At 53.7% G+C, this 130,205-nt stretch overlaps 1 protein-coding gene across 1 annotated transcript; it reads left to right on the top strand.

Annotated features, from left to right (window-relative positions):
- Positions 1-58,412: 58,412 nt before the first annotated feature.
- Glis1 (GLIS family zinc finger 1) lies at positions 58,413-121,638 on the top strand. The gene is made up of 8 exons (XM_055629001.1): positions 58,413-59,219; positions 104,313-104,474; positions 108,514-108,624; positions 111,788-111,920; positions 115,585-115,741; positions 120,111-120,286; positions 120,605-120,772; positions 121,203-121,638. Exons 1-8 carry the CDS (start codon positions 58,413-58,415, stop codon positions 121,355-121,357), a joined length of 1,869 nt encoding a protein of 622 aa, XP_055484976.1. The 3' UTR covers positions 121,358-121,638.
- Positions 121,639-130,205: the final 8,567 nt, after the last annotated feature.

Below are 130,205 nucleotides of genomic sequence, written 5' to 3' on the forward strand. Positions count from 1 at the left end.
AAGGATGTTAGGTCGGACACAGAGATGAGCAATGGATGGCTATTAAAGGGTCTGAAGATAGCCCACGGTAGATTGTCGCTAGACCTGCAGCCTCCCAGAGTCCCCAGTCACTGAAGTTAAACCAGCCTTGCGAAAAGTCCAGTGTAAAGTGCAGTTATCGTGGTCACACTGGCCTGTCCCTGTATGAGCAAGTGTCCCGTCCAGTGGGCTCAGTGCTGTCCTGCTAGGTGTCTGAGGCCTCAGACCTGGCTTCAGACTCTGATCCTGTGGAAAAGGCATTGAGATTTTCATGCGTTGGTTGGGGAAGGAAGAGGTGAGTTATGAGGGACCGGGCAGAGCTGCTGTCAGTGCCACGTGAAGAGTGGGTGCTCGGCGAGTGGCTGGCTGCTTCTGGAGGGTGCTCACAGAGAGCAGAAGCGAGACTGGCAACGCTGAAGTCAGCTTTCTGGGGGGGTCAGAAGGCAGCTTTCACACTCCCTGGCTGTGTCACCCCAGCCACACCGTGGCTATTTTCTGTGAAATTCGTAACCGAGAAGTGGTTATTAAAGGGGGGGAAGGACTATTTGGTACCCCCTTCTCTCCCTGAGTCTGCTCTCCCAGGCTCCCATCCTGGATGCCACCGGAATGAAGGTCCCTCATTGTACATGACCTTTCAGCAGCAGAGGCCTAGTTGCTTGCTCCCCTCTTTGACACACTAACTTGGTTTTGTGTTCAGGACATACTGTTTCCCCTCCCTGGTAGCTCCTCCTCCCCTGCTCTGCCTACTCTTCAGCCTCTTCTCCATGGGGTCCCAGGCTGCCATCCCTCTCTTCGGGGCTCCTCCCAATACACTCACCTTTACCTATCAGTTGCTTAATCATAATTTGTTTCTCCTTCTTTGGCCTTACCTCTCAACTACAGTGTTCTCTGCCTTTCATTTGCTGTCTAGCAAATAACTCCAGCCTAACTCATTCCTAATCAAGCCCCCAGCACCCTAGCCCAGTCTCTTTCTGTGTTCCTGATGTTTTCCCCATGGCGCTGTCTTTATCTTCTATGCTGTACATCTGACTCACCCTTAAATCTTGTTGACTCTACCTTGACAATAGGGCAGAGTATGACCATCATTTTCTGTCATTGTCCTGGCCAGGCCAGCATCATGCTCACCTGGATAAGTTCCCTGTAATCCCCTGTTTCCTGCCTCCATCTTGGCTTCTCTGGGGCTGGGTCTTATTCACATACAAACTGTTGCAGTGTAAGCCACGGTCTTTGTGGTGGTGACAGTAGTCGTGCCTTCATTCTGACCTTATCTTGTAGCCTACACTGTCCTCCTGCCACCCAGTCCTCCTTGCTCGTCCTCATGTCTAATGCTTGGCTAGTTGATATAGCCCTTGATGGGTGTCTTCGGTACTTTTGTTTTGCTGTGGCAAAGCACTATGACCAAGGCAACATAAAGGAAAGCATGTTACTTGGGGACTCACACTTCCAGAAGGTTAGGAAATGTGACCACCATGTCGGGGAACATGGCAGCAGGCATGAGACAGACATGAGGCCAAGGAGCTAACTGGAAATGGCATGGGCTTTTGAAACTGCAAAGCCCACCTATGACACATGTTCTTCCAAAAGCCCACCCTCCGAGTCCTTCCCAAATAGTTCCACCAACCACTGACCAAGCCATTTAAATATGTGAGTCTATGGAGGCTGCTCCCATTCAGACCACCACAGTGGGTGATGCGAGCCACTGTGGGGTGGCATGTCATATCAAGACCTCTGCTTGCTGCTTCTCCACACCCTTGCAGGGCCTTGGCCTCCAAGATGGGTTGTGTTCAGTTTGGGTCACTGTCAACAATTGTTGATGCCTGCCTACTTGGGGATGAGTTGTGGGTTAGGCCTTAGAAACTGAAGAAAGAACAAAGCAGGCCCAAGACTCCAGAGTTCCTTACTTGGTGGTAGAGTTAGGCCAAGGAGACTAGTGAGGAGCCAGCGGTCCCTCAGGCTGAGTGGCCTTCGCCATGGCCTAGCTTTGGTAGTAGTGGTCACAGAGGAGAGAGGAGAGATGCAAGGACATTTGGGAGGTAGGAGAAGCAGAGAACAAGTTTGCACTGAAAAAGGAATCTGCAAGTTCAAACCCTGACTGTAACCTTGACCTAAAGGTTACTTAGCTTTTCTGTGCCTTGAAGATGTAGCATGGTTTGTTTCAGAGGACTGGGGGAGGAGGACAGAGAGAGCTGCTATAAAGAGTAAGAATTGTGTGAGCATGTGGTACAGCCCAGTAAACCATGGTCACTGTCATGGTTGGTGACTTACTGGGGAATGGACCAAAGGAATGTCTAGAATGATGCTCAGAGTACCTGGAGATGGGGTGGGCCAACTTTAGGTGGGAGTGGGAGGACCAGCTCCCTCGGTTGGATCTGGGAGCCTGTAGAGCACACCACAGAAGCGCTCTGCCTCCCACTTCCCTTCCCATCAGGAGGCAGGTGGCCCCCGCGCAGGATGAGTATGGAAACCAGGGCTTGCTTACTGTGCGTCTTGCTCCCCTCCCCCTCTGGAGGCAGGAGAGGGCTGCTGCGGTCATCAGTGCCGTCATCATTGTGATAATGGCAATGATAACGACTCCCACTTGTGCCGAGATTGACATCTCATACAGAGCGTTCTCACGTCCATTACCTCATGGGAACACATGGTTCCAATAGTGGCAGAGGGCACATTTCTCTTGGGCCCTAGGAGGCCGCTCTTCGGGAAGTCTGTTTCAAATAATAACTCGGCCGTGCAGTTTTACAGCGCTTTGTGCTTTGCAGAGAGCATCTTTGCGTCCTTGCTCTTTTTTTTTTTTTTTTTCGGTCCTCACACTCCTTTGTGGCCCATGGTCCAAGAGAGAACTTGGCATCAGACAAATGTAAACTGGAGGATCTCGGGGTTCCAGCCATTCCTAGGCACCAGTCTTCATTTTCAGTTAGTCTTCGCCATGGGCAGGCCAGCCACTGAGCAGCAGTGCAGGTACTTGGTGATGTGTCTTCAGAGACAAGGAAGCTCAGTGTCTGTGAGGAGCAGAGGCTGCCATCCCAATGCAAGGCTTCTTAAAGGTCCCCATGCTGGGCCTAGCTCTTTGTTTAAAGACATCCAGCCTAGCTGGGTCTTCAACACTGTTCTCCTCAGGGTGTAGCCTTGGCTGGCTGGCCTCATGGGTGCTGCTAGTGACCCCATGAGACCATAGCCTGGCTATGTGTCTCATAGCCAGGTGTCAACCAGGCAGTCCTTAGTGTCCCCCTGCCAGGTGAGCCCTCTCCAGGCTGGTCTGGGGAGACCAGCTATTTGGAGGCATTTCACTGTAGGGAGAGTGTTTCTAATGAGAACTAGTTGGGCATTTAGGAGAATCCTGTTTTAGGATGAAACACAAATAGCACCGCAGGTGAATGAGCCATTGTGATGGCTGCCTTTGCCATTTCGTGTTGCTGCTACCTCAGCCTCCTCCAGGTAGCCTTCCCGGCTGTCTTCACGTGAGGAGAGGCTCCTATGGGCTCCTACACTATGCTACAGGGTTTCTGTGCTTGCTTACAGGGCCTCCTGTTTACCCACCTTCACAGAAGCAGTGGCCTCGCCATACCCTGAGAAGCCTTAGTCTCATCTCCAGCCTGTTTTCCGTGAGTCAGGCAGTGCCAGCACACACACACACATCTATGTGCAAGTGTGTGTACTTTTCTCAGTCTTGCAGCCCCGTGGGGACATTGCCCCAGGCCACGCAGGGGAGCCGGCCATAGACGAGTCCACTCAGATCTGTAGATCTCACTCACACTGCCTCCTGTGAATCTTCCATGACTGCCGACTGGAGCTACCCACGCCCAGTGTCAGAGCCAGCTCAGCCGGGATCACACTTAGGTTGGCCATGACCTTCCCCGGTTCTCTTGGGAGTCTATGCTCTCCTAAAGTTCTGGGGGACACATTGCCATCAGCCTGAGCACCGCAGAGGTCCCCACATCCCTGCCCAGCTCGATGACAGGATCACTGTGGTCTGGGCCGAGCTCAGGGGCTGTATGCAGCTTCTTCTCCCTGCCCTATCCAACCAGCACAGGGCTCCTTACCTCTCACTGGGGTGTCAGTCAGGTCACATGACTCTGATTGGCGCTCCCCCTTCCTTTGCTCTTCCTCACCCTGGGGGTCTGTGAGGAAGCTCAAGAGTGGCTAGTCCACCTTCTGATAGCACTGTGACCAGTGGCTGGCAATGTTCTCTCTCGGAGCTTGCTTCCCGGGGCGCACGTTGGGTAGGCAATTCACAATCCCTGACTTGCTGTGGCCATTAGAGAAGGTCCCACCAGGTACCCTACCTGGTACCCAGGCAGGCAGTAGTTAATGAGGGGGGTGGTGGCAGGAGAGGCCATGAGGGGAGTGACATGACCGGAAGGCCCACAGAAGTCAGGCAGATGGAAGAGACGGTGGGTCCCTGGCCTCGCTATAGTGAAGCTTTGTCAGATAATCCCTGTTTGAGGGGTTGGGGAAGTGGGTTCCTGTTGCCAGGCATTGATGAAGGCCTTCCAAAGAAGGCCTGGAAAGGCCGAAGTAGATGTAGGATGTGAGTGGCCAGGACTGTATGATCTCTTGGCCAAATTGCCCACTACAGAGGGGCAAGGAGTGGCAGAGGACTCTGTGACTCTCAGTCATTTAGCCGGAGCAGGCCTGGGTCCCTCTGTTCCAGGTGTCTCAGAGGCTGGCAGAAGCCAGCAGCTGACTGTACTGGGCCTTGCTCAAGGGCTGGTTCTGAGTGCTGTCTTAACCTCATGATTCCTCACACAAACCCTCTGAGGCAGGACCAACGACTTCCCCTCCACAGAGGAGAGAACGATGCTTGGCTGAGCCATTGCCTTTCTCAGGGTGGTGCTGGGAGTGGGTGCTACAGAGCCCTGGGGTTGGGACCCGGCCTCCCTGACAGGTGGGTAAGGTGTCTCCTGGGGCCCTGGTTGGCCTGGGTCCTCTGTGGAGTGGTGTCATGGCTGGGAGGTGAGAGCTGGGTTCAAGTCTTACTGTGGGTGTAATTGGCACAGTGGTGTGGGCTGATAGCTGACAGACAGTCTCTAGCTTACCGTGGGACCTGACGTAGTTCTAGCTCTGGTTCCCCAAGATTATGTCAAAGGAGATTAAAAGGCCCTGTGGACTGGTGACCTCTACTCTGAGAGGCCACCAGAAGCTGCCTCCTGTGATAGGAAACCTCACCTTGCTGCCAGCCTGTCCTTGCACCAGGCAGTGAGCTTTCTGTGGGCTCCAGGGTTCCTCTTCCCCTCCCCCCACTCTCCTCTTAGCTTGGACTCTAGAAAGCTTTTCTCCATTTCTTGGGCCTCTCCCTTCTTCAGGTTGTCCCTGGCATCAGAAAACGTGCCACCGGGGCTGGGCTCACCCCTAGTGTTTCCCTGACTAGTGGAGGCCAGCTCTCAGCCCACATCACTGTGCCAATTACACACCCCACTCATTCTGTCACAGTCCCTGTCCATAGAGAGGCAACTGCAGGGTTAATAAGCCAAGAGCACAGAAGAGTGGTCCAGACCTGCCCAGCTCCACGGTGCACTACTCTTTGGTCCCTCAGACCTTCAGTTCATTCGCTCTGCCAACTGTCCCATCAGGCCAGCTCTGTGTAGAGCTGGCAGGTGTGATGCTGTGGTAAAAGCAGAGGTCGGCTTGACTCCGGGTACCATTGCTTAGCACTGTGGACACGGGGGGTTGTCTAGAGGGTAGCAGGCAAGAGAATAGCATGCTGAGTCAGGGGAGGGCGGGGTCAGTCCCACCTCAGAGGATCCATGGCCTGGAGGAGGCTGACATGGCCTGTGGCATGGCCCTTCTCTTCCAAGAAGTCCTTTCTGTCTCCCTCTTCTTAGATCTTGAGCCCATGGTGGCCTCTGTGGGAATTCTGTGCTAGAACCCAGCTTTCATCTTGTCTTTTTTTTTTTTTTTTTTGGAGACAGGGTTTCTCTGTGTAGCCCTGGATGTCCTGAAACTTGCTCTGCCGTCACTTCATATCCGACTGCTTTGCTTCTGCCTTCCGAATGATGGAATTAAATTCGTGTGCCACCACTGCCTGGCCACGATGTCCTTAAAGACCACTTGGGGCCATAACCTATGTTGACCTTCCTATATTATACATTTGTAATTTCACTAATTTAGTGAAACATGGGTGCGTCCTGTGTCATGTACTGTGCTGGTGTAGACAAACCCCAAGAGCCTCTGTTCCCTCTTCAAGCAGCTTCTCATTATATGATGGTTAATACAGGGTGTTGAATGCCAAGGGGGTGAAGGTGGGAGGGGCAGCAAAGGTCCTGGGTTTGAGATGGGCACTGAAGGACGAGTAAGAGTTTATGGAGCAGATGCCAGAGACTGGGCAGCTAGCAGAGGAAGCAGCAAGTACAGCAGCACAAAGGCTTCAAGAGCACAGTGTAAGAAACGGTCAGTTTAGGGCACAGGTGGGCACTGGGGCTGGAGGGTGGTCGAGGCCACATGGGGCTTTGGGTACCAGTGGGGAGGTATGGGTATGACCAGGCCTGCAGCTTAGCAGGATCAAGGAAGGCCAAAGGGATCAGTGAGGCAGCTGGGACCTCAGGCTGGACGGATCCTCCCGGAGAAGGGATTAATTAGATTAGTAGGAAGCGTTAAGAATGGAGCCTGGGGATAGGTGGGCAGCCTACGTACCAAGCCCCTCCCTTAGGGAAAAAAAAAAACCAAAAAAACCCGAGGGGCCAGAATTGCTAAAAGTTTCATCCTGTCCCACAGTTTTATGCGTCGGGGATTTAGGCCAGACTCCTCAGGTCATCCGTTGGCTCCGTGTGAGGTTCAGCTGGCAGGTGGGGCAGGCTGCCCACTCATATGCTGGCACACAGTGGGGACAGGACAGGCACCCGCTAGGCTCTTTCTGCTTTGTGTGCCATCTCGTGTGATACCCAGCAGGGAGGTCAGAGCTCTTAGGAGGTGGAGAAGGGAGTTGTTGGCCCCCATAAAGTCAGACTTGTGGTCAGAGCATGCTCCATTTGTTGGAACAGCCACAGTCCTTTGGAGGAAGAGTGACACATGGTGGCTCTTTTACCCCCTCCCGTACCCCTTGACCTTTCCTGGAGAGACCTGTGCCCCTCCAAGGCACATGGGGGCGTGGTACAAGTCCTGGAGCCTATCGTGGTTTGGAATTCTAATCTGCCAACCCTGACTTCAACTACAGAGCCACCCCAGCTGGGCCACTGTCTGCTAGGTGGACACCAGGGTCCTACAGGGTTAAAGCATATTTACCAATGCCTGAGTGTGTCACTGGTACTCTAGCCACCAGCACAGCGCACAAGGTTCTGTGCTTAGCCAAGGGCAGCAAGCCCGTGTACTCTAAACCCAGCATTGGCTACCTGCAGGTGTTGTCTGTAGTTGAACTTGAAAAGGATCCAGAGCTCAGCGAGCCAGAGATGGTCTGATTAGTGAGTGATATCTGCTTTGTGAAGGTGTGGGGATGGACTGATCACTGTCTTTGCCCATGGGTTCCCCCCGGCATCTCTCAGGCCATGGTCATTGTTAAGGCCCATCCATAGACCCAGTGTCCCCCAGAGCACCAGCCCAGGTGTACACGCTTGCCTCATTGGAAGCCTGCCTGTGCACCTCTGCCCCACCCCCTTGACACATGGGTATCAGTCAGCTGGATTGCCATACCCAAAGGCCCGAAGCAGCCAGCCTGTACCTGAGCCAGGCCAAGCCCGGCTCTGGAGTGCTGACACCAGCCCTTATCAGACTCACACCGCATGCCTGCCGTCACTTCACCGTCTCCTGCTCACCCCTCCGACCCCGTTCTTCACCACGGAAGGTTTAATTGTTGCAAATGGAATCCGTGTTCTACAGAAGTCCAATAAATCTGCAGTCTGTCTTCCTGGTAATCCATCACAGATTGCAAATCGCACGAGGAGAAGTCTATAAGATATGTTCTTCATGTCTAGCATGTTGGGTTATTTTCATGTCTTGTGGTTTGCATTTGGCCACTGTCATTTTAGAGGAATTTCCTGCCATCTGCGTTCAATTGAATTTTCTCACAGATTTGTGCTTGCTTGTAAATACTCAGGGCTGGCAGAAAAGGGAGCTTTGTTCTTGGTGACATTTCAAAAAGCTGTTCATGCAGCCTCACTGGCCGATCTGCCGCTCAGTCAGGAGAGCGGGGTGAGAAGGTGCCTCTGGGCCTTGGGATGCGCTTCGCTCCCCTGCAGGGCGGCCAGCCAGGTCAGCTCGCTAGTCCTCCTGCACCCAGCTGCTTCTCTTAGTGCTGATTAGTGGGGCTGGGCGTGTGCATTCCTTGGCCCTGTGCCCTTCCTCTGCAGGAAGACCCTAGGGTCCAGATCCAGTCTGTTCTAGTTCAGCCCTTGGTGATGGGAAGAAGGCCCAGCTCTGTGTGACTGTAGACAAGTCACTCTGCTCTCAGCGCCTCAGGGCCTGTCATGGGCCTTTGTCGCTTGTGAGTCTTGAGTGGCCCGTGGCACACAGCTGGGCCCCCCTAATTGGCAGTTCCTTCTCCTGGCTGAAGTTGATCGCCTGCCCACTGTGTGCCCACACTGCTCATTGTGTGCCCGACCTTCTGCCTGGGCACAGGAAGTACGAGAATGCAGAAGAAGGAGTGGATCTTGTCTGTGAGGGCCAGCGATAGCTAAGGCGTATTGCAACCGCTGCACAGCAGGGTGGGAGGTCTCAGGGTGTTCTAGTAACGATGCTAGTGACAAGCCCACCGCCGGGTACTGCCGGGTGCTGCCGGGTGCTGCCCGTGATCCTGACTTATCCACTCTCCTGCCAGCCGCCGGAGACAGGGCTCTTATCCACCACTGTATGGATGAGGAAGCCGAGGCTTAAAGATGTTGCCAGGCCACCTGAGGCTGCCTACCTACCCACGCGAGGTGCCGAGGCACTGGGGGACAAAGTGGCTTTTGTGGGGCCACACGGAGCTGACCCATCCTCATCACCAGGGGTTGAACTCATGAGAGCTGTTAAATCTCTAAGGGCATACGTTTTCTCCGGAGGGATGTAAGGCATGAAAGGGTGACGGATATCACACCCTTGTGTGCGGAGGGAACATCCCAGGAACAATACTAGGTTAGGGGAAAGACTTGTTCTTCTCCCCATGCGAACAGGAAGTTAAAACCGAGCGACAAGCAAGGAGGGAACCTCTTGGGAGACTGACCTTGAAGTTTAGGCAAGCCCTCTTGGTCTCAGTTTTTCTCGGCAGAAGAATGAGGACAAGTCCCTACCCAGCTGACTGGCCTCTGAGTATGAGTGTCCTCTTGGGTCTGTCCTTAGGACCCCTTGCCAGCTGAAGGACAGAGGTCCTGTGGCCGCCTATTCCTGTATCAGCGGCATCATTCCTGTCCCCATAGTCACTCTGTCTATGTCCCCTCCCCAGAGTTACGCTGTCCTGCCCTCCCCTTCCAAGTGGGCTGTCTTGGAAGAATCAGCGGTGTTCTTTCTTCCATTTCCCTTCCCCGCTCTCTTCTAGCCCACTCCTGGCCTTCAAGTCCTTGGCTATGCCTTTGCTCCCTGCCCCGCTAAAGGCCAGTGAGGGCCGCCACGTCACCACGGCCACCGCATCCATGTCTGATGGTCATGGCCTTTGAGTGTGCGTCCTTCCCTCCTCATGGATGCAGCTCTGTGTTGTTCTGTAGACATTCTTCCCCAGTACCCTTGTGGGTTCCGCCTCTCCTTAGTGGAAGACAAGTGGTCCCAAGACCCCTGTGTCTGAGGACCTGACCCAGGTGGAACCTCTGGCTTGGGGTCTCTCTGTCCTCCTAGCCCCCAGCCAGCAGCCGGGAGGGTCGGGCCGAGGTGAGCCAGCGATGAGAGGAGTACCACATAAGTTGGCCACTGGAGCATGGCACTAGAGGGCCTCTGCACACCATCTGCGACCTGGTCACAGCCAGCTTCAGGCCACACCTCCCTGTCTTCAAGGATGTCTGTCTCACCCTGATGCTCTCGCTGGTTACACAGTATCTCCCTGGGTAGAACATCTGCAGGCACACCTGGGCTGCCTGGCTGGCGGAAGCGAGGCGGTCACAGAGGAAGCTGTCAGGCGGGAGAGGTAGGTGAAGGGAGGGAGAGGAAGGAGGAGAGGTGGAGATGGAGAAGGATGACGGGTGTCAAGAACAGAATGAGACCGTGAACGTCGGAAACCCGTGGAAGGAGATGGAACACAGGGAGACCGGGGTAGGGGTCTTCAGGCTACCGTCTCATTCCCTTGCCAGCACTTCTGCTGGGGGTGGCCAGAACGGCTGTAGGAGTGAGTCTGCTGGGGGCTGGGAGCAGCCTACTCCCTCTGCAGGAGGAGGAAGAGCCAAACCCTTGAGGTCTGAGTCTTTAGTCATCATTTGTCCTCATCCACATGTCAGGCTTGTCCGCCTTCTCTCAGTCTAGCATCCGCTGTACCCCTACGCAGGCCAGGTGCTCCTCTCATTCTTCTTTGCTCCCACCTGCCATGGCTAGCCCTAGAGCTGTTCTGGTCCTTGGTAGCCTCCAGTCTAGCCTCTAGCCTGGCTTGTCTCTGTGGCTCCAGGGTGTTGCCATCAGTCTGTGTTGAGAGACATAGACCTGGTGCTGAGCTGCCACAGGCTTGCTCCTGCTCATGGTGGTCCCCTAAGTTCCCGTGGGTGGGAGCCGCGATTTTACGCCCACTGGAAGCTCAGCGTCATCACCCTGTGGTCCTGTGGTCAGGGTAGAGTGGTTTGTGATGGTCAGGATCAAGAAGCCCCAGGACACGCGTGGCACTGGGGACTCATCTGCGTGCTCACTGATTGTTTGATCTGTCCTCGGTTGGCTGGGCCCTGAGGACTCAAACGAATAGGACCTTGTGCCTGTACTGAGGGGGATTTGTGGCCACAGGGCCTGGGGTCTGGGGCACAAACTCCCTCCAGCCTAGCATGGTCTGGGGCTTCTGGAGAGGTCCCGGCCTCCTTAGCTACTGGTGCCCTCCCCAGCCCCGCCCCTCTGTCATCACTGGTTTGTATGAAAGGTGGCAAGACAGATGGGACTCATCCCCAGCCTACTTCCGATTCAAGCCTACTTCCCCCAGCCCTGGGCACACAGCGCCCAGCTCTCGCCGGACATCCCCAGGCACAGGGCTGGCACAGATAGACCTGTAGTGTATTCCAGGCACTTGCCAGCGTCACTGTGCGCAGGGCTATGGTGGACTCACAGACCGGCCCCACTTGACAGAAACTGAGATCACTTTGCCCTTTGCCCCCTTCGACTGAAGGTCCTCCCTCCCAGGCCTGAGAACTCAGGTGTAGTCCGGGACCCGATGTCCCCACCTGTTGGCGGATTGAACAGACAACCCAATTCACTGGTGCACAAGAGCCGGCCTGTCCCTCCTAGCCCATCCAGAGACAGTGCACAGGGATTTGGAACTGTTGTTCCGTGGTGTCAGCATAGTCCTCCTGGTTGCCTTCAGAGGAGAGTGCTAGCAATTGTTCTTGGAAATTATGTGGTTAATTCTGTGTTTCTGTTTAGACAGGGCCTGGAGTGGGAGCCCTTATTAGTATCAGTTTGGGAAAAAAAAATACTGAGGCGTTCACGGCCAACTGCTTAATAGTTTTCATTGAATTAATTTTAAAATGAGAACCTTGTTTTCCTTATTTAATGCTGGAAAACGACTTCCACATTCCGCCCAGTAACAACCTCGGCCATGAGCCCCACAAACAATACACACATTAAAGGCATTGCGCTGCCCTTGTGCGGAATGAAGAATTTTGTGCAAACTACTTATTATATGAACACGATGCACTTAACTCTTTTTTTTTAATTTTTATTTTTTACTGTCGTGGTGACAGATCCAGCCCAGAGCTGAGCTGTTAAATGGCACAGACTCTGGCTTTTTCAGTCTATGAAAAAAAAATGGAATAACATTTTAGAAACGCCACAGGGTTAGAAGGAAATTGTTAATTCATTTGTTCCCAACATCCAGGGCTCCCTGGGCCCCTGTTCTCTGCCTGGGAGAGGGTGGCTAGGGGGTTCTCATGGAGGCTTGGTAGCCAAGCCCCTCCTAGCCCAAATAAGCATAAGCCTTGTGTGGGGGTGGTGGTGAAGGCAATGGACAGGCTTTAGTGTTAGGGCATAGCCTAGTGCACCCTTCTCTTCATCCACCTGTCCCTTCCTCTGCTGGGACAATCAGGAAAATACTGTTTAGCCTGGTGTTGATGGAACATTATACAGATTGGCTGTCTTGGGGCTCCATTAGGTGTGCGGGGCTATTCGGAGCCCACTGAACTGTACTGGGTATGTAGGCCTTTATGTATTTATGACTTCTTCTAAAGATTTATTTTTTACATTGTGTGTGTGAGGGTTTTGTCTCATGTATGTGTGTGTACTGTGTGCATGCCTCAACGCTCAGAGGCCAGAAGAGGGAGTCAGATAGCCTGGAATTGGAGTTTCAGATGGTTGTGAGGGCCCATGTGGGTGCTAGGAACCAAGCCTAGGTTCTCTGGCAGAACAGCCAGTGTTCTTAACCACTGAGCCACCTCTACAGCTCATACTTTAAATAGAAAGTACATGGAATTTAATTGAGCACAATTATTAGTTTGTGTTCATGGTTTTCTTCCTTTCATTAATGTGCCTGATTGGCTGTTTCCACATCTCTACCTCTCCCTTCTCGTCCCAGTATAAGGAACTACCCCAAACCATGACGTCAGACACTCGCAGGTGGTGCCTGACTGCAGGCTTTTGTCTATAGTCTCCCTGCCTCTCTTTGGAGGTAATCACTTAACTAAATTCTGTTCCCATTTCTCTGTTTAGCGTATGCTTCTTGCTGAAATAGATCATACATTTAGAGTTGTGCGCGCAAATTTACACTTTGATGAATATCACAATGTGATTGAAACCGTGGATCAAATACTTAAGCTAAAAAATAGACGATTATAGTTAGCCCAGAAAGCCCCACTGACGCTGTCCCATTCTCTAGGTACCCACTGGCCTCCGTGAATTAGTTCTACAACCACAGAGGAGTCCTTCCTTTGAGCTTGAACCTGGGGTGGTGCAGTGCGTGCTCTGTCTGGCTTCTTTCGCTCTGTCTGGCTTCTTTCGCTCTGTCTCTGACATCTGTTTGTGTTACCCCGTGGGCTCTGGCTTATTCCATCTCCTGTATCACTGTTGATCTGTTTCCACTGCCAGTGAACTTCGGTTTGACTCCAGTTCTGGACTGTTGTGGGTGACATGACTGTGTGTGTGTGTGTGTGTGTGTGTGTGTGTGTGTGTGTGTGTGTTAGGGTAAGTGTGTACCCATACCGCTCCCATTCAAGTACTGACCAGGCCTGACTGTACTTGGCTTCACAATGAGATAAGACGGGACACACCCGTGGTGCTGTGGCTCTAGGCATATATCTGTGCTTCTGTTAGGTGGAAATGCGGGGACGAAATTATTGAGCCTCGGGTGTGGGTGGGTTTATTTTCTGCTTTTCTAAAGTGGTGGTACCATCTTGTCTCCTGTTGGCAGAAGGGCAGTGTGAGCAAGATTGCGGAGCAAGGGGTACTCACACAGCATTTTGCTACTGGGAGTTGTAGGTGACTCCGGTCGTTCATTTCCATGGCTGAGTGACAGCCCTCTGTTGTTCTGCTCTCTGGCTGCTGGATGCTTGAGCTGTTCCCTGTCTCTCTTTGCTGTCGTATGGGGCTCTCTGAGGAACCTTTTGTACTGCTGACAGTTCCTGAGGACTGCCAGAGACTTCTGCTTGCGTGGGTGTGTCCCCTGGGGTGCTGGTAAAGGCATAGGTAGAAATTGTGTCCACGGTGGTGTCCTTGTAGGGTCTGCTGGTCTCTGTGGCCTTCCGGGCCTTCTCTCACAATCTGCAGTGGCTGTGGCTGGAGAGTTGACCGCCCCTTGAGGTCCACGAGCATCTCAGCTGCTGCCCGGGTGGCAGAGAGTGCGCTGAAGGTTCTCTTGCCCCAAAATGCTTCCCACATATGGTCCTATCAGGCACATCCATTTTAATCAGCGCTTAGAATACCAGACGTTCCCGATGACGTCTTCCTCGGTAAACGAGCACCCTTGAGAACCTAGCTGTGCTGATGTCTGGGAGATGACACTCGAGCAGATGGAAATCCCTTCTAGAAGGCTGTGCCAGGAGAGGAGAGAGGTGGCCAATCATCAACAGGGCCAGGGAGTAAAATAGATGCGCTCTCTGTCGGAATGCAGAGAGTTCTGCGGGGAAAAGCTAGAGCAGGGCAGCACGCATGGAAAACGGCCTCATAGTGTGCTCTGCGTTTCTCAGTGGTCCAGGCGTTCAAAGTGGCTAAACTTGCCATGATCTCCTACACCCTCACCCTACAGGTCCCAGCTGGAAGGCTCACCCCAGGCCCTGTGCACATTCTCTCTGCAACGCTCCCCTGGCCTCCTGGCCCCGTTCGTTCATGCTTTGCCTGAACAAGGCTTAGAAGGAGCCTAGTAGACTCAGGATAAATCCCAGCTCAGCCACCCCCTTGCTGAGATTATTTAGTTTCTCTGAGCCCCTACTTCTCCTCTGAGGACAGTGGAGACGACAGCAGTACTCCTTAGGGTTACCGTAAAGCAGCTTAACATGATGTTAACATGATGTTAGCATGCAGTTCCTCTGCGCCAGCCTGGAACTCGGGGCTGTGATTTGTGGACATCTTGGTGTTGGTCCACTGTCTTGTAGGACCCACTTGTCCTGTGGGCAGAGACAGAAAGGTGGACAACTACGGTGTGTGTGTCACTTGGTCACTCAAACCAGGTGTCACATGGACCTCACGTTCCTGTTACAAACCACGGACCAACACATAAGTCAGGCCACCGCCCTGCAGTGACGGTGTACGTGGATCTACTGCCTCGTTCCTTTGCCGTTAATACTTGCTATTGTGAAATGCCCCTGTGTCACCTGGAGCTGGGGTTTGTGTCTTCTGTGGCCTCAGTGTGACCCTGAGACCTGGAGCCATCATGTGCCTTCTCTTCCTCTTCCTCTTCCTCTTCCTCTTCCTCTTCCTCTTCCTCTTCCTCTTCCTCTTCCTCACCGGTTTGCCTGCTGTTTTCTCTTCCCTGCTGGTTGGATATTCCAGGAGAGCAGAGATTTCTGTCTGTTCAGTCCTGTGTCATTCCCCAGGTCTCGGCAGCAGCTTCTGGAGACGCTTAAGAATGCTTATTGACTAACTTCTTCGCCAAGACCGTGCCTGATAGTGTGGCAGGAGGTAACGAACAGCGTCAGGCAGGGATATTTGGGTTTGGTGACACACACTTGCAGTTCTAATGCTGAGGTGGGAAGATCAAGCTGTGCTTGAAGCCAGCCTGGCCTGCACAATGAGCTGAGGCTCAGTCCGGGCTACAAAGTGAGACCTTGTCTCAAAGCAGGCAGACAAGAGCACAAGGCAGGAGAGAGGCTGGTGATGGCGAAGTGAAGGTACAGGCTTCGATGGCTTGTCATGGGCTCCCTGAGCGGTGGCGTCTGGGCAAAGGCTGAATGTGTGGGGTACTCTGTGGGAGTGCGTTTCGGCAACTTGGGAGTCACCGATTGGGATGGCAATAGAGGGAAGCAGGAACCTGGGATGGTGAGCTTGGTGAGTGCGAAGCCAGCAAGCACAACCAGGAGATGAAAGAGTGGCGAGACATTCATCACCTGCCGCAGAGAGAACAGCAGGACTGTTTCCACAGTAGTTTCTCTCTGCAGGAAGAGAGCACGGCGTTTTAGTCATGGCACCAGGAAGCACGTGAGGGGCAGGTGTGTTTCTGAGCATGCTCAATGTAAGGAGAAAAGAGGGTCCCATCTTCCTGGGCATGCATATGCTTAAAGGGGGAAGATGGCTGAAGGGAACGATTCGATGTTATCATGTACTAAAATTTCTCAAAGTTGCCTAGAAGAATGAGTCAGAGTGGCTAGGTGACCTTTGCTGCTGGCTCACAAGTGCCCCTTGAGAAAGACAACACACACACACACACACACACACACACACACACACACACACACACACACAGAGAGAGAGAGAGAGAGAGAGAGAGAGAGAGAGAGAGAGAGAAGAACAACCCAGGACATGTGGTGCTGCTAGCACTCACCTCCATGTTTCTGCCAGACTTAGCAGCTGACAATATCCAGTAGACACCTTTCTGTACTTGTCAGTTAACCCTAAAGAGGATCCTAACTGTCCCTTCCCCTCTTAGTCCTTTCTTTTCACAAGAAGTTGGCTCGGGGCAGTTTCTGCCATGGAAGAACGTCTGTCTGGCATCTGGACTCCAAGGCTGGACTCCTAGATTGCTGAGTGAGGGGCAGGTGAGCCTCCCTCCCCGGACCTTGCAGTCCTCACATGTGGGGTGGGGACGGACAGCTCTGAGGTCCTGTTAGCTCTTGTGTGTGTGTGTGTGTGTGTGTGTGTTAATGTGTTAGTGCTGAGGGTGGAGAGACCCAGGAGCAGATGGGGTGGCTCACTACGTACCACCCTCTTCTTCCCAGTGCTCAGTAGACTTGAGGAGTCCGAGGCCCTGACAGGAAGTAACTTGTCAAGTCCACACTACCTATGTGTGACAGAGTCTGAACTAGTGTCCTGCTCTAGCTGATGCCCCCTGCAGCCTTTACTCCAGGTAGTACTCAGACGAAACCACCAGGTTTGCAAGGCCATGTGGGAAACCTGCCCCCTATTTATAATGAACTGTTTCCTGTTGTCCTGGTGGTTTGCCCCTAAGACTTGCTGGGGTAAGGTTGAAACTTCGCAGAACTTCTGGGAAGAAGAAACCCGGGCGTAAATCAGGTTTATGGCCGGGATAAGGAAGTCTCAGCTCCTCGGCCTTCTTGATTCCTTCCATATGAAGCCTTCTTCTTTTGGTCACAGGAGAACATAGTGGTTTCCTGTGTCCGGTTCCCGGAGCTGGGAAGACAGGACATCCACATGCGACTGTCCATGCTGATCAGTAGCTGATCAGCTACCGTGGCTACTTGATGAGAACATTCTTTTTCGCTCTCTCTGCCTGCCTGCTTGGTGCCGGGCCTGTGCCCATCACAGGTTGCACAGTGCTTCCAGGGTGGGATAGGTCACAGGTGTGCCAAATGATAGCGGCAGGGCCTGGAGACCAGGCAGGCTGGTGGACAGTCGGGGAGGGCTTCCCGGGGGCGGGGGCGGGGAGCCTACCCAAGCGAGACAAGAAAGTCAGCGGAGAGCTGGCTTGGCAAAGGCCTGGTCAAGTGACCGGGGTGTCCAGGGTCCAGCAAGGTGACAGGGTGCAGCTAGAGAGGCAGTGGCGGCGGTGGACAGCCTGTGTGCTGCCCTCCACCCAGCAGTCCGTAATGGGTCCTGGAGGAGGTGTACAGGGAACTGGTGGTGACGTCAGCGGTCTGTGCCTCTTGCCCTCCACCCAGGCATGGCAGCTTAGCTCTGGGCGGCTGTGTTGCCGGTGGTTGCAATTAAGCTGGCATCAGGATCGTGCTCATCAGACTGCCTGAGGCTGGCTGAGCAGGGGCCACCAGTCCTGCTAATGAAAAACAGAAGCCAGGGCACCATATTCCCTGGGGAATCACAAGGTGGGAGCAGGGTCTCGGGCCCTGCTGTGACACGAGGGTGTCCTGGCTCTGACTAGGTGTCTCCATCTCCCCGTACCTGCCAGTGCCTGGTTGTTGGGCGTGGCTTGAATCTGTGCTCTGACAGGGAGAGCCCTCTGAATTCTCCCAGGGCAGGTGCCGTGGAAGGCACAGGCCTGTGGGGCAAGTGAGCCGAGGGACGGGGAACTGGCTTGGAGCAAGAGTGAGGTCAAGACGTGTCCAGACCCTGAAAATCTCATCTTGAGACTGGCAGGAGTAGCGATGGCTCCTTCCCTGCATGCCCCGGGGCACCTAGTCTTGTGACTTCCACCTCCACCACCCTTAAGGTAGTCATGTGGCCTGGCGGGCAGGTTTTAGGTTAAAACTTCCTGTTTCCCAATAAGAGTATGTCCAGCGGCACCTGGAATCCTTCTCCATGCAAATAGAGCATTCCCAGGGTAATGCTGTACATCACCCTGAAAACCCCTACTGGACTCCCCAAGGCAATACAGTTACCCTATTTCCTCCTATGCAGGAGAGCTGGCTGTTTCTCCCCAGCCCGCACCTCCGGACAGGAGATCCTGCTAACCCACCAGAGCCTGGGTGCCGGTACAGGGCCTGGGATGGGGCTGATTTCAGTGTTGACCCAGGCCATGTACCTTACGCTGTGGGCCCCTCCTCAAGCCTGGATTTAAGGGGGCTGCTGGCTGCAGCTCCAGGGCCAGAGTACTTGCATCATTCACTCTCTGGCATTTTCCAAGACGGGCTCTTCCTTCCCAGAAACTCAAGAAGCAGCATTCTGTCAGGAAGATGTGCCAAGGATGCCACCAAGCCCGCCCCCCTCCTCTGGAGGCTTTATCATCACCCCAGCTCTCATCCTCAAGAGTCACCGTGACAACTCCACCCCCAGGGGCCAGAATTGTCCACCCGTGTCTTCTCAGACAAGTAGCCCAAGGACCAGAGTGGAGTCACCCAGGCCTCCTACCAGAGGCCTTTGTTCCTCCCTGCATCCTTGGTACCCTCTGAACGTCACAGGACCTCAGAGCTCTTACAGCAGGCAGTGAGATTCTGTATTGAAAAAAACCTATCCCTTCACTGAAGCAGCCAATGCCTGGGAGCCGTTGTCTACAGTGTAGGAGGAAGAGAGGCCAGGCTAGGGAAGGGCTACAGTGGCGTTCACCTCCTGGAGCAGGCATGGGTCCTGGAAAGAGAAGGACTTCCATTTAGGGACAGCCCTGCAGAGTGGAGAGCCAGGCTTCGCTGAGAACAGTGGCACTGTCTACTTGTGGAGAGGCAGCTGGCATCTCCCAGGAGTGCTTTTTAGCATGGTGGGTAGGTGGGGCCTGGAAAGAGACCCTCAGAGTCAGGGCTGGGACTCAGAGAGCTGCCTAGGACTCCAAGGCCAGCAGGTGGCTTGGCCTCATTCCTTAGCTCCCTGGGTGGAGGGTTGGGGATTGACATGAGACTCAGTGTCTGGACTGCCTAGTCAGAATCCTTGGGTTTTGTTTGTCTGTTTGTTTGTTTGTTTTTTCAGCACTGGATTGCTGGGAGCTGAGGGCCTTCAGATTTAGGGTCCTCTGTCTGTGGAGTGGGAACAGGGATATTTGTACAAAAATGGTGCGAGCTGGGTAAGGAAGTGATTAGCAGGACCTGAGCTGGGGGGTTACTTTTGACTAGGTAGGGAAGAGGGGAGGAGGGGATACAGCCAGTGCACGACAGAGTAGGGAGAGGACCTGGGACACGGTCCCGTAAGTTGCTAACAGAAAAAAAAATCTACTCTGTAGTCTTGTACTGAATCTGCCTCGGCTCACTACTGTCCTGGAAAGCCACATGTACCTTGAGAGGCAGGCAGCCAAGGGCAGAGCGGACACTGAGGGCAAGCAGCCTAGATGTGACATGACTCCTGACCCGGTCTTTTCATGTGGTTTCAAGTGTGCCCTTTGGAAGTCCTCCACCCCTGCCTGTCCCTCCATCTGTCCAACGGCCTGTGTCACTCGGTACTCGGTACTCGAATAGCAGGGGCGACCCTCTGGAGCCAGGCTGCTGCTGCCTGTGGAGGCCCAGCTGGGCTGCTGATTGTTCTAAAGAGCTGAGGGCTCTTTCAAGGGTAACTGCAGTCAATTAGTGGAGAGTGAAATTTGAAAGGCCCAAATCCCTTTTTACCCCAAACTTCAAATCTGGTTTTCGTCAGTGGCTTTGAAAACAAATACCAAAAGAACCCTTTTTTTAAAAAAAAAATTATTTTTTCCTTCTTCTCTTTTCCCCGTCCCTGCCTTGCATTCTCTTGTTTCCTGGGCTTTTATCTCTTTGAAGAGTCAGCTCTGGTAGCCTGGCCTGGCTCTGCTGTGCTGGCTGAGCAGGTGGCTGTGTGGCTGTGACAAACCCCATCCTGCCAGCGCAGGCCTGAGCCTTGCCTCCTCTTGGCCGTGCGGTGGTGGGGAAGCCGTGTGAACCTTCTCTGCATATGAGTTATGAGTTGCTCTGCTTCACTTCTCTGTGCCCTGGGCTGAGGCCTGAATGGGTGTTGGAGCCCTGCAATGGGAAAGGGAAGGGAGGTGTTTGACAGGGCGCTCCTGGAGAACAAAGAGGGCCTAACTGTAGGCAGTCCCAGAGCTTGGCCTTCAAGAGACGCCCAAGCCTACATCATCCATCGTTGGGCTGTTTACTCATTCATGCTGTGAATATCCACTCAACAGCTGTCCTAGGCCAGACCTGGTACTGAGGGCCCCAAGGCAAACTGTCCTAGCACCAGGCCTGGGCAGCCTGGAGTCTAGTGGGGAGAGGACAACAGCCGTGGGAGAGGGCCCAGTGGAGAGAACCAAGTGTGATAAGAACAGAGAAGGTCCTGGCCACTTGCAATAGTTGGCAGGGGCTGCGGCAGGTGGCTGTACGTTGGACTGGCTTCTGCTGGATGAGAAAGAGTTCGCCAAGGAATGGGGTAGGGAAAGGCATTCTGGCAGAGAGAGCAGAGGCCAAGCAGCAGCGAAGACCCCCATTGCTCTGCAGGAGGTCGGTGTGGCAGTACCTACAGCAGGCTGTGGAGTGGGCTGGTCAGAGGCTAGCACAAGATGCCTGCATCTCAGCGTAACACATAAGACTTGCTGTCATCATATCCCATGAGCCCCCAGGGTAGGTACTGGGTCTGGATAGCTCTGGGGTGGCGGGTTCATGTTTCGTGTCACAGACAGGCTCACGAAGAGAAAAAGCCTTTCCCAAGGGCCAGAGCTGCTCAGCTGGGGGATGGGCTGTGGGTGGGGGACAGAGAGCCACGGCGAACTTGCTACCTAGAGGCTGCCAGCAGACACCTAGCCTCTAGCGACCCCTCTGAGGACAAAGGGTAGAGCTTGTATGTAGCTTGTATGTCAGCCGATTCTCAACAAAAATGTCCAACTTGAGATTTTTGAACCTAGGACGAAGGCAGCAAAGCCACAGCTTTCACAAGCACATCGTCTCGCTTCTCAGTAGACCCTTGAAGCCCTGCTGAGCTCATCCTCAGCCCATCTCTGGGAGCTGCCCGAGCCCAGGCAGGAGCGTGCGAGTGATGTGTGCATGTAGGTGTATGTGCCAAGGAAGGGCAGCCGAGGAGTGTCAGCCTGGTTTCAGATCCTGGTTCTACCTTGCCAACAACTGTGTTATTTAACCCTCCCCTTCTGCATATCGGCACAGTGACAGGGCTCCTTCCTTCTGACACTCTGCTGAGGAGTAAAGAGTTTGTCTAGGTGACTGCTCAGCGTTGTTTATACACAGCTTGAGCTCGGTGGATGGCTGTGCCGTTGTAGGACTCCAGACCCTCATGTGGCAGCAGGTTCAGACCGAGACCTGTCTGGCAGAGATCTGGGGACCCCAGAGAGCCTGTCACCCAGCCCCAGGTACCAGATGAAAAGCAGAGCCCTAAACTGGGTGTGGGCTCTGCTTCTAAAGCCAGCACCAGAGGTGATTTGGCCTTGGCAAAAGGGCAAAAGGGCTCACGGCTGGAGCCTCTGACCTCTCACTGTTCTGGGGCCTTGGGCTAGCTGTGTCCCTTCTCTAAGCAGTGGGAACAGCACGTGAGTATCCCCAGTTTACCAGATGATTAGAGCGTGCCAAGCCCTGAACATCTCACCATATATGATAATTTAAAGCCCAGGTCAGGATTTCTTAAGTGTGTCCCCTTGCAGAAATATCGAGTGAGGTTTGGCAAAATATCAGGCTTGAGATCTGAACCCAGAACCAAAGGTAGCAAAAGCCATAGCTTTCCACCTTCTCTTGCCTCCTCCGTGATCTGGCTGTGAGGCCAGTGGGGTTCTGGGGAGAGTGCTGTGTGCCGTAGATGGCACCTTAAAGCCCTGAAGTCCTTGTTACTAGCTTCCTAATCCTGGGGTCTATAAATACTCCCTGAGTAAACCTGCATTTGCGTTGGCCCCGTCTGGAGGGCTGGAAAAATTCCTGCCCTGTCTCCAAGGTAAGACAGGAAAGAAAATATTACCGTCACCCTCCGGTGGCAGCAGCCCCAGGCCTCTGTCCCGCTGAGTCACCTGAGAGTCGGGGCTCACCACAGCCGCAGAAAGGAGCTGGGTTTCCAACCAAAACAACACGTGTGCATCTGCCTGGAATTTAGTGATTGATTTATGGGGTGCCTCCTGCCAGCACTGAGGAGATGGACAGGCCTTCTCCAAGCGTGGCCAGACCCAGCCTCCCAGAGAAGAGGGTCCCCCAAGGGGTCCAAGGCTCAGATGAGTGTGAGGGCTAGCAGGATCCAATCAGACTCACAAATAAGAGAGGCCACACCGGGCTTCCAAGGAAGGGGTAGGCGGTCCACTGGCACTCGGCGGAACACCCTCTTCTGCCTTCCCAGGGCTCCGTTGGTGTGCGTTGGGAAGTGTGACTAGTGATCTATGGTTCCTCTGTGCCCTCTAGTGCAGTTTAATCTCCAGGTTAACCCTGTAGGGCAGGCGATGGGACCCCGTGCTACAGCTGAGGAACCCAGGGTTCGGAGGGACCCGGGATCTCATCACAGCCTTTGCTTTGGCCTCCACTGTCAATACCTCTACAGAGCTGGAAGGCCTTAGGGGCCCCGCCAGGCTCTGCCTTCACCTCCTGCCCTGCCGTGGAGAAAGCCAGGCCTCACAGAACTGCTGAGGGCTTGGAGTTTTGAGGGAGAGTAGTGTCCAGCAGCGCCCTTCCCTATCCATCTTGCCACCCTTCCCTGTGGCCTTCCTGACCACGCCCTGCAGGGCTCTTTGTGAGGTGAGCTAGTCAGGGTCCCCTAGTGGTGTGTGACTGGGACATGGACCGGAAACGTCCAGCCTCAGCTTCCCTGCTCCTTGCTGTTGCTCCACCGTGTCCCAATGGCTCTTCTCGGGCTGGGTGGTGGCCAGGTCAGAGAGAGAAAGAGGATGGATATGTCAGCTCGTGTCTAGCTGGTCTCCACACTCTTGATTCTGCAGTGGCTCCTGGGTAAGCCTGTCTCTGGAGGGGGACCCAGTGTCTGACCATGGGGGACTGAACCCATCTACAGGAAGCCAGTCTCTTAGGCTAGCCATCTGTTTTGCTCACCCTCTCCCTCCTACAGCTACCCCATTATACAGCTCCGGTGTCCCTTACGCAAAATGCAAATGTCTCCAACTTCTTAGGCTGGGAAACCCCTACGTAGGCAAAATCACTTGAGCAGCCGTAATCCCAAATCCAGAATGCTCCAGAATTAAAAATGATTCATCAATACTCGGGAAATGCTGGGTTTTAGTGCGTGTGAGGTTTCTGGTGTGTGTGTGTGTGTGTGTGTGTGTGTGTGTGTGTGTGTGTGTGTGTTAGTGCATGTAGCATGGATCCAGAAGATGGCATTGAGTCCCTGGAGTGACAGGTGTTGGAGGGCTCCTGATGTGGGTGCTGGGAACCGAACTTGGGTCCTCTGGAAGAACAGAACCTACTTTTAATTACTGAGCCATCTCTCTTAATCCAAGGCGTCTGATTCGGGGGCTACCAGTGCTCAAGCCATAGTTGCTTCCTGCGACCTGCTCTGCTGAGGGGCCAGGACCAGAGGGGAATCTGACCCAGTCCTGCCCACAAGGCCCCGAAGGAGTGCCATGGGCACCCAAATGCTGCCCATCGGGAAGGAAAGCTGGAAACACATCACAGGCGGAGGGAGGCGAGAAGGAAAAGATGCCAGACAGTGAGTGGGCTCCCAGAAGGCCCTGCAGTCAGCTACTGAGCGGCTGAGTAAGGGAGCAGGTGGGGTGCTTGAGACAGGGGCATGTGACTGAGCAGTAGGAGGGCCCGTGTGCCGAGGTCAGAAAAGCCCGGCTGTGGAGTCGGCCTGCTTTGGTTGGCTTCCTGTTGCTGTGACGGCATACCCAAGACGGAGTGATTTAAAAAGAAAAGCGTGCTTTGGCTCAAGCATCTGGAGGACGGAAAGTCAAGGCCGGGCATCCACACCTGGGGGATTCCTGGGCTGTGCTCAGGGCAGGAAGTGGAAGGTGAGTGGATTTGTGCAAGACGGGGAGGGGAGCCGCCTATAGCTCAGTGGGTAGACTGACTGCCCAGTGTATACAGGCCCTGGGTTAGACCCCCGGAATCCCAGCATTCCCAGAGTTGGGGGCCGGAGGATCAGGAGTTCCCTGTCAATTCTCAGTTGCATGGTGAATTTGAGGCCAGTCCAGGCTATAGGAGACCCTGCCTCGAATAATGGAAGAGAGGGAGGCAGCCTGAACTCCTAACATAGCTCATCGGCTTCCTGGAGAAGGGGGTGACTGCTCTGGGCATCCCATTTGCCCCACCTCTGACCCCCAACACCGTCAGGCTGAGAAATCGAGGTTTTAACACGTGCTTTTGGGCAGAGACACAAGCCGACCCTTAGTCTTGCTGTTTATCTTGAGCTGTCCTCCCCTCTGTAAATTTTCTTTGCCATGTTAATTTTTTTTTTCTTTTCAGGTTGGCTGTCTCCTTTTAAAATTGAGAGTGTTCTGAGTTTTTATCAAATCTTTTCTGTGATTATCAAAATGATATTTTTTTCTGCATTGATTAACGTCATAAACAGTGTTATGCAAGGTTGGAATGTCAAATCAACTTTGAATTTTTCGGATATGTCTAGTCTCACCATAATGCATTTTTTTCCCCCAGGTACATACTACTAGAGTAATTTGCTAATATCTTTGTTTTGAGATAGGGTCTCTCAGTGTAGCCCTGGCTGTCCTGGAACTCCCTCTGTAGACCAGGCTGGCCTCGATCTCACAGAGATCCGCCTGCCTCTGCCTCCCAATCGCTGAGGTTAAAGGTGTACACTGCCACGCTCAGCTTGTTTGTTAATTTCTCGTTTGGAATTTATTCGTCTGTGCTTATGAATGAAATTAGCCGTGACCTTCTTCCTCAGCTGTCCTTGTTGAGGCTTAATGCCAGGGTTTTCCTCAGATTGTGCAATGAGTTGGGGGCAGACACCTTTTTCTCTGGAACACAGCATAAGAGTAAAATTATTTCTTTTACTGTTGGACAATAATGACTAGAAAAGCCACCTAGGCCTAGAGTTTTCTTTTCAGTTACTCCTGCCTGGGGGTGCGTTCTCAGGTTCCCTTTAATTATGTTTTCCTAGAGATCGATCCATTTTGATAACTCAGTCATTGTCCCAGTGATATTTACATTCTTCTCTGGACAGCTCGTTGACTGTCAAGCAGCTTCTGTTCCCTTTCCTGGTAGGGGTTATTTTCGCCTCCTCTCTCCTTACTGTGAAAATCGTGGTCAGTGCTTGTTCGTTTATTCATCTTTCCGGGGAATTGATTGGGGTTCGTTTACTGATTGTTCCATTGTGCTGTGCCCAGGAAAGGTACCCTACTGACTTCTGTATCTGATTTCTCTGCACGTCATTTTGGTGTCCTTAACAGTGGGGTAGAGGTTTCTCCTTATATTGTGGCTCTCCGCATTTCAGTTCCTTGACGTTAACGGTGCCCAAGGCCCAGTGTCTGCTCAGTTTTGCGTGCAACTGCTAAGGACTCCCTTTTCATTTGCTCCGGGGTCGCTCCACTCCAGGTAGTCCCCCTGTCTTTCCCATATCAATTTTTATTCTGTTCCCAGATTGTCTCATCCACATAGGACCCTGTTATTATTTCTAATGTGCTAAGAAAATCAAATCTAGAGGCCACTTCTTTGGACCATGGTGCCTCGCTAGTACCCTCCCTTTCCTGCCCATTGCCTAAATGCAAGCCTGGCTGTCCTGACAGTAGAAATGCTACTGTTCTGAGGCTCTTGTCCTTGGAGAGTGGTCCCAAGAGCAGGGATGAGAGATGAATGGTTAGACAAGGCAGCAGGCTCCAGCCCCGCCCCCATCTAGGGGTCCTGAAACATTAGCCTCCATCACTGCAGGGTTGGGCCTGGGAACTTGCATTGTATATGCTCGCTTGTCTTGTTTGCCAGGGCTGCTGCCTGATGGCTCTGTCCAAAGCCACGTCCCATGGCAGTGGCCAGCAGTTGGCTGCTGTGGCTCAACTGAAAGTATCAGAGAAGATGGCCAGGATGCAGGATTTAAGAATAGCTTTGTGCAGTGTAAAGGCTCTCTTCTCCCCTGCCCCCTTCCATCATGAATGAGCTCCTTTCAGACCTCCCCGTCACCTTGCTGTCTCAGTCCTGGCTTTGGTTATTCCACGAACTGGGGACCAGCTCATTCTCTGAGCCTCAGAACTTCTCTGTCTTCTCGAAGGCCTGGGTACCTGGCCCCACTCCTGCCTTGACCACATCTCCTCAAGCACAACCCCTGAACATCGGGTGCCCGAGGGCTGAGCCCTGGAATTTTCTGGCACCTTCCCTCCCTGGTGGTCACACCACGGCACTGCCTTCCAGATACCTGCTGTGGATTTCAAAGTATGTTTCCAGTCCTTCAGCTCTCAGGATTTCTCCTATGTGAATTGCAGTGCCTTTTTTTTTTTTTTCCTTCTTCTTTTCCTTTTGACATGCAAGGGTTTCATGTTTTAGCCCAAACTGGCCTCAGAATCAAGGGCTTTTGTATCCCTCCTACCCCAGCCTCCCGAGTGCTAGGACTGCATGTATGTGCCACCACGGCCAGCGTCACGGTGGCCATTTAGCTTACCTTTGCCGCTTCATGGGCATCAAGGCGAGCCTGTCAAATACCTAGTTGAAAGTTGGAGGAAAAAATTCGTGATGTGGTATGGAGGTACATGCACACTACTCATTTGGCAATGAGCTAGCTCCCTAGAACAGAGACCTCTGTACTCCCAGAGTTCAGCAGAGGAGACACAAGCAATATTGCTCCTCTTTAAAAAGATTTTTTTTTTTTTATGTGTATGGGTGCTTTTCTTAGATGTATGTCTGTATACCACGTGTGTGCCTGGTGCCTGAGGAGGCCAGAAGAGGCCATCGGATCCCCTGCGACTGGAGTTGCAGACGGTTGTGAATTGCCATTTGGGTTCTGGGAGCTCAGGTCCTCTGGAAGAACAACCAGGGCCTTACCCTCTGAGCATCTCTCCTGCTCCCCAATGTTGCTCATCTTAAATTCACCCAGGCTCTGCACTCCATCCTGATGTGGAGGGAAAACAAATCGGTACAAAGGCTTCAGTGCCCTCTGTGACACACACACACACACACACACCCACAAACACACACCCTTAAGTTCCACGGTCTCCTCTGTGCCCTCTGGTTTACTCCGATCCAACCATATTGGTTTCTAGCAGATCTTGGAACATTAATTTGATCTCCTGCTGCCTCAGGGCCTTTGCCCTGGCTGGCTGCATGTGCTTGACCTGTCTCTGCCCCGTGCCCAGGCATCACAGTGTCCAATTGTTCTCCTGCTTCAGATGATCACCTGAACGGCCTTCACCGTGAGACCCTCCCTGAACACCCGTGTAAAAATGAATCTCTCCTTCAGTTGCTTCCTGCTCACACCCTTGTCTTATCACTAATATCCTGGTGTATGTGTGTGTGTGTGTGAGAGAGAGAGAGAGATACTGAAGACCAAGGGCTTCACCAATGAGTTCCATCTCCAGCCTGTAATTTGCCCGTTTTATTAATGTAATTTCCACCCCCTAGAACATGAGCCCTGTGAGAGCAGAAATTATTACTTGTTTCGTGCACAGTTACATTTTCAGCTCCGAGAGCAAGCACCGGCCCATAGCAGGTGCTCGGGGAAGAACGTGATGAACGGATGATGAATGGACAGCGCTTTGCACAGCGTAGGCACGCACATGTGATGTGTGATCACCGTTATTACTCTACGCGCTGCCCAGAGAGATGCTAGAAGCCCTGCCGCAAGGATCCGGGGGAACAGAACACAGATGGGGACAATTGGTTAACTATTTGGAGGAAAAAAAAAAAACCGTGGAGTTAAATCCTCACCTACATTATCTCACAAAATCCATTCCAGATGGATTAAGGAGTTAAGTGTGAAAAATGAAGACACGCAAAAAATTAGAAGGGATTAGAGGGAAATACTTAGCTGACATCTAGTTGGAAGGGGACTAGGTTTACATAATGGCCGGGGAAGGGAATTGTAACTGAAAAAAACGTGCTTCAAGTTGTAAACATTTTTATATGTAAAACTTTGCCTTTGGCTAAGTGTGGTGTCCCACGCCTATAATCTCAGCATTGAAGGGCTGAGACAGGAGGATTGAAAGCTTGGGGCTAGCTGGGATACAGAGTGAGACCTCATCTCTAAATAAATAGGCAATAAAAATAAGGGTATTTTCTTCAAAGACCAAAGGTGATATGGTTTACAAGCAAAACAACCTATATAAACAAAAAGATGCCCAGACTAAAAGCCAGGGAGAGGCAAACGTCAGGAGAAATATAGAGAGCTAAGCAGAATGCTCAGATAGTTGTTCCCAGACATACGATCCAGGAAGCGGAAGTTGTGCCACCCGTGATCGCCGTGCACAGTGGAGCCAGCGGGCTCACGGCCTCTGGTGGGGCTAAAACGGGGAAACTCCTCGGATGGCAACTTTGACAGTGATGTTCCGGGAGCCTGGAAAACATCCATCCCCTTTGGCCCAGGAATTCCTCTCCTTGGAAGTGATCCTGGGGAATTATTTGGAGCTTCGGACAGTGATTTATGCGCAGGGGGTGCTCATCCGGGCTTTATTTAATAAGACCCAAACCCCAAAAGTGTCCCGAAGTGCTTGACAACAGGGAAGAGCCGGTGAGCAGCTCTGACGTCCCGTGTCCAGACGGTGTACTGTGCAGGGGAGACTGGGAGAATCCCCAGCAGCAAAGGGAATGGCTCAAAGTTCGATGGGTTTTGTCGTTTTTTAACAAACACTGACCAGAGCATTTTGTGCACAGGCACGTGTACCCGTAATCACCTACGTGGTTATAATGAACACGGATATATCAAAATTTTAATCAGTCTGAGAGGCAGAATTTTCTTTTAAAGTTTTCCCCCAAGTCCATGTGCAGCAGCCAGCTGTATGTGTCTCGGGGAAAGGAAAGCCTGGAGTTCAGGTATTGAGTGGTTTCAAGGCTTCTGTGTGCAGGAATGCTCTGGAAGGCTATGGGCTTTGTGGAGTTCCCTGAGGTAGCATCTCTTTATAGCCTTAGAGCCCAGAGCCCGCAGCCTTTGTGGGTCCTGTGTTTAAGGTCACAGACCAACAGTGAGCAAATACCATAGCTGTGTGTGTGTGTGCTGAGGAGGATGACAGAGCAGGCAAGGCCCCTCATGGGACATGCCATCCCAGGGACAAGAGGCAGCTACCCCGTGCGCTGTCCTGCACAGGGCAGGTGAGGCAGGGAGCAGGCTGGGAGGGAAGGGGACTCTGTGTGTTTGAGCTGTGGGAGAAGGCTTGTGCGGTTGTATCGGGAAGGAGTGAACAGGGTACCCGTGGATCCGAGCCTGTTCACACTGAAGCCCATCCCATGCTTCATGCATTCCCCGGGAGTGCGTGTCCCCTGTCAACAGGTACTAAGCCAGGCAGCAAGGATAAAGGATACTGAGAGACGATTTTGAGGAGTTGTGGGTCCAGGAGTGGCACATGGGACTGGGAGCTGCAGATATCTGGGAGGGACCATCCTCTCTGGGCTCTGTAGTCTAAGTGGGAGTGAATTTGCCAAGCTGAAGGAGGCAGAGAGGCAGTGAAGGCCGCCGTGCAGCATGAGGCCTGGGTGGGGTTGCACAGCCAGAGGATGGTAGGAGCATGGCACATACCTTCAGCTGTATGACTGGTATGTGTGCATGATGGGTGTGGCACCAGGCTAGAGAGGGCACGGGATGTGCCTAGCTGAACAGTTGGGGCTCTTTTGAAGCATAGCGGACACGTGCAAGGTAGGGCTTGGTGCCAGGCTAGCTGTTACGCATCCCAGAGCGTCCAGGGGTTTGGGTGAAATCTGGGGCAGGACCTGGAAATGCGTCTCTGAAGTCGCCTAGGGGGTTGTGATGGGCCACAGAGCTGGGATACCTCTGTAAGAAGTGAAAACAGGGAGGGCCAGGATTCTGTCTTTAGAGCCTTCCCCAGAGACTGCCCCCCTCAACCGCTGGGTGTCCCAATACTTGGTCATGAAGTCCACCCCGTCTCCATCCTGTATTTTGTATCATGCTTTGAGCCTGATGCTCAGCGCACGGTGGACTGAACTGGCCTTGGACCCACCAGATGGTAAGTATGGGATTAGGGAGCATTGACAGTAAAGGGGGGGGTAGTCCTGTGGCAGGGACGGGGAAAAGGCTGAGTGCCCCACTTGATCCAGGACAGGCTAGTTCACCTGCTGACGTTCAGGTCCCTGGCCTGTTCCCTAGAGCTGATGGTTGTGTGGCTGTCTGGGTGCCTGGCACTTTCAGGTCTATCTTCACAGTTACGGCAGAGCGGGCATGAGGTACCCCATAAATGATAGCTCTCACCTTAGCATTGTCTGCCTGCCCCAGTTTGTTCGAGGTGAGACCCTCGGGATGAAGATGGCAAATGAAATGCTATCTTTCTTTGTCTTGGGCAGAGACCCTGGTCAGGTCCCGGCATGAGCATAAACACAGGAAATGGCCATGGGAGGTGCTCTGGAAACAGCACCTACAAGGCCCAGCAGTGGAAGAGCACTGGACTCTTGGGGTCTTACCACAAGCCGAGGGACTTGCTTCTATGGGTTGTTTAGCTTTCCCAGGTCACCTGCCGTCCCTTTTCACTACACACTACTCGAGGACTTTGGAGTGAGAAGACCGGGCAGTGTGGCCTGGAAGAGCTCATCTTGATGTCCTCATCCATAAAATGGGTATCATATACTCGGTACCTGTTCTATACAAAGCAACTGGTCTCAAGGCCTCAGACACGCCATCACTGTTCATTCTATGTCCCCTGCTCCTTTCCTGGTCCACCTCGGCTCACATGGATGCTGGCTTCAGGAACTCCCCAGAGGGTCCCTGGCCAGGCCCCATTGGCCTTACATCCTGCTATCTCTTCGAGATAATAAATAGGAACAAAACCTAAATCCATTATTAGCTTCTTCTAGACTGCATGATTTATGGCTTCAAAGTGTCTCTAGTTAATCTGTCGAAAGGGATTTTAAATTTCATCCGTCTTCCCTGCTGGCAGCCCCCTTCTACCTTGAATTCAGCTGTTTGACATGTCTAGTACCGGGGTCCCATTTTAAAAACATTTACAGTGGGTTGGTGGAGGAAAAAAAACCAAAAAAACCCCGGAGCCGAGCGGCAAGCATGAGGCTCAATTTGGCACATCTGCTTTGAATTCCACGCATCTCCACAAGTGCAAATCACTTGAAAGTTCGCCCTGGGAAGAGGTCTGCTGTGCCCACGAGGGCTGCCTTAGGTGACTTTAAAGGAGAGAGGGATAATTACTGAAAATGAATTGTCACTGAAATAGAAACCTCCCAATCGGCAGGCTGACCATCTGCGGCTCACATGTGCTGGCCGCCTGCACCTCCCCCTCTCCTCCCCCTTCCTACTACTACGCTCTCTGCTCTCAAGACTCTGCTTCCCAGGGCACTCAGGTGATGGCCTAGCCAAGAGTTGTGTCGACAAGGGCAGAGCTGCACAGTTCCAGGCTGTGGCCGTGGGACCCAGCATTTGGGAAGAGGTAGAGATGGCCAAGGATTTGGTCCTGTGGACCTGCGGGAAAGGCTCCGACAGTAGGCCCTGGGGACACGGGCTTAGGGCTGGGGACGAGTAAGCCACGCTAAAGCATACTTACGTGAGACGTGGTAGGCATGTAGGTCACATGACGGCCATCAGGAGTCAGTTTAGATTTTCTAGGGTGGTTGAGGAAGGCCTCCCTGGCGAGCTCAGGCTCCCTTGGGAGACACTTTGCGGATGCCTGAGGCCTAGGGGGAGCTCCCGGGAAGGGCTGTGGTGGCAGCCCTGGAGAAGTTAGGGGCTGTCTGCTGTTTCCTCGCTGCAGCAATGGGTTGCTTTAGTATTTGGCCAGGCTCTGGTCGTGCCATAGAGAGGTGGGGGCGTGGAACGGAGCAGGCTGGACCCTCGGCTTTGAGCCCTGTCCCTTCCTCCCCATCCCCGGAAGAACCCCGCTCCAGCCCATGGTTCCTCCAAGAGGCAGAGAGATAGTGCGGTCATTGTCACAGGCCTTTCAAGACCAGTCAGCAGTGAGGGGCAGTGCCTCAGCCTGGCCCTGGCATCTGGGCGGGAAGGCAGGCCTGACTGCAGGCTGCTATCAGCTCTCCTGAGGTATCACTACGACACCCAATGGCCTGTGCTGGACTCGGGGCTGGGTCTTCCCCTGAACCTGGATATTGTTTCCACACAGGTAGACGCACCCCCCTGATTGAGAGTTTTAAAGGAAAACAAAGGTTTTTAGTATTGATCGGCCTTTTTTGGGTTGTTGTTTGTTTTGGTTGTGTCTGATGTGAGAATGGCCGTGTATTCTTGTGTGTGTAGAGGGCCTTGGATATTTTTCTCAGTTGCCCTGCACCTTATTTCCAGACCCCAGTTTATCAACTTTTTAAACTGTTTTTGTTTTCTGTTCTAAGAAAACATTGCCTATCCCAAGCGTGAAATCAGACGGCCTGGGGGGCTGGAATCAGTTTCTCTCCTGAGCTGCTCCTGTGCTCACATGTAAAGAGCTGAGAAAGCAGGAGGATTAAATAAGATTATCCTGTAGCAGTAGAGCTGTCACCAGGTACACGGTAGGCGCCTCCCGCATGGTCGCTGGGCTGGGAGTAGGGACCGGTGCTCAGGCTACTGTTAATGTGCAGGCGTTGTTTGTTGAATGAGTACTGAATAAGAATGAGAAGATGAATGGATGAATGCATGAATGGATGAATGAATGAATGAATGAATGAATGAATGAATGAATGAATGGTTCGCTTCTTAGGATTTGGTCTACTGAGGGTCAGGGATAGACTCCGACTCCGTCATAACACAAGCTGAAATTTCAGATTACTGATGTAGCCCTCCAGGCCTCATCTTCCGTGCTTCCCGGACCCCATCTGAAATACTTAAGAGACCCCAGAATGCCTGTGATAGCCCGAGGCTGGCCTTGACCTTGGCGCTGTGCTTCTTCTTGCTTATCTTTTGGCAAACAGCCTTTCCGGATTTAGCTTGAGTCATCTCCTGGAGGGATTTGTCTCCGATTCCCTCCTTCTCACAAGCAGCTGTCAGTGAAGCCACAGGCTCGCCAGCCAGGCCTGGGGCTGCCAGCAGCTGTGATGGAGTGCTCTTCAGCCCTTAGTTGGGCATTGGTCACGAGCCTCAGACGAGCTGGGCCTGCCATAGCTCTTGATTTCCCTGATGACTAAGTGCAAAGCACCTTCACACACGCTTAGGTATGTTTTGTTCTATGCATGGGATCCTCTTCCGGGGAGTGACTGCTCAGACGTTTGTTTGTCTTAAGTTGTGTTCTTTGTCCTTTTATTCTTAAATTGCAAGAGTTCCTGGCATGTCCTCGACACAGGTCTGACTGATTTGTACGTATTGGGAATTTCTCTCATTCCCCGTTTACAGAGAACAGGGGGTTCGCACTTGGATTCAGTCAAGTCTGTCAGGTTTTTACATGCTTCCTGCTCTTTGCGTCCTAAGAAAACTTTGCCTGTCCCAAGGTGTGTTCGGTTCTGTTACGGTTTTAGCTTGAAGGTTAGACATTGTGGATCGGGTTCTGTGTGAGGTCGGAGTCAAGTTCATCTATTCCGTGAGGCTATCAGGTTTTCCTGCACCGTTTGTTGAGAACACTCTTTTTTTCCCTCATTGGTTTACCTTGGCACCTTATGAACAACTTTATGGTAAGGGCTAGGGATGTGCTCCAGGCAGTGAAATGTCTGCAGTGCAAGCCTGGGGACCTGAGTTCAGTGCCCCGTAAAAGTCAGATGCAAGATGCAGCCATACATGTCTAACCCCAGCCCTGGTGGGTGTGAAGCCAGAGACAGGCAGGTCCCTGGAGCTTGTTGGCCAGTCGGCCTAGCTGATTCAGCAAGGTCCAGGGGTGGTGAGAGACCCTGGCTAAGAGTGGCTGTTGAGAGCACTGGCTGTTCTTCCAGAGGACCCAGGTTCAAATCCCAGCAGCCACTGGTGGCTCACAACTATCTGTAACTCCAGTTCCCAGGGATCTGATGCCCTCTTCTGACCCCCACAGGCACCAGACACACCTGCAGTAAGTGAGGATACATGCAGGCAAAACACATACACACACACTCACACACACACACCTAAAAGTAAATAAGCAAAACTTTTAAAATAGATGAGATATTAAAAAAACAAACTGAAGTGGGAATCAGTTGAGGAAGACGCCCATTACAGTCATCCTTCGTGTGCATGTTCCCATGTGTGCTTCTGCACACGCATACACACTTACACACATCAGGAGGAAGACGTTGGTATCACATAAACACCCACAGAGGAGAAGTGGAACACCGTGCTGGCTGTGTGCTTGCAGATTTATTTGTAGGCTTCTTGGACTTGACTTTTGCTCTTGTTGACGTCTGTCTGCCAGTTCTGACACCAGCACCGAATTGTCTGAATCCCTGCAGCCCTTCAGAAAGCCTTGAAGCCAGGTAGTGTGAGCGCCCGCCATTTTCAATGTCATTTTGATTATCTGGGTCCCTAACATTTTCATAGATGCTTTTGAATCAACCTGTTATATTCTTACCAAAAAGATGGTCACCAACATTAAATTTCTAGGTCAGTTTGGATAGATTTGGCATCTTTTTTTTTTTTTTTGTCTTAAAGATTCATTTTGTTTTTAATCATGTGTATGTGTGTGTGAGGGGTATAAGCACTGAATGTGGGCCTCCTCCCAGGGCAAAGGTCTCAGAGCCCCGGAGCCCGTGGTTGCTGGGAATCAGACTTGGGTCCTCTGGAAGAGCAGTCCCTGCTCTTAACCACTGGGCCCTCTTCCCGGCCTCTAGATTTGACGTTTTAGTGATACCGACTCTTCTGCCAAGGCATATAGCATCTCCCTATTCACTATGTCTTCTTTCCGTTCTCTCCACAGTATTTATTATTTTTCAGTGTAAGGGAAGGTCGCATGCCACTTTTGATGATCTTGTTTGTGTGCTGATATCGATAGCATTTCTTTTAAATTCATTTTTTTATCATCACCCCCTATTGCATAAAGTTGCAGATACTTTTGTACATGTTGACATTATATCTTGGCCAAGCTAAGGTACTCTGTCTTTGGACTGTTTGCGGGATGTGTTAGAGCTTTTGTGTAAACCGCCACGTCAGCTAAGGTTGACGAGTTAAACTTCTTTCCCGTCTTTGTGCCCTTTTTCTTTTCTTGCTCAGTTGCACCAGCGATGGCCACTAACAGAACATATAGTGGACAGGGTACGTGTGGCCATCCGTGCTTTGTTCCCAATGCAGGGCAAGGCATCTTGCCCTTCACTTTGAACTTGGGGCTTGCTACAGTTTGTCATTGGCATGCCTTATGGCCCAAGGACATTCTTCTGTGTTTCCAGCACGCCGAGAATGCCTGTCGTGGATGGCTGTGTTGTTTCTGCATCTCCTGAGCCGATTATATGGCCCCTTTCCTTTATTCTTCTGGCTTCACCAATTATCTGTATTGATGGATGGAAAATCTTGGCTCTTTTGAGTTGACCTCACTAGATCATGATGGATTGTATTTTCCTATATTACTGAATTTATTTTTTAAACATTTCTAAAAGAGCAGTCATATGAAATATGAAATTGTAAAGAAGTAATTTTAATGGTTGGCATAACCAGTCCTCACGTGGATGAAGTAATTAAGTTAAGAAGCAGAGGAAGCGTCTCCATCACAACCGTGCATTAACTGCTAGAATAAAGGTGAAGACATTTCTTGAGAAATTAGTAGGAGGATCCGGAGAGAGGGTGGGTTGGCAGAAGACAGCGTGAAATGCTGACTAAGGCCAACAATGTGTATTAGTGCCGTAAGGCTGCTGTAACACAGCAGCACAAAGTTGGAAACTTAAAATGCTGGAAATTGTAAACAGCAGAGATTTTTTTCTTGAATGGCTCTGGGAGACAGGGGCCCAAAGTCAAGGCATCACCTGGTCCAGGCTGCCCCCCGGGGTTCCAGGAGGGACCCTGTTGCTTGCCTCTTTCTTCTGGTGGCTTCAGCCTCCCTTTTCTGTGTGCCTGTCTCTTTAATGGGACGTAGGGCCTATGGAGATAATCCAGGATGTTCTTACCTTAAAATCCCTTACTTTAAGGGCTGGAGGGATGGCTCGGCTGTTAAGAGCACTTTGCTGCTCTTGCAAAGGGCCCAAGTTCAGTTCCAATCGCCTGTGTCAGGCTGCTTGAAATCACCTATAACCTCAGCACTAGGGGGGTCTGACACCCTCATGAGCGCCTATACTATGGTGCAAATATGCACACATAGACACAGACGCACACATGCATGCACGCACTTAAAAATACATCCTTAATTTAATTATAGCTGCAAAGAGATTTAGCCAGGTTCTGAGATATGGTGTGAGGTCATTTCAGGAGCCTCCATTCAGCCTAGAGCATGGCAGTGCTTTAAGACTTTCTGTATGACACACTGGCATTTGATTACCAGACCAAATGAAGTAAGCCCAATGGAAAATACTAAGAAGACTGAAGTTAGCAATCTGGGATTTTTTATTTTGACCAACTTAGTATTTTTTTTTTTTCAATACTGCTTGAACACGAAGTGAAAACTTATTAACTGAAACTAAACCATCCCCTGTAACATAAATTGTTGTCAGCTTTTATAAATGGTTAAAGTAAACAAGTTTGGTCTAACTGTTTATTTGGAAACTTTGGGAATGAAGCCACTTGGCAAAGTAATTTGTAGCTAATTGGCTTTTGATGAATTGGTCATTTGACACATTGAGTTTTGGCCAACTGGCTGTTGGTGAATCAATGTTCAGCCTGGGGCTTGGTGCCTGGGGCTGGTCTGAGTCCCATGGGGGCGCCAGGCAGGCTGAATGCTGGGCCCAAAAGCTAACAGTCACCTTAGACTGGGAAGGGCGTGCCATTGACCTGGCCAGGGCCTGCTTGGGCTAGGTGATGTGAGGCTTTGGGGACTTATCTAATACCAACACTTTGTTGCCTCTGGTGCCTGGGCTAGGTGCCTTGAAGCAGCAGTTGTCTCATTTAATTGTCGCCTGCCCAGCAAGGGTGATCTGTGCTTTACAAGTAAAGGAAGGGTGAGCACAGGGAGGGTTGCCTGACCTGCTGAGAATACAGACTCGGGAAGTAGTAGAGTTCACATTCCAGGCTAGGCCTACTCTCTCTCCCTCCAGCCCTTTCTCTGTTCCATGCTTTTCACCATGGGGGTCCAAATGGACCTGCTCTAGTCCTGCCCTTAGTCAGCTCTGACCTACCCGCTCATTTGTAAAGTTTGCTCTGGCCTCTATATTGGCCCCTGCTACTGATTCTCCACTTGAGGAAACCGAGGCAGGGTTTGATGGCCACTTTCCAGCATCACAGCTGAACAGGAGGAAGGCTGTTCCTGTTGCTTCCCACAGCCCTCTACCAGCCTGGCATGGGGGCTTCTGCTGCTTGGTCCCTTGTCTCTGGCAGTGGGACTGGGCCACAGGCCCCGCCTTCCACCCCCAGCCCTCCTTGTTTATATCCCTGTTAATGGGCCCTTGCAGGCCAGCCCAGCTGCCATGGGAGAGCCACTGAGCCACCTGGAGCTGTGTCTGCTACAGAATGTTTACGGTGCATGGAGCCAAAACGAAACAACATCCATCTTGCTGACTGGTCACAAACACTGCGCCCATTCATGGCCGGGCGGCGGATGGTCCTGGGCTTGGCAGTGAGCTGACATAGCTCTTGCAGTAGTGCGAGAGGGTGAGGAGAAGGCAGGTGGGCTGGGGTTAACTCACACCCAAGCCCAGGCATCCCCCTGCCCCCCACCCCATTCCATTTTCTGTTCACCCATTCCTCTCACCAGATGTGTGGTAATGTGGTGCGTTAAGATGGTAGGGTTGTCTGAAAGCAGGTTCTCACTCCCTGAGGTAGAATTAGCTTTAGAAGCACAGGTCAGCCCCAGCCCCAGACTTTAGCAAGGCCTGAATGAGGTCATCCGGCCACGTGAGGTGCCACAGCATGTGACAGCTGGCTGGCTGCCTGGGAGACTTTTGCCTCTGATAGGTGTAGCAGTCACTGCACTGAAGGGCCAATTTACACCTTTCCCCTAAAGGATTTCCATCCTAGTATGAGTCCATTATAGCATCACCGCCTAGTGAAGAGTCCTGTGACTCACATGCCGGCCCCCGAGGGCAGCGGTCGTGTCAGACACTCTTGTGTCCCGTGGCTCACAGAGTTCAGCGACAGGTGTGTAAGGCTATCTTTGGCCCAGATCAGGGAAAGGTTCTAGGGCAGACACCCAAGCCAGAGCTGGAAGCCCTGCTAGTAGGGAAGGTTCCCAGGGTCAGGGCTACCAAGAGGAGGAGGAAGCAGGGCCAGCCCCATCACACCCTTCCCTGGGGTCGCAAAGCCTTTTGGGGAGTTCACAATGCTGGGGTCAGAAGACACCAACACCTGTGATTTACAGAAAAGCAAATGAAGGCCTGAGGCTTGGGGGTGTCAAGGCTGGAAGACCTAAGATGCTCAGCTTGCCTCCTGCCCATGGTTTCCCTGGCGTCAGAAGAAAGCGGGGTGCTATCTGCAGAACAAAGCAGAGGGCACAGAACCCTTCCCGTGGAGGCAAAGGGCCACCCGTCGGCAGCCAACTGCTTTCGTGCAGCCCTCGGAGCAAGGCCAGGGTCGCCTTCACAGCCTGTCCACTCAGAGCAGAGCTTCCGGCCTCCCACTGGCGAGCCCACTTCTGCTTGCAGTGCAAATTCGCTCTGCTCGGGAGTGCTCTCCGTTTCCATGTTTTCTCTCAGGGAATGTCAGTGGCTCTTTGCCAGTGGAGCCAAGGAGTTGCCGTGTGCCCTGAGTGTGCCCTGCCAGGAACAGATAAATGCATGTGTGTCTTTCCACCATGCCAGAGTTTATTGAATAACAATACGTTCACAAGGTGTGGTGGCTTTGATAGCAGCCGTTTGCCAGGTACTGCCATACCTTAGTGACCTGGCAAATGGAGGCTCTTAGTCTGAATACAAGTTAAAGAGACTACAGCCGACTTCCAGAGGTTTCAGAAGTGGGCTGATAGAAACTCATGTAGACTCTGTCTGTATGGATGAGCTAACAGACCCCAGCTCTGCAGGGAAGGAGCAGCTGCCGGGGAGATCCCGACACAGGAGAATAGGGGCTGAGCGTGAAGAAACAGGCCACTGGAGAGGGAAGAGTTACACCTTTCTCTTGGTCTGACACATCCAGTAATTTCTTAGGCCTGGCTTCACTGGTATGATTTTAATATGCCCATGTGCCCGTAAAGTCTTAACGTGCCCCAGTAAACTTGCGGGGCAACACCTTTTCTGTTCTTGTTCTGTATGCATGGATAGTGCCAGAGAGGCGGTGGTGCCTGTGGACCTCCCCAGATACCCTCAGAATAAAGTCAAGAGCTGCTTATGAACCTGTCAGGATGAGGCCCAGCTCCAAACATGGTTTTCCACAGTGTGGAGCGACATAATGGTAGTGAACATGGCTCCCGTGGGCCCTGGGCCTGCCCTCCTGAGTGGTTTCCCCAACTGGGTCTTCTCTAGTGCCCCTCCTCCCCCATCACGCTTGAGACCTAGCCCAGCTCTGCCTTGACATTGCTCATTTCTGCCTTTGTTCCTTTAGCCAGTGGTTCTCCCAACTGGCACTCTTACCTGCCAGCCGCTACTACCCACTGCAAGGGCAACTCAGAGAGAAGGGCACTGTCAGCAGAGGAAGAGCAAGAGGAAGCAGAACGGCACAGGACTGTGGAGCTGTGAACGGTCAGGTGCCATGACTGCCTGTGGGGATCTGCAGGGGAGGGCCTTCTGCCTTGAGGCCAGACTGAACGGCAGCGTTTCCTTCTTTTTTTATTAATTTATTCTTTTATCTATTATAATTTATTTACTTTGTATCCCAGCTGCAGCCCCCTCCCTTGTCCCCTCCCAATCCCATCCTCCCTCCCTCTTCTCCTCCCATGCCCACCCCCAAGTCCACTGATAGGAGAGGTCCTCCTCCTCTTCCCTCTGACCCTAGCCTATCAGATCTCATCAGAACTGGCTACATTGTCTTCCCCTGTGGCCTGGTAAAGCTGCCCCCCCTCCCCCAGGAGGAGGCCACTGAGTTCATGTCAGAGACAGCCCGTTTCCCTTACTGGGGAACCCACTTGGACATTGAACTGCCATGGGCTACATCTGTGCAGGAGTTCTAGGTTATCTCCATGCATGGTCCTTGGTTGGAGTATCAGTCTCAGAAAAGACCCCTGGGCCCAGATTATTTGGTTCTGTTGCTCTCCTTGTGGAGCTCCTGTCCCTTCCAGGTCTCTCTATCTTCCCCCTTCTTTCATAAGATTTCTTGCACTCTGCCCAAAGTTTGGCTATGAGTGTCCACATCTGCTTCAATACTCTGCTGGGTAGAGTCTTTCAGAGGCCCTCTGTGGTAGGCTTCTGTCCTGTTCCCTGTTTCCTGCCTCTTCTGATGTCTGTCCCGTTTGCCTTTCTGAATGAGAATTGAGCATCTTACCCAGGGTCCTCCTTCTTGCTGGCTTCTTTAGGTGTACAGATTTTAGTATGATTGTCCTATATTAAATGTCTAATATCCACTTATAAGTGAGTATATACCATGTGTGTCTTTCTGCTTCTGGGATACCTCACTTAGGATGATCTTTTTTAGTTCCCACCATTTGCCTGCAGATTTCATGATTTCCTTGTTTTTAATTGCTGAGTATTCCAGTGTTTATTGATTGGCTCAGAAGTTCCCTCCTGGGTAGTGGGATGATGGGAGTGTGGGTGTGGATTAGACATGGCCATACCTGGGCCAGACTTCCGTTATTTAGTGATTTCCCTGGCTATGAGAGAGTGATGGGTCATGTTTAGAGAGGAGAGGAGACTGGTTCAGATGGAAGATAGTGGCTTAAAGTGAGGCAGAGTTGGTAAGGATAAGGGAAGGAGGGACTGAGAAGGGTTCGGAAAGCTGAGATGCCACGTTGGCGGGGTCAGGGCATGGCACTGAGCTCACCTCCAGGGCTCAGCCAGGGTCTGTCAAGGCTTTCAGAGGTGCCTGGGGTAGTCTGTCATGCCTCACCTCACGCCCCAGCACAGATCTGGACTGCTGGATTCCCTTGCTGGGCAGCCTGTGTGGAGCCACGTGCTGCCTTCCTGTAGGTGCTTCCAAGTTCAAGACCTGGGCACAGCATCCCAAGACCTTGGGACGCAGGGAACTCGGACCCAATCTTGCTCTCAGAATTCCTCTGTGGGGTGGAGTGGGCGCGATCCTGACCCTGGCATGCTTGCTCTTGTGACCTTGGGAAGACCTGGCTTTCCTCCTCTGAAGCCTGGTTCAGAGGTGGCCTGCAGGGCATCTTTCTCCCAACAGGACCCTTTTTATATGGCTTCTTTTCACTCCTGACATGGAATCCATCTGTCATGTTCCCTGTCTGAACTGCTGATGAGAAAAACTCCATATAAGCTGTAATTGCAATGGAAAGAAGAAATGAAAAGGGGGGGGTGTGATTCCTTACATGCAGGCTCAGGTTCCATTGGTCGGGGGAGGTGGTCTGTGCTCACACCTGTGTGCATCGTCACCTGCTGGATGGCTGCAGATGCATAGTCCCAGGCGGAGCGGCCGAGGTGACGTGATCCTCCGAAGCGGTGAACAACCCTTGGGCAGCTTCCAAACAAAACCCGGTACAGTCTTTCCCTAATTTACATGGTAGTTCCAGGCCTGGAAATTTTAGTGTATGTCACAACCATGAAAAAAGCGCTTTGTCTTCTGTGTAAAATGGACCTGTGTTCTGGCTTCCAGAACTGGGCCGCTTGTTTACAGATAGTTTGAATATCTGGCATGATATTAGACAGTTAACTTAGGGCTGACCCACCCCTGGCAGCAAGTTGGCCTCACCCCACTAATGACAGTAACCCCCCAGGCACTGTGACCATCAGAAATCGCCCCAGTGATTTCCACTGTGCCCCTTGGGGTGGCCCTCTCCCAACCCAGGCTGCAGCAATGCCTGTGCTGAGGGTATAGACTGCGGGAGGGATGGGGAGAGCAGCCCCGCTCCCCAGTCCCAGGGCTTCCTCGGGCAGGGCCCTCAGAGCTGGGTGGATTTGCATCTGGGGTGGAGCTAGGGGGATTTTTCAGACGCCAGAACTGTGCCTTCCCCTGCAGGCTTTCCTGGCCTTTGGATCAATCTGTGGAACAGCTAATCTTTTCCACAGGGTACAGAATTCTGAGCCTCTCTGAGGGCCAAGGAGCCATTCCCACGTCTTCCTATCAGGCCATCGCTGGGCATTGATTGTGCTGTTTTATGGAGGTAGGGGTGTCCTCTTTCACGGGATGGTAGTTAGGGGCGCTTCTCTCCTTGGGTAACCCTGCTGTGAGTAGAAAGCATAGTGTGCGTTTAGTGTCCCTAACTATCAAGCGGTGGGGGAGGGGCGGCTCACTGCCTCTAGCCATCATCAGGAGAGATCTTTAGAAAGAATACAACTCAAGAGTAGTTTCTGCCAAATGTGTGTTGCTTTCCCTCCTTCCTGCCATCATAATTTCAAACTTCTGCCAGATGTGATCCCATAGTCACTGCTCCTTCTCACAGAAGGGAGAGAAGAAGGGGTACCACCATCTCCATCCTTATTCTTGAGCTGTCTGGACCTAGGCACCCTGAACCTACCCTGCTGCTGGCCCATTTCCTTCTTGGGTTTTACGTATTTTCCCGAAGTCGGAAGAAACATTACAGCAGTTGAGAGAAGAGCAAATGGACATAGAAATTAACTTGGCTTGTTATTTGTTTGTTTATTATGTATACGTGTTCTGTCTGCAGGCCAGAAGAGGGCACCAGATCTCACTATAGATGGTTGTGAACCAACCTGTGGTTGCTGGGAATTGAACTCAGGACCTCTGGAAGAGCAACCAGTGCTCTTAACCACTGAGCCATCTTTACAGAACCCTTTCCCCCAATTAGCTTTTTTTTTTTTTTTAAAGGAAAAAGGGTTTTAACGGATGCTGGATTTATAGAACCCAAGAGCCGTTTCCTCTAGATTTCTTAGCACCCTGTTATTGTCTTTGCTTTCTGAGCTTGTATAAAAAAACAAGTGACTTTTGGTGACTGTTACTGTCCTCCCTGTGTAATTTGTGCCAGGCAGGACCCCTGTGGGGTTCCAGAGTGTCTGAGAAAATGCAGGATGGGATTGAAGAACCTGCTGTCCTTGACTCTCGAACCCATCTTTTTTTTTTTTAATTAAAATTTTTTGTATTAATTACAGTTTATTTACTTTGTATCCCAGCTGAAGCCCCTCCCTCATTCCCTCCCAGTCCCACCCTCCATCTCTCTCAGGCCCATCGTAATGGAGGTGCTGAGCTCTGCAAGCCTGGAGCATCATGAGATGAGAGAAACACGAGTCACTGAGCATGATTAAAGAGAACCCGAGAGTGTTGGGAAATGTCAGGGTTTATTTACTAGGCTACTCTTCCCCACCCCCGGGAGGTTCTCAGATTCCTTGAGGACATCCCCCCTCAGTCCCCGACACTCCAGAATCTCCATCTGGCACTTTGCCTCTTTCCTGCCTGAGCTGGTCAGTGTCCCTGCAGCGGGGACTGAGGATTCCCTGAGGAAGAGGAGTCCTGGGCCCTGGGAAGCCCTGGCAGGGCTTCTACTACCCCAGTTGCAAATATTTCAAGCTCCTTTCAGGCTGTGCTCTGCTATCCTCGTCCTTCGGTTGCTTGTGGTGACCCAGGGGACCAGAGGACATCTGTAGACTGAGTTGCCTGCAGGACGGTCATGGACAAGCCGGGCAGCAGAAATGGAATTCAAGCCCACCTGTGATGTGGCCTCAAGGATCGTTTATTCATTTCAAAAACAGTACAAGGCATTTTGATATGTGTAACACAGAGATTTAAGGCCTATTTTAAAATGTACACACTGTAAAATGTACCTGTGTTTACGGACGGTTTTGTGAAATGGGGCCGTGCCTAGAGCAGCAGTTTTTAACTTGTGGGTCACGACCCCCAGGGAGCCAGACAACCCTTTTACAGGGGTCACATATCAGACACCCTGCATATTAGGTATTCACATTAAAATTCATAACAGTAACAAAATTGCAGTTATGGAGTAGCAACGAAATAATGTTATGGTTGGGGGTCACCACAACGTGAGGAACTGTATTAAAGGGTCGCAGCGGCATTAGGAAGGGTAAGAACCGCTGGTCTAGAGTCACGTTACCTGTTTCCCCTGTCCCAAAAGGGAGCAGAGAAAGTTAGAACATGAAGCCATCCCTCTGGGTAGCTGCTCTTCCTTCTGCAGTCTTTCCTATGCGAAGCCAGACAGGGGCCTGTGGCCCTTCATCCCCGCTGTTTGCTGCACAGCATCCGTGGCTTCCTGAAGCCAGCACTGTTCCAACCACCCACAGAGCCCTGCATGAGGGTCCCAGCCTCTCCTGTGCCCCTTCTCTGGAGGACACACTGGCCTCAGGGCCTTTGCTTGCTATTCCCTCTGCCTAGAATGCTTGTCCCTAGGTGACCTTCTGCCTTCCTTTCTTTCAGGCCCCTACTCAGACAGTCCCTGACCCTGGCTGCCCTGCTTTTCCTCACTTTCTAGCTTCTTGCCTTTTTTTTTTTTTTTTTTTTTAAGCTCACAACCTGTAGTATCTACCTGATCTTGTTCTTGTAGGGATAATTTGTTTCTTTACGTTTGACATTGTCCTCTTCTACCAGAATGTAAACACTTCATGAAGTAAACACTTCATGGTACCGGGGCAGAGGGCAACTGTGTTTCTGCTGCCTCATCCTGGCACACAGGTATTCAGTGCATGTGTGTAAGAGAACATATTAATTGTTAGCGTTCGCTATATCAAGTCCTTTTACATATTTTTAAACCACCAAGACTTTTATTTATTTATTTTTTCAATGTATGGGATTTCAAATCCCACCCTTGTCTGGTGTTTGCTTTTGTGGCGTTAGGGACCGAGCTTGGAACCCTGAGTGGGCCAAGCATGTGTGTTCTCCCACTGAGCTTGTATCCCCAGTGCGTTGGCTGTGATTCTTAAAAATGTTTTCTCTTGTGATGAAGATGTTACATAAATCCAGAAAACAAACAAACAAACAAACAAACTATGGTACAACGCCTTGTGATGCAGCAGATTTACCTGCTGTGTGTTGTCATTGGCAGCTGCTTGGTCCTGTGTCCAGCTCCAAGTGGGTGTTGAGGTCCTCCCTTCCTCAGAGGCCGGGCTGCCAGAGAGTGCGCCTGGGAAGCGATTCCCTCATAACCTGCAGGGAGATCTCGGTTCATCGTTTGATACATGGTGGTCAATAGGCCATTCAGAAAATAGCATCCGAGTTGGGGGGAGAAACTACCAGACTATCATTCATAAACTGCCTTTTTTTTTTTTTAAATCAGTGGCCAGGGGAGAGCTGGCAGGGAGCTGTGTCAGAGGCCAGATATTAAGTGTGGCTTAGGGAGAGTCTATAATCTAAAGGCACTCTCCAGATGAAGTCAGGCAGAGAGCAGGGGACCCCACCGAGGGAAGGGGAGGGAGTTTAGCTCTTAATGGCTATCTGGTCCAGGCAAGATATCTCAACCAGCCAACGACCCATCCCATGGCTAACCTTTAATTCTAAACAGGAATACCCAGAACTGTACGAAGAGGGAACAGGATTGCCGCCAATAGCGTAAAGTGATAGAGCCTTTTTGAGGGGCAGTTTGGACAGTAAATAGGACAGTGATTTAAAACTGTGCATTTCCTTCTACTCAGCAATCCAGATTATCCTAAAGCTATAAATATGGAAAAATATAAGACAGGTGATTACAACATGGCTGCTTTATTTTATTTTTTTCTTTTCTGAACAATTTTAACCACACCTGTAAGGAATAAAGTATGCACTGCCATGAACTAGAAGGCTGTGTGGTCATTACAGTTATTAGTTGGAAGAATATTTTCACATCTGGCCTGTAACAAATTGGCTTGCATCAGACTAAGCTTCTGTCTTGGTCCGTTTTGTGTCATTAGCATCCAATACCTGCGAATGGGTCACGTACACGGAGCAGAATTTATTGGCTCCCGGGCTGGAGGCTGGGAACTGATACTGAAGTGCCAGCTGCCCGCAGAACCCTTTCTGCTGCTTCATGTCATGGCAGATGGCAGTGAGAGCTGAAAGGTAAATAGAGGGCAAGAGAGAGCGAGAGGGAGGCAGCCCCCTCTGTGTGATAATGAGCAGACTCCCACTACAACAAACCCACTCCCCAGCAAAAGGCATGGTCCGTTCATAAGAGCAGAAACCCCCTTAAATAAACACCAGCTGAAGACATCGGCTCATAATACCACATAATGGAATTAAATTTCAACATGGTGTATTTTGGTGGGTAGGGTTCATTTAATGCCTAAAGACATTAAAGAACTGCCAAGACAGCCAGGACCCAAAGGATCGATATACAGGAGAGAAAAACAGTTCACTCAGGTGACCATGACCTTGTCACACCTTCCTTTCAGGTGTTGACCGTTTCCATGACCGTTTCCAGGGGATGTGGGACCAGCAGTAAGTGAGCTCACGGGAGCCTTTTTGCAGCCTTGCTGTGCACATAGACTCTTGATTGGAGGTGAGGGAGGGCTCAGCTCCCGGAGAGGCAGGTATGCTTCAACCTAACTCTGTCATTCCGGGTTGCTTTTTCTGCCCACTACAATTCGCTGATGCAGAAGTGGCACAGACAGAGGGTGACAGTGGGAGCGGAGCCTGGCAGCCAGAAGCTGAGAAGTTAGACGAACTTTCAGTGGCTTCAAGTTCTAGAAAGATGGATCTCGAAGTTCAGAATCAAGAAGGAGGAGCCTGACATCCCCTGCCTTCAGTTGGAGCCTCTGAAGGATGGCACCCTAGGAGAAAAGATAAGCTGGAAACAAAGTAGTAGAAATCCAGAGACACAAGGATCTAGGACCAGGAGTGGGGAAACACACAGATTCGGAAGTGGCCCAGTGCTCATGTTATTAGACACAGGAACATAGGATAGAATAATAGAATTAAAACAAGGGGGGGGGGATGAGAATGTGTTGTATATGGGAGGTGGGGTCTGGCTGGAGTTGCCCTGCCAAAGAAGTAGGAAAAAAAAAAAAACCTAATCTATTAGACAGTAATATGTCAAGGTAACTAAAGTAGAGGAGGTTGTGCCTGATAAGCTAACAGAGGCAGAAAACGAGGTAATAAAACCCACTTACTATGGAGTCGAGGATGAGGAGGAAAAATATAGAATAGGTGGAACAAATAAATTAATAGGAAGAATATATATTTAATTAAGAATGTATGGTAATTACAGTAAATATCAGAGGTATACATGGACTAAATATTCACATTAGAACCGTAGCCAGAGTGCATAAAAATTTTCATAGAATATTGCATTAACAATGTCTTTCTGGCTGTAACAGGTGTTAAACACTGTGAGGACTTTGCTGAGCATTGCTTAGCTGTTCTGCCTGAGGTGCCTGGCTCACACATATCGCCCTCACATCCATTCTCCTTGGGACACAATGGCTTCTCCTTGAACAAAGGGAAGGGATGGACGGCATCCTTGGCTTGTGGACTGAGAGTGCCCTCTTCCTCCAGGTTCACAAATCCAAGGCCGCCGGTGTGGCTGCATTAGCAGTAGGGGAATCACTGAGGTGAGGTGGGCTCGTAAGCTCAGGGTCCTGAGCAGCCGAACCAGTGTGTTCATATGAATTCACCAGAGTGCTCCGTGCTCTCTCTCTCTGTCTGTGAGCATGCACGAAGGCCGGGCCGTGTGAGCCCATGGTGAGAAAGTAGCATCAGCAAGCTGCAAAAAAAAAAAAAAAAAAAAGGGAAAAAAAAGGGGGGGGGGGCTTCACCGGACCCCAAACTTCCTGGGACCTCTATCTAAGCCTTCTGGCCTCTTAAACTTGTGAGAAAATAGAAGCCAGTTGTTCAGCCGCTCTGGCTGTGGGGCTTGTTGTAACAGCCCCAGGAGGCACACGCTGGGACAGTGATGGGCCACTTCTGCCCTAAGGCCTTGAGGTGGAACAGCCTGCCTGGCACGGATGATGGCGCTCGCCCTGTGTGCTGACAGTGGTTTATGGTGGGCTGCCCACAGACGAGTCCCATATTCTGCTTCTGGAAAACATGGGCTAACATAGGTCTCAGACAGAGCCAAGGACTGCACAGGACACACGACAAGCATGTCATCTACTTTGGTATTCATCATTAGATAAAAAAGACAGGACAAGAGAATGTGTTGGATGATGTTTGGTTTTTTTTTTTTTGTTTTTTTTTTGTTTGTTTGTTTGTTTTTTACAAGTAAAAACTGTATGCAGATACATGAGAAAGAACTCCCAAGCTTTCTTTTTTTTTTTAAATCTATGTCCATGTGACTCTTTGGCTACTGGCCATTATTGCCTACCTTCATTTTCATTGTTTTTTTAAATGTAAGAATGTGAGGAAAGAATTGGCCTTTCTGTGTGTTTACCAGCATTTTATGTCACACGTGTAACCGTCTTGGGCTGTCCATGGCCTGTCTGGCTTAGGACGGAGCTGTGGGTTTGCTCAGTTTCTGTGCCGTGCCATCTTGAGGTGAGCTGGCTCAGGTTTTATTGGCTGGAGTCCCTGTAAATCTAGCTTAGCTTTAAAGGGGGATTAATGGGATTCTTGTGGTCTGGGATAAGAGTCGGTGGACGGCTTTAAGCCTGGCGCAAGAGCTCAGCCGTCAGGAGCTGCTGCTGTGGAGGCCTCATCCAGGTTACAAGCCCCCTGGTAGCCGTGAACACCCCAACATTCCAGCAAGTGAATGGGCCTCGGCTTCCCATCTTGCTAGGATATGGGGATGCGGAAGAATCCTGGCCATCCACTTCTTACTACCTCTACTCTAGTAGCAACAGATGTACATCGGGTTTTGGTGTTTCACACACTAGGAAGGGAGGCTATGGAAGCAGCCTGGTGAGGCGGGAATGGCCTGAGAAGTACTTTGCCTCTTCTGGGTCCTCCTAGGTGAGCTACCCACTGGGCCCAGGCACCGAGCCCTCTGTGCTCCATGATCTCTGTGATGCTCTTGCTGCCAAGGCCTGGCACATGAAATTCAATTCTCATGTTCCCACTGCTCAGAGGGGAAAGCTGAGGCTCAGCCTAGCCTATGCTCCCATAGCTGGGGAAGGGCTGCTGGCTGGGCACTCCTAGCCTGAGGCTGCCTTTTTGTGGTCACTGGCACTCACTGCCCAGGAGAGTGGGCTTTGTCGCCATGCCTGTCAATAGACTCAAACACAGGGGCCTTTTTTAGAATGCCAGCTGCACCAGAAACTGTGCCAGGGGATCTGCAGGCATTGTCTCCTTTAACAGCTACGCCTGCAGCTGAGATTTTAAACCCCATTTTGCCTATGAGGAAACTGAGGCTTAGAAGGGGAAGATCACTCTCCCTGACTGAGTCAGACATCCAGAAAGGCAATGGCGGCCTTGGACTGTATCTGAGGTGTGTGTGCCGACACCTGGCATAGAGTAGACATGAGGGTGAAATCGGGACAGTTCACACGGCGGCTCGGCTCAGCACTTCCCCCCACCTGCTGTGACCCTAACTGTGAGCTCAGAAGAGGGACACATCCCCAGAGGGGCCCAGAGATGTCTAGAAAACCACTTGCTGGGTAAGATGGACACGCCCCTCCCTCAGCCAGGGCCCCTGTTTTCTGGGTGAAGAAGGTTGGGCTAGTTCACATCTGGAGCTAACAACAGTTCTGAGACAGATCTTTGTCCTGGGGCTAAAGGACAAAGACCTTTAGGGGGACCCATGGACCTTTGGGGGAGGGGAACCTTTAGCTGTTCCCACAAACCAATGCAGCAGTACAGTGCATGGGGAGGGGTAGATATGGGTGTGAGCCAACTCTGGCGATAGGGATGAGACCTGAAGTACAGGCCGTGGCTGGGGGGGAGGGGAGGTGGGGCGGGGTGTGTGCACAGGGCACCTGAGAGGCAGTTACTCCCAGACTGCTATGGGCTGAGTGATGGGGGAGCTCCTAGAGGGCAAAGACAGGGAATGTTCTAGAGGAGTGGAGCTGGCACAGGGCTCTTGATTGGTAGGGATGTGCCTCAGCAAAACATTGTGAGAAAGAGAGGGGTAACACCCAGGTGGATGGATGAGCCCAGGCTGTGGGGCCCTAAAGCCAGGCTGGAGCCCCATCCATCCGAATGCCTGCCATGGCTGGCCTTGTGCTGAGTGGTTGACTTTCCACTGTCGGCGCCACCTGTAAATGTCTCCCCACTTCATAGATGTAGGAAAGTAGAACAGTTCCGGACTCTGAATCCCTGCCTCCCTCAGAGTGTCAGACTGGAAGCCACAGTCGCCTTTCTTCCTGTGTGATAAAATATGTGTCCAGAGCGACTTAAAGGAAGAAAGATTTGTTTCAGCCTGCCACTGAGAAGGCTGGGAGATGGGGACATCATGGCAAGAGAGAGCTTGGGCCAGAAGCCAGGCTTCAGCGCAGCCCTCAAAAGCCTGCCAGCCATGCCTCCTGTCCCAAATATTTCACAGCCTCCTAAAACTGCACCGCCAGCTGGGGAACAAGGGTTGAAATCCATAGGCCTGTGAGGGACATTTCACACTCAAGGCACCACATCCCAAGAGTCGGGCATCAGTGTTTCCATCAAAGTCCTGTTGGAAGTGCAGATGTTAGCATTTTAAAATGACGGTGCCACGCACACAATACATCTGATAGGAAAGAGTTTTATTTGATGGAAGTGGAGAGAGCAAGGGACAGAGAGAGAGGGAGGGGGTACTCCCTCCATGAAAGAACAGAGAAAGTACAAGAGAGGAGAGCGCAGAGGGAGTGAGAGAGAGCATGCGTGCAGGAGAGAAGGGCAGGGTACCTTTTATCCCAGGCCCCTGGCAGCGGCGGCGACCAGTGATGACATCACAGGTGCCTAAGCAACCTGGGAATGGGCTAATGCATCAAGATGTGTGAACTAACAGCAGCCCCATGTGTTCCTGTGCCATCTTGGCTCCTCTGGAGCAGAGCGGAGTGGCCCGGCTCCCCAGTCAGCCGCCGGTTGCCTGCTGGTTAGCCTTTTACTGAAACACTTTGCTGACTAGGTGGCTGAGTCACGTGTTCTGAGCTGTACACTTGCTGTGTGGACGTGCCGCTCTGAGCCTGCCTCGCCAGCTCCTGAGGGTCAGGATGACGCTCACAGTTGGGGACTATCAAGTTTTTATGAACTGTGATGTGCTGTAGCCTGCCCCAGCTTGGTACCTACCTGGTTGGTTCTGAAAACCTACTTATTGGAAAACAGAAGTCAGTTACCATGCAGGCTTTTCTGGTCCCTGTGGATGGCTGCAAATGGCTTCGGTGGGTGTGCCCCTGGGCCCTGGATGCTGAAAGGCAGAGGTTTCAGCACCAGACCACATTCCTGTGGGGGTCACCTTGGATGTGGTTCTACTTTATATTCAAGGCATTATGGTAACTTGCAAAATTTCTGGGTATATAAAGCGAACCACTTGATTCAGGCTGGCTCTTTGGGGCTTCATTCGGGCTGCTGAACCCTGCATTTGGAGAATCCTAAGCCTGACGGTTTGTCATTCAGAATCTGAGGTTGGACCCTCTAGGCCTGGCCTGCCTGGGGATGATCTGCTTCTCAAACAGCCCTGCCTGCCCTTCAGGAAGCACAGAATAAATAGCATCATCCTGATTCTCTGAGTGTTTGGTGTGAGCTAAGTTGCTGCTGTACGCACTCTGTCATCTCTTTTGTCACCTACCCTTTGAGGGAGGGGTCAGCACCATTGTACCTACAACACTGAGGCCAGACCGGGGAACCAGAGCAGTTTCTTACTTGGTTTCGGAAGTGCCAGCACAGGCTCTGCTGGCCACACAAAGCCCTTTCCCTCTTAGAGCCTGTTTCTTTATATACTAACAGAGAGATGTCAGTTCCAGCCCTGACTTTGTAGGATTTCGCACCATTAGTCAAGGGGCTTTGTGGATTTGAAGAAAGCCAGGATGCAGGGTCAATTCTTGGCTTCCCTGGCTGAGAGAGAGAGAGAGAGAGAGAGAGAGAGAGAGAGAGAGAGGGAGGGAGAGGCTGCTAGGTACCCCCCCTACAACGGGGCACCAGATGTATCTCTCTCATCCTCCCGCTCTTCAGAGAAGATCCATCAGTGCTTCTGGAGACAAGTACGAACAGGGGCAGGCCTGCTCTGGGTTTCATGGAGTCCTTGCGGGCAGATAAGAAAAGCGAGGTACCAGCAGTCCTGGGCATGTGTCGGGCAGAGGTGGCCATATCTCTGGGGGCATAGATTACAGCCTTTGGGTTGCTGTCCAGCCCTTGAAGAAGTGAGAGGCCTCGGGCATTTTGGCATGAGGTAGAGCCCCAGCTGTGCCAGTGGCTGCCTTGTGACCTTGGGTGAGCAATTGTCAGCTCTGGTGCTCAGCTCTGCCAAGTTCAGGGGCCAAGACTTTCCCTCATGGCCTAGCAGATATGGGAGACAAGGACTTGAGGAGGCTTGGGGCACCAACAAGTGCCAACTTTGACCTCAGAGCCTCTCCCCGCCCTTTCCAACACCAGTTGTTTGTTTATTGCTGGGAAAGCTCTTACTGTCTCCAGCAGAGAAGCAGCTGAAGGGCCCAGCTATTGATCTGCCGTTTGGCGCTGATGACTCTCATCAACTCAGACTGTCTTTCCTGTGTGACCTTGGCAAACCAGTTAACCCTGCTCTGTCTGCTCTCACTGGGGTACTGGTTGGGAATACTTGTGTGTGTGTGGGGGGGGGTGTTGCTGGACAATACTTGGGTGTCAGAGTCTGAGAGGTCTGGGTTTGGATTGTGTCCCTGAGCCTGGGCAGAGGCTGTCAGACCCAGAAGGTCCTGGAGGGAAGCTTAGAACTACCCTCACCTCCGGGATCTGGGAGAGGTCCTGGCAGAGCAGCGCCCCTGTGATGCTCTCTGCTCCAAATGCCATTAATGGTCATAAAATTATCCAGTTTTTGGAGGCCGGTCCCAGGGTTTGCCTCAGTGGGACAATAAAACTGCATGCAGAAATGATCTGGAAAAAGTGAGGACGGCCAAGCCGCGCTGGAGTCAAATGAGCTGCAGCGTGCTCTCATTAACTCAGGCCATTCACATTTGTTACCAGGGATTTCTTTTTAATTAAAAAACAACCAAGTTATTAAAGCATAACCCTAGGAAGGGCTGGCTGGGCAGCCGCCGAAGCCAGCAGAGCGAGTGGTCCGCGCAGCAGGACAGGCCACTGCCGCCAGAGAGATGGCGTGAAACAGATGTTATTTTGAGCCCTCACCCAACCAGGGGCCTTGAAAGCTGTGTTTCTCATCTGTGCACTGTAAAGTGCTGTATTAGTACCCTGTCTGTCATTGGCACAGGGATAGCCTGTGCTAAAGAGATGGTCTCAGCCGAGCTGGGACGGAGGATGCTATCTTAAAAGGCCACTACTTGGCAAGCAGCAGCTTCGGTGTGGGTTGGAGTCACAGGGGTCCAGCACAGATTTCTAACCGTGTGTTCTTCTTGAGCAGTGTAGTTTGCACGAGCCTCAGTTCCCCATATGTTAAATAGAAACAAGAACACTCACATCCCCTTGGCAGGCAGTGGGGAACCGTAGCTTGTTCAGAGTCTATCACGTGTGACCTCATTGCTGTCCCTGTAAGCTTAGGGATTTCCCCTCCTCTGGCTCAGTATTGACAGTGCCTAGGCGATCTGGGCTGTTGGTAACATTTTATTATGTCTCCAGGGCATTCTAAGGTTTCAAGGTGCTGTGTAACCTAAGATGGCTCTCCATTCCTGGGGCTCTTGCAGGTGCTGGCACTGTGCACCCCATAATACACCCAGATGTGCCTGAGTTGTGGATGGCTTCTGGGAAGTGGAGAGCCTCAGGCCCCAAAGCATTACCCCCAAACAAGACAGAACATACGGCCTAAAGGCATAACTTCCTTTTCTTAACTCCTTCCCCAGAGATGAGCAGCTGTGGCTCAGCAAGCATGTCTGACATTGTTCTTCACTCTGTGGGGATTTTAGGGCCCGTGCACTGCTTCACCTGAGGTGTCCACAGAGCCCGTGTGCAGGCAGGAGTGTGGGGTAGAGGACAGCTGGGCCATCAGACAACCACAGGACACAGAGATGAACAACTGCACTGTTTGGGGCGGGATGTCATCTGGGAAGCAGTATAGACGGGGCTTTGGTATCAGTTGGCAGCAGATGCAGCTGGACAGTCGCCTCCTTGGCACATGTGCCCAAAACATCTCCAGTTCCAGGGTCCACTGGTGCAGCATTGTTAAACCACTGAGGCGGGCTCGGGGTTGCGCCCCTCAAGTCCAGCACGTCAGAACCTGAACTCCTGGCTAGGGTCTGTGCACACTCAGTTCCCACTCTGCACAGTTGCAGATAAGTCTCTCGAGTTTCAGGGCACCGTGATTGTGGCCCACCAGTGTTTTTGCTCCTAGAACTGTCATGTTTGATTCACAGATACCCAGTGTTTGCTAAAGGTCATGCAAGCTCTGGAGTGCCTGGGCACGCACACCTGCGAGCCTATAGAGCACCTGTTGAATGCACACCTGAGAACCGATAGAGCCCCTGCGCACGCACATCCAAGAACTGAGGGCCTCTATCACAGGTTTTGCCGAGTAGTCCTGGGAATTAAATACGGTGTCCCCAAGCCTCGAGCCTCAAATGCATCAGGGATGCTCAGCTGGCCGCAGGGGCTCTGTCCTCTCCCCGAGCTCCCTGCTAGCTTGACCACTCACCCGTGTCCTCTTTCCTGTGTTTCACCCCAGTGAACGGGAGCTACGGGCCCTGCCCAGAGAAGAGCCTGCTGGACCTGGACCTGGCTGAGGGTCCCAGCCCCTCCTGCCACCAGGGTCTGTTTCTCCCTGCAGGGACCCCGCCGCCCCGGGCTCACGCCCCTGTCTGCGAGAGGCTGCTTCATTTCCCCCACCCTAACAGGTATGTGCCCAGTCCTTTCCACCTCTCCTCGTCTGTTTGGCTAAGGAGACATACAGGGAACCAGAGACACAGAGGGCCAGGGACGTGTCGGAGTCTGGTGACACAGAGGTGCCTAGCATGGGCTCTCCTTGTTTTGCCAGGGGCTCCTAAGGGACACAAAGATGGCTTAAGGGTGGTGCATGTCTCTGTTTCACCAGCTGGGCTGGCTTCTCTCAGACGAGCATCAGGAACGTCCTCAGAGGAGGCAGGCTGAGGCCAGGGAAGGGAATTCAGCCAGAGTGCACACGGTTCCTAGTGTGGAAACCTGTACGAGGACCCCGTCCTCTCCGCCTGCATGTTTCCGTGGGTGAAGGCTACTCACGCCAACGGCGGCATTCCTGGAGCTGGCTGCATGAGCAAGCGGCTCTGGATACTGGCCCAGATAGCAGTCTGCGCTCCATTGCTCCACCAGCCACGTAGTGTCTGCCCTGTGCCAAGTGCTGGGTTGGTGCTAGGGCCCTTGGGGATGAGGCAAGGATCTCCATTGCAGGAGCGCTGAACAGTGGGAAACATTAGCAGATAGGAGAATGCTGAGCATTTTGATTCCCCATGGCCTTCTCTGCTACCACTTCTGTTTTGAAAGAGTTTATTTATTTGGTCAGACTGTCGTAATCGATGTCATAGACTGGGTGGCTTAAATAAAAGGAGTTGATCGAAGCGGGGCTGGCAGCCCAAGGTGGAAGACCTGGCAGGTTTGGTTTCTCCTGGCCTGTCTCCTTGGCTGTGAGGTGGTCACATGACCATCCCTTTATCTGTGTGGTCCGCAAGCCTATCTTATATGGGGGGGGGGGGGGGCAGACATGTTGTAAGGGCCTTCATAAAGGCCCTTAAAGGCACGAGCTCTCTGGAGGCCTGGCTTGCAACACATGAGCTAGGATAGGGCAGGCCAGTCGACAACAGGAACCTTTTAGGCTTCAAGCTGCCTACTAGTTTATCCTACTAGTTGATCCATGATAGTTCCATGTGCCTGTTGCCTGGGTTAACCACTAAGGCTCTGGCAGGACACTGTTGTGGCAGGTGTGAGGGGAGTGAGTGCATCTTGGGTTGGGCTATTCCAGGCCCAAGATGCTACTGCCCAGGTTACAGGTTTAGGTCACAGAAGTGTGAGCTCTCCCTGCACCCCACCCCCAAAATGTGAGGACCTCTGTCCTCCACACCTCTGCTGCAAAAGCTGATTACTCAAGTTGAGCAGCTTTGCAAAGAGCCCAAGATGATGGGCAAAAGGAGGTTTACGTCTTTGACTTAGAATGTTGATGCCCCAAAGCAATGACACGGTTTTCATAAAGTCATTTTGACAGATGGGATTCTGGCTTTCCTGAAGTGGCACGGTGAGATGCTGGGGTTATGGCCAGTGAAGACTCCTGGTGTCTGCTCGTGCTCCATCACTATGGCTTTGCAGCTGTGGATCTGTGTGAAGCAGCTGGCGTGTCTACTAGAGTACCCATAATCCCACTGTGATGATAGAAGGAGTCAGCTCTCAGTGGGGTACCTGGTGTGTCTGGCTCTCAGCCACCGTGCGCTCAGGGTCCTGGCCTCACGATTTCTAGAGTGAATGGTGGAAATCAGCCCCAGAGCAACCGGAACCACCTGCTAGGCCTCCCAGGGACAGGGAGAAAAATCCAGGCCCTGCCACATCCCTGAGACTCAGGCAGGGACCTCCCATGCTTCCCACTGAGGTCGTTCAGGTTGCTCTCAGTTATGTTCCTAACCCAGCCAGATGCTACAGCCAATTCCTCTTTGCTGATGTCAGTTCACTGACCTGGAGCCGCTTGTAAAAGCTCCAGACTGGTGCTTCCCGCTGCCCTCCCTCTCTGCCAGCCTGCCTCTGCCAGCATTGTGCCCCGCTAAAGCAGCAGCTCTGGTTTTGCTTCTTTAAATATTACCGAGTCCCAACTCTCACATGGACTTTCAGCAGGACTTGCTGCTGCCTGTGGCAGCCCCAGCGTCCCCACCCCTGGGGATGGGATGTGTGTTTGCTCCTCTGCAGAGATGCTGAGGTGGAAAAGGGCCCAACGGACAGTTGCATAGTGTCTAAGAGTTTCCCTCATGCCTCCCCTCAAGGAGAGCTTGCAGTCAGTCCTGCACAGGGACTGAAAACTGGGCTCCTGGTCCAGGCCTGGTGCTAGCTTGCTACTGCATGATGGCCCAGTGGCCCTCAATCCTCAGGCCCCACTCCCCCCATTGGACCCGCAGTGATGCAGGGTCAGAGGCCAAGCTCTGAGTGCTCATGCTCTGACTCTCCTTCCTGCCCTTCTCCTCACTCAAATCCTCTCCACCTATTGTCTAGAGCTTCTGGAGCCAGAGAGGCAGGGGCTAGGCCATCTTGGAGATCTCAGCTCTGTGTGGGAGAGCCCTGGGACAGGGCAGTGGTCTTGCAGAAGCAATAATAATGGTACCATGGCCTAGCCCTCTCCTTCCCAAGGAGCTCACCCTTGACCCCAGCCATCACCTTCTTAGCTCTACTCATAGTGGTGTGGCTCTTGTCTCACAGATAAGCAAGCAGATTCAGACAGGGCATGCTAGTCAGGCTCTGAGCACAGAACCAGGCCTCCAGTTCCAGTAGCACCTTCCAAGTTGCCCTCATTTTCAGTCTTCTGGTGACAGGCTAGCCCCAGTGTTTCTACCTGTGTCTCATCTTTTCAGCATCCACAGTGGGGGACAGGCCTGTGCAGGAATTCCTTTACCTCCCTAGCATGGCCTCCCATGAAGGGCTCTCTTCCGTTGGGGAAACTGTGGACCACTCACACGGTAAAGACAGCCTCTGTGGCCAGCCCACACCCCACCGTCCTGCCGGTATTGTCATTGCTGAGGATAGAGGCCCCAGACTTGCCCAGAATGAAGCAGTTTGCCTGTGTCTGTCCAGCTAGAATGGAGCGGACCCCAACCTCAGACGTGATCTCCCAGCTCCCGTGTGCTTCTCCCCATACTTACATCTGAGTTCAGAACTCTGGGCCACCCTGCTACGAACCTTGTCCCTCACTATAACTGCTCCTCGGGTTCCCATCCAGCCACGCCACCTATGGGAGTCCAGGCTGGGTAGGGCCAGGCATCATGAAATGAAGGAAGGAGTACAGAAATAAAAAATTTTAAGGGGCATGTAAGCAGAATTTAAAAGGCTGCTGGCCCTGAAGACTCCTCAAAATGCCAACCGCAGCCTTTTACCCACAGAACTCACCTGAAAGCCAGGGGGGAGGGTCAGGGGTGACCCCAGGGAAGGTGCAGAGGCAAGCAAGATGGCGATGGGAGCAGTGGATGGGCCGGGTTCTGACAAAGGGTTTTGGCCATCCTGTGTCCTCATTCCTGCCCTGGTTAGCCTTCTGCCCTGTTTGCCTCTGACACCTCTCTCCAGACCACATCCCTCTTGCTTCTGTGCTTCCCTCCTCTTCCCTGCCCTTGGCACAGCCAGTTCTGCTGCCCATCTCCTGCTACTCCCCTGCCCCTCTTCCTCCTCCTCTGCTTTCTAGGAGCCCTGCCTGCCCCTTACCACTGGAGAGAGCCAACCATTCATAATCATTCTGGCCACTGTCTTCCAGGTCACCCAGACCTCAGGCTACCTACGTGAATGGCAGCCTCCCAGCAGCTCAACACATCAAGCAAGAAGCCCTACCTGACTACCAGGCCATGGCCAGTGCCCACACACCCCTGCCCACCCACTGCCGGGCCCCATCTTCATCGGGCCTGCACTCAGACCTGGACTTCCCAGGCCGAGGCCTCACCAACCCCGCATCTTCCTGCTACCTTCTGGGCAGTGAACCCATCTCAGGCCTGGGTCCCCAGCCGGAGGCCCACCTCCCTGAAGGCAGCCTGAAGCACTGCTGCCTCCTGGGCCTGCCCCCCGCCTCTTCAGCCTCCCCCTCCCCCTGTGCCTCCTCCGACGTCAGTCCTGCCATCCACTCCTCCCAGACGGCTCTTGTCAGTTGTGTAAATGGACTCCGAAACCCACCTCTGCCAGGAGACCTGGGCCCCCCTCCCAAGCGATCTCGGCCTGGGCCTGGGCCTGGGCCTGCATCCGGTGACAGCCACGAGGGCGGCTTGCAGCTTGAAGCGTGCCGGAAGTCAGGCTTCCTGAAGCAGGAGCCCGTGGACGAGTTCTCGGAGCTCTTCGCCCCTCACCAGCAGGGCTTGCCGCCCCCCTACCCCCTGCCTCAGTTGCCGGCTGGCCCCAGCCTTGGCGGCCTAGGGCTCAGCCTGGCAGGCAGGATGGCGGCCGGGAGGCAGGCGTGCCGCTGGGTGGACTGCTGCGCGGCCTACGAGCAGCAGGAGGAGCTGGTGCGGCACATCGAGAAGAGCCACATCGACCAGCGCAAGGGCGAAGACTTCACCTGCTTCTGGGCGGGCTGTGTGCGGCGATACAAGCCCTTCAACGCCCGCTACAAGCTGCTCATCCACATGAGGGTGCACTCGGGCGAGAAACCCAACAAGTGCATGGTGAGTCCGGGGCCGCCGGGGCCCCCCAGTCTCCTTACACAGCCGCAGCACTGGGTGCTCTAGAAAGACTCCCCTGGGAGCAAGGCAGAGCTCCCACAAAGTCCAGGGCTGTGGGCGTGGCCAGGGAATAGGACCATCTGTGCCCCCGTCACAGGAAGCCTTGGCAGGATTACCTCACCCTTGCCAAGTGCCCCGTCCCCCTACTCTGAAGCGTTGGATGGATATTAGGTGTAATTTAGCAGGTCGCAAGCCAGCCTGGCTAGACTTGTCTTTTCCGTGTCACCTGATGGTGGCAGATGACAGCAGAGTGGCCGTTACCCAGTGCATGTCCAAGAGAGGCCTCTAGGCCTTCTAAGCTTTCCACTGCGCTGCCTCCTGTAAAGAGGTACTGGGTCGTCAGGGCAGGCTTGGAGCTGAGGTCAAGGGTTAGGTCGAGCCCCTGCGCAGCACCGGCAGTGTTTGTCTGGGGTTGGGACAAAGGATTGGGGAGAAAGAAGCATGTGTGTGCATGAGCGGGCGTGCAGATTCCCACAAGTTAGACGCAGGCGACCTGGCCTCGGGCCCTTCTGACCGGCCCACCTCCATGTTTTGTGATCGCCGTAGTGGGAAGCTGTCTCAGAGGCTTAGGAGAGAGATCTTAGTCCCCGTACCGCTGTCTCCCTCCCGAAACAGCAGCCTGGGCTCGAGGGTGCTTTACAACACAACAGGCCACCCAGACCACACACATCTCACCTTCTTAACTACCAGGCATTGGCGTTTCTGGCCCATAGGGCCAAGGTCAAGTTTTTCCCACCATGTACTGCCTGTGTCACTTTTGGTCTTAGAAGGGGCTCCAGGTCCCTGCCCAGAGCTCAGAGCACATCTGTGGGGCATCAGGTAGGAAGCGTTGGTAACTGTGGTGTAGAGTCAGTCTTGAAGATAAGGAGTCTGTTAGCTCATGGACAGGCCACAGGTGGGCGGCCGTGAGGAGAGGAGGAGCTAGAGGCTAGGGCTTGGGCACTGTCGTACTGCACAAAGGTGTTGGAGGTCCCGAGCTGGTGGAGAACTTTACTTGATGTGTTTGGGCTGAGAGTGTGCAGGCAGGAGGGGTCACAGCTGAGCTAGTGTCATATCCACGTGGGTCTTACGACACCTGAGGTGGTGAAAGCTGTGCCTCTCCGGGATGGGGAAGAAGAACAAGTCCGTAGGCCAGGGCTGCTGGAGACAGCCTGTCTTCCCCCAAGACGCCGGGCCGAAATTGTCAATCGTATCTTCCTCCTGTTGGGAACCCGTGGAGTCTGTGTGGGCCCAGACAGTAACCTGAGGTGGCAGGCAGCCTTCTTTGCCGGGGCCTTGTGTGCAGAATCCCAGCATCCAGCGGTGGCCATGTGAGACAACTAGGCCTTCCTTGAGTCCTTTGGGGCCCTGGTTGCTCAGAGCAGCCTCAGGATCCCTCCGGGTTGAGGTTCTCACGTGATTCCAACCTCTGTGATACTGTGGGGACCTAGACGTGGTTCTGTCTCGGTCCTTGCCCTGAAGGGCTTCATGCTTAGGGATGTGTCCTCAAGCCACCAAGGACCAGGCTGTGACGGCCCCAGATGGAGTTTGAAGAGGCCCAGGGAAAGAGTTCAGGGGGCTTCTGGGGGTTTGCATCTGGTCTTTAGCAGGGCTCTGGGAACCCCAGGGCTTTCACACCAGCAACAAAGATCGGTGGTCCGATGGGTCTGGGCAGCCCAGCTTCCCACACTCCTGGCTTTGCCTCTTCCGGGTTAGCAGCACAGTAGCGACAGGTCAAGCGGCGATCGCCGGCTTCACAGCCCACCTGTGGTCCTCCCCGAAGCTCTGCCCGCTCCCATTTTACAGATGAGCAAGTAGAGGCTCAGAGAGGTTACACCGCTGGCTTCAAGTCACACAGCTAGTCAAATAAGCTGTCCAAAATGATCCCTCTAGTCACCGCTGCAGTGCGAAGGAACCCACACCCTCACCCACTGCAGGGCCCTGGGCAGTTTAGATATTTCTCCGGGGCCCACGGGCTGGCCCTGCTGGGTGTGGCCATCTGCAATGGGAACCTCTTGTGGAGCCCCATCCCAGGCCGCTCCTGCCCATGGTGGGTGAGAACACCCACCCTTCCCACCGGTGGAGTAGGTAACCAGGACAACGGGCCGACCCCGACCCACACCCAGGTGAATAACAGCTCCTGTCCCTGTAAAATTATTAATTTCTCATGACAGGCCTGTGCTACTATGTCTGTAATAGACAAAGGAATCTTGGACCTGAGGCCTCTGGAGGACAGGAAATAGATGAGACGTTTTGATTGAGGGGTAAATGGCCCACTAAAATAGCAGTTAATCCTTTTATTATCTTCCCAGCAGCATTTCCACAGCTTTCATGAGGTAAGCTTCCCTCGCTCCATCTAACTGCAGCACCCCCCGTGCTCGCAGCTGGTTTAAATTTAGCCCGGGGAGCCTTCGCTCGATCGGGTACCAAGCAGCCTGGGTGTGGAGAGAGGAGCCCGCTCCCCGCCCTTAGTCCTGAACCCTGCTGGCCTCCAGGTAACCCTGCCCTCGCCTGGCCCTGCCCTGCCTGGCAGGTCCTGCCCTGTTCAGTACGCAGCCCGAGGAAGCTTCTAGATCTCCCTGCAATATCCTGTTGTTGTTCGTGTTGCTCCCGTTGTCTCCGTCTTATTAAATCCGGGGCTTCGTCTGCGTTACCATAACAAGCCTATGTCCAACCCAAATACTGACGCGGCGCCTCCGAGACGTGGACTTTGGAAAGATTAGTCCCCTGCTTTCTTAGGTTGGTTCCACCAGACAGTCAGAATCCTCCATGTCTGAGCTGCAGAAGCCGGCAGCTGTGAGGCAGAGAGGGAAACAGTGGCCCTTTCCTGCTGTGGGCTCTGTAAAATAACAGCTGAGGCCCAGAAAGCTCCTTGCCATGGTAAGGAATTTTAGCAGCACTTGTGACCTGCATGGGAGTCCAGGTCAAGTCCCACATACCTGTCTCCCAGCTCTGCCACTCAGGTGGCTGACTTACCCTCTCTGATCCAGTGCCACACTTCACCTCCAGGATTGTTGTTTGAGGCGGGGAGAGCGCATGGCTAGTCCTTTCCCATCATCCTCTTGTGCTTTGACGTCTCCGGTGAAAGGAGCCCGGTTGCATCTTTTCTTGGTGCTGCTCAGCCAGACAGAATCTGCGCCGGTGTCTGTCTGTCTGTCTGTGCTGGTGAGAGCTGAACTGCAGACTGGTCTCTCCTGCCCAGCCTTGGTTGGCCGCAGCCTTCCCCCTTTCACACCTCTCCTGCTTGCCAGTCCAGCCCAGGTGCCTTTGAATGGCGACCTGGGCACAGCCGAGGATTGCCGACAGCTAGAGATAGCCAAAGAAGGCAAAACTCAGCGCCAAGGGCTTCTGGGAGGACCCCACCACTCCCCACCAGGGCCAGAGTTACATGTACCTCTAGCCCTAGTTTCCTCATCACTTCGCCTCAGCAGTGGCCCCCCAACCAATCCCTGGTGCTGGGGGAGGGGAGGTAAAAAGGGGGAGGCCTGTTCAGAGTCTCTTCCTCAGCAGCCACGAGCCAACACGCTGCTTACCAAGGAAATGGCTACTGATGCTCACGGCCGAGCAGCTCTCTGTCACCCAGTAGCTGCACCCCCACCCCAACCCCCGTTACCTTTGTACGGCCTCTTCCTTCAGCAGCGCTGTGTCCAGTCCTAGCAGGTAGAGTCCTGAGCGTATGCCCTGCTCCTGGCTCTTGAGCCCAGTCTTGAGGCTAACACTCCAACTTCCCGAGGCCTCATCCCCGGGGTTTCCTTAGGGCCCTGAAATATCCGGATGGGCAGCTCTGTCAGTCCTTCCCCATAGGTGCAGACAGACTACAGGGGGGCAGAGCCAGAGAGGGCCGCCCAGAGCCTGGAATCTCGTCAGTGTCAGACTGACAAGCAAACACTGGGGAAAGTCAAGGCTGAGAGAAAGTGACCATTGAGACAAGGAGAGAGCCTCTCCCTGACACACTCACCTCTCGGAGTGGCAGGCTCTTAGTGAACTAAACTGGATGCTGGGAGCCACACGAGGTGGCTTGGAAATGCTGCCATCATGAAGCACATGGCAAGGCTTGCCATGTTCTGCTGGGTTATGGGGGATGAGAGGAAGCCTGGAGCTGAGCATGGAGAACCTAGATCAGTGGGTCTCAACCTTCCTGACGCTCCGGCCCTTCAATACAGTTCCTCATGTTGCGCTAACTCCCAACCATAAAATAATTTTCATTGCTACTTCACAACTATAATTTTGCCACTGTTATGAATTGTAATGTAAATGTCTGTGTTTTCCGATGGTGTTAGGTGACCCCTCTGAAAGGGCCATCTGACTCCCAAAGGGGTTGTGACCCATAGGTTGAGAATCACTGGCCTAGATGTGGTCCATGGGGGTAGGACACCGTGAAAATCCTTGGGTGGTGCTGAGGAGGTGGCTTTATGTGCAAAGTACTTAGGGTCCATGGGGACTTGAGCTCTGTGCTCCAGCAACACTAAAGCCTCACAGGGACACATGCATCTGTGAGCCCAGTGCTGGGGACAGGCCCATGGTACGGAGCAGGTCGGAGCAGGTCTCAGCAGCTGCCTGGCTAGCTGGTCTAGCTAAAATGGTGAACCTCCATTAGTGGAGAAGCAATTGAGGAAGATATTCTGATACTAACTTCTGACCTCCACATGAACACACACACACACACACACACACACACAGCCCCATCCTTGGAACATCCAGGGCACAGGGATCTCATCCCAGTGTACAGATGGGATCAGCTGTGGGGCAGGTTCACACTTAGGCAGGGACGCCAGGGGTAGGATTTGAACCTAGATCTCAGCCTGACTCCAGACACGTCCTAGCCACAGCTCCAGTAAATATCCAGACTTGAAATTTATTCTGTAAACTTTCAGCGACCTTTGCCTGGGTCCTGGGGTCACAAAGGGGCATCAACTCTAGCCTGGGCTCAGGAGCCCTCAGCAAGATAGGGAGACGGGCCACTAAGTCACCCGGAGAGCCTGATGATGTGGTGTGGAGAGCCGTGATGCGGTGGGTTTTCTTTTCTCGCCCAAGGGACAAATAAGCCACCTGAGGGCAAGGGCAAGCCCCTGGCCAGGAGGTCGGAGTTTCTAGCCAGGCTTGAAGGCTGTAGTGTGCTTTAACACTTCTGCCCCAGGGAACTCTGTAGCAAGAAGTCGAGAGGAGCCATACTGCCCTGCCAGCCCAGGTCACCAAGCCCTACCCTGCTGTGGAAATGGGGCCTGGGTATCACCCCATTACAGGGTTGGGAGGTGCCTGAGTAGGGAAACGGTTTTGAGCAAAGGCAGCTTGTGAATTGGCATCCAGAACTGCCCATGGCACTAACCTCTCCCGGGGTCATGTCAGCTCCCCATCGGTCTCCTCAGGAGATGGGGAAGCCAGAATCAGAGAGGAAATCAGAGTGGAGAGTTCCAGCAGTCTTTTGCTGCTCATCTCCCTCCCCTCCCTCAAGGCTCTCTCTCTTCCCAGGCTCCTACAGGGTTTGAGTTCTTAAGGCCTCTAGGCTTGGCTTCTAGCTTGTCTGTGTCTGCAGTGCCTTTCCCAACTTGGCAAACTCCTGCTTCGTCCCTCACATCCCAATGCAGTGCCTCCTGCTCCTTCCCTAAGCTCGCTGTTGTTCTCCCTGGAGTGCTGTGGTGTGGCCAGTTTTGTCCCAGAGACGGTAGTACTGCTCTCCATTGCTGTGACAGAAATCATCTCCGGGGGCGAGTGTCCAGGTGATCGGGCCATCGAGGCAGGGAAGACAGGGCGTGAAGCAGCTGTTAGGCTGTTCTCAGGTCGGGAAGCGGAGAGATGTGAATGCTGGTACTGTCTGCTCACACCTTTTTACTCACTTTAACCCCCCATGTCACGGTGTTCCCCACATTCAAGGTGGGTCTCCTCTCCTCATTGCCATCCCTAGAGGTGTGTTTCCATGGTGATTCTAAACCAGGTCAAGGTGACAAGGAAGATTAACCCTCATAGAGACTGTGGGCCTGGGCCCTTCTGCCCCGAGGCCTGGGCCAAGTTCTCCAGACGGTTCTCTGTGAAGTCACAGTCATGGCGAGACTCTAATGTTGCCGCATCTGCCCCCTTGGCTGGTACCCGGAGCCTTTCTACAGGAACACCTGTACCTGGAAGCTGCCATCAGCACATGGCTGACTAAACCCGTCGGCCCAAGTCGTGAAGGGAGGTGACAGGGCTGTCATGTGGCTCCGGGCAGCAGCCCGCCCAAAGCTGTGACAAATGGTTCCAGGCTGCTCTGGACAGTTGGCTGTCTGAATGGAGTGGAGGGAGTTCCAAAAGGAACAGGAAAGGATGTTGTACAGAGGATTCTGCTGTGGGCTGGCTTTGTTAGGCCTCTGCCTGCTACCCTAACACATGCTCCTCCATACCTGCAACCTGTGCCTGCCACCAGGCTCCCAGTGCGTTTTAATCCAGGGCTACCCCGAGCCCATGTAAGAGCCGGGTGGTATGGTGGCCCTCCCGTAATCCCAGCACTCTGGAGGTGGAGGCAGATGATTCCAGGGGCAAACTGGTTAGCTAGATTAGCTGAGTCTGCAGGCTCTGCTTAGCCAGAGACCCTGACTTGGTAAATAAAGTGGGATCTGATAGAGAAAGACCCTGACTTCAAACCCATGCCCCATACACACACACAGACACACACACAGACACACACACACACACACACGCTCACACTCACATACACACCTGACCTGAGCCAGGGGCTGGTGAACCAGGCTGGGTAATGGCCAGTGCCCATGCTAACCGCAAGTTCAGTTCCGTACTCTGCCCTTTGGCCAACTGTGAGAGCTTGCAAGTCTCACAGTCTCTCCCAGCCTGGATGAAGGGAGGCACGTCGTGAGGGTGAAATGGATTGTGTATGTGGAGTGGGTGCTGTGTCCTGGCGCTATGAGGAGCTGAAGTAAGGAGCCCTGGTTTCCTGTGAAACCCTCCAACCCGGCTGCTCACGCTGATGAGAGTCGCTGGGAGCGGTAGGCTTAAGGGACTCGGAACACTGGCCAAGCACTGTGAGCTCAGCGCTGCTCTGTGGAATATGAAAAACATTAAGGATTAAAAAAAAAAAAAAAAAAAAAGCACAACCTTCTGAATCAAATTTAAAATAACAGAAGAAAAACAGCTTTTGAATTTAATGTAAATGGAATTGAAATGATTCCCTTGTTGGAATGAGAGAGCCAGATAAAATCAGCAATGGCTCTGACGAAGGGTCCAGACTGCCTTTTCCAAGGGGATGTCATGGAGATGGCAGGCTCCACGGTGAAGCATTAAATGATCCTATCTCTAGTGTGTGGCAGACACCCGGCCAGAGCTGGCATTGTCCTCACAGGGACTGTGCAGGACAGGCTTCATGGGGGCACTGCCCAGCCAAGTGGGAGCTGGAGCTTGGCCCAGACAAGAAGGTGCTCCAGAGAAGGGATGGCGCCCCCTGTGGAGACCCCTGGGACACCCTGTCCTGTCGCCCTTCCCTTTCCCCACCTTTCAGCACAGCTTTACTGACGCTTGGGGCCAGGTTTAGCCAGAGAAGTAAGGGGGATGCGCTGGGGTGCAGGGTGGGCTGGGCTGGCAGCAGAGGCAGAAAGAGGACGCAGCCTTCCCTAAGGTGCCATGAGAGCTGGGCCCTTGATGGTTCAGTAGGAACTTCTCAGGTGGGGACCAAGAGGAAAGGCATTGTGGGGAAAGGAACGATAATGTTGGCCCTTGGTGTGTGTGTGGAAATGCCTCCTTGAGTGAGTCCAGATCGGGTTACACACATGATGGCTGGGAACAGAGTGCAGATTGTAATTGGGCCTCAGGAGTCCTCAGAGTCAATTAAGCAACTGGCAATCCACCCCAGGGGCAGTCCCTGAAGGGTCCTAAGCAGGAGAGTGGCGTGATCAAGAATGGACGTTGGTGTAGGTATAAGGGAAGAGGTGACAGCAGGCGGACGCCAAGGCCTTTGAAGGGGAATGGTCCTAATCCAGAGCCATCTTCTCAGGATCCTTCAGAGCAGCCTGGCTGGGACTGTGCCCCAGAAGCAGGGTTTGGCCATCGGCCAACACTCTCATGCCCAACTCTCGCCGGGCATCTGCACACAATTGGGCACCAGAGTCCAGTGCCCATTAGAAACGATGCCCAGCGCATTTACCAGTAGAAAATGGGAGACACGTTTCCCATCAAATGGCTGGGTAAAGTGTGCACGACTTTTCTTTGTTTTCCATTGGCCCCCACAATAAATCTCCCTCCACTGCCAGGACCGGGACCACGGATGTCTGTGAGTGATTAGGGTACAGCACCACCTCCTTGCCCTGCATTCTTCCTGCCTGGGTAGTGGTAGGATGAGGCTATGCGGTCTTGCAAGGGTCTTGGGAGGCGAGCTGTGGGGAGCCAGCCTCCTCTGGCACGTCTCTGACCATGGCAGTGTCCCACAGGGTTACAGTCCTGGCTAGGTTTCAGTTCTCCATCTCCTTCCCCAGCTCTCTACCCTGTGATCTCCCCACGAGTTGTAGTTACCTTTACACCAGAACTGGTCCACCGTGTGCACCCCAGCATCTGCTGAACGTCGTGGTTTGGGGAGCCATGTTGTCTGCAGCATCATTTCTGTTGCCAGAGAGCGCAAGTTTGGCTCTAAGCAGAAAATGAGTCTTTTGTGTCCCCCGTGCTCTCTTTTTTAAATAATTTATTTATTATTTATTACAATTTATTCATTTTGTATCCCAGCTGTCGCCTCCTCCCTCATCTCCTCCCAGTTCCACCCTCCCTCCCTCTTCTCCCCCTATGCTCCTCCTCTAGTTTGCTGATAGAGGAGGACCTCCTCTCCTTCTATCTGACCCTAGCCTATCAGGTCTCATCAGGACTGGCTGCATCCTCTTCCTCTGTGGCCTGGCAAGGCTGCACCCCTGTGGGGAAGGTGATCAAAGAGCAGGCCACTGAGTTCATGTCAGAGAACCCGTGTTCCCCTTTACTAGGAAACTCACTTGGAGACTGAGCTGCCATGGGCTACATCTGAGCAGGGAGTCTAATCTCCATGCATGGTCCTTGGTTGGAGCATCCATCTCTGCAGGACCCCCTGGGCCCAGATTGTTTTTAGCTCTGTTGGTCTCCTTGTGAAGCTCCTGTCTCCTCCAGGTTTTTCTGTCTCCCCCTTCTTCCTTAAGAGTTCCTGCACTCTGCCCAAAGTTTGGCTAAGAGTCTCAGCATCTGCTTTCATACCATGATAGGTAGAGTCTTTCAGAGGTCCTCTGTGGAAGGCTCCTGTCCTGTTCCCTGTCTTCTCCCTCTTCCAGTGTCTATCCTGTTTGCTCTTCTAAATGAGGATTGAGCATCTTCCCTAGGGTTCTCCTTATTGTTTAGCTTCTTTAGGACTATAGATTTTAGTATGTTTATCCTATATTATATGTCTAGTATCCACTTATAAGTGAGTATGTACCATGTGTGTCTTTCTGTTTCTGGGTTACCTCACTTAGGATGATCTTCTGTAGTTCCATCCATTTGCCTGAAAATTTCATGATTTCCTTGGTTTTAATGGTATTCCCCTGTTGCCTTCTTACGCTCTATGCTCCCACCCCCCCATCTGCTCCCAACCACCTTCCCCCTCAGGCATCCAGAATGAGCAAAGGGATTCATCCAGCCACAGGTCCCTCTGTGTGGATTTGTTCCTTTTATATTTGCAGATTTGGAAACCGAGGCCTGTAGAGAGGGTTTGGCTCACCAGATAACCCATGTTTCCTGCTCCATCATTGCTCCCAGACAGGGCTGTCTTCTGCCGGGTGCCTGCTCTGTGCTGGGCCCTGTGCTGAGGGCCTGCACCGTGCGGAGGGCCTGCACGCCTCACTCTCAGATCCCAAAGCATGCTGGCTGTGTTGCAAGCACTAAGGAAGGAGCTTCCAGGTTTTGACCTGTCATCTAGTGTTCCTTCCAGCCACCACATCACGCCAGTAGCTAACCCGAAGGCCCGGGACATCTAGAGATGATCTGCTGAGTTCAAGGCAGGAATGGCTGACACGCGCTCAACAGGATTGCCTTTGTTCTGGCAATCTGGTGCTCAGGACACTGCCTGCCTCCCTCCCTGGAGACCTGTTCATTAGTGGGTTCATGTGTCATCCTTCTGATGGATGCTGGGGCAGTTCAGTGCCTGATGGCCATGGGTGTCAGGCCCAGAGGAAGCCCCATACAAACATGCACAGAGGTGAGCTCTGCTTCCTGTGGGCACCAGTCTGCTACCTAACTGCTGGACAACTGTCGCTATGTGTGACAAGAAATTTGATTAGATGAACTTTCTAGCTATCCTGTTCCTGACTGATCCAGACCAGGGGAATAGAGCCCATCTCCTTCCCAAACTTTATGTGTCCCCTGGAGCCTCATTTTTCCTTATTTGTGAAGTGGAAGATATGGCCTCCAGCATTCCTGGATCTTCTGAAACTCTTCGGGGGTCCGTAGTTACATTACCCACAGCCCTGGCATGGCCAGCAAGAGGAAGGCGTCGCAATGAAGGGAGAGGCAGGCAGGGTCCTCCTGGACCCTGACCCTGCTTCTCTTCCCAGCCTCGCTGGCCTCCTGGCTGCTTCTCAAACATGCTGAGCTCATTAGAACCACGTGCTCTCTGCAGAGCTGTTCCCTGTGCCCAAACGGCCTCCTCCTCAGTCTGTGCATTCAAACCCTGGCTCCCGGGTCACCTCCTCCAGGAGGCCTTCCCTGACCTCTAGCACACGCTCTGGTGTCTTGTCAGTTCCTGCCATGCATCCAGGCTCCATGATTTTGTTTCCCGCTGTGTGTTCAGTGTTGTCACCAGTTCCCGTGATCCAGGGATCTGCTAAACGAACATCACCAAACAAAGGTGGAGAGTGGTCCAGAGGGGCTGAGGAGAAGTCTTGGGAAGGGCCCAGGTAGGGCAGTGGGAGGCTCTTAAATAGAGTGTTTGCACCAGGCGTGCAAGGGCAGTGCCAGGTGAGGCTCTGTTGGACCATCCGGGAAGCCCATCATCTGGAACACGGTAGACGCTGGGCACTTCCCAGCCTGGTTTCCTCCTTGCCGCATCTGCAGCCCTGGTCCAGAATCCCTGGAGCATCAGGCGCCAGCGAGTCACTGTCCCCCTTACCAGCTTGGAAACTCGTCCTGGTTCCCACAATGTTGCTGCAGCTCTGACAGAAGTTTGCACCAGGTCTCCGCCCGGTAGACAGAGGCCCAGTACTCAGTCGCCGCTGCAGCTGGTCACTGAGCCACAGAGCTTAGTTTTATGGCCAAGGTCACATGTGGGGTAAGGGCACAATTTGGCATGAAGTGGCAACAAAACCATTCACGCAGCCCGGGGACGTGGTGGAGGACAGAGTGGCGCCGCCTACAGCAGCCTCAGAGAGGACTGGGAAGGAGCCAGCCGCACTGGCCTCACTGGATGCCTGTCAGGGGCTTCTCTGCCGTGTGAGGTGGCAGTCAGTCCCCTTCCCCCTGTGGTCAGCTCAGACGCGTAGGAGGAAGCCCAGTTATTCTTTGCCATTCTTCAAAGACAGTCACGTGGAACTAGGTGGGTGGCCTTGGAGCTGATCCCACCGCTTAACCTGCACCCAAGAGGTTTGCCTGAAGAATTGGCACCATAAGCCCTGGGATTCCTCCTTGTTACCCCCTACCTGCGGGAGGGTGGGCCATCTCACAGGGAAGGGAGGGGACCGGAGGTGGGAATAGAGGAGTCAGGGTTGGGGGCATCTTTGGACTCTGTCCTGAGGAAGGGTGAGGATCTGGAGGTAGACAGACTGTAGGAAATTCTACCCCTATTGGTAGGAGCTGGCACAACCTAGAATCCAGATAAGCCCCAGACCAGAGGTTCTCAACCTGTGGGTCTCAACCCCTTTGGGGGTTACATATCAGTTGTCCTGCATGCCAGATATTTACATTACAGTTCATAATGGTAATAAAATTACAGTTAGGAAGTAGCAACAAAATGATCTTACGGTCGGAGGTCACCACAACATGAGGAACTGTATTAAGGGGTTTCGGCATTAGGGAGGTTGAGAACCAGTGCCTTAGACCCTCACGGGAGCATTGGCTGGGCTCTTGTTCCTGCTCGGTTTACCTGTCTGGCTGGGGTTGTTTACCTGTCCTCCAGAAGACTCTCATCTTGAGACCGTTGTTTGCCTTCCCCATGAGGATGCTCGAGTGGAGAAGCAGGCATCCCGCAGCCACCAGTGGTGAGCTCCGGGGCGGCACGGGTTTCTGCCACATGTCTCCTGGGCTCTTCTGGGCTTGTGCAGGGTGAGGAGGTGTGTCCCCAGCCAGCTCTGCCCTCACCAGTGCCTCTCAGTGAAGTGGGCCCTGCTGAGTACCCGGGAAGACAGGTGTGGTCCCCAGGGCAGTGGGGATGGATGGGAACCGCAGAACTGAGGGCTGCCTGCAGTCAACACCTCCGTAGGAAGCCGGCTGCTTACTCCTGGAAAGCACCAGCCCTTTAATTGTCTCCACATTGAGGACCAGCAGTGTCTGTCCTGACGACTAGCTGGTGAAATCAGCCAGGGACCCCCTCCCACAGCCCACAGGGGTGGTGGTTCAGCCTTTTGAGGGCTGTCTGAGGTGGTTCCTGGGGTCCAAATTAGATGCACCTGGCGGGGGCTCTCCCTTCCTCTGGTAAATTCATGATCAGTGGAGAGAAGCGTTAGGAGCAGCCTTGGCCCTCAGGTGAGCTGGGCAGGAGGGACTTGAAAATGTGCATTTCCTAACTGATGAAGTGGGGAAGGTTGAAGAGGGCCTTGGGTCTTCAAGGCACGCTCAAAAACAAACAAACAAAAAAGTTGTGTTTTATGCTAGCATTAAGACAAGTAGATCAGTAAAATCTTACTGACTTATGTTCAATCTTTGTCCCCCCAAAAGCCAAGCCTGCAGAGGCTGAGAGTGTGGGCCTGCCGTCCCCCCTACCCCTGTGGAAGTGGGAGGCAGGGGGAACACCACAAAATCCGCTGTGGTGTTCTGGTCCGTTTTTCTCTAGACCATTGAGTTCCTTCTTGTCTTTGTAGCTCATATGCAGCCAAGTCGGAATTGGTTAGAGAATGTATGTGGAAGAATCTAAACTTGGTTAGTTATCCAGATTGAGCCCTGGGTCTCCTCAGAGGTTTCTGGTAGCGGAGAGGGCGGCTCGTCGACCTGCAGAGTTCCTTTTGTCTAGGAAAGGAGATGGGCCGGCCGCTCATGGGTTGGGGTTGGCTTTTACCCAGATGCTGACCCCTTAGGAGGGCTTGGTGGGAGCCACATGAGCCAGTGGCTGCAGAAGGGCTAGGAAAACCAAATGTATGATTAGCGCGGTGCCGCTGTGGTTACTAAGAACTCACTTAGCCGTGCATTCATAAACGACTGCTTGGTCTTTGGGAAATCATCATCATGGAGGTGATGATGCTCATGCCCTAATCTGTATTACTGGGTCCATAGAGACCATTTCACGGAGGAGAAAATGAGGCTTGGAGGAAGGACCCTGGCATCAGGCTTCTGCCACAAATGGCCTCTCTGCAGACTTCAAGGCTCAGTCTGTGCCTTGGGGCTGATGGAGCCTCCTCTTCAAGGAGCATGGGGCCTGGTGTGACACTATGATCGGCCTGGCTGAGGACATCCAAGGAGCACCAAGGAAAAGGTGGTGGGCACCCAGAGAGAAGCAAGTGCGTGGTCCAAGTCCAAGGGGGATGGATGTAGATACTTAAGTCTGGCCTGTTGGGAACCTCTGGCCGCTCAAGGCCCATGTACCCATGGGTGTTTGGTGGCCCTTGTGTAGGGAGGAGCAGAATCTGCAGGCCCTGGGCTGGGCCAGTGAGCAGGAAGCCTGCGTTAGCTTCTCCAGAGCCAACCATCCCAGGCCCACAGGGTGGAAGTCTGTGACGCTATGCTCTTGGTGCCTCTGGGGTCACTCTGGCAAGATGTCCCATCTGCCATGGCTCCTCTGATCCTCCTCCTGGAGGAGGCCTTGGCAGTCTCCCCTGTTCACACTTAGGTAGCATTCGTTTTAAACTCGATTTAGAGCCTCTCCCTTCTAACACCCCCAACCCTAAGAGAGAAGGTCAGTGGGGAGAGGGGACGCAGACCCCCCCTATTGCTCCTGGTTGTTTAGGGTCGGGGTGTTCCGGTCTCCTCCAGGTCATTGCGCCCGAAGCGTTTGCTTCTCAGTCTGCCTGCTCCCAATCGCTGTACCATCTGTCTCTGGTCTTTCCAGACTGCCATTCGCCGAATGTCACCACCACAGCGCCGTATTCTCTCCTGTTGAGCTCTCATATTTATATCCTCAGAGCCCCGGACCACGCTCCTCCCCATGCCTCGTGAGGCAGGCCGTTACCAAGCTGTCAGCGAGCACACGCCCCACATGAGACAGTTATCAGCTGTGGATAAACTAAAGCCCAAACTAAAATCCCATATTTGGGATTAAAATAACAACAACAAAACATATTTACACAACACAACTGAGTTTACAAAGAAACCAACCAGAACTTCCATTACACACTCTCGCTCCTCGCTCTAAGCAGTTTCTTTGGCAGGTGGATGGATGCCTGCGCAGTGGCCATCCAGCTTGGATGGAAAGAGGTGGGCACAGGCTAGAGCCCTTGGCCCAGTGCTGGCCCAGGCTGTGTATTTGAGTGTGTGGTCCCGAGTGCGTGTGCGTGTGCGTGTGCGTGTGCGTGTGTGTGTGCGTGTGTGTGTGTGTGTGTGTGTGTGTGTGCGCGTGCGTATGTGTGGTGGACCACTTGCCCTGAGCAGCAAGCATCCACACAGGCAGAGTTATGTGGAGATTTGCCCAGAGAGCATGGGAGCGTGGGCTGCAGTGGGCAAACAGCTGAAGGGGGTGGGAAGACAGACCATGAGACTCATCTTGTTGGGCAAGGATGGAGGCGAGACCAGAGAGACGCAGTGAATGCGGAGGTGCCCATACACAGACTTCCTCAGGTCCCTGTGCTCAGAGCAGTCAGTGTGGGCCCGTGGCAGAAACTGCCAGAACGTTTGGGAGGCAGTTCCTCCCTGTCACCGTCCTGGAGAGAGGGCATCCTGCAGCTTCAAGGCCACTCACTCAGCAGGGCAGAGGCAGCTGTGGGGCCTACTGAGGCCTTGAATGCATCAGATCTACAAAGATCTGGAGGCAGGGCCTCAGCCATGGCACTGCCTGCAACACCTGCTGTGGGGGTCTGGGTTCAGGGCAGAGGGGGGAGCCGGTGTTTAGGAAGGGGAACTGGACCTACTGGTAGGAGTCACCCCGGGGCCCTGCCACCCATGATGCTGATCATACAAATAGTAATGCAAAGGCAGCATGGCTGACTCCCCCACCGCGTGATGCTAGTAGGTCCCAGCAGCGATGAGGGAGGCGTCGCTGTCTCTGGTTTACAGGAAGCTTAGGAGGAAAGTCAGGCTTGACAAGCTCACGCTCCAGGAAGGGAAAACAGAAGGACCTGAAGTTGGACTGTTCAGTGTCAGGCCTTACTCATGTTAATTTTTTTTATCCTATCATGTTTGATAGATTTAAAAGAATGCATGCAAGTATGTATCAGCAGCAAAGATGAACATCTGTGAGGTCCTGAAGCCACACTCCACCTTCTCTTTAGCATTCTCTGCTTTAAAAAGAGAGAGAGAGAGAGAGAGAGAGCAGAAGACATGGTCTCTCCACACATTCATACCCTTAAACAACAAATTGTTTAGTTTTGCTTCATCCAAAGCTTCACAAAAGCAACATGCTGTCTGTGGGCCTCACAGGTTTTTCACTTAACGTTATGTTTAAGACTCTATGCACAGTATTGTTGAGCTATAGCTTGTATTGTGTAATCCAGTCTTTTGGGGTGTTTCCAGTTTCCATTAGTGTAGAGTAGGCTCTATATAGGGTCTTGTTCTTTCGTGTATCTGTCTTACCCCCACGGAGGCGGGGGGAGGTGTTGCTTAGAATGTGTGCCTTAAAGTGAAATTGCTTATTTGGGAACGGAAGAGAGCACCAGACCGTTTTCAGAGGTGGTTTTGAGCCATGTGCACACTTACCTACAGTGTGTGGAAGCCTTTGCTCCATGGAAGCCCTTTGCTCCGTGGTCCCCAGGCATGCGGTGGCCCTGCGCAGTCTTCGCTAGGTGATAACTGATGAACTGATGAGCGCCTCCCCTTAGCAGAGCCTGTTCCTGCTGCCTCTTCCATGAAGCCCTGCTTCCCAGAAGCTCTTCTCAACGTTTTGCTGGTTATAGGGGTTCTGGGTCTCTTCTGCCTGTTTGGCGTGGTTTTACATTCCCGATAGCTTTAGTCCTCTGAAGGAGCTCTGCACTTTAATGAATTGTCAATCCTTTCTTTTGTGCCTTTGTGTGTGTGTGTGTGTGTGTGTTTATGACTGTTGCAAAAACTCTTTCTTTAATGCCATAAACAAATCATTTCAAATCATAAAGGATTCATTTTTTTTTTTTAAATTTTGCTCCCACTTTTGAGTTTTAAAGTCATTGGAATTGGAGTCTGTGGTTTCATGCGTGCTGGGGTGCAGTTAGTGGTCTTTTGATTAGAATTGCACTGAATCTGTAGTTTGAATTGGGAGAACCGACATCTTGACAATAGTCCCCTTATCCATGAACATGGGATGTTTCTCCTTTTACTCTTCTTCGATTGCTTTTATGGGCGGTTTGTTGATTTCCTCCCTCAGAGCATATGCACAGAGATGCTCCTTAGCTTAAGGACGGTGGCACATGATGATAACGTCGCGTTGCAGTCGAGAAATTATAAATTGAACCTAATGTGTGGACTTTTGCTAGACCCAACTACTTCATTTTTAAGGGGTGCCGTTGTGTTTTTAATTTCTGAATTCATTTGCTCACTCCTAGTATATAGGAATATATCACTTCTGTACATTAGCCTTCTAGCCTACAGCGTTATCATGACTTGCTCATTCCAGCAGTTTGTCATTTTTTTCTTCTAATTTTTATATACACTTCCGTGTTACCTGTAGATGGCCTTATTTCTTCTCCACTCTGCATACCTTTTATTTCCTTTTCTTGGCACGTTATCCAAGACTTCCGGTATGATGCTAAAAAGGAATTCTCAAGAGCCTCAGCCGGGGCAGTTGTGTTTCTCTTTCTTACTTTGCTTATAATATTAGACTATATGAACATTGAGTTTCATCAACTCTTAGACTACTAGATTATAGCATGTATGCACCATGTTTACATATGCAGTATGCAAGGAGAATTTAATTTTCAAATGTGGAAGTTAAATTTACAGACTTCCCTCTTTTTATGTATTTAATCACTTTACAGCCTCCTTCCAGCCCCCTCCCTCCTCTCCTCCCAGTCCCACCCTCATGCCCACTCTCCCATCCCCCTTCTCCTCCTTCTCAGAGAAGGGGAGGCCCCCAAGGGGTACCAACCCACCCTGGTACCTCAGGTCGCAGCAGGACTAAACTCATCCTCTCCCACTGAGGCAGCCTAGCTAGGGGGAGGGGATCCAGAGGCAGCAAAGAGACAGCGCCTGCTCCCGTTGTTAGGGGACCCACATGCTGACCAGGCTGTACATCTGCTCCTATGTGTGTGGTCCAGGTCCAGCCCATGCATGCTCTTTGGTTGGTGGTTCAGTCTCTGACAGACTTCACTCTCAATCCTAAGAGCAAGCGACTTGGTTATGATGTGTTGCTCTTCCTAAGCCACTCATGTCAAGATTTGTGTGTCTTTCCCTGGGAGGGGTGTCTGCTCTGTTCTCATAGCTCACACTTTGCTCCTCTGTTTTGATATCGGGGTTTTATTGGTCTCATGGAATGAACTGAGGGGTATATCTTTTCTTTTCCTTGAAGCGTTTGTGTAAGATTCGAGTGATACTTTCTTTGGACATTTGGTAAAACTTGCCTATAAAACTGTCTGAATTTGATGTTATCTTTGTGATATTTTAAACTACTGTTCCAATTACTTTAATTGGCATGGAACCATTGAGGCCTCTCTTTCCTTTGAAGTCATTCCCCGCCTTCAGGAATTTGCTCATTTTGTGTATGTTTTCAAATTCGTGGCCATGAATCAGTCACCATTTTGCTTTTTGTTTTTGTTCTTGTTTTGGGTTACTGGGTCCTGAACCAAGGGCTTCGCTTGTGCTGGACAGGCAGTCTCCCCTTGAGCTCCGGCCTCAGCCCCTTCTTACTTTCTATTTTGAAACAACTTCTTCCTTCTTGTCCAAGCTGGCTCAATTTAGCATCGTCCTGACTCAGCCTCCTGAGTACCTGGATGATGTTTGTTTGTTAGTTATGTCTATGTGGATGTTTTTCCCCCCACATGTGTCTGGGTGCCATGTGCTGGTCCCCAGAATAAAGAGCACTAGATCTCCTAGAACTGGAGTCACAGATGGTTGTGAGCCACCATTTGGGCGCTGGGAATCGAACTCTGGTCCTCTAGAGGAGCAGCCAGTGCTCTTAACCACTGAACCACCTCCCCAGCTCCTGCTCTTCCTGTTCAGATGCCTGCTAGAACTGTAATTGCATTGCCCTCTTCCCTAACAGTGTTCTCCTGTGTGCCTTCTCCCTGTTTTTCTGACCCATTTCACAGAGGTTTGTCTCGTTCGCTAGTCTTTTCGAGAATGAATTCCTGACTCAGTTGGTCTCTATTGTGTCTGTTTTGACTACATCAACCTTTGAACTTACCTTTACTATCTCCTTCCTTTCTGACTTCTAAAATGAGTCTCCAAGCACATCGTCTCCAGCTTTTTCTTCATAGGAGAATAATCCTCTACAAAGTGACCCCTGAACCAAGAGCTGCTGAGGTGTAGCTCTTGCCTCGCCACTCAGCTCCAAATGAATATTACTGTAGTCATTACGATGCAGGAAGTCGTTCATTTTTCCAAACACAGGGACATTTCCCCTCTTTTTTTTTTTATTGCCTTCTAATTAAATTTCACTGTAATTGAAGAGCATTTATTTATACGATACAACCCTTAGACCTAATGTATGGCGGGGTTTTTGTGAGTGTTCCTCATATGCTTGAGGAAACATGCTCACACTCAGTTTTTATTCAGTAGAAAGTCTTGTGTTGTTCAGATCGGCAACTTTGCTCACTTCTTTTTGCTTAACATATTCGAAATGGAAAAAAAAAAAGAGAGCGTTCTCTTCCTCAGAGGTGGTAACCTGCGTTTCCATCTGTATCGCTGGGTTTCATTGCAACCCCATCTGGTCTCTAGAAGTGAAAAGCTTTTTATCATTGGAAAATGGCTCTAACCCTAGTAACATTTTTATGCCTAAGCTCTGCTGTGTTGGACACTAATAGGGTATGCCAGCCCTGTGGATGGTCTGCCCTTGGACGTTGCTGCACACCCTTTAATTTTGCACTTTTTTACATTCTTGGGTTTTAAACAGAATCACTGGAATTGGCAGGTGGAAATTATTACTTCATTTTGTTGCTCTTTAGTCCGTTCTTTTTTAGTTAGCATGTCGCCTTTTCATGTGTTCTGTGGTTACCAGTGCATTTGAACAGGTCTTTCTTCTTATTGGTGGTGGTGGTTGTTTAAGGCTGAGCAGGAAGTCAGCAATCCCCCTGCCTCAGACTCCCAAATGCTGAGATTACAGGAGTGTACCACCACACCTGGGTCCATGTCTGATTTTGCTTTCCGATTCTGCTGTTTCTGTACTCTGTCGTTTGTGTGTGTGTCTATTTGTTTGTTTGTTTGTTTTTCTAACTGATTTATCTTTCTCATTAAGAGCAGTTTTTTTTTCCTTACTGCTCTCCTAGCCTCCAGCCCGGTGTCTCAGAAATTATATACTCAAATTCCCTTGTCAGTGATCAGCTTTGAGTTTTTCTCACACATTCTTGACCTAACAGAGCAGAAGGTGAATGAGTGCCCTGTGTGAGGCACAGGAACCTCAGGTCACTGCCTGGCCACACAGTCCCTGCACAACGGGGCTGCGGTTCTCTGACCCTGGCCTCGCTCCTGCGCGTGTTTGGAGCGCGTTGTTCCATAGCAGAGGCCCTGAGCCCTGCCGGCATGTGTGTGGACTCAGCTGCATACCTGCCTCTCTTCCACGGCTCAGACCTTCCTTCTGGCTTCCCAGCCTTCTCCTACCGGAGTTCTGTAGCAGGGTGCTTCTTTCATGCTCGTCTGGGAAGCTGGTTGTAGGGGTACCTTTTCTAGACGGACAGTTTTCTTTTCTCAGTACTTTGGTTGTATTGTCTCCTTCTAACTGGCTTTCTGCCGTGGATGAGTATGGTCTAGGGTTGCACTAGGTCTGGGGTTGTCTAGGGTTGTGCAGCCGTTTGGTTTCCCAGCCTTTGCTCCTAGGCACTTTAACATTTCAGCCATCCAGTTCTCTCTGCCCTCGAAGCTCTCTGGAAGATGCTGTGCTGTTGACCTCAGCTTTCCTTCCATGCATTCTTCTCTCTGAGGCTTTGCTTAGAGGTGTGCCATCTTAGGCTGGCTGGTATTCTACAAAACGTCTTTAGCAACTCCTCCTCCTCCTCCTCCTGGGTCAGTGCTGTCTAAGCTGCCGTTTGCCAAACTTAAGTTGTAAAGATTATTAATCAATTTAATTTTGAATTTTGAAAATTGCTGTTTGGTTCTCTTCCAGGACTGTTGGTTGGTTTTGATAGCCCCTTGGTATATGGTCGTGTTTAAACTCTTATGTGTGGTGGCAGGGAGCGCTCTCCATCACTTTCCACCCCTCCCCGCCCTCTTTGTGAGGCAAGGTCGCTCAGTGAAACTCAGCACACTGGCTGGTCAGCAAGCCTCAGAGGTCCTCTTGCCTCCACCCCCGCAACACGGGGTTGCAGCGCGGCCACTCTACGCACCCTTCTACGCGGATGCCGAGGACGGCTCTCAGGCCCTGTGCTTCTGCAGCGGGCCTTTTCCTGACCAAGCCTTCTCCTCAGCCTCTTCCTCCTGTTTTGCGGTTCAGTCCTTTAAAATGGTTCCACAGACTGACATCGTGGTAGGGGATGTCTGACCGTAGACTCATTTTTCCATCCCGCCTCTCCCATCTGCCTGCCTTCTTGTGTCTATGATCTTTGATCATGGGATGGCACGGCATGCCTTTGTCCTGTTGAGGGGTGCACACAGTGCTGGTTCCAGGACCTCCCACAGATAACCCAATTTGCAGATGCTCAAGTCCCTCCTGTGGAATGCTGCAGTGCCTGCTTGAGATGTGTGTGCGGCCTCCAAACACTTTAAATCATCTCTAGATTCCTCCTTGCATCTAATTTACATCGCGCCGTAACCGCTGTGTAAATGGCTGTTTCGCTGTCTGCTTGGAGAATAATGACAAGACAAAGACTGAACATGTTCAGTACAGATGGAGTTTGGGGGTGTGGGGGACACTTTTGATCCTTGGATGGGTGGCATGGCACGTGCAGCATTCGAGGGTGGCAGAGGCCAACCCCGGTGTTAACTGTTTCTCCAAAACGCTGGGAGTCTGGTAGTGGGCCTCTTCTGAGCCTGGCGATGTCTCCAGTGCAGGCCAAGGGGAAGGTGGAACAGTGCCCTCGAGAGCACCTGCAACTGGCTGCCAGGTCCTGTCATCAGGCAGTTCACAGCCCCGCTTTAGGCTGCTTTCTGGCTGGCTTCTCCCCAGTCCCTCAGAACATCCTCGTGTCCAGAACAGTAGAACAGAAAACACAGTCCTGCATGGGCTGGTTGCGCCGCAGCCGAACGGCCCCCAAACCCAGACCCCCAGGCCCTGGTGTAGAGCTGTAGCTGCAGCTACCTCAGAAGCTGTGGAACGGATCTCAGAAGTTAATGTGAGGCAGAGCATGAAGAAGTGCTATTCAGAGAATGACTGCCATATGCTGCTGCTCCGAGGTGCCGAGTGTTTCCCGTGCATTATCACCCCGAGGCCCCCCGTAGATCCAGGCCTGTCATCACCTGCATTTCACAGCACGAACCCCAGCGTTCCAGCCACGAGGGCCCACCTTCATCACAGCCTTACAGTGTGTTGCCGTTGGCAGAGAAGGAGTGGCTGCGGTTATCATGGCGCCAGGGAGCAAGGCTGCATGCGCCCTTGTTGAGGGACAGTGTGGTGCGGTGTGCAGGGCTGCCCAAGACTCAGGCAGGCGAGGGGCGGGGCTCACACAGCTCAGCTGTGGCCTGCGCTGTGTGTACCTCATCCCCTGGCCTCGTGGGAGCAGATGAGAGGCTTAGGGGCGCAAGGGACTTCCCACATGTATGAAAAGCTCCAGGTATGACCCCTGTTGTTTCTCCGGTGTCCTCCTGTCCCTGTGTGTCCACCTTCGTGCAGCCTCCTTGACACCTGCTTTCTTTTGCCCCTAAGGACCGACTCTGGCCTTTCTCTCTGGTTCTCTATCACCCACCAAGGCCTACGGCCCGGCAAGTGTTCACCAGATCGCGGCTTTGGTCAGTAGCGTAGGCCTGGGTCCCCTTTATGCCACGGGGCTGTCCAGCCTCTGCCAGCTCACCCAGGGCTGCCTTCCCACTGCTGGCTGCCTGCATGCTATCCTGGTGCTTGGATCACCTTGCCTCGTGCGCAGCTTTTTGGATGCCAGCAACGGTCTCTGTAATTCTGTCTGCTTCCGGCTCTCAGGAAAAGGGCCTTGAAGCTAGGCTCTCCTGGGTTCACACCCTGGCCTCACCACCGGCTAAGCGTGTGCACAGTTGGCGTGATTTATGTGAGCCTCATCGTTCCCTCTACTGCAGGAGGAAGAGGCAGGCCAGCCTCCTGCGGGTGTAGAGAGGTGTGCTCGGTGAGGGGGTACCGCCCAGCCTCCCTGCCCCCTCCCACTTCCTGGCATCTTCCCCCTAACCCAAACATGCTGGCTCCTCAGGCTTATGCTGCGCTGGCGTCATGTCGTAGGGGGGCGCTCCGTAGGGACTGCTTGGCCACTCCTCGGCCAAGCCTGGCATGTTCTCAGGCTTCCCCGAGTGTGCCCCTTGCCAGGCCCATTGCTGTGGTGTTTGCCTGACGAGGAGGCAGCTGCCAGCCCACTGTTTACCTTGGGTGCGGGGGCTCCTCTCTGGCAGTGTTTCCAGCCACAGAGCGAGGGCAGATTTATGGACCGGGTTACACAGAAATTATTCAAGGCCCTGGTCGGCCAACAATAACGTAAAGACACACAGTGCCTGTTTGGAGAGAGATGGCCGTGTGGGTGCTCACACCGCGGTCTGATTTACAGCACAGGCTGACGATCCAATTAGCAGGCACAGCAGGCTCTGAGCTGAGACCCACGCCTTCCAGGATCGTGTAGACTTTCCAGGTCCCGGCTATGATGAAATTATAGCTGGAGGCTTGTAAAGTCATGCACCACTTATAAATGCAGGGCAGTCTCAACCGCCCTGCCGTTCAGCGTAGCTGCAAGGCCCGGGAACCCCCTTAGGTCTGGCTGCTTGTTTAAAAACCCTGGGAGATTGTTGCCGCTGGACCTGGCTCCCTCTGCCTTGCTGTGGGATCCCGTGTAAATGCCTCGCCTCTCTGAGCCCAGTTTCCCCATCTGTGGCTTGGCTGGTGGGGTCAAGCGGGACTGAGGAGGGGTGACAGAAACTCTGCCCTGTGGAACCAAAGAGACCTGATTATAGAGCACTCAGCACAGAGCCCAGCATGTAGCAGCTATCCTGTAATGGAGCGCACGTTCAAGATCCTAAACGGAACAGGTATCCCATGGTCTCCCCTCTGGTTCCCCCCCGCAGGGTTAGGACGGAGGAACATGGCACGGTCAGGATGGGGTGAAGACTAAAATACCGCCCACAGTCCTTTAGGTCGAGTGGCTGGGGTATACCTCGGGGTATGGGGGGTCCTCACAGCCCTCTTGTGAGCCCAGCACGCATCAGCCACCTTCGGCTACTTCTGAGGAGCCGGCTCAGCAGGTACGGCCAGGCTCTCCCTAAAGCACCTGCTGCCTGTGTGACCACCCCCACGCCTAGGCCACACTGACCCACGGTGTCTGAAGGCCCGGTAGAGCTGTTGTGCTACTGCACCCAAGGGTAGCAGTCACGTATGCCTCATCCCCCACCCCACCCCACCCGGCTTCTCCTTCCCCCGGTGAGACAGGAGAAGAACTGCTGTGACCCCGAGAGGGAGACAGATGTCCACTGAGTGTGGGCGCGGGGTTTCCGTGGCCAAAGCTGCCTGCGGAGGGCTCAGACGTTTGCACGCTGGGAGTGGGTTCGTACCCGGAAACTTAGCGCCCTCTCCTCCCTTCGTGTAGGGACCCAGGGACGAGTCAGCCCCCACATAGGCACTGGGCCCAGCTGGCTTTTCCTTGCTCACCTCCGCTGCTTGGAATGTTGCTAGGAGAGTCCAGAAGGGCGCTCCCTCTGCCTGGGCAGTCAGGGAGGCCTTCCCAGAGGAGGAAGCACTGGTTCTGCACCTTGTAGGATGAGCTGTTGGCTGGAGGAGGATCGGGAAGTCCTTTCCAGGGGAGGGACCATTGTGGCCAAAGAATGGGTGTGTGCATGCCTGTGTGTGTGCGCGCGCATGCCAGTGTATTGCAGGTGTACATATATATGACCCAGTGGCTGTGTGAGTGTGTATGAGTGTGTAGATGAATGTGTCAGTTCATGCATGTACAGTTATGTCAGAAACACGCCTCTCTGGTGTTTGATTAGATGGCTGGCTGTAGGGTGTGAGACAGGCAGATCTGGGAGGGAGTAAGCCGAAAGCATGGATCCCAGCTCCAAAGCACATTACAGGTGTTCCTGAGGACAGAGGAAAGCAGGCCCTCGGTGAGAGTGGACCCCAGGAGCCTCCTTATCTTCATCCCGGCCTGAAGTGGCCCCGGGTGGAGCAAGGCAAGGCCAGCAGAGGGGGCGGTGCTCAAAAGGACAGTCGCCAGGACAGAGGGAGTAAGCAGCGCTTGAGAGAGGAATTAGAGCCCTTCTGACACGGAGTGAAAAAACTCAGGACAGTGTTAGGGCTGGACACGTGCCAAGGAAGGACTGTGGCCCGAGGACTTTTGGACTGACAAGCTCTGTCAGCGTGTGACAAGCCAGCAGTTCCCAGTGCCGACCCGTTCCGTGTCGGTCAGCCTCCGGGAAGGACTGGACACAGCCAAGAAAGGCCTGGGCCCAGCCCCCAGAGAGTCAGAGCCCACAAAGATGGGATCTCTACAAAATGTCAGAGGCCAGCAAAACCTCCTACATTCTAAATTACTGTTTCTGGGAAGCCCCGGGGTCCGGTGGAACGTCCCAGGCCCTTCTAGCTCTGGTCTGATTCTTAACCCTTATCACTTAGGGATTCACATTTTTCCTCATTCCAGGCTCTAGGGCAATACAGACAGGCCAGGGTCTTCTGTCTGACGTCCGGGTGTCTTGACCCTTGGTCGGTAGGGCACTGTGAACCCCCAGAGCTGGCTGGAGCCTGGGTGGTGACATAATAAGGGGTGGTCACATCTGGAGAGACTGTACCTGTTCTGGGGCAGACGAGCAAAGAGACAGTCTGGTGTGCCCCCCCCCCACCCCGCCATGCATGCGCCCAGACCACGTGAACTGAGTGGGGCAAATAGCTCAGTGTGGAAGACAGGCATTCAGTCATTTAGTCACACACCCTTTGCTGTGCACCCCTTTGAGTCAGGCCCTTGTGGGCTCTCTGACACAAGCGAAATGTTCTCCGTGATCTTGCCCGTGTATGGGAAAGCCAGATAGGAGAACAAGGCATGTGGGCAAGTGAGTTGGCCTCTGGGGACAAGTAATTTGCTAGATGCGGGAACGGTACGGTCCAGGACAGTCATCATCAGGAACGGCTGGAACTCTACCAATGCCAGAGAACTGGGCAAGGATGAGACTAGAAAGGCCAGTAGGGTCCAGCCGGGAAGACCTGGTGTTCCGAGTGGAGATCACGGTGGGGTACAGTAGAGGCCTCCCCACGCTCATATAGCTTTGCTCTGACTCACAGAGCTGGGGGCTGAGCTCAGCAGATGATCAGCTAGACCTAGAGTGGTTAGGGAGTCACCCTCCCTAGTCAGGGACCTTTGACTGCCCCAGACCCTCCCTAATCAGGACCTTTGACGGCCTCTGCTGTGCTGTAACTCTGTTCGGTCACTTTCTTACGCATCATACCCATTTGACAGTGAGCCCTCTCAGCCCAGCAATCAGTGCCAGCTGCAGCCCCTGCCAGCCCATCTCTCATCCTCTAGGGCCTGGTGCCTGAGCTCCTGCGTGGCTCTGTCCTGCTTTGATTTGGGGCTCTCTTAATGACGTTTGATTGACAGTAGCTGGAGCCTCCATCGGCTCCGGCGGAGGTTATTTATGTGTTCTCTCTGTTCTGTTAACAATGACTTCAGAGGGGCATATGGAATGGATAAGAGGCTCCATGGAAGACAGAACTTCTCAAGACACTAGAAAGAATTGGACAGAAACTAGCTATTTTAATGTGCTTCATTTATTTTAAAAAAAAAAAAAGACATATTTACCTAATCTGTCTGATTTTTCAGGAAGTGAATTAGGAAAGGTATTCAGAAAAGTAATTGGAGTGACAAGATATTTCATGGTAGCTGCTTCATGTACCAAGTACCATGTGGCTGTTTCAAGGCCCACCTGATATATCCAGAGTCATACTTGCCAAGCTACTCCGGGCTCCACTCTGTTGCCTAGAACTCCAGAGGCATCTATGCTTTATCTTGTCTTCTCTCTAGCCTGTCACAGAGCAGAGAGCCAGTCTCCTGCCTGTCTTTCTAGAGTCAGCTTCAGAGTCCATTTACACGGTCATGCTTTATATCCAAGAGGCCTGGTTAGAGATTGCAGGGGCAGAGCAAGGCCTAGAGACACCCCCTCGGCCGGGTTAGGGTTAGGGTTGGAGTCTTGGCCACCAGAGTGGAGGTGGCCAGCCCTTAGATATGAATGTCCGTGTGGATCTTTCTGGGACATTCTGGCCTCAGGATCCCTGAGCCTAGAAAAGCAGATAAGGTCACCAGAGTCTTCTCAGAGATAGTTGTAGATATCTGGAGAGTGGCTCGGCTACCTCAGTCACCCTCCCTGCCTGTGTGGCCTCCTCCATGCTGTCTCAGAGAGTATCATCTCCGTGTCTCCGCAGCCAAGACAGGACCTTGGAAGGCAGTGTGTTGTCCTTCAGAGGTCATCCACAGGTCCAGAGGACACTTGGCCAGGTTGGTGGGCCTGAGCTTTGGCCTCCCTGAACATGGCCCCAGCCCATCCCCACCCACACCCTTCCCCTGGATCCCTGCTGCCACCAGGCTCACACCTGGGTCTGCATTGATACTAACAGATTACTCAAGTAGCCCTTCGGGGACAGATTTGTGCCGACTCCTGATTTTTGGTGTGACTTTGGGCAAGTCACTTCTCGTCTCAGAACACCAGTCTCTTCCCGTAAGCTAATTTGTGTGAGCAGCCAGGTGCCTAGCCTAGTGCCCATGGCTCCGGGCTCCAGACATTGCCCTGCATGCAGGGCCATGGTCAGATCTTCTGGGACACCGTGAGGAAAGGATTTGGTTCCAAGTCTTGCTCAGCTCGCAGCTCAGCGTCTGACCCCAGGTGGCACATCAGCCAACAAGGGGTCATTAGCATCCCCTCACCTTGTGTTGGGAAGCTCACAGAGACTGGGTCATGAACGAATTGAATAGGGCCTGCTCTCGGGGAGCAGGCACTGGACCCGTGGCTGCAGTTTGGCATCCTCTGTACCTGGAGGCAGCCCTGCCGGGGGCGCTGGAGCCCAGTGAGACCCCCCCACTTCCCCTTACACACTCATCTAGTCACCTTCTTCTGCCGCCTCAAGACCTGCGTGGTGACTGTTCCCCTAAACTCTGGCGCCTATCATGGCTGGTCCCTTCCGCCCCTCAGATTTGCCCTCTTCCTCACAGCGTCCTTCGCCAGTCACCTCCCAGGCAAAGGTCCTCTTACTTTGTCTCGCCGTGAGGCCAAGTGTTTTCCTGATCGCATTACCCCGCCTGACCCTGCCTGCTCACTGGCTTGGTGTCTGTGTGGCCTCACTGATGTGTGACCTGCAGAGGGCACGTGTGTGCTGTTTCCTAGGCTGTCTCCATCGGCTAGAGAAATGTCCTGTTGCTTAAGACACTTAACTAGAGCGCAGTTAAGGTGTGTGGGCACGTGGCTGTTGTCTGGCTGGACAGTTAGGAAAGGCTGCCTCAGACAGGGCGCAGCATCCAAGAGCTGTGTGAACGGAAGCCAGATGGTTTCCCGGGGAATGGTCTCCTGTCTCCTGGGAAACCTGAGGGAAACCCAAGCCTAGATTCTGTGTCTAAGCACACCTGTTTTGGTCCGGGGGCACCGTGGAGCTATTTTCTTCCACTGGGGCTGTTCTGAGCTGTGGGATGGGTTATGAGGCCAAGAAGGCCGGCAGTCCCACAGCTGGCTAGAGATTGGTTGCAGCTTAGACCTCCGTAGGCCATGGTGGTTCTGTGTTTAAAGGAGCCGTGTAAGGGAAATCTGTGTGCGTAGCCTCTCCTTGCCCGACTCCCATCCAAGGTTGATGACAGAAATAGAAACAGAAAGCCTCCTCTGTGGCTGTGGCTGGGTAGAGGGGACTGAGGAACAGAACGGGGGCGGGAGGCTCGTAGGCCATGGGAATGTTTGCTTTGCTTCCCCTGAGAACTGGCTGTGGTCATGTAAATCGCCCGGAGGAGCTCTAGAGGGTCCCGAATGCATCTGTTGGTTTTTATAAAGGAAGAAAGACAACAGTCTTTGTGGGCTGCATGAAGTATTTTAATCATTAATGAACACAGGCAGGGTAAACCCCCGGAGCAGGCAGGAATTTGAGGAGAGGCTGGTGAGGGCTGCCCACCCCCCTGCCACCTGGGCCCCTCTGTGCAGAGCCAGCAGGGGTGGGGAGGGGCCGTCTCTTGCCACCATGGCCACATCTGTCCGTCCACACATCTGTCAGCAGCACACGGCCGAGCATTCGGCGAGGCACGAGGACCCTGCAGTGGAGAGGCCAGGGGTTGGGGTTTCGGGCTCCTTGACGGCACGCACGAGCATGGGTGTGTCTGTACTCGCGCTGGGCTTCAGCTGCCTGGGAGACCTGTCGTCTGTCTACACCATTGCATATCTACTAATCGTGGGGTGAGTGTGGAAAATGAGTGGGGTTACCTGTGACGTGCTGTGTCAGGGTAGCAGGAAGACTAGCTTCGCCTCGAGCAACGTGTTAGGTGTACAGCACGTACAGGCGTGTTATGTCTAAGGAGTTGGTGCATGGGTGCTGGGTGTGCACTATGCCTCTGAAGCACGCACTGCGCGTGCATAGTGGCACAAGTGATTGCTGGGTGCTATTGTGCGTTTATATTAGATGTAAGGAGTTGGTTGTGTGGGGCGTGCTTCAGGCGTCTTTAGGGTCTGAAAAGCTAGTGTGTGTTTCCTTGTGTGTATGCTGGCTGTAGAGGTGGGTATGTGTGCATATTGTATATGCGTTGGGTGTGTGGAGACATTGTATGTGCTAGGCACTCATTGCACATCTGTGAGGTGTAGCAGGTTGGTTCCTTATGTGCCTTGTTTGTTGATGATGTGTTAGGTCGAGAGTGCAGGCATGTACACACGCGTGCGTTCATGTGTGGGTCTTAAGTGGGTGTGTCAGGTTGATTTAGGGCTCTAGTTCCTTCAAGAGAAGCCGAGTTCTGTGGCCGGCCTGACGGGGTTCTCCTATAGGAGCCTGCAGTCCACACCGTCGTCAGACTGAGGGCCCACGTGGGGTGGGGACTGCAGCTGGCATGTCGCGATGGCCCGTGGAGCATGAACAGGCCTACAGAAGGGAGAGAGCTCAGGGGGTCAGGATCTAAGCGTGGTCACTGCCAAGGCCCGAGGAGGTGGGGGGGGGGCACCCAGGAAGCAGCTTAACCTCGGGAAGAATGGAGAGAGAGTTGGTCCGTGGAACTCGAGGAGGCCCTGGCAGGGTGGAGGGGCACGGCCAGAGCACCGTGTGACGTTCTCATCAGGCTCTGTTCATGCGGCTATGCATGGGGACCCCCCCCCCCCGCCGCTCTGGGATGCCATCAGTAACGACTGACCTTCCGTCTTCCCAGCAGCCTAGGGAGGGCGGTCAGGACAGAGACGATCGTCCCGTTGACAAGAGGGCCTGAAGCTGGAAGGAATGGCCCTTCCATGAGAGGCTTCCATCTGGGTATAGGTCATGGGGTACGGATGGGCCACCACGGGTCCCAAGATGATGGTCCTTCACTTCCCCAGGGGGCTCAGTCACTACAAGAAGCCAATGAGTCCGTTCCTTTGTGTAAGTGACAAAATCACAGGGAATTTTGCAGGAGTGAGGGAAGAGGGCAACCAGTCCCACGGAGGAAACTGTCATCCGGGCCGTTTCTGCCATAAGAGACACAGAGTCTGGGCTGGGTAATACTCAGCCAAGGGGAGTGACAGGCTGTCAGCAGGATGGTCCACTGGGAAGAGTTCAAATCCCAGTCTGCCCTCATCTTGGATGAGGTTCTTCACCTCCCTGTTTCTCAGGTTCTCGGTGGGATTGTTGAAAAGGCCATGAATAATTAGCTTTGTTAAGTGTAGTGCCATGAAGATAAAATCTCCCAGGATTCTATGCGACACCGGGCCCATCTTTGTTCACAGCAATGCTATAGTCCCTTACGTGAGTTGTGGTAAGATTTACCCGATTAACTGTTGGTCTAGTCTTCTGCTCTGTGTATATTATAACATACATTAACTATGTACAGAGCATCCACTAACTACCTTCACACACAGAACTTTGGTCTCCAGTGTTGGCGGTCCCACAACGGAGAGGTCAGAGGACAGTTTGAACTTGTCCCTGTGAGTCTGTGTTCCTCCATGCCCAGTCAGCCCTGAAGTCAGTTTCCCTGGCTGCAGCAAAACCAGTCCCAGGATGCTCCTGGCTGAGCCCCTCTGACATCATCAGCCCGAAACGTCGTCATCCATGGTTTGCAGTGCTGGATCCCCAGCCTTTACCCCCTGGGGGAGAACGTTCCCTTTTTACCCACTGGAGCATGCGTGCCTGTAAGGAGGCTAATTCCTTCTGGGATAAAATCAAACCCAGACCCCTCAGGATTGGCAGGGGAGAGGGGAAACCTCGGAGTTGGGCTCAGTCTAACGGCCCCAACACCTGTTGAGAAAGCTCCGCCTCTTTACAGGGTGTTCTGCTGATCAAGGCCCGGGTCAGTCCCAAGAAGTTCCCCCTTCCTAGGAGTTTTGGCAGGCTGGACCCCCCCCCCCCATTATCGCCATCAACCAGGGAGATGGAAATGGCAGGTATGAAACGTTGTGACACTGCTTAATGACAGTCACCAAAAACATGGTTTGGATTCGAGGATTAGGGAGGTATGGAGACCCTGGAACCATCACAGGTTGACGGTGCCCTGGCTTTAGAAAACAGCCCGAGGTTCTTCAGGCTGACACGAGGTTGACATCTACAGAGAGAGGAGAACATCCACCCCCACACCCCCCATGAATATTCATGGCCTCACTAATCCGAGCCCAAAGCATAAAGAAGAGCCTAAGTACCCCCCCAGTGCGTGGACAGGTAGACTCTGTCATTTCCACACTGAACACTTCTCCATTCTCATTACTAACTTGTTATATCCGTGCATGATCTTGGGGCAGGGCACTATGCCCCAGAGCGCGTGCGGGTATCGGAGGACAGCTTTCTCTAGTTGGTCCTCTCCTTACACTTAAACATGGGTTCCAGGAATTGAACTCAGGGCGCGAGGCTTGCACAGCAAACGGCTTCACCCACTCACCCATCTCACTGACTCCAGAAGAACGTTAGTGAGCCCCAGAAATGACTGAAGCGGTGTGTACACTCCAACACAGCACAGGGGAATATTAGAAACACAAAGCTAAGCAAAAGAAGCCAGGCATAAAACCCCCGTGTTACATGATTCAACTCATGTAAGTGTCAAAAGAAAAAAAAAAGGGGGGGGGGGGGGGGCGGCAACTCTATAGGAATAGAAAGTCTGTCTGCAGTTTCTGGAGATTCAGGGAGAAGTGAGGCTTGAGTGACAGCCAGTGGCACAGGGTTGCTTTGAGTGAAAATGTTCTACAAACCATTGTGGTGATGGTTGCCCAGGCGTGAATATGCTCACAGCCACCGAATTATATGCTTTAAGTGGTGGTTTTTATGGTTGTGTGTTCCATCTCCGGAGAGATACTGAAAAGCGTCACTGAAGCCTCTGGGTGACCACACCCAGCCTATCTGGCCTCAGGCTTGACCTCCGTGGTTCAGCTTCACAGGGCAGGGCCCAAGGGAGCTCTGCCCCTTCTCAGTTGCTGCAGGAGCTGTCCTCAAGGCCAGGCCCGGGGCTGTGGCCACAGCACAAGACAGAATGGCAGAGTGCTGGCATTCTGAAAAATAAGTTAAGACGGTTGTATGTGGGGAGCGCAGCGAGCATGGATGGGGAGCACGGTGCCTCACAGGAGGAGAAATGGCTATCAACCGCCCTGGTGATCTCTAATGATGGCGTGAACAGAGAGGCGCATACAACACTCAGCCCCAGCCTGCACCTGAGTCGCCAGCTTTGTGTTCCGTGAAGCGGCCCTTCCAGCAGTGGGGAAGGGCCGTGTCCCTTAGTAAAATGTCCCCGATGAAAGCTCTGCTGTTGGGAGGTGTCCCGGGGCCGCTGAGTGTGCTGAGGGGGCTTTTGTCAAGGCAGACCGGGAGAGCAGGGCCCTCCCAGAGATAACTAACCACAAAAGAGCCCATGCTGTGGAGGAGTGGAACCCAAGGCCCAAGCACCATGCAGCACTGTGAACATGACAGGAGGGGCAGCCCTAGCCACTGCTGCCTCTACCAGCAGTTGCCTTGTCCAGCTGGACACCGTTGTTGGAGGAGGGAGAACCCAGGACAGCCGTCCAGGCACAGGGCTGGATGGTTGGAGATGGATGAGCTCACGGTACCTCCAACCTGACACTCAGCCCCAGGCCTGTCCTTCTTGTCCATGTCTATAGCATCCCTCCCCCCCCAGACCGTCTGTGATTTTAAAAGCCAAGAGCCTTTCTCCTTACCCAGCAGTGGGATGGGACAAGAAGGCTGACTTTGATGGAGCAGTTTGTCACCATCAGCAGACCGTCCTGGAGCACCTGCGGGACATCCAGACCATTGCCAGGTCAAGCCCAGAACTGCCCATTGTCTGACCCCTTCCAGAAGGAATAGGAAGGAGCACAGAATCTGGGAGTTACTGCGTTGAGTATGAGGCTGTGACGGAGGGGAGAATGTGGCTGGGAAATCTAGGGAAATCAAGAGCGGCTTCTGAAAGAGGTGGTAAGGAGCTGGTATTGCTGGGTGACAAGCATTCTGACTAGATGGTGGCAGGAAGGGGCACGTGGGTAGCTGCTGTGTCTAGTAGAACACCCCTTCGCTGGTCCTAGCACTCTGGTCTCGTCTTCGTCCTCACAGTAAATCTGCTGCAGGCAGGGATCAGGTGACCAACACCTGAGCTCGGCAAAGCATAGATCTGGGACTTGACCTTATCTCCCGCTCCATAGCCCAGACCCCGCCCAGGTGCCTGTGGGGAGGAGCGCTCCCATGTTTGAGAGTACATTTGCCCCTTCCCGGGGCTCTGCAGCTCAGCGTCCTTCTGGGGGACGAAGTGTCCCCATTGCTCTCCCCATCTGTCACCTCCATTTAATTAGACCTGCCACTCTATTTCCCCGGTGCCTCGGTCATCACTGGCCACCGTGTGTGAAACAGGAGCTCGGTGAGCTCATCCTGGGGAGCAGGCATCCGTGACCTTCCTTAGGTCCATCCAGCAAAACCTAAGGGTTCCCAACACAGCATGCAGCTGCCAGCACCATGGGATCCGTTCCAAGCCATTTGCAAAATTGCTCGTTCCCATCATGTCCCTAATCCCCTGCTCCTCTCTGGAAATCATCACGCTGTCCCCATGTTTCTTGAGTTAGTGGAGGACCCTGTGCCTCTGTCACCTAGGGCAGAAGAGAGTGTCCCATTCCAGACCCTCCTACCATACACGCAGGGTCCTGTAACCGAGGGTATATGCCGAACTGAGAGACAAGTCTGGAGCTGAAATCTAGACCAAGCCAGAAGCGATTGCACTGCCCGCTAACTTTTTACAGCCCAGGACAGTATGAAATAGGATGCAGTAAGGATGATGGCTGAAGAAAGCGGAGTATAGCAGAGAAAAGGTTTCCACCGAGGGCACCACTCACAACCGACCGCTGGTACCGTCTTTGGAGGTTTTTCCAGGCCTTTCTTTATCAGATGTACTAAGGGAGCCATGCTGAGCTTGGTTTTTCATAGACAGTGTATTTTGGGCATCTCACCATGCACAATTAGCTGAGTGTGGGCGATATGAATGCATGCATGCATGAATGAATGAATGAATGAATGAATGAATGAATGAATTCCAGTTGGCTCTGCTATGCCACCCGCCAAGCAGACCCGGGAACTGCCTAGACTGCCTTTCCTGTGTAGCTAGGCACTCACCTCCCCTCAAAGCCCCCCCAGCCTTGGACCCTCCATTTCTAAGTTTGCACCGAGGATTCTGCTGCGCTGTCTGGTGCTGCCTCCTCACAGACTGCCGAGGTGTCTCACCGTGGAACAGGTGTGCCGAAGCCCGGATTGGCTTTCTGCCAATGCCTTTGATGGGCATCGGAGTCTGAATCCAGACACGGGTGACTCAAAGGTCGATACTTGGTCCACCAGGCTGAGCATGCGGGGGCTGGAAGATCCTGCCTGGGGCTGCAAGGGACCACACCGCTGCCAGATCTAAGGCTGCTGTAGCACCCCTGTGGGTGCTGAGCCCTGACACGTAGGGGTATCCCAGGATGAGGGAACAGTATTGTGAAAATGACGTGATGCTGTCTGTCCCTGTAGGCCAAGAAGCCGAGCTAACAAACCCGCAGGAAGATGCCAGGCTATGCTGTTATTCTAAGCCCAAGATGGGTTTTGAACCACAGCAGGCTGGCAGTGTCAGAACCCCTGACCATGGGGTAGATGGTAGGCAGGAGAGGTGGTGAAGAGCAGAATTCAGAATCACAAGGGAAGCCAGCAGGAGAGTGGGGCAGGGCGTGTGGAGGATAGGAGACCTCCCTCTAGTCTGGATCCCAACCTACCTACTTCCTGCTGGACCAAGCTGTAGATGCCACTTTCTGCCCTCAGTCCTGTTGGGCAGCCTCGAGGTCCTGCCTGCGCCAAATGCTGAGCAGGGATTACCGGTGCCCAGGTCATCGCTCAGCGCAGTGGCACTCTTCTCTTTCTGTCCTCCTCAGTGTTCGAAGCCAAAGCTAAACGTTTTAATTTCACATTATTCCTGACATAATGCTAATGAGTTCCAGCTGCCCCCTGAGTTGGGGTGATGAGGCTCTGCCGAGCCAAGCATCTGGGCAGCTGGCTTCCCAGAAAGCGCCTCATGTCCCTGGAGCTCAGGGGAGCATGGTACCACGAGTGCTTCCCCTCAGGGACTTGCTGATGGCATAGACACAGCTCTTTGGTTTTCATAGCTGTTTCTTCAGCGTGGTGACAGCAGAGTGTTTCCCTGTGGCCCAAGAGAGGGAGCCCCCTCCCTGGGAGAGTGGGAAGCCCAGGCTTTACAGAACCCCAGTCCTGGCTGTCCTACACTGTCAGAGGTTTGCGGTTTTAGGAGGCCCCAGTGCTTAGTGTGGTGGCTAGCAACCGCCAACATGGTTTTTCTGGTGATTTAGGAACTGTTCTTTCTTTCTCTGGTCATTCCTTTACTGTGGCCCAGTGTTTCCTTAGTCTCTGTAGCGCTTTGCTTTTGATTCAGTCATTGGGAGAAGCCTGGTGCCGGGCGTCCTTGGAAATCACATCGGAGAAAAGTAGTATGGTGGCCCTCCACCCAGGGGAGTCTGAAGATCACCCAAGCAGGGCACTGTAGAGCTGCTGAGCCTGACTGAGGTGCGCCACCATGCCAGCCTCGACCATCCTTCCCGTTCGCGTTTCCCCGTGTAGCTCACATCGGAACTGAGTCTGAAGCCCACAGCTGGAATGTGAGGACAGTAGATTTAACTTTGAAGTTTGCCACGGCGTGGGCATCTCCACATGCCAGGGAGCCCCTCTCCAGAAGCCCACGGGGCAGCACCCAGCAGTCTGCGGCATTCTCTCGGTCCTGGGATATGAAGGTTTATGTAGATCCACAGGTCCCTCAGCCTTTAAGACCAACAGCTGCTAAGCCACCCTGCCCCATTTCTGGCCAAAGCCCACCTGTCCCCCAACCATCTGATGGAGTCTGAGCTGGCTCCAGAAAATCCAAGTCTTCCCAGTGGCTCAGGGGCAGGCCTCCTTGAGACACGGAGAAAATACCAAAAGAGCGGTCAGGCTGGAGAGCGTGCTCTCTCTGTGGCTCTAGAGGAAGTGAGAAGGGCTTCCTTGGGTGCTGTCTATTCCCCGTTTTTATTTAGTTCGTTACAGGTACTCACACTGCGCACACGCAGGCACGCTACACCAGGCGCCGTTCTAGGGTGGGTTTGTGGCGGCAGCGGCATGTGAAGTATTAACCACGTGACTCATACAGTCTCCAGAGCTCTCTCCATCCGTCTCGAGAATGCTCAAAAGCCAGGAGCTGGCTCCTGTCTGCTCTGCTTTCTGCTGAGTCATCTCCACTCCATGGCCTTTAAGTGGAGTTAACGGTTCTCGTCTACACACAGCCATGCTACAGGTGAGAACTGAGTAAGGCTGAGCAAGAAAAGACACTTCCCCAGGGTACCTGGACTAGTTGAGGGCCTTCTGTGTGGCTAGATAGTTGGATAGCACTATGGACACTGGAGATTGGGCCACGAGTTGAACTATTGACAGCGGAGGCCTCTGTCTGCCGTGCGGACCTCCCCTGCCTCAGCTAGCCTACTGGCCACCAGAGAAGCTGTGAGGTGCAGTCATTATAACTGGGTACCTTTTCCACCTGCCTCTGAGAGCCACAGCACGAACACTGAGTCTCAGCCTTTAGGCTATTTCCTTGCCATTCGGTGCCTCTTTTTACCCATCTTACAGACAGAAGCCTGTTCTTGCCTCTCCCAAGATTGCCGAGATGCTGATGGGACCAGAGAAGAGTGGTGCTTGGCACGCAGTGCCGCCCCAGCCACCAGGACGGCTCTCCTCAGATTCTTGTTCTCTCTGTAGTTGGACTTTGTGTGGCCGAATGACCTGCTCCGTCCTTCATTAGCTCGAGGGTACATACTGGGCTGAGGCCTTGGGCCTAGGTTGTCACTTCAGGCCGCCTCGCCTGGGCACCCTCTGTGAGTTTGAGCGCTGGCTTCGATCTACGTCTCAAGTGTGACATAGGGCCCCAGGGCCTCAAAGCAAGGCCCTAAGGAATGTGCGATGCATGAGCCAGGAAATGTCCACTTCAGCACCAGTGGGAGTTTCATGGCCGGCCAGCAGGCAGGAAGGAGGCTTAGCAACGGCCTCAGTGTGAGCCAAACCTAAAAGGACCAGAAGAGCTGCAGAGCTGAATGGCAAACCAAATCAAGGGCCTTGTGGGAAGGGGTCAGCCTGGGTGGAGGCTGAGGGCTGTGAGGTATAGACTGAGTGGGAGCAGGGTGGGAGATGGCATGGGAGACTCCGAGGGAAGCTGCTGTCCTGAGGTTTTCACAGGCTCTCTGCCCAACCCAGAGCCAGCCCGATGCAGCCACCAGGGGAAGTCAGGAGTCAGGCCACCTAGCCTCTTCTCCCTGACGCCTCTGGGCGGCCTCTTAGAGCTCCCTGGAGTTTAAGAGAGGGTGCAAGAGAGCGACAGTCTTGGGACCTGGATACACCAGTGTATGTCTGGATGCTGGTGTGTCACGGGGGAAGCCTTTTGTCCCTAGGTGGCTTGCCCTTCCTCTAGAGCACGGCACTGGCTACTCTGCGGCCGCCCTTATTCCCCACGTGTGTCAGTTTCAGTGTGTGTCGTGTTGCACACAGGCCGTGCGCCAGTGTGTGTCTCTAGAGACTGTAGGGTTGGTGTGTTTGAGCAGCTGGTAGTGTCTGGGGCTTGTGTATCTTTGGGTCTATGTACAGGCATGGGTGTGTTGGCCTGCGTGTCTGTGTTGGGTGTTGGGTGTCTGGGTGATGGGGGATGTGTGGAGAATGTGTGTGAGAGAGAATGTGTGTGTGTGTGTGAGTGTGAATTCATGTTCGTGTGATGTCCTAGGCCTGTCTTTGACATACTGCTAAGTTGAGAGGAAAAGTGTCAGTTTTAGGACATAGGTGCCTGTGATCCTGGCTCTCTATCTGGTGGGCTGCTATGTATGTGTGAGAGAGAAAGCTCTTCCCTTGTCTCCCCTCTCTTGGGGCCCTGGCCCCTGGCCAAATCTCTCCTTATACCCCCAGAAGTCAGGCCATCTTGGTCCTTGCTGCCTCACCACCAACTCTCCAGCTCTCGCTTAACTACCAGGAATGGAAAGCTGTTTCCTCTGGGGACAAGAGTCTGTGCCGAAGGTGAGCCTGACCCAGTGTGCTCCTGGTAAGGGAAGGCCCGGACACCACAACCTCAGAGGCCCCTTCCTGGGACAGGCATGACTCCTTTGTCCCTTCTCACCATTTCCACAGCCTACCAGTGTCTCCGGGTGGTTTCAAAGGCTCCTGGGTGCTATCTTAGCAGGAAGAGATTGCCACCCTGGCCCGTCTGGGATGAGAGTGTGTTTCAAGGCACAAAGCTCAACACAGGGGCGAACTCCAACTCCATCCTTAATGAACTCAATGACTGTCACATGCTCTGGGCCACAGCACCTACCTCAGATGGAGTTTGATCTGGTCCCAAGTATATAGCAAATGTCACAGCCACTGCAGGGCAGAGTCTTTCACTGCACACAGCTGCCTGCTTATTCTTTGTGCCCAAAATTAGACTAGACCACTCCCCACCCCCCCGGACCTCACAGTCTAGAGGCAGAGTCTGGACCAGTGTCCTTCAGCCCCACATCCCCAAACCTTCCATGTTTGTCTCTTCCCTTCATGACTTGACTGTCATGCCCGGGGCTGACAGCCCGGGGCTCAGAAGAGCTCTGCGAAAACCACAAGGGGGTCAGTGGCTGGTACGCTCGGGGCCAGTGTGTGCCTCTCCCAGGGTGAGGGGCTGAGGAGTGGCCCTCAGTTCCCGGATGGATGGCTGGCCTTTAAAGCTGGCCAAGCACAGCGTTGTTTGACATCTTGGAAAAGAATCTGGCACCGCACATTTCTCCCATCTAAATCATTGTAAAGTAACTTAAAAGTTTGTACAAAAATGAGAAGTTGATCTCTGAATGGCCTGCCAGGCTATTGTAACTCAATCTATTTTACCCTTAAACCAAAAATGTGTTTGTTTAGAAGCAAGTCACTGGCAAATGCCAAATCTGGAGGCATTTCCTCCCCTGCCCTGCCTCACGCCCCACTCCCCCAAACCTCTTCTTTATTCTCTGCATCCAGAGTCTTCATTAGGGCATGAGAAACTGGGCCTTCCTTCCTCCTGGGCCATGGCTGCCTCAGGGAAGAAACTTGACATTCATCAGGCCCCGACTGTGTGCCAGGTCCTACTCTGGGTATATCAATGTATTTACTCCTCAGAGCTGTTTGTGGTGGCCCCATTGAGAGAGGAGAAAAATGAGGACAGAGATGGGCTGCGACTTTGCCCAAGTTCATGGTCCTAGTTCTGGGAGTTTATGCGTGGCGTTGTCGTACACCTTATGTGTGAAACAGAGCCCTTGATTCTTCTCCAGGGGCCAGAGGGAAAGCTCGTCACCAGAGCCAACTGTGCCTGCCACCCAGAAGGTTTTCCTGCATAGCCTTAGCCCTTCCGCACAAGCAAAAGGCTCCAAAGGCAACTTGCTGAGAGCCTTCCATTCCTGTAGATTCTGAGCCTGACCCAGGGCCTGACAGGTCCTGGGCTTTGGCTCCCCCTCCCCCGCAGAACTGGAAGGGTCCTTGGGCTGGGCCTGGAGGGGAAGATGGTACCCCCTCCCTGGCTCCAGCAATGGCTCCCCTCGGTCTTTCATCTCCTGCCCTCCGTACTGTGAGCTGCACGCAGCAGTAATGGATTGCAGTGGACTTTTTTCAATTAGGCTGATTTTCCCCTGCCTGTTACTATAAAACTCCAGATGGTCCGGGGCTTCACGGTTCCCGGCGTATTTTCCCCCATTATTTTAATCTTCTTTCGTAACACGCCCCACATGTGGGAACAGGGCCTTTCAAGACTCTGCCCTCTACATCGGCCTTGCTTTCCTCTCCAGCGTGCTGCCTGGGCTCCCCTTTCCGTGTGGCGGCCCCACAGAGGGAGACTCCCACCACCAGCCCGGGCCTGGATCTGTGGGCATCAGAACCCACGTTGGGCCCAGTGTGAACACACAGGAGTAATAGCCTGTGGTTTAAAGCTCTGAGTCGAGGGGTGTGCAGCCCCGTCACTCAGACTCTGGGCCAGATCCCAGCTCTGATTGGGATCTGTGAGTATGGTGACATCACCTGTCTGAGCCTCACTCCTGTCGTCCGCAGGGTGATGCTGGGAAGTCACTCCACTGGCAGGGCACATTGTCTTCACTGAGACTGGCCCTAGTGGTAGCCCGTGGTAGCCTGTGGTAGGCGTCTGAGGGGCCCTGCCCGCCCCTGCTGTTCTGAGTTTATTCCGCTCTCTCTTAGGATGCATTTCGTTGTCAGTAGCCACCCATCTTGACAGGTTTTAAGACTAGTAGACGCCCCGTCTCTCCTCTCTAGCTGCTCTTCCCCCAGCAGTCACCGGGTCTGTTCCCGTGTGTGTGTGAGCCTTTGCTTCAGGCTAGGTGAATCTGGAGGGTTCCGGTGAGCTGAAGAGCACATTTAAAGGTATTCTGAGCAAGAGGTGTCCGAGGAACTGTCTAAGGACACCGATGGCATCGAGGCCAAGGGCCACGGGATGCTACACGCATGCTTTGATTCACAAACAGCACTCTCCTCCCTGTGCCCAGGAAGTAACTGGGCTCTGGACAGGTGGAATGAACTCGCCTAAGGCGGCCCTTGGGGTACGTACAAGACTTGGTACCACACTGCACAGATGCTGGAATGCAGCGCTGTGAGAGCTGATGACACGGTCAGGCACCACCAGGGTAGAATACCAGGGTAAAAAAAAAGTATGTGTGCTAAAGCGCTAGAGAGCCGAGCACAGTTGTAGCCAGGAGGGATAAGGACAGAACCTACCTGGATACTAAGTTCTAGATGCCACCCGGGAATGAACTGGGGGCGGGGGGCAGGTAACCCTGCGGATGCCAGGGTGAGTCACGCTGCGATGGGCAGGGACGGGATGGAGAGGTGCTGGACAGATGGCCTCTCCGTGGGCTGCTGGCAGATTGGTCAGGGAGAAGGAAGCGGGTTCCCAGCTCCGGCATCTGGGTGGAAGGGGGCTCCTCCAGCTGAAGCCCAGCCGGAGCACCCCGGTGAGCAGTTGGGGCCACGGCAGTGATGGTATGGGTTTTCAGGATCAGAAATGCCAGAACCCACCTGCTCCGCTGTGTGTGATCAAAGGCAGCCCCGAGCTCCCCTCTGTTTTCTGCTTCCCCTCTGTTTTCCCTGAGACCGGCTCATGGCTGTACTTGAACCCCTGATGCCCCTGCAGCTCTGACTGCTGGTGCTGGTGTCTGCCCCCTCCCTAGTGCACATACTCACACACAGATGGGTGCACACATGTGCAGGCACACACACACACAGATGACAGAGACAGACATACATGCTCACATGTACACACACACACACACACACACACACACACACACACACACACACGCATACCCAGGTAGGCATGCACATGTGTGGGCACGCCCATACACATGTGCGCGCTCAGCTCTGTTGGAGGTGCAGCAGGCCAGAGACTGCCCTGGGCCGACCTGCTCTGGGACCTGAAACAACAGTGACAGTGAGAAGGTCAGAACTTGCTGTGTGTTATTTCGATCAGGACTCACAACACCCTGTAAGGTTCGTGGCACTCACCCAGTTTACAGATGAGGAAACTGAGACCCACAGAGTGACTTGCCTGGGGGGTGGCTCAGGAAGTGAGCAGCCAGTAGTTGCCGGGGTCGTCTGTAGCAGGGGCCATGTCTGTAATCACTGCGCTTCGTGCCGCTGAGCCCCAGCCCCACATCTGACTGGGCAGAGTTGCATGTCCCAGAAGGCCAATGGGCACAGCATGCTGTGGCAGCACCAGTCCTGCTGGAGGCAGGCACAGTCGTCGACCCGATGGTCACTCCCAGCATCCTCTCTGTCTCTGACTACATCGGTGTAGCTTTGAACAGAGATAGTAGAGATGGCCATAGGGCTTGCAGGGGCCTGAGCAGGTCTGGGCCCTGATGGAAGCCCGGATCTGCCGGGATCTGTTCGGCATCTTTATCTTGGACCTAAACTAACGAGGCAGCATCTCTTCTCTCCCTGCCGCTTCCTCCAGGTGTCCTCAGAGTGACAGGCCACTCCCGGGACAGAGATGGGGAGAGAGAGAAGGCAGGGCTGGGCAGGGCAACCCTTCCACCAGGAACGCAGGAAAAGCTCCCCCGAGGAGCTGGTGCTACGCAGCACAGACATGTGCTTGCGGTGGGGGCAAAGGAAGGAAAGGGCCTTTGAGGCCTCGTGAACATATTAAGAAAAGGCCTCATCACTCCACAGCTCATGCGTGGGCTGTGTGGGGTGGGAGAGACATTTGGGGCCGTCCTGCGAGACATTAACACAGGCCCTCACTTCTGAAAAATGCATGCCTCAAATTGTCAGAGCCGGAGGAGGCGGCTTCCCAGGAGAGGTACAGTCTGGACAGGGGCAGGGATGGGGAAACAGGTGTGCTGAAGGCCAGACAAGGATCCATAGATTCCTGCTGCGAAAGAGGTAAACTGATCCCTGGAGTCTGGTGGACTTCTCCCAAAGCCAGAGAAATCACGTAGCTAAGAGTTATTTGTCTCCTCCAATAAGCTTCCCCCCCCCCCCAAACCAGTCAGTCTGTAAGCAACAGAGGGCCTAAGCTGCTGCTGGGAGGAAGCCCTGTTCCTGCCCTATTCCTTCATTACACGAGGCACGAGGCCTTTGCTGGGGATCAGGGAGAAACTGGCCACCTGCTCTCTCCCACCCATTTCCTTGTTGTTCTGATAAAGGAACAGGCCCCATGACTAGAAACTTACTTGCAGGGGCTTGCATTGGGTTGACCCCGGCAGCGGCCTATACTGTGACCCACTTGGCATCCAAGAGGTCGTTGTCTCTGGGCCTTGTCCTGGCTGCCCAGGAAGTTCTGCCATAGCCTCTGCTCTTGCCTGGGCCTCAGTGGTCCTCTTCTGTAACTGCAGCAGCTGCCTTCTCTCTGTCTCCTCTCAGAGTCCCTTCTCATTCCCACAATCCATGCATGACTCTGTCCCCCTAGCTTTGTTCCCCTAGTTCCCGGAGTGCATGGCTGGTCCTGTCCCCCCAATTTCCAGAGTATACCTCCGATCAGCCGTTCACGAGCTCTGTCCTCGGTGTGGACTCTAAGCTCATCAGCCTGGCATCTGAGTTGCAGGGCAGCTGAACTCTGACCTCTCTACCTGATCTTCCTCCAGCATTCCCCGGTGCACAACTTCCACGCGCTGTGAAAGTGGGACCCGTGCCCTTTACGTGTGCCAGTGCCCCAGCCTGCCCTTTTGTGGCCTGCTGTCCTGTCAGCCACTGTTATCTGGGCTGTGCTGTGATGGTCATGGGCTCCCAGGGGTGTCAGTGGAATGCGTGCCGTGCGTACATGGTTGCTGGCATGACCAGCTGCTGTGTCATCTGTACCCTTCCCATCTCATCTCTCCCCGCTTGGGATGCTCATCACTCACTGGGAGACATCTCCCGTATGGCTCCCAGGCTGGCTGAATCGCCCATTCTGTGCTGCCGTAGCCTACAGCCCTGACCATTTGGTTGTGATGTCTGAAGACATGTGTATCTCCTGTGTGGTCTTGTCCTCCTAGAGCGCAGTGTCCATGTCTGAGTTCCTGGACTCACCCAGCCCAGGCATGGGCTGTTCCATCCAGACAAATGGCCCCAAGCTAGACATCACCACTCGTAGACAGGCTCCTTAGATGAAGCTGACTGTCCCTCTGGGGACAAGGACATAAGCCTGGTGGACCCCAGGATCTCAGAACCAATGCCCCCACACACACTTCACCAGCTATGCCCCAAGCTCACTCACATGCCCTGTCCCTTTACAGTTGGCAAAGGCAATAAAGACTAGATGGCAGCTCAGGGGGGAGGGAGACGGCAGAATCTTCGGCAACGTCCTTCCCTGAGGGGGAACCCAGAGGAGGGGTATTGATGTCACGTGCTTCAGAGTTTTGTAGTTAAACGCCAGCACTGCAGCCAGGCAGTGTTGACTTCCTTCAACACCATGTACCGGGAAGGCCAGCTGCTGTGGGCAGCCAGTGGGGAGAGGTGGAGAAGGGCAGTAGGTAACACCACACCGAAGGAGTCTACTGCCTCACTCTGAGCTGGACTTCGAAGGCTGAGCAAGAGGTGATTGGGATGGTCAGGAGAGGTGACACGGTCCTTGCTGAGCGGCCTGCATGAACAAAGGCTGAAACTGCCTTCTACTGGACTGAGAGGCGGGCAGGCGGGCCACAGGGATAGAATGCCAGGGGGCAGGTCTGTCCGGATTCTGTTGCTAGGTCGGGGCTCCTGAGGAGCTGCCTGGAGACCAGGGCAGGAGGCAGGAAGGGCTTGATGTGAGAGGATATGGAGGGTGGCTCCAGGCAAGGCAGAGGTTGCAGGGGCAGACATTCGAGGCCGTGGACGACGGTCTGGGTGTGTGGAGGCTCCACACTGTTCCTTCCTCTCCCCTAACAGCCAGGCTGTGGCTACCGCATGTCCAGCACCAGTACGCAGCTAGGACGGCTAAGTGACTACACGATGACCACGACACTTCAGGGCACAGATGTGGTTATTGGGCTCACAGCACTTACCAGGGATGGTGCCATTGGCCATCCATTGTCCTTGTATCATCCCTGATGGAGAGCCACAGCCTCACCTTTGAGGAGGGGCTGATACATCAAGCCTCTCGGGGATGGAGGCCTTCTACTCCAGGCTGGGCTTCCGTTTTCTGGGGTTCCATGCTCAGACATGGCCCATTGTAGAGTCGCTGATCCAGGGTGCACGTTTGGCACATGTGTGAGTTGTTAATCCCAACGTCTGAAGCAGGAAGGTCAGCCATCTTGTCCTGCAGCCCGGCCACTTTCTTAGCCTGACTGCTTCCCTGGGGCGGTCGGTATTCCCAGAAGTTTAGGGAGGACAGCAGGTAGTTTGAACTGGGCCAGGCAGGTTTAGGGGTACGGTTTCTAGGTGGGTGGGCCTTCAGGGCCGGGGGCAACCCTCATCAGCCTCTCCTGCAGTTTGAAGGCTGCAGCAAAGCCTTCTCCCGCCTGGAGAACCTGAAGATCCACCTGCGGAGCCACACGGGCGAGAAGCCGTACCTGTGCCAGCACCCAGGCTGCCAGAAGGCCTTCAGCAACTCCAGCGACCGTGCCAAGCACCAGCGTACCCACCTCGACACGGTAGGTAGGCCTGAATGTGGAGGCTGGGGTGGAACAGGGCTACACACAGACCCCACAGGGCAGGCAATTCTGTGGCAGGAGTATGTGTGTGTGTGTGGGGGGGGGGTGTCCTTTGTATCATAGGATAATTAGTAGGCTCCCTGGCTCTCCACTAAGGAGACAGATTTTTTTCCCATCATCCTCCAGTTGTGACAAACACAGATAACTTGGGTATGGCCGTCTGTCCTCAGTGAGGATGTGGATGAGCCGACCAAACTTAACAAGAGCCTCCAATTGAGATTACCCTCCTTTGCCCTTGGGGACCAGCCCAGGCCCCAGCGTCTTTAGGGGAAAGTGGATGCCCTCACTCCCCTAGCTACATCTGCCTCCTGAGCGGGCCGCTCCCTGCTCCTTCCACTCCTCACTTGGGCATGATACACAGGCTACCTCTGTCCCGTAAGGGGTTGTACTGGTGACCCGTGAGGTCCTGCGTCTTGCCACAGCAGCATGGCCGTCCATTGTTGCGTCTCTTCCCAACTCTCCGTCCTTGCTTATGCCTGGCAGTTGAGACGCACAGCTCTGTCCCAGGCCGCCCCACACTTGCCCCGTGCCAATAAGGACATCAGTAGTTAACACTGCACTTTCAGGGTGACGCTGCCGCCAAGGTCCCTGCCCCGTTTGACACAGGAGGGGGGTGGGCCCAGGGGTTCTGTGGCTGCTCACGACTGCATGGCTGGGCTCTGGCAGAGGTGACGGACCCAAGCCTAGCGCCAGTCTCATGGGTGCTGGGGGCAGTGGCGTGTACCCTGGGAGGATCCTGACCCTGTGGGCAGCGCAAGGCTGGAATCTGCTGGGAAAGCTCCGTCTGGACCTCAGAGCCGTTCTCTTCATGTGCCGCGTATGTTTGGGAGGGGTCTAGGCAGCACTCGGTAAACCTGTCCAATAGGCAGATGAGGAAGCAGAGGCCCCAGAGGGTAACCAACCTATCTGAGCAACCTGGAAGCCATAAAACAGCAGAGGTCAAACCTGAGAAGACACACAGCCTTCACAGCCCCACCCTTTATCTCCCAGCCGGGAAACCAGGTTCAGGAGAGTGAGCAGGAAGATCACTGGAGACTCTGGAGCCAGGCCAGGCCCTGGGCTGTGCCCTCTCTATGTCTTGCAGGCGTGTAGTGTCTCACACCTGCCAGAGTTAAAGCAAAGCTGAGACCCAGGTCTGATCATTTCTGTGCTAATGGCCGGCAAGGGACAGAGCCAGGTGCTCCGTTGGCTGACTCCAAGCCCAGGGCTGTTTACTAGGAAAGCTTGAAGGGTTGAGCCGGGGCAGAGGGGACATAATGGCAAGGAATAGTCCTTGTCCCCAGCTCAAAAGCAACCTCCCTCCCCTCATAGGCTACAGTGTCAGCAGCTGGGACCTGAAGGGAGCTGTGGTTCTTCCAAGGCCCCTCCCCTTGGTCACCTTCTCAGCCTTGGGGTCCTTGGCCCTCTGCCCTTGCCCCCAGGAGATGCAGCGTAGACTGAAGAACCCCTGGTTTTTTTGTCTTGCCAAGGCCACAAGTCATCCAACAGAGGGCCTCTGCCCCTCTCCCCACCTTCCAGGCCTAGGGCATGTCCCCATGGCGTCTCCAGTTTGCTGTTCCTTCCTCACTCCTGCCTTTGCTGTGTTCGCTAGACCCAGCCTCACTTGATGTGTGAACAGAGCTCCTGAGGCCTAGGCCAAGTCGAGTTCACACGAGCCCACAGGATTATCCCAGGCCTTCATGTACCTAAGACACCTCTGGCAGGTCTGAGGGCCCCATACCCTGTTCATACCCAGCTCTCTCTCTGTGTAAATAGCTTAGGCTGCGCCTTCAGGTCGCTAGGCTATGTCCCAGCTCACAGCCCTCAGGTCAGCAGCAGGTCAGGCTCACAGTCAGCACCTTAGCTTTTCACAGGAGACCCAGCCTTAGTTCCAGCTGTCGTGGCGTCAGAGAGCATAGGGCCCGTGACAGAAAGGCATTTCTCCGTACAGACTGGAGAAGGCAGGCTTCAGCTCTGCTTTTGGCTCTGCCATTTGCTCAGAAAGCTCTGATGAGAGCCACCGCAGCTCCTGTGCCTCGGTTTCCTCAGTGGTAAGCAGTCTGCCTCTTGAAAATAGAGGGCATAGCTGAGGTGGCTGAGGAGAGGCTTGCATGTTAACCAGAGAGCCCTTTCCTTCCTCTTGGTCTGTCACTCAGGGTCTTAATGTCAGCCGAATCCCACCACACCCTGGCAGTGTGGGCCTCAGATTTCCCCTCAGTGGGATGGGGCCTCTGTTTGATTGGCCTGTTTGGAGGAAATCCGCAAACAGAGAGGTACCAACACACCTGCTGGCTATGACATCTTCTGCAGTCCTCACGGGTGGGTCTGGGACTCCGAGGTGTCACTGGTCACCATGGGTGACCAGTGCTTAGCAGTGCTGTACCTCGGGAGCCTTCAGAGACGGAACCGTCTCCCGTGTTCATTTGCTGGAGCAGTCCCGTGTGTCCCGTTTCTACAGACAAGAGTAGCCCTGCTGACAGGAAGAACAAAGCCCCAGTCTTAGAGCTTGTGTGGGGATTTCGGGCCTAGGGTTTGGCTGGTGGCTTGGGACAGCCACGGGGTTTCCTGAGGGCTCAAGGGAACTGGGCCTGAGGAATGTTCTATCCACGTCAAGCCCTGGAAAAACAAACACAAAGATGGGCCTTGCTGCCCTGTCTCCAAGCCAGTGTGCCTGCCACACAGAGCTGTTTGTTTGCTTTTTGACCAGAGCGTGTGGATTTGTATCAGCATTCGCAAGGGACAAGACCTGGGGCCAGCCAGCTCAGGGGCAGGGCAGGGCTCATGGGAGAGTGTCCTGGGGTTGGAGGGGTGGGGGGAGGATGGAAGTCGGAGCTGTGTGTTTGGGACTCGCATGCTGAAGCAGATGGTGGGCAGTCCAAGGCAGGCTTTCCTCTCCCGCCCCTGCCTTCCTGTTGGCCTAGTCAACTTCTTACCACTGTCTCTCTCTTTTTGTTGTTCTCTGTTCTTTAACCTGGCAATCTCCGTGGCAGTTCCAAGGTATGGTTACGTCATCTCTTTCTGCTTCTCCCCACCAGGCCCCTGGACAGTGGGCCCCTGGCCCCCCTCCCGCCGCCTCTGGCAGGGGCAGAATCGCCCCAAGGCACGTGGGCAGCTCTGCTTGGTGTGTCCAATTGGACATGGCGGTCCCTGGGGCTTACTGTGAGAGGTGCCATTTCACACACACACACACACACACACACACACACACCCTCTATAGTCCAGCGGGCAGTCCCAAGAGCTTTCAGTATTCAATATGTTAATCCTCTGGGCTTTATGCCTCAGTAGCTGGGAACCCCAAGTTGGTCTTACGGAAGCCCCTGAGCTGTGAGGTGCGGGTAGGGCCATGAGCTGCCCTTCCCTGGACTTCTGGACAGGATTAGCTGGCCCCCTCCGTGGTAGGGCAGACGGGCAGTGGGAAGGCAGGCAGCCCAGGGTGGAAAATGCAGCCTGTGGGAACCTCAGGCCAATCCACAAGACAGGTTCTGAGCAAAGATAAAGAGGGGGTGATGTGGGTTGGGTAGGATGGGGGGACACTGGAGTGTGGGTGGGGACAATGGGAGGAGGACCCCAGGCAGTACCAGGAAATGACCTGGTTTCTGATCGCCCCCTCCAGCCCCCCACAGTTACTGGAGGGAGAACCTTGCTTGCCGTGGCCAGTAGTGCCACAGGAGTCATGCAGGCCGGCCCTGGGACATTCCCTCTTCCTCTCTTCATTCTCTGGCCCAGGACAACCTCTTGTGTATCCCTGCTTCGCATACTGCTTGTCACAGCCAGTGTGGGCTAGAAAGACCATACAGGGCTCAGTCGGTCCCCCTTTGCACATGGGTGGCCGAATGGGGACACAGGGCCTCTCCTCTCCCAGGCCAGGGGCCTTCCCTCATGTGTAGCCTTCAGACTGCAGCCTACCCCTCAGCCACTCGGTCCACGGCAGGTCACGTGGGGGACCTCCACCCTGACCAGCGCCCTCTTACCTCTCGCCCGTGCCCCTCTGACGTTACAGAAGCCATATGCTTGCCAGATCCCCGGCTGCTCCAAGCGCTACACGGACCCCAGCTCCCTCCGCAAGCACGTGAAGGCCCACTCGGCCAAAGAGCAGCAGGTGCGTAAGAAGGTAGGTGGCCACAGCCCAGTCCCATCCCTCCACACACCTCTACTCCCAGCCACCTGTCCAGCATCAGTCCATGTGCCCCCCTGCCTGTGTGCACAACACCGCCTTACACGCTTGACCATTTCCCATGTCTTCCTCCCAGCCAGAATACCGGCCCACGGCCCTGCCCCCACCACCCCAACTGGCTAGGCGTTCACCCACCAACAAACTGACACCCTTAACCGTAGCACTGATACCCAGCCCTGGGCTAGGCATTTCGGGTATAAAACAAAGGACAGGGTGCCTCTTTCCAGTGGCCTGAGACAGACGAGAGGAAGCTCCTTGACGTGTGATAATGATGACAGCGTGGAGGTTGTCTCTGGCACAGATAAAGGGCTTTGGCCCATCTGCGTAGGAAGAGAAAGGTCCTAGGAAGAAGCAACCAGGAACCATTAAGGATCTAGGGGGTGTGAGCTCCGGTCCCACCCGTGGGGCCTGCCACTGTTGGCTTGGTGGCCCTTAGGCCTCCGTGTGTCCCGTTTCTCAGTGGCTGGCTGGGGAATGGGTGCTGGTGAGGACTGGCTAACAGAATGTATGTCCAGGGCTGAGCCTGTACCTGGCACAGAGTCACAAGCGTAGAGGGGTGGACACTCACTCCCTTGGAGCGTGGGCAGCCGAGTCCCATGTCAGAAGCATGTACACACATGTGTGAGCCACAGCACAGGCCGGGGCAGTGTACTGACGTCTGTGTTCAGGTGGGCAGTCACCGCATGCTGGAAACCCTGCCTAAGATTGGAGCTGTGTCCTAAAGATACTTAACGCCATCAGGTGGTCTTGGGGGAGAGGACATAGTCTTGAGATACCTCCGGGGCCATGTGGAGCAAGCGGGTGTTAAGAGTGCAATGCAAGCTCAGCCCCGAGAGCAAGGAACATAGTGGAAATGGCCCTGGATAAAATGGCGGACACCTGGGCTGGGCCAGGGGGAGCTATCAGGACCCCAGGCGAAGCATCGAAGAGGGTACCTTTTGCATGAAAAGCCAGTGGGGAGCTGCTGGGAGGTCATGACGGAGGGGACAGGGCAGCAACTTTGGGCAGAGCATCTTGGCTTGCGGCACTCAATCGCCAAAGCCCTGGCAGTGAGGAGAGAGGGGTGCTCTCTGTCAGAGCCTGTGAGAGCGAAGGAACAGGCAGAAGCCAGCAGGCAGCAGCAACAAGGTAGAGAGACGTGAGGATGAGCCCAGTGCTTGAGCACTGTGAGAAGCAAGCACCGTGGTCCACTCGCGGTGATCATGGATGCTGCCGGGCAGCATATACAGACAGGGAGAGTCCGTCCCATGGAATGGGCAGGTAGAGACAGAGTACCAGGAGCAAGCTAACCTCCTGATGGAGGTGGATAGGAGCACAGGGCACGGCTCTCCGTCCTGGAGGCACTGGGGAGCCGTTTGAAGGGTTGAGCAGAAGAGCGTGGAGTCGCTGTGTTACTGGTGCAAAGGCCATCACATCCTTAACTCAGTGGGACTGTGGCACGAGCCGCCAGGCCAGACAGTGTGCATGCCGCGTTATGTACAGTAGCTTTCGTCCTACAAGTGGGCCCTAACTTATGTCCTTCTCACAGATGGAGGAACTGAGTCTCAAAGTGTTAACCAAGCAGCCCGGCCCAGGAGAGACAGCCGGTGCCAGCTCCTGACACAGCCCTCAGCGGAGGGGCCTCAGGGCAGCAAGGGATGACTCAGGCTTCTGTAGGCCGGCGCTAGGTGCCAAGGCTGCTGCTATCCCCAGTGGACTGGTGCCCAAGGGCCGGAATCCTGCCCTGGTTTTCCCAGGCCCATGCTTGGCTCACATTGAGCCCCCAGGGACCTGGGCTGCAGATCTGCAAACTTCCCGACAATAAGCATCCATTAGAGCCATCGGGAATGATGGATCTTTCTGGGGAAGGCGACCCTTGTATTATGACAAGCCCTTGGCAGCCCTGCTGCGTTTTGGAGAGAATTAGAAATGCTTTTCTTCCTTAATTCTCCTCTCCTGCTGTTCCTAATCCAATCGGCATTGTGGTCTGCAAGAACATGCCTTGGCCCTCTTTTGCCAGAAACTTCGTTTACATGGAAAACAGCTGCTGGGTCAGGCGCTGAGAGCCCAGTGTGAGACTGGCATGCCTTCTCCGCCTGATCAGCCCTCCACCTGGGAAGGTGGCGTGCTCCCGGAGGCCGACTCTCAGCTGCCCAAGAGCATGGGCTAGGCTCTGGCCTTTTGGCACCTGTTTTGACCCGGGAAAGGAAGCGTTTGGACACTTGACCGCTAAGCCTTAGGATTCCCCCTGAAGGGTGACCTCCCATGCAGGTGCCTGTGCCCTTGTCACCCCGTGTCTTGAGAGTCCCGCCCTCTCTGGTTTCACCTCACCTGGAGAAGTATAGACACCTCAAGGTGCCCCAAAGTGGCATGGGCCAGATCATCCCAGCCAAGCTTTGATGCTAGCCAGACAGTTTGGGTCCACACAGCGGACACTGGGCCGCTACTGTGACCCAGTGGGAGCCAGGCAGCTGGAGCCTCGCCAGCCCTACACATAGTACTTCACAAATAATCTTTTCTCTACTTGCCATGGCCTGCGGTGGTAGAGGCAGTCACAGCTCCAGAGTATGGGCAAGGTGGGTGAGGCCCAGAGAGGTTAATTACCCACTGACACAGAGGAAAAGAGGTTCCATGAGACTGGGGTCCAACCCCTCATAGCGACAGGGAGGCTGGATGGAGAGGGGAGAAGGGACAGTTGCTAGGCGACATCACTTCTAGGGCCACAGGTCGTCCTGATGGGAGCCGCGGAGCATCAGTAGATGTAAACTTCCTGGTTTATGCTGAGGCTACACCTCTAAAGCTGATCCTCAGGGACCATGAAGAGAGCCCTCACCCCTCCCAAGAGACGCAGGACCCCCAACTCCAGCCTGAAAGGCTCCCCTCCTTCTCCCCTGCCTCAGTGGGCTGAAGGTATGCCCAACCTTCCCGGCATACTTTCTTCTAGGAACATCCTCTAGAAAAACCCCTCTCATGTCAAATCCTGCACTGTTGGCTCTTCTCGGGAGTCCTCACGACGTCCTGATGAGGAAGCCAGTGCAGCGGCCTTGTCCCCAGAAGCGAGGGGTGCCTGAGGGCAGGTGGCTGATGCTCACACCTGCCCTGCCCGCTGCTTTCTCTCCAGCTGCACACGGGTGCCGACGCAGAGGCTGACGTTCTGTCCGAGTGCCTGGCACTGCAGCAACTCCACGCAGCCACACCTTTGCCTGCCAGCAGGGGGAAGGGCGGCCAAACCCTGAGCCAGGAGCTACTCCCAGGTATGTGCCCGTGAGGCCAGCTGTGGCTGCTCTCTGAGCACACTCCTGCCCACACTTCAGGAAGCCCCTCCTCCCCCATCACAAAGGTGGCTCTTACCCTGCTCTCGGAACCTAGCTCCTTGTCCCCTCCTCTTGGAAGTCTTCCCTTCTGTCTCCCCACCAGCCTGTGGCTGGGAAATCCTCTGGGGAAGGCCTGAGTCAGCCAGCCTCCTCACAGAGTCAGCGGCACGCGGTGTGGGGCAGCCAGGCCGGGGGACATGTCACCCTGTCTCAAATCTTGTGATAAGCCCACCCCCGAGTATCAGCCAGGTTTTTCCTTGTGGCCCATCTCCCTTCCACTCATCCATAATGAGGCACTCCAAGAAGCTCGAGAGCAGTTCCTCTGTGGACTTGAGGTCCTCCTGTTCAGTGCCCAGCCTGACTCCTTCAGAAGAGAAAACCAAAGCTTGCAGGGGAGGATGGGCAACTTGACTAAAACCACATCCTCCTCACAGAGTTCTGTGGCCCAGAGTCGGCCTCTCTGAGTCTGACCCCGCAGGCCTGTTGGATGGCACTCACAGCCACTGGTTCAGGCAAGAGCAGCAGCTGCTGGCTGCAGGGCACACTCAGACCATGGCATGAATCCTGGCTTTGTGGCTTGGGAACACTGCCTAGGTGCGGGCAGCGTGGCCTTTAGATGCAGCCGCAGGCTCTGGTGTTTTGCCTTCCACCCCTGCTCCCCGAGGAAACCACAGCCTCAGAGCTCAGTGCCCTCTGGCATTTCTTGAATTAGTCCAACCGGTTCAAGCATTTCTTTATTCTTTCTCCCCAACACTGAAGTAGTAGCGCACTTTAAAACACATCAGGGCCCTTACCAGACAGCCATGGGAGGACATGGCTTCACCCATCAGCAAGGCCTACTGTGTGAAGATGCCCCAAGATGTTTGCAAAGAGGGCCTCGCGCTCCAGCTAGGTACCCCAAATCCCAAAACTGCTGCTTTGGAAGGGACAGGGAGGGGCTTGTTCCATTGCTGGGACCCCACCACAGCTACCAAGGGCCGTGGATCCTACAGCCCCCAAGTGTCTGCCTTGAGAGAACTCACCAGGCAGGAAGGACCAACCCAGATCAGCAGGTCAGCCTGGGAGCCTCTTGGTCCTCCCAGAGGGGTAAGTGCAGAGGTCATTGTCATGCTGCAAGCCTCACTCGTGACGAACACCTCCACCAGGCTGAAGGGTGACCTGCCTAGCCCGATGCCCAGTCCAAGGAGGGGAGATCTTCTCCAGTGCCCCTTCCATGACTGCTGTGAAGACAAAGCCGAAAATGCACCCCAGCAGCTACTCGGGGCCTGGACCCACCTCCTAATCTTTACCTGGGAGGTGCATGCCTGAAGCTAGGGTGTGTCCCCGAGGCCTCGCTCTTCATTGAACAGCTCCTACGAGCTCTGTAAAGGCCACCTCGCACAGGTCTTTGTACCTACTGGCCTCAATCCTTCGCTCCAATAAGAGGGGGGGAAGGATAGCCTCTCCCCAGAGCTGGATGCACACAGACGCTTGAGGCACAGTTGGGAGCAGATGTTAGGGCCAGAGGTTAAGTGCTCATGGCTGATGATTGATGTTGCTGCTTTACAGCCCAAAGTGGTGTGGTTTGGGGAGCCTATAGGCCCAGGCCCCACTTTCACGACCCCTTCAGGGTCTGGAGAGTCTTTCATCCCATCCACTGTCCGTGTACATGCTCGGTCACTGCCACGTGTCTGTCTGGCAAGGGCAGACAGGCAGACAGGCAAGGGCATCGGCCAGGGGGGCATCGAAGGCAGGGGACAGATTAGAGTCCAAAACCGGGGGGGGGGGGACACAATGATGTGAGCTTGTCACTCTCTGATCCGGGAGGGGACACTTAGCCAGCGGGCGTGTCTTGATAGGTAGTGAGGGTGTGAGAATCAGGTGTCATCATGGTGGAAGGACCCGTCAGCATTCTAGCCTTCCCAGCTGTCAAGGCCCGAAACTGATTCAAGATGGCAGGCAGGGAGCTACTGAGGAGAGCAGAGTGGTGCGGGCTGAGCACAGGGGTTCCCGAGGCACGGAGGGGAACACGGCTTCAGGGTGCTCGCTGGCCTGGCAGAGTCTGGGCGGCGTGATCAGCTGGCTACCATGCCTGTAGTATCAAAGCCAAGCTCTTCGCTGGATGCTCAGAGCCCAGCTCAGAGAGGAGCCCATGGTTTAGCCCATGATGTTCCAGGAGTCTGAGCTTCCGAACTGTCAGATTAGGTGTGTGTGTGGGGGGGGAAACTTGGCACATAAATAAATACCATAGCTACCAACCACAGTGACTTAATAATGGGACCTCTGCTAGGGCCACCAAACCACAGTCACCTCCAGGAGTTGCGGGTCATCCGGTCTTCAAGGCCTAGGCCTGTTGGCAGCTCAAAGGCTTTCGGGGCCATGTTACCACAGTTCCCTGATGCTGCCTCAGGCCGGTGGCCCAGCCCCATTCAGTGTCCTGAAATAGCCTCCTGGTCAGAATGTCCGGTCTAGGATGAACTGGCTTTTTTACTCTTAAGCAGCTGAGCCCACCCTGGAAGGAACCTGGGTGTTCCCAGGCTAGTCCTTCAGAGGACGTGAAAAGCTTTGGGTCTGAGCTACTGCCACCCCCCACTCCCGCCATGCACTCTCACAACTGGAACCACAGTCAAGAAGTAACAGCTAGCAGGGGAGAAGAGACTGGCTAGCCAGTGGACATTGCCCTAGTGCGGCTGGGAGCACAGCCCCAGGGGAGCATCCTCCGGAACATGACCTTGATGCACTGATTTCAAGAAAAGTGATACTTCCATTCAAATAAGCATGCTAGGTTAACAGCACGGCAAAACTGGTCCCATTTTATAGGCAAAGTTGGGAGCATCCAAAAACCGTTTGACCCTTGAGCTTAGACATCTTGCCTGGCATGTGTGGGGACCTAGATACTGTCTCCAGCATCGTAAAACAAAGTGAAGATCTTGTTGTGCCCACCTTAGGTCCTAGTCCAGAGGAGGGGTCATCCTCTCCTGACGGGACCCTTGGCAATGCTGCCCTCTGTGGTCACCAAACTGTCATCTGGGCTTCTGGACCAGCCTGTGACTCTGACGAGGTATTCCTGTTGGTCTGTTAGCTCACCTGTGTGGATGAGGAACAGGTGTGATAAAAGGTGTCTTCAGTCCTTGGGCACGACCCTCCCATAGGGTACAGCCTGGACAATTACTCATAGTAAGCCTTCCCAGGAGCCCCCGGGCCAGATACACAGTCACTCCTCTGCAGCTGGCCACAGTGGATACCCAGGCTCTGCCTGCCTGTGTCTGAGGGGTTTACTCTGCAGAGAGAGCCCTGCTGTCCTACAGAAGCACTGCTTCTTGGGAGGATCTGCCAAGCCCTGGGCTTTCTCTCCATAGCAAGGTCCCCACCTGCTTCTGGGGGCACAGAGTCAACGCCCTGCTTTTCCAAAGCAGCCCATGCCTCTGACCGTCTCCCTCCATCCTCTCATCCATCACGGTGGCCTCAGCTCTGTTCACCACGATCTAAATCAGAGTGGGTGCCATTCCCTTCTACTGACGTCCTTCTTGTCCTTCTCTCCGAAAGCAGATAATCCCAGCTCCTAAGATGTTCATACCCTATCTCAGTGACCAAATCCCAGTGACGTCCGTCTGCTTCCTTGCAGGTGTGTATGCTGGCTCCATCACCCCACAAAATGGACTCGCTTCGGGCATCCTGTCCCCCTCCCATGACGTCCCTTCCAGGCACCACCCTCTGGAGGTCACCACTGGTTCCCACCACCACCTGTCTCCCCTACCCACAGCTGAGAGCACCAGGGATGGGTACGTATGGTAAGCCAGTCCTCGGGGGCCACACCTGAGCGCTCGGGTGGGCGGTGCTCAGGGCAGGTGAGCGGCACACGATCGGTTGTCACTGGTGACGGCAGCCTGCGTCTGTGCATCACGGACTGCGGCCTCCCTGTGCCCTGCGCCACCTTCCGTGTAAGCTGCTGTTGGTACCTCCTGCCCCTGCCACCAGAGGCGGGTGCTATTGGTAACCAGGCTTCCAGTCAACCACACCCTCCCTTCAGAGGCTCCAGGAAAATTTGGCTACAGCCAGGCCCTCAGGAGTACCGTGCCAGCATCTTGGCTCTTCAGGCCTTCAATGCCAGACTTCCCATAGAGGCGCCAGCCTAGGGCCTGTTGAACCCCCCAGAGCCTTCCACAGGGTCAATACATTCAGTGTGCTGCTTGCCCTGTTGGCTGGAGCTGGTGAACATACCACCATCCTTCTGTGTGATCAGAGGGAGTCCCAGCCTATACACACACACACACACACACACACACACACACACACACACACCAACCCATTTTGCTGATCACCAATAGTGACTTGCTCAAATTTGTTGCTCAAGGTCTGGCCTTAGCAACTGATCCTCCTTCCTTACCCTCCCTCCCAAGGCAGCATAGCCTTGACCACTGCACAGCTAGAGTCTGTGGCCTGCTGCTCCTATCTGGGTCCTTGCCATTCATTCATCTGTTCCTTCATAACTCCTGTGAGTAGGTCCCTGGCCCCAGTGTCCGGCCACTCAGGGCTTTCTGAGGAGATGCTGGACAGGCTACACTGTTTGACCGTATAGAGGAGGAGCAGGAAGGGCTGCAGAAGCCCAGAAAGGATGTCAGCAGGCCAGATGAGCTGCCTACAGGAGGTAGTGCTAAGCCAGGCTCCTGGGGCAGGTGGGCAGTTGTAAGAAAGAGCAGCAGGGAGCTGGAGCGATGACCCATGGGGCAAGGGCACTGACTGCTCTTTCTGAGGACCTGGGTTCAAATCCCAGCACCCACATGGCGGCTCACCATTGTCCCTAACTCCAAGATCTGACACTCTCACATTGGTATACATGCAGGCCAAACACCAATGCATATAAAATAAAGGCAAATAAGTTAAAAAAAAATAGAAATAAAGATTAAAAGAAAAGAAAGAGCAGCAAGGACAAAGGCAGGTGTGGTGAGAGCAGGGATGTGCTGGGAGGGGAACCATTGTGTGGAATCCTGAGCTGGAGAGAAGCCCCGGGAGCCAGACATAAGGCCAGTGACAGAGGTACCCAGAAGGTTAGGCCGGGCCAAGAGCATGAGTTATGTAGTAAGGGGCAGTGAAGGGCATGGGATATGAGATGGCAGCCTGAGACAAGGCTGGACGGGTGGGGAGAGAACCCAGTCAGCAATTGTGGCACAGGCTCAACGCTGGATGTGTGAGCCCAACGCCTTGGGCCCTCCCTGAGCCTGTCTCTTCCTCCTCCAGGAAGGTTGTGAGGACTGCCTGCCCACGCCCAGTGTAGCTTGTGGTCACCTGGTCCAGGTCCCCTCCACCGTAGCTCCTGCGCATCCCGCCCCAGCTCAGACCACCTACTTAACCAGGGCCAGCCTCGGCATAAGACATTAAACCACAGGGGCCCTTGCATACCCTGGGCTTGTGGCTTGGCCTCATTCATCACCCGCCTGCTGCCGGCCTAAGTGCCCATCAGGAGGGAGTGCCTGCAGCAAGAGGCAGAGTGATGACAAGACAGGACCCCAGCCCACACGCCCAGCCCTGGCCTGCAGAGTGGCTAGAGTTGTCCCCAGCTGCCAGGCGCCCGGGTTCCGGATGCCTGCTGGAGAGAAGGGCCTCCCGGCTGACACAGCCTGGGGCTGGCCTGAATGGGTTTCTTTTTCAGCCCCAGAGGAGAGAGATGGGCGGGAAGGCCTTGGGTTTTCCCCTGCTTGCCAAAGTCAACAGGGACTGGCCACTTGAGGCTCCCCAGCGGTTTTCTGGGACGTTTAAATAGCTTGACAGAATTATCTGATTCACTCAAAAATATGCTAAGAGGACCTGACTTCATGACCAAATGTATTTACCCTGGCTCAGAGGAGACACCAAACTTGGTGGGTTTCTTTTCCAGCCCCGTGCAAGGAAGGCACGGAGCCCTGGGGCTGCCAGCCAGGTCTAAGGTAGCTCTTATAGGCTTCAACCGAAGCTCAGGTGTGTGCAGTGGGAGGCACTCACCTCGCTCCAGAGAGGGCCCCACGAGAGCTCCATGCCGTTGGGGTGGCACAGATTGGCCTGTGTGGTGGCTGTGCGCAGTTGCCTCTGTTTCATTTCACTGGCCGTGAAGGTGGCAAAGGAGAATTTATGGTGGGTCCAGACAGAGAAAATGAACCTTAAGGATGCACGCGCTTTTCCAGATTCTAGGAACTTCTGCATTGCCCTTCATCTGTCTGTGGGGTTTGGGGCTCGGTGGTTTAGAAACTTACTTTGTGGCTGGGCATGTTGGCAAACACCTGAAATCTAACCACTCAGGGCACTGAGGCAGGAGGATAGAGAGTTTGAGGGCAGCCTGAGCTAAACAGAGAGACCCTGTCTCAAAAAGACCCTGTTTGTGGCTACTGGCCATCAACTGCCACATGCCAGGCTCCTTCGTGGGCTCTGGTGATGGAGTAGACCACGGCTGCCCTCCCTGCAAGGCACAGCTGAGTTACACATCCTGAGAGGGGAAGCGGGCAAGGCGGGCAGCCCACAGTTCTGAAGGGAAGAGAACTCATCTGACCATGTCTTGGCCTGGCTGCCGCCAGAAGAATGAACAGCATCGTCACCCGCTCATGGCCCGACCTTCACAGTTGGCAGTGCCCAGAGGGAGACCCTGTCCCCCGTGGACTCACAACACTGACAAATCTCCAGGTTATATTCGGAGAGTCCCAAGCGTGCGGAAGATGGCGTGTCCGGCAAGGCTGTGGGAGCAGGCTACGAGGGCCAAAGGAAGCAGAGGGGATCTCCAGTGCGCCCCTGGATCTCCTGTCCCTGCCACAGAGTCTAACTTCCTTCCGAGTGGGCACTGCCCCCCCCCACCCTCTAGTAGGGGAATGAGGGGAATGTGCCTTGCTTGACAGAGTGGCCAAGAGCCACGGTCCTGAGTTCGCTGTCTGCTTTAGTATAGGTCTCAACCTTCCCAATGCTGCTGCGACTCTTTAATACAGTTCATGCTGTGGCTGACACCCCCACAACCATAAAATTATTCCCTCCCCACTGAGTAACTATAATTTTGCACCTGGCCCACAGGCGACCCCTTGGGGTTGGGACCCACAGGCTGAGAACCGTTGATAGAGACGGTCCCGGGAAATCCACAAGTCAAACCGAAGCTTTGGAAACCTGGCCGCTGCTCTCCCTCTCTTCGGCAGTGCCTGTGTGCATCAGGCTGCAAGGCTGCGTGCCTGTGGGCTCCGAGTCCCTGAGCCCAAAGTCCCGAAGTCCCTGTAGGAAGAACTCAAGGTTTAGGACGAACACCTGAGGTGGGAGCCTGGCCTGTAGGGTCTGCAGCAAAGTCAGGTGGGACTCAGCATGGCTGCGCTCAGGGTACCTGCGAATCTCTCAGGCCCTGCAGTCTTAGCTCACACGGGCTTCCAGAGAGCACGGCTTGAGCCTGCATTCCTCCAGTTCTGTGGGAGTGTGGGCACTGGGCCTCCCGTCACAGAAGCTATGCAAGTAGAAGACAGGTGGCCAGGAAGGAAATTAGGAGGGGCTCCCTCCATACACCACATAGTAAAACAGAATGCCAGCTCGCACGTCAGGTGCATGCGCTGGTTTTCCTCCTCCCCCATCCCCCACCGTGGTATTTACTAATGAGGACATATGCGTGTTGTGCTGGCTCATGTGCGTACGTGGTTTTTATTTAACGCTCATCAAAGCCTGTGAGGTCAACGCTGTGTGGCCCTGTGGACGGAAAGCCTGGCGCAGCCTCCCTGAACCCTGGTTTCCTGATCTCCAAAAAGGAGACCTTGGTGAATCAGACTTCAGATGGTCTGTTCGGCCCCTCATCCAGAGCGCCAGAGTGGCACACAGTTGGAGGGCTGGTCACCAGCGGGGGTGGATGGTATTTAACCCATGTTGGTGACGGCTGCCACGTGTCAGGAGGTAAACAGCACCCCGAAGGAAAACGGAGGCTCCCAACACTCCAAGGTGTGTGTGTGCCAGGAGCTTGAATCTGTAGATTCCCAAGGTCACAGCCATCTTTGTTCCTTGTTTACTGGAGACCTAAATACGGAGGTCTCAACTAACCCATAACTCCGCTGGAACGTGACCAAGCCGGAAGGCTCATGTTCGTGACATTGTAAATGAGCAGGTGCTGAGGCCCTGGGTCATGCCTCTGCCCAAGATGAAACCGTGGCGCTCTGTTCTCTGCAGCCTGGGGCCTGGCCTCCTCTCACCCATGGTCAGCCCGCTGAAGGGGCTCGGTCCCCCACCTCTGCCGACGTCCTCCCAGAGTCAGTCTCCAGGGGGACAGTCATTCTCTGCACTCCCCAGCAAGCCGACCTACCCACCCTTCCAAAGCCCACCGCCACCTCTGCCCAGCCCCCAAGGTAAGGCACTCGCAACCCCTTGGAACCACGAGGACTGCCATGGGGTCTGGGGGAGACGGGGAGGGGGGGTACTCTGAACAACAGGTTGGGTTTCTGGCCTTGATGACAGGTAGGAGAGGCCTGCTGGTTGGAGGAGGACTGGGCAGGTATGGTGGATTTGGGAGGTGGAGGAGCTGACCACCTTACCATCCTCCACTTTTTCCCTGTACCCCCTTCTCATCCGCACCCCCCCATGCCTGAACCGAGCAACAAGGGGGCCGATTCCCCTGTGACGTGGCTACTTCCCTCCATCACCGCCTTCCCTGCCTCCTCTCGCAGGCTACCAAGGCAGTTTCCACTCCGTCCAGAATTGCTTTCCCTATGGCGACTGCTACCGGACCACTGAGCCAGCAGCCTCCAGGGACGGACTAGTGGGTGATGCCCATGGCTTCAACCCCTTGCGACCCAACGCCTACTCCAGCCTCGGCGCACCGTTGCCTGCCCCAGGTAAGCCGCCCAAAAGCCTCCCTCCCCTGAGCACTTGCCAAGGCTAGCCCTGGTGGGACTTCATACACTCTCATGTCTGTGTACCAGCCCTGTGTGGTGAGGAAGGCATCCCATATAGAGACGGAAGGAAAAGCTTGGAGAGGCTCAGCCTCCCTGAGCCAGGGTACAACCTCACCAGAATAACTGCCTTCCTCCCATCCTCCCTCCTCCCCACCATACTACAGTCAAACACTGGCAAGGGCCTGTGCCACGCCAGTCTGCCTGTTTGCCAGCTGCCCTGGTTCTTTAGCACGCAAGACCCTGTGACTGCTCTCCAGCCAGGTCACCAGCGCCCCCATCTGAAAGCCGCATGAAAGGAATGTAAAAGGAAGATGGGTCGCATAGCCCAGCCCCTACCATCTGTGACCCTTGCTCTCTGCCCTGCCCCCAGGCTACGAGGCCCTGGCAGAAACCCCGTGTCCTGCACTGCAACCACAGCCGTCTGAAGACCTGGTATCCAGCGGTCCCGAGGACTGTGGCTTCTTCCCCAACGGGGCCTTTGACCACTGCCTGAGTCACATCCCCCCCATCTACACAGACACCTGAAGGAGGCCCGCTGCACCTGCCTGGCTGGCTCCTGACACTACTTCACCTGCTTGCCATGGGCCCTGGTGCTTGCCACAAGGGGCAGCGAGGCCGCACCGCAGGGGAAGCTCCCCTCCTCGGAGGGCTGTCTGGCCTCAGAGCTGCCTGCCAGGAACTGTGGCCCTGTGACAGTGTCTTGGCTTTTTCCCCCTCTCTCCTCCTAAGGTTCTCAAATCACGGACCTCGTGTATATACAATGTACAGGACCTCTTTTCCACCTCCTATGAGTTTTATATTTTTGGTTTTGCAAGAAAAACATTAAAAACTGGAAACTAGACGTGAAGGCCTGGTTCTGCCCTGGGATTCAGCCTAAAGGCTGAGACCCAGAAGATCTGAGGGGAGTGCAGTGCGGGAGCCCAGGGCAGCCCGGGAGGCCTTGGGCCACAGCGATGGGGATGGAAACGCTCTTCCCATCCTGTGCAGTGATCTCCACAGACCCCGGGGAATGCAACCAAGGGGATATAGTCCCCGGACAGGGGAGTAGACAGAGTCTGATGGGTGCTCAATGACAGACAGACAGACAGACAGACCGTGGAGCCAACCTACTCACCCTCTGCTCTGAGCCCTCACTCAGCCCGTAGAGAAGCCAGCTTTGGCTCTGCTCTCTGGGCTGTGTGCAAGTCAGGGATGCCGAGGGACCAAGGGAGCCTTTAGGGAAATAGGCCCAACAGCCTTAGGAAGCAAGAAGTAAAATGTTCCCCACAGAGCAGCTGGCATGCAGAGAGCACTGTGCCCATGGGAACCACAGCCCCTCGTGGCTCGGGCCTACAGGGGAGGCCAGTCCCGAGAGCACCAAAGCCTGCCTAGTTCTTCCATTTTGTCTGTCTCCAGTGTCTGGCCCAGACAATAGGCCCACATGTAGTCTGTACAGGTGGGCTTCATGGCATTGTCTCCCGAGGAGATGAACGCAAAGCATTCCTGTCGGTAGGGGCCAAAGGGGGCTTGGTTTCCTACTCGCCTCATCTGTACCAGCCCTCCCCTCCTCTGGAAATGCCCTCAGGAGGGTCTTAGCCCCCACTGAGAAGCCGGATACAGCCCCAGCTCAGTCTACATGGCTGACTCACATAGGCAAAGTGAGAGGAACCAAGCTCATTGGTCATCCAGCCAAGCTGGATTGAGTACTTGAAACATGCAGATTCAAGAAACACCTAGAACACCATCTAGAGAAACCTCAAACACCCGTTATGCGAATCCTTCCGAAAGCAATGGAGAGGAGATTGTTCTGTGTTACTGTCCCGGGGGTCCAGGGCTTTATGGGTACTGTAGCCAACGAGGCACCAGCATGGTTCACTGCGTCAGGCCCGGCCCCACAGCAGTCTGGCAGTATGAGGCAGTCTGCACTCCAGGCTTGGTAGCAGCGCTCGGTTGTCTTTCGAGCGTGGCATAGGCTGCCGTCTACCTGGGCTGCAGCAACCTGTTTCATCATCGTCATCTTTGCCTAAGAGAGCCACTTGTCCCATTGCATAGATTGATAAACTGAGAGGGGGTGAAGCCACCGCCCGTGTCATGCAGCCAGCCCGTGCTCCCACTCTGTGCCTTTGGCCTTTTGGACTCGGCGCTTCCTCCTGCCTCCCGTATCTGCCTCAGCCCTGGCCTCCTGGTGTGTCAGCCCAGTCCAGGCCCCATTGAGGAAAGGCCGGCCTAAGTCACACAGCACCGAGGGCCCCTGCCTCCCACCCAGGGTGCCCTACCCTTTCCACCCCTCCCCTGCTTTTTATGGAACTAATTAGGCTTTGGCAAATTTCCTTTAGCAGGGATGCTCAGGAGTCAATACTGCATGTCATTGTAGGCTCTTAATCCACTCCAGATAAGCAGAATTAAGCTGTACAATGAGGACATATTTCTATTAATAATGAAAAGGGCTGAGCCTCGAGCACACAGGGAACACACAGGGTGCTGGCAGTTGGATTCCATTTAGTTTCAGAGCAGAGAGAGGGAGAAGAGGAGACAAAGGCCATTGGAAACAGAGCAGAGAAGACAGGCAAGCTTCGGAAGTAACGGCAGGGCTCAGCGGGGCGCCTGAGCCTGGGCCGGTTGTTGGGATTCCTCCTCTTCATCCCCGCTCAGGCCAGCCTCCTCAGGGGCTCAGCAGCGGCTCCTCCTCTACCGCACAGCGCAGGAGGGTTCCATAGCAAGGGGACATCTTTGATCCTCTCCCCAGCCAAGCTTGGCTTCCTGGCCACTCCTCAGCTCTGTCCCTTAGATCGGAGAGCCTGGGAGCCTCCCCGTCGCCACTCCCGAGGACATCACGTCCCAAAATGACGGGACTGTCATTGTCACACAGGCTGGAGGCTAGGTGCAGTAGGCTGGTTGTTTCTCATTGGGCCTAGAGAGTCGTGGGAGGAAGAGGGAACGTGGATGGGCGACAGCTTGGAAGTCCCGTGGGGTCTTCAGAGCAATAGAGGTTTGTCTGTTCCCTGCCAGGACAATGCCCAGCTGACCTTGTAGGTGCTCAGCTGAAGCTGTCCCCCACCTGCTAAAACCACCCGCACTCTGTAGGAGCCCTGTATCCTCCTCTTTCCCTTTCCCTCTTCCCTACTGTGTCTCCTCCCTCCAGGGCCCCTCTGACCTCTGCCGTTATGCTCTGTGCCCTGTCCCCTACTCCTCCCCTTCTGACTGCAAGTTCACCCCTTCCCGTTCATCCTCATTCTCTCTCTCCTTTCTTCCTCGGTTTTTACTTTGACATGCCACAACCAGCATTTGAAGTCCTCTTTATGTGACCAGGTCATGCTCGGAAGGACAGCTGGGGGAAGAGGCCTTCGGGGCAGGGCCTCTGGAGTGTTGTGCATTCTGACCTTGTCTTCTAGCCCTGTGGCCAGATCCCGCAGACTGGCACCTGCCCTCCGAGGATTCAAATTAGGGGCCCATGAGTGACCTCAGGATCCAAGCCATCAGGCAGAGTGCCTCCCTCTTCCCTCACCCGCCACCCCTGCACCACAGGAAATCCAGACAGAGGATAGTTCCTGAGACCCCTCTCCACCTGCCCTGCCCCGACAGGACAGTCTTTATGGTGAGTAGGAAGTGAAGCAAGAGCTTCTTACACTTCAGGTGCTCCCCCTGCTGGACAGGGTGGGGCAGGGCAGGGTTTGACCCTGCTAGAAGACAAGCCTCAAGAGGGCAGCTCTGGCCTGCCCTCCTCCCTCCCAGGCACAGGCTCCTCGGTACCTAGTGCACAGCCCAACAAACCCATCGGTGAAGCTGGAGAGAAGGAACAATGACTGGCCCCTACAGAATCTCACGCATAGTAGGACCATAAGGAATACCAGCCAGGCAGTGGTGGCGCATGCCTTTAATCCCAGTGCTTGGGAGGCAGAGGCAGGTGGATATCTGTGAGTTCGAAGCCAGCCTGGCCTACAGAACTAGCTCCAGGACAGCCAAGGCTAACATAAAGGAACCTTGTCTTGGTGGGCGTGAGTTGGTGGGGGGCTGGGGCGTGGCGGCTAGCGAAGAGGGATGCGGGTTGTTTAAAGGTGCGGGGTGGCCCACCCCACCACACCCAGTGCCAACTCCCAACAGCACATGCAGCTCTGGTCCACTTGTATGCAAAGTAGTGTGACCCACTTTGCAGAGAAAAGGACTGAGACACGGAGGGCGCTCACTTGCCTGTGGCCATTTGGGCAGAGTTGGCATTCGTGTGCCAGCCCACAGCAGCCCTGCCTTGCCTTGCTCTGTCAGGCTACACGGCGGCTCGGGATTTGAGCCCCTGGCCACGCCTGAGGACTTCTGGCACGAGCCTCCCTCTGGTCCCGTCCAGAGGGGACCATTAGGCTTTTACAAGTCCCGATTTATATACTCGCCTGGGCCATGGGCCCTGCCAGGCATTTATAGGTTTCTAAGTGGTCCTGTCTCTGGGGGAAACGCAAACAGAACAGGAACTGGGAAGGAGCCGCCGGCCCTCGTCAGCCAAAGCCTTCCATTCACTCCCAGGGGCCCTGCGCCTCAGGCAACTGGATCCTGTTTAAGAACACGAGTGGAGCTAGCGTCTGGGCGGCGCAGGCTGGCTTAGAGGACCAGCAAGACAACAAACAGCTCCAGGTCTCCAGGTCCGAGACGCCTAGCTAGACTCATGTAATGCAGGCTGAGGTCTGGTGGGACTATGTGCACACTTACTCTTTGATTGCCCTGTTATTGGTTCCACTGGATGCAAAGGGCTGGGCCTACAGTTGGCCTTTAATAAATGCTTTCTCGAATTAATTTGCCACATCGACAGTCAAGGCTGGGGAAGGTTCCAGCTCGCCTGGAAGTTTGTTGGTAGGTCTGGCCCTGAGATTCCCAGAGCAGTGTCCACTCTGGGTGGTAGCCTGACCAGTCAGCCCAGCCCAGCCTGGGACCTCAGCTCACAAATTCCGGCTGTGCTCTCCGGCCTTCCGCCTTCAAATGAAAACTCGGTTAGGCCGTGCTGGGGCGGACCGTAAGAAACCAGGTGTAATGGCCTTGGGTGGAGCCGGGGAGAGGCAATCGTTGTCTAGTGATCCACGAACCGCCAACTTCCTTGCATCCCGCTTGGCCCACAGAGCGAGAGGATGGCTACCCTGGCCATCCTCCCGTCCATCTGATAAACCTGGCAGAGGGCGTCAGTGCTCGGCACCAGACACGGCCCCCACACGACCTCCCTTCCCTGAAGTTTGCAAACCTCTGTCTCCTCTCCTAATTTCTTTCTGTGTACTTGGTGTGCTCTTGAAATCGTCTCCACCGTGGAGCCCTTTTAACGACCGCTGGACACAGGCCCAGACATGGGTATTTCAGTGTCTACCCACGGAGGTCAGTAAGTTGGGGAGGGGTGTGGGAATGCTTGCCAGACATGGACAGCTGGGGGGGGGGGGGCTGCCAGCTCCCAGGCCCAGGACGTTCCCAGGCAAAGCCACCACGCCCAGTTCAGGGGTCTCCCCTCGTCACGCTGCCTCGCTGCCATCTACGATAGCCAGGAGCCCACCTCGGCCTCCCCAACTTTCAGACCTTGTTGCTAACAACAGGACTCTCTGGAGCCCCTCTTCAAGCTGAGCGCTTGAAGAGGGGCTCCAGAGAGGGATTTTGACAATCCCTTCAAAAACCAGGTTGGGGAGAGGGGAAGGGCCACGAGTCTAGGCTCAGAACCCCAGGCCAGATCTCCTGGTTCCTGAGCTCCCCTCCCCCCCACTTGCCCCGACTCTCCGCCAGAAACAAGCTCTCTTGCTTAGCAAACCAGAAATGAAAGAACTGCCTTAGCTCACAGAACTGCATGGCTAACATGCTACATGCTACTTACTGGTGAGAACGGACATGCTTTCCTCTGCCTAGGTCGTGAACAGGACAAGCACGCCTGCTCTTTGCATTTTATTTGGCAACTGTCCAGAAATTTCTAGCCAGAGAAACTAGGCAAAAGAAAAGACAACCTTTTTTTTGTTTTTTTTTTTAAAAAGAGAAAATTACCATATATCCTTGTATGCAGAAAATCTTAAGGAGCATACACCTACACCTCTTTAAGCTAATAAACTGACTGATCAAAGTCACAGGTTGCAAGATCAACTCACAATCATTCATTGTATTTATATTTGAAACAAGCAGTCCAAAAATGAAATTGAGGAAAAACTTCATGTAACATAGCACTGAAGAGAACAAAATGGCGGGGGGGGGGGGGGGGATGTCTTTAACCCAGCGCTCGGGTTGGCAGAGGCAGGCGTATCACTGTAAGCTTGGGGCTAGCTTGGTCTACATAGCAAGTTCTAGGACAGCCAGGGCCACAGAGGGAAACTTGCTTCCTTCCAACCTGCCCCACAAAATAGTCACCGATTTAACAGCCCATACTCTGAAGACGGCAAGCATTGCTAAGTAATTGGAAAGGCATCCCACATTCACTGGTCAGAAGACCAGTTCTTAGTCCCTCCCCGAGCCTCAGCCGGATTCATGGCAGAGGCAGCCCATCAGATCAAGAACTTCACCTTCGGACTCATACAGGCCCTAGCATAGCCCGAGTAGGAAGAGGTCGGGACTCCCGCATCGGTTTCCAAACCTGATCCAAAGCTGAGGGAACCAAGGCGAAGCCAAGGAGGCGTGAGGGAAGTGCAGTCAAGTGGAGAGCTTGCGGCACGCCTCCACCTCCACGGCCGATCGGTTTCTGACAAGCGCCAAACAATTAACTGAGGAAAGACTTTTGTGTGTGTACAAGAGCTGCTGAATACCCATGCACAGAAGAACGAACTTGCACTTTGATCCTAAACTGCATAGAAAAAGTTAGAACAGACCAAAGACCAAATAAAAGCATTAAAATCATCAAGCTCTCGGGAAACGATTTTAGAGGGATTCTTGGTGACCGTGGCAATGGTTTCTTAAATCTGGCACTGAGAGCCCTGTCATTAACAATGACACTCTGGACATCACTGAAATGAAAACTCCTTGTGCATCAAAGAACACCATCAGGAAAGCAAGAGGAAAAATTGAAAACTGTGTGTCTTAAGGAAATTATGCCCAGAATAAGAACGCTTATAACTCAGTACTTTTTAAACACGTTTTAAATGGGTAAATGATTTGAATTGCCGTTGCTCTGAAGAATATTTACAAATGAAAAGTGGCCCTACCTTTTATGTTAGCCACCGGGGCAACATACGTTCATATCATCCTGGGACACTGCTGCGGCCGACCACCTAAAGCCACCACAGACATGCTGGCAAACAGCAGAGAACCAGAACTTCAGGGGCCACTGTGGGGGGTGTGGCACGGTGCGGTTGCTATGGAAACATCCTGGCAGATCCTCAGAGGGGTATTGGAGAGTTTCTAGATGACCCAGCCATTTTACTCTGAAATGAAATAAAAACCCCAGAGAAATTAAAACGTGTTTACAAAAAATCTTTTTTTTTTAAAGATTTGTTGATTATTTATTTATTTATTTTACGAGTGCTCTATCTGCATGTACGCCTGCAGGCCAGAAGAGGGCACCAGATCTCGTTATAGATGGTTGTGAGCCACCATGTGGGTGCTGGGAACTGGGACTGCGGACAGAGCTCTTAACTGCTGAGCCGGCTCTCCAGCCCCATTTACAGAAAACCTTGTGCACAGATGTTTGTAGTAGTGTTCTTTATATCAGCCCTCAGGCGGAAGCGAGCTAAGCGCCCATCAGCAGTGAACAGATAAACAGATGCAGTCCATCCACACGGTGGAGTATTATACAGCAATGAAAAGCAACCACGTATGAACACGTGCGGACACGTGGGGGAAAGCCTGCAGACATGGGGCTGAGGAGGAAAGCGCAGGCAGGGGAGGCCACACACCACATGATCGTCTCACAGTGGCAGGCCAGCACAGGCAAGGCCATAGGGACAGAAAGCAGGGCCCAAGATTAGCAGGGTGGGAGAGTGTGGTAGTTACGGGCACAGGCTTCCCCTGTGCGGTGATGACAGTGTCCTAAAACTCACTGTGATGAGGCTGAATAACTCTGAACGCTGGAACCACTGAACTGGACATAGTAAATGGAAATTACATCTCAATAAAGCCTCTATTTAAGAGAAAGAAAAAAGAAATCTGTGCTGAATTTGTTCCTCACGGAGCTCCTAATAGTGACAGAGCCATGCAATCTAGTTAACAGCCGGTCTGGCTGCAGCCCCGAGTGACTAATGTGTTATTTTTTCCTCTAGTGCTGCCTTTCTCTTGCTTGGTCACTTCGGAGACAGAAAATGAACAGGTTAGGCACTAATTGGGGAAAATGGAGCCTTCTCCCATGGAAAGGGATAGGCAGAAGGGTGAGCCTCCCTGCATGGGATGAGGCCCGACTCTTTCCACGAGCCAAAGTCACTCGAGAGGAGAGCCTTGGCTCTGGAGAGGTCACAGGGAAACACGTCGGAAGGCCTGCATGCAGGCTCGGGGCTGCTAGAAGGAGAACTGAGGGCTCTTGCCAGCCCCCACTGCCCTAGGACGTCACACAAGCTAGGCCCGTGTTCTGCCACTGGGCCATAGCCCCCGCCCTTTTAAGGTTTACTTTCTGAGTCAGGGGCTCCTTCATGGTCTTCACGCAAGGCCGGAATTTGTCATCTTTATGACTTTACCTCTTGACTAGCTGGCCTATGCCACGAGGCCGAGAGGCCCAACTATCTCTTTCCTTCTCCGGGGAACAACCTGTGAGAAAGGCCCACCTGTGAGCAGCCACGCAGGGTAGGGTGGGACTTCAAGGGGCCGGACCCCTCCCTCCAGGGCTGGTAAAAGAGTTTGGATGGCCTCCCCGGACTCTTCTGTGTCTGCCACATCTCAGAGCCTGACTCCACCTCTGTAGCCGGCTCCCTGAGTAAGAATCCCAGGAGATAAAACAGTGTCTCGCGCTTAATGGAGCACTGGGAACAGAGCGAGGGCTGCGTAAATCGTGTCTGCTCCAGTGATGACGATGACGGTGACATTTCCTTGGCTTCCCCGGACGGTCTGACAGGAGCGAAGTGTAGCTGAAATGGCCGAGTGAGGGGCTGAATGTAACGAAAAGCTATGAGAACTGGGCAGGCCAGCGGAGGCCAAGGCTCCAGGCCGAGGAAGGCTCCCGCTGGGCATGTGCCCCACAGGAACCAGCACTCAGGCACACACTATTGGAAAAAAAATGGGGAGAGGTAGAGTAAAAACAGGGGTCAGTGGAAAGATAGTGAAATAACTCTCAGACTTCCTGGTGCCCCTAAACAGCAAAGAGCCAGCCCAACCCCCCCCACACACACATACACACACTCACTCACCTTCCTTTCTTTCAAGACCAGCAGGAGAGGGGTGGGAGAAACCTCTGTACTCCAGGGCCTGTGGGACAGATGGCTGAGTGTACACACACACACACACACACACACACACACACACACACACACACACA

This window comes from Psammomys obesus, unplaced genomic scaffold (assembly GCF_907164565.1).
Source record: "Psammomys obesus unplaced genomic scaffold, mPsaObe1.curated_primary_1811, whole genome shotgun sequence".
NCBI lineage: Eukaryota > Metazoa > Chordata > Mammalia > Rodentia > Muridae > Psammomys > Psammomys obesus.

Excerpts from the sequence above, each read along its gene's own strand:
- Glis1 (XM_055629001.1), top strand. The coding sequence starts at position 58,413 with ATGGCCAGTGCCCACACACCCCTGCCCACCCACTGCCGGGCCCCATCT. Across the intron at positions 59,220-104,312 it reads AGAAACCCAACAAGTGCATG|TTTGAAGGCTGCAGCAAAGC; the intron begins GTGAGTCCGGGG and ends CCTCTCCTGCAG. Across the intron at positions 108,625-111,787 it reads AGCAGCAGGTGCGTAAGAAG|CTGCACACGGGTGCCGACGC; the intron begins GTAGGTGGCCAC and ends CTTTCTCTCCAG.